Source organism: Pleurodeles waltl, chromosome 8 (genome assembly GCF_031143425.1).
Source record: "Pleurodeles waltl isolate 20211129_DDA chromosome 8, aPleWal1.hap1.20221129, whole genome shotgun sequence".
Classification (NCBI taxonomy): Eukaryota; Metazoa; Chordata; class Amphibia; order Caudata; family Salamandridae; genus Pleurodeles; species Pleurodeles waltl.
The window spans coordinates 550,816,591-550,960,769 of record NC_090447.1 but is presented as its reverse complement, the minus strand read 5'-3'; positions in this window follow the sequence as shown (position 1 = coordinate 550,960,769).

The window sequence follows — 144,179 nt, the reverse complement described above, 5'->3', positions numbered from 1 at the left end:
ATGCCAGTTCTGGGCAGCCCCCACCCCTACAGTTGAAAAAAAAATAATCCCTGGTGCCGTGTGAGCTTTCTGCCCCCCGGGAGGGGCAGAAATACTTTAGCCCTATTTGTTTTGGGTGGGGGCATGGCCATGACCACTTAGGGCAGCCCCCACCCCTCTTTTATAAAAGACAAAAAAAAACAATCCCTGGTGTCTAGTGGGCTTTTTGGCCCTGTGTCAGATCGGTGTGAATATACCCATATGCCACCGGAGGGGGCAAAAAGGCTGTGCCCATTGTTAAAAATGGGGTGGAGGCGTTGGCATGCTCATTTCAGCCAGCCCCCACCCCTTCACACTAGCTAAAAAAAAAATCCCTGGTTCCTACTGCTCTTTCTTCCCCCACCAAGGGTGGGGGCAGATTGGTGGCTTTTGCCCCCATCTGCCCCTCGGGCAGCAGTAAGACTGAATATGGCCCAAAGAAATTGGGGGGAGCAAACGCCCTTGCCCAAGCTGCCGCTCCCCCCTCCCTGGTGTCTAGTGGTGGATTCCTGCCTGGGGATAGCCCTCCTGTGGTGATCCCCAAGCAGGAATCCACTAGGGAAGGGTACAATTGGAAAGAGGAGATTCTCCCCTTTCCAGTGATACCTCTCCTGTCTGCTTTTGGGCTCATGAGGCAGAGATAGCCCCACGTCACCAAGTCAGAGAAAGTTATATGAGCCAATCGGCTCATTTCACTATTGTTTTTAGTGAAATGACATCAGCCCCCCGCTCGTGCTGATTGCCATTTCACTGAAAACAAAGACACAGCATCAGGAGCTGGGAAAACTCTCACTCAGGCTCCCGGGGCTGTTTCTTTGTAAAATAAATCTCTCTGGTGCCTGCATCAGAGGGATTTCCAGTGCCGTGTGTGCGGACAGCCAGGAGCCATGCAACGTACACGAGCACTGTGGTTTCGGAAGACTCCCAGCCACCGACACATGGAACCAGTGCAATAAGTCAACCTGAATGGGAACTATGAACTCTCTTAAGACCTTATAAAATTCACATGGCAACCTTTCTGGCCCTAACACCTTACATTTACTGGATTTATTAATCTGCCTATTTTACTTGCCTGCCACTTCTGTCTATGCCTGCTTTCCAAGACTTGCCTGAAGTTGTTTTGCAACCCCTCTAGCAGTTGCTTAATCCTCAGTCATTCCTCATCTCAGGTAACTTGTATCAATGCCCTCTCTAGTAATCCAATGCTCCCTCCAACATTCTATTTTCTTCCTACATTTTCTTATTCCTTCTCACTTCCTGCTTGTCTATTATACCTCGTATGCATGGCTTGTATGCATCCCAAATGATAGCCAGTTTCACTGCCCCATGGTTCTGCCTATAATTTTCTCTACTTTCTACTTCTAATTCGTGGGAGACCTCTGAACTAGCATAAGGGCTCTGCTTATTGTCCATTGGCTTTTTGCCCTTAGAACTGGATATTGCATCATTAACAGTACTACTGCATGATCTCAACATAGAACCAGCATGTGTAGAATCTTTTTGGCCTTGTCTATTATCATACTCTCTGTTAAAACCAAATCTAGTCTAGAATGGTGGCCATACTTCTTACAGTGAAAGGTGTAACCCCTCTCTATTCCATCTCTTCTTCTCCAAATATCACACAAACCAAAGGCCTGCATCTAATTCTTCACCTCCCTCATGTTTGGGGAAATTTACTCTCCTACTTTTGTTCAACCTAACCAGCTCCTCATCTAAAAATGTATTAAAATCACCCCAATCAAAACTGGGAGGTATATTCTAATACATTTGTTGCAGGGGTCAACATTGTTTGGACCATAATATCCTTCACAAGTAAAGATTTACAAACCTGACTCCAAACTGAACCTCTCTATAATCCATCTGCCAGATCAGTCCATCATTAAATCCAATAGCTCTACACTTGCGTTCCTTTTCGTTATCAACATACACCCTTTGTACACCCAGTATGCCCGAGGTTGCCACCTTACTTACCCAAGTAAACTTGCTGATCAGTCTACAGATGTGAGGTGTGTGAGAAAGGGCCTCTTTTGACATGGTAGCCCCCAACCTTTTGCCCGGAAAATGATGTGGTTTCAAACTGCAAGTGCCCTGGGCTTCTGCTAAACAGGGTCCCAGGGTCAGATCTCTTTCCCCAAAGCTGTACTATGTTTGTCACTTCAACCACCTTTGTATGTCCCTATTTAATGGTACCCCTATTACCTAGGGCATGGGTACTGAAGAGGGCTCCCGAGAGCTGCAGCACCAATTGTGACACTCTGAGAGGCCCCACACCAGCCTCATGCAGACTGCCACTGCAAGTGTATGACAAGGAGTATACAAAGTTGCCAACTCGACATGGCACTCACCGAGAGTGCCCTGTTCACTAACACTGCATGCAGTATAGGTATGTTACCCCTCTGGTAGGCCTTACAGCCCTAAGCAGGGTGCACTATAATGCTTGTGGGGGCATATGTGTGCATGAGCAAACATGTCCCACCCGGTCTTAGCTAAATTGTCAGACATAGTAGGTGTATAAGGGAGCCATAGCAAATGGATGTGCTATACACTGGTCATTCCGAGTTTCCTAGCTACATGATGGCCTCTCTGAACACAGGGTTGTTTGGTATCACACAACTCAGAATAATAAACCCACACTGATGCCAGTGTTGGATTTATTATACAAAAGTGCCCACAGGGTACTCCCTGCAAAGCCGAACAGCCCTGGATGGTTGCTGACTGGTCTTATCCAGCCTGCCACAACCAGACAGGATTCTTGACTTCTGAGATGAGAGCCGTTTGCGATCCGGAACTAGAACACAAAGCCTTTCCTTGTTGGAGGTGGTACACCTCCTCCCCCACGCAGGTACCCTGAACCAGCAGTCAGCCTTAAAGGTTTTACCACCTTTGAAATCTGGCCTCTGCTGCTAGCAGCAGATGGCCGCCCAATGGTTTGCTCCCATTTTAGGTGGGAAAACTGGTGGGAAAGCTAGCAAAGATAGGAGGACTGGCCAACTCCAGTCTGCACCACACTTCTGGAGTGGCAAGCAATGTGACCACTCTATTTAATTTTAGTCCATCTTGGATGATAGGAAAATAGCCAATCAGGTTTAGAGGTGTGACACCTTATCACAGGAAGTGGTCACCTTATGGGTGTAGCCACCCTAAGGAAGGTGGCCCATTGGCCACTACCAGGTACTCCTCCCTAATGCCCACTAAATGCAGTATTTAGTGGGCATCCCTAGACCAACAGTTCAGATTTAACAGACACAAGAAGACCAGGAACATAGAAAATCATATGCATGAGAACAGAAGTCCTTCTGCACAAAGAAAAAGGCGCCAAACCCTGGCTTCTGCTCCAAGGAGTCAACAATCACCACTTAGGTGTCGCCTGGAGATTTGAAGGACCCCAGAGAACCTCCAGCGTTCTAAGAATCACCAAGAACCTCCCTCAGAGCGAAGTTTGCACTCTCCTGTACCCCACAGGCAAGGAACCAGTGAAGTCCAGTTCACTTACTGGCCACTGACCAATGAACCGGACACTACAGCCGGGCCAAAATCCACACGACAAACCCAAAGGACGAAACCTATCAGTGTGTCAAGTTTAGAAGCCACTGGACCCCCAATGCCGGACACCCAGAAGCAAAGTCCACTCCAGACCTACAAAAGTCCAGAAGCAAGCACCAGTTGCGGGACTTCAGGACACCCAAAAACCACCCTACTAACCTGCAATCGTCCTTAAAGTGACCTCTCCTGGCTCCAAGGACTCCACGATGCATGAATCCTGGCTGACTTATCTAGCTGCAACTGGCCTCCCTGGCCCCTGAATCGACAAACTAGTTGTGCTCTAGGGGTCCCTAACCCCTTGCAACATTCACCCTCCAAGTAGACCTACCGGGCTTACCTTTAAGTCCACCTGTGAAATGCATTTCCAAGTGGTCCCCCTCCCTATTGTGCACCAGCTCCAAGACTTTCAGCCACTTCTCCCGCTTGAACCTGGAACAGCCCAAAATTCTCTGGCTGGCCCACAGGACATCTCAACGACCTTGACCTAAAAATATAAGGTGACGATTGTGAAAATATTGCCTGATTTTATCTGCATTTTTAAAGGTTTTCCCATTCACTCCTATGGTGCATAATTACTCACAAAAAGAGAACATTTTGTAAACTTTGAAAAATCATAACTCTAAAAGTACTTACTGTATAGTGATGATTCTGTATAAGAATCTGAAGCATTTTTGTAAATTGGTCTTGAGTTATTCTTCCTAGTATGTGTCCACATTTATTGACACTGTGAGTACAACAAATGCCTAGCAAATCTCCAAGATCAGCCTAACTGCCCAACTGCAGTACCACAAAACAGAGTATGAGGTGGTCTGCTTTTTACCTCTAGATATCATAGTGCGGTTGCTTGGAATCTCTGCACAGACTACCAACGGTGGGGGAGACCAAAAGAAAGAGGACAACAAGCCCCCCACCAAGGGAAAGATGGAAACCAAAACCAAAACAAAAATTCCTCATCAAGCCCCCAAAAACCTGGTCAGGAGGGTGTGCCCCAAAACTCCTCGCCGTCTAATGGTGGGTATAAAGGTAGACACTTTGATCCCAATGAGGCTTAGTGCCATGATTGCAAAAACAAAGAACACTATAATGCTTGTGGGGGCATATGTGTGCATAAGCAAATATTCCCCTACTGTGGCTTTGCTAAACTCTTAGACAGAGTAAGTGTACAGGGGAGCCATAGAAAATGCATGTGCTGGACACTGGTCATCACAAGTTCCCCAGCTACATGATGGCCTCTCTGAACACTGGGTTGTTTGGTATCAAACAACTAGGAATAATATATTCACACTGAGGCCTGGGTTGGATCTATTATACAAAGTACCCAAACCTAACAGCCCTGTCATGGTTGCTGACTGGTTCTAACCAGCTTGCCACCAATAGACACAATTCTGGAATCCTGGGGTGAGAGCCTTTTGCTCTCAGGATTCAAAACACAAAGCCTTTTATGGGTGGAGGTGTTACACCACCTCCCGTAGGTAGGCACCAGCAGTCAGCTTCAAAGGCTTTACCACCTTTGAAATCTGACCTCCACCTCTGCTGTTAGCAGCAGATGGCTGCCCCATAATTTTACCCGACTTTAGTCAGGAAAACCGACTGGTAAACTAGCAAGGATAGGAGGAGTGGCTAACACCAGCCTGCACCACCCCTCTGCATTTCATTTTCCTCCATCTTAAATGGCAGTTAAATATCCAATCAGGGTTAGGCATGTGAATAGGAAGAGGTCACTTAGTAGGTGCAGCCATTCTAAGGTAGGTGGCCTATTGACCACTACCAGGTACTCCCCCTAAAGCCCAATAAATACAGTATTTAGTCTGCCTCCCTAGACCAACAGATCAGATTTGATGGATGCTAAAATGAGGTCTCTAGTTGGCAGTCAGTTGACACACTGTCCAAGTAGGGACCCTCTCTCTAGTCAGCTTAGATAATGCCTGCTCACCCCCTTGGCAGCCTGACACAAGCAGTCAGGCTTATCTCTGAGGCAATGTGTAAAATATTTGTACAAACACACACAGTAACACAGTGAAACCCCCACAAAAGTATTCAACACTAGTTTAGAAAAATAGTAAATATTTATCTGAGAACAACAAGATCAAAACGACAAAAATTCCACATACACATAGTTATTACTTTTTAAAGGTTTCAAAGAGTCTTAATCCTGAGAAATTAGTGGTTGTTTGCTTATAACACACAGTACCTTGGATCAAAACAAAGATGATGTGGGCCACAAAGGAGGTGATGCATCGGAAAAGCAAGCAATGTGATAATTATTTTCATGCTGGACAAGCAATGCCTGCTGGTGATGCATGGATTCTCATCCTGCCCAGCTGACGATGCAATGATCCTTTTCCCACTGGGCTAGTCATCCGTTTGTTTCCCGGTTTTGGAGCAGTGTCAACGTGGAGAAATGACACTCAGGGATGATGCATGGAAAATCCACACACACAGCAACCTTGGACCCACGCTGAAGCAGGCGATGTTTTGATTTTGCAGCCGCGAGACAGGCGCTGTGACGATTTTACAGATGCTGTACAGGTGCTGCAGGAATTTTACTGCCGCAACGGACTTGAGGCATGAATTTTCACTCAGCTTCCAGCTTCCACCTCTAATGCCCAAGGGACTGGATTTGATACCACTTAGCAAGTCAAGACCCTGGCAAGCATAAGATCCCAGGCACTGGCAGATGTAGTTGTTGATGTCCTTGAGACTTCACAACAGGAGGCATGCTCAGTTCAAGTCCTTGGAGAACCTTGTAAAACAGGAATGTAGAAAGCCGAGTCCAGTCTATTTACTCCACAGACAGAAGAAGCAAGTAGCAGGCCAGCACAGCAAAGCAACAGGCAGAGTGGCAGTTCCTCCTACAGCATCCTGCTCTTCTTCCTGGAAGAATGTCCTCAGTCCAGAAGAACTCTAAAATTGTGGGTTCAGCAGTCCAATACTTGTACTCATTTCTGCCTTTGAAGTAGGCAAATTTCAAAGGATAGTGTTTGTGGTGCAGAAGACTTTGCCTCCTCCTTGCCCTGCCCCAGCCATACTGTAGACTGGAGACTGTATTGTGAGGGGTCAGGCACAGCCCTTTCAAGTGCAGGTGTCAAATCCTCCCTCACACTCTAGCCCAGAAAGGCTCATCAGGATATAAAGGACACACCTCAGCCTCCTTTGGGTCACTGTCTAGAGTGAATTCACAAACAGCACAAATGTCATTCTGACCCAAAATTGTATTCAGCGGGCAGGCAGAGGCACACAATGCTTAAGCAAGAAAGTGCCCACTTTCTAAAAGTGGCATTTTCAATTTTACAATCTAAAAAACAAATTTACCAAAGATGTATTTTTAAATTGTGGGTTCAGAGACCCCAAAATCCAGATCCCTATCTACTCCCAATGGGAAACTGCACCCAAAAGATATTTCAAGGCAATCCCCATGTTACTCTCTGGGAGAGCTAGGCCTTGCAATAGTGAAAACTGAATTCAGAAGTATTTCACTATCCGTACATGTAAAACTCACCAGTACACGTCCTACCTTTTAAATACACTGCACCCTGCCCAGGGGCTGCTTTGGGCCTACCTTAGGGGTGACTTACATATGGTAAAAGGGAAAGTTTGGGCCTGTAAGTGGGTCCACTTGCCAAGAGGAACCGACAGCACAAAACTGCACACACAGAAACTGTAGTGGCAGGTCTGAGACACTTTTACAGGGCTACTCATGTGGGTGGCACAATTAGTGCTGCAGGCCCAATAGTAGCATTTGATTTACAGGCGCTGGGCACACAAAATGCACTTGACTAGAGACTTACCTGTAAATCAAAAATGCAAATCATGGAGATACCAATCACCAATCCAATCTAGACAAAGAGCACTTGCAATTCAGCACTGGTCAGCAGTGTTAAAGTACCCAGAGGCCTAAAGCCAGCAAAAACAAAATTCAGGACAGGATCAAAAACAGGATGTCAGAAGCAAAAAGTACAGGGGAAACCACACCAAGAGCTGACAGGTCTAACAATGGACACAGGTAAACCAGGAACAAAGAAGACTCGAGGCACAAGAATAGAATTCCTTAGGGACCAAGAAAAGGTGCCATACCCTGCCTGCTGCTCCAAGGACTCGACAATCACCGCTGAGGTGTTGCCTGGAAACCTGAAGGACTCTAAAAAACCCAGAGCACATCCAGCCTTCTGAAAATAACCTCCCTCAAAGTGAAGGTATCATTCTCCTGCACCTTACAAGCTAGGAGACAATAAAGTCCAGTTCACTGACCAGTTGCTGACCAACAAACCGGACCCAAACAAAAATAGAAATATCCAGTAGGGATAAATTCACAACTAAGTATCAAAGTGAAAACCTAAATTGTTCACTGAAAAATTATTTCTTTAATCAAATTAAATAGGATTAGTTGGTGCTTAGTGTCTACAAGTCACGCTCATACATCTGTATAACACTAACAAACAGTATAGACATAAAAAATATTAAAAAGACAAAAAACTAAAATCACAAAATCTCATATAAAGATACTATACAAAACATCACAATATTAAAAATGAGCCAACAGTTCCTTTGAGCACCGCCATAAATGAACCATAATCTGCTTAGTCATACAATGGTGAGCAGTATTAGAAGGAGGTAATGAGAGTGGTGCCAAGAGCGTATCGTTCATCAGTTAAATGTCTATCACTGGTGAAAATATCTGATACGATCCAAAGTTATTAAATCCAATTTTTCAGAAATTCCAACCGACATTCCTCCATAGTTGTAGTCGATGCGTTTCAGCCTTTATAAATCTGGCCTCCTCAAGACAACAGGAAACAGTGCCTCCTGGGAAGACCTTAAAAACACAGTAGACCAGAACGGGGGCACTGCACTTCTTCTCTTGGTCCTTTCATCTGCCTTTGACACAGTTGATTATGACACTCTAATCCACTCCACAACGCTGGCATAGAGGGGATTGCTCTTGATTTGATCACATCTTGCCTGACAACGGCTTGTTGTTCTTATATCTCCCCTTCTCTCGCTGGCTACCTGAGTTATTCTGTGCCCACATTTATTGATGCTGTGAGCACATCTCCAAGATAATCCTAACTGCTTGCCCACACTACCACAAAAAAAGAGCATTAGGCAGTCTGCTTTGTACCTCTGGATACCGAAGTGGGGTTGCTTGGGCTCTCAAAACAGTACATGTCATTTTCGTATGGGAAACAGGCTACAGCATTGTCACCAGCTCGTAATCGAGCAGGCGGCAATGCTGTAACCCGCAGGGTGCACCAGAATCCTTGCAATGTTCACTGTCTGCAACGCTCGTGGGCAGTTCAGAGGCTCCCCTGTGGCCCCATGCAGCTGTTCTACACCAGCCGTTTCATGGTGGTGTTACCGCCATGAAAAGGCTGGTGGAGAATGAGGTTGTAATCCTCAGGGCAGAGCTGCTTACATTGCTATCCTGGAAAATTAGGATCTTCACTGCCTCCAGACCACCGGGATCTAAGATTCTGGTGGAGCTGTTGGTCAGACCGCCAGGGTTTTAATGTGGCATGCGGACCACCGTATTGACGGAGGTCCAGACCGCCACAACGAGTGTGGCAGTCTATAGATTGCCACACTCATAATGTCTCCCAAAGGGTCTTGAAAGTACCTTTGTTTTCTTTAAACCCTTAGACCATTTACATTCCATGCAAATAAATTGATTTCTCTGATCCTATGTCCCATCATGATCTTTCACTTCTTTTATGTCTTCTTGCCCTCCTATTAATTAAATATTGGCTTGCTCGTACCTTACGCCTTAATATTATTGACAAATGTGGACCATTTTGTTTTATCCAAATGCTCCACACCTAGTTCCCTCCCTGGGGAGCCACCTACCTTTCTTCTTGTGGCATAGTGCCCTACGACTATGGATCTCAAGTACTCGAGTAACCCTCCATTATATGATATAAAATTCCATACTTTAAGTAGGTGAACCTGCACCTATACTCCTACTTAAAGACCAACACTCACCCAGAACTCCCCACATATTATCCTCACTTTTCTTTAGTCTTCCGAAGTTTGAATACTTTTAATTCGCTCTGCTGCTTTCTCTGCCCACGTTACATTATACATCTCATTCTTCACTATAACTCTCAACATTGCAGAGAACCTCCATTGTATCTTAGCCCTCGGCTTCAGTAGTTCATCCATTCACTGTCCCAGCTTCCGCTGCCTTGCTTCGTAGCCCCACAGATATTGGATCTTATGGTGTAAGAGAAACCTTTCCCCACAAAGATTTTTGCTTTCATTGCCATTGTTACAATTATTTCCTTCACACTAGAGAAGAATACGTTTATTACGATTTTCTTAGGCTTGTTTCAGTGTTCCATAAGCCTAAGGGGGTCCAATGTATTCTCTGGATCTCCTTCTATAGATCTATCTCCGACCTGCCCTTAAGAACCCCATCTCTAAATAACTTTATCACAAATGCCCTGAGGTCGTAGCCCTCCACACCTGTTTGACGGTTAAAACTTCTCATGGTTATTAAACCCAGAGTGATTTTCTAACCTTTCCAAGTCCTCCTGCAGGCCCCAGTGTTGTGATTTCAGTATTTCTGCCAAGTTACGCTTTACCTTTTGCTGTACCTGACCAATGCTGATTTCTAAAGTCATAATCCTCTCTGTCACTTCATCGAGCTTTACTTCTAGGGCCTGGCATGCTCCCTGCATGGCGTTCTGGTTGGATTCTCAAGCCTCAAGCCCTTTCCTTATTGCCAACCAAAGGTCCAAAATTATTTGCTGCAGTTATGGTGTTTCTATGATTCCACATGTTCCACTTGCTTTACTGCTGAAATTTGTCAATGTTAGGTATGACATGTCAGTTTCTCCCTGTCTTTGGCCATCCTTTGCCAGCTCTGCCCTTCCTTCACAATTTCCATCTTGGTCTGCAAGGCATGTATGTACACTAAGGCCCTGATTCGCAGGAGCACCGCCGACAGGCCGGCGGTGCCCCGCAGGGCATTCTGACCGCGGCGCTTTGGCCGCGGTCAGAAAGGGTAAACCGGCGGTCTCCCGCTGGTTTACCGCTGCCCTTAGAATCCCCTATGGCGGCGCAGCTTGCTGCGCCGCCATGGGGGATTCTGACACCCCCTACCGCCATCCTGTTCCTGGCGGTTCGCCCGCCAGGAACAGGATGGCGGTAGGGGGTGCCGCGGGGCCCCTGGGGGCCCCTGCCGTGCCCATGCCAATGGCATGGGCACGGCAGGGGCCCCCATAAGAGGGCCCCGCAAAGTATTTCAGTGTCTGCCTTGCAGACACTGAAATACGCGACGGGTGCCACTGCACCCGTCGCACCTTCCCACTCCGCCGGCTCGATTACGAGCCGGCATCCTCGTGGGAAGGGAGTTTTTCCCTGGGCTGGCGGGCGGTCTTTTGGAGACCGCCCGCCAGCCCAGGGAAAAACTCATAATACCCTCCGCGGTCTTCTGACCGCGGAGCGGTATAATGGGGGCGGAATTCCGGCGGGCGGCCTCCGCCGCCCGCCGGAATCAGAATCACCCCCTAAATGTATTGCTGGCCATTATTCTTTTACTAATTACAGTGTTTGATGCTGAACAAATCCTTAAAGAATTCTGACATCCCTATCAAGTTCACAACCCTGGTCCAGAGATGTTCCACCTGGGGCAGTGCTACCTACCTCCACCTTCTTGGGAGGCATGCCCCTGCCCTGCTTTTCTGGAACTTGGACTAGTGAGTCATTGCCCTTATTTCCGTTGTGCACCATGATCCTGAAATAGGAGTTGAGGGATGGTGTAATCTTAGAACTAACAGACACTCCTTTGGCAACTCTGTCTTTGCCTTTCTTTCCTGGGTTTGTGGAGCCTATCCTATTGGCCAGAGATTTAGATTTAAATTTAGATTTAGAGGGCTGCAGTTTTACAACTTTTTCTAGTAAGGTGACTTTCAAGGTTTTTGGTTCTCTGATATAGGGCATGCAGCTTTCAACATTAAATTGAGGCCCCTCTCCCGCTGGGATTTATCAGTAATGGTCGGATGTTCATCCGAAATTGAGCGTAATGCATATCTGGTGAGATCTCCTCTCAAACCTTGGGCTACCTCAGGTTCTCTCTCCCACAGGGGACCGAGAGCCTACTTCCACCCTCCTGCTCTGTTTATTCTCTTTCATTCCAGCCTCAGCTTCTGCCTCCAAAAACCCTTCTTTCTGAAAATATGTTCAGCCCTTTCCCATGTGTGCCCGCACCAGCGTTTATTCTAGCACTGTTCCCTCTAACTGCACTGCTGTTGCTGGAAATCCAGGCTAAGGCTCTTCGGTTGTGGTGTAGTGATGTCATGGATCTGCCCCAGCACACAGGGTCCCCGGATTCTCAGATGACTTCAGCATCCAGTGGCTAATCGCCAGCAACCAACTCCCTCAAAGGAGGAGATCAGGGAGGAAGATAAAAAGCAAAAGACACCAACATACAACTGCCATGTCCTGAGAGTGATGCAATAAGTCATCTGTAGATGAGTGTGGTTTAGTGCTAACCTATTACACAGAATCTTCCATGGATTCCCACTGTGGCATCACGCTAGCTGACAACCATGTTCCTCTGCAGGAGATATCTTTCTGTGAGTATGCTTGCCTCGGTTAAGTAGTCTTCCTTATGTTTATAACTATGGCAGAAATGTCCAATGGAGAGGTCAGCTCGAACGGCCATAGGATGATTATGATCATATTTTAATAGTGTGCTGTTTTGGACTGGTTTCCTGGATGGCAACGACGTGCACCACTACATTTAATGTTGATGTCAAAGTATCCGATCATTTTGTTTTTACTAGTACTTGAGACACTAGGGTCTGTTTGCTGCTGTCTACCTATCTCACAAATTCAGATACAGCCTCATTTTTGAGTTTGTACAAATCCTAAAAGACAACACACATATATTTTTTCAAAAAACTGGTGTGTTTATTAAAAATGATCCTGAAAAATAAATATTTGGAATCAAAATCATCTACAAAAAAATTAACAAAGTTAGGAGCACCTCCAATAGAAGTAATAGCTGTAACAATGACAACCAAACCAAATCTTATGAAGTCATATATGAGCTGGGTACCTTCACTGGTGTCATCTGGTGTTTGGAATTCTGTCTGTTACTTTTAAGCATTACTTTTGAGACATATTTGTGTATGGATGCTGTATGTTCTTCATTACCAACAACTCAGAATTCATGTGAAAAGGTAAACCCTCAATTATACTGATCAGTTAGGAGCTGTCTCTAACATATGTGTTGGTAAGAAGTACAATCTCCTTGATAAAATAGTAGATATAAATAACCATGGCTCAAGTATAAAGTAAAAGTCTGACAAAATGAGTCCACTGAAAAAATTGTTGGCATTTTTTTGTACTTTCACAAACTGCATTTTGTAGAATGTTAGTGTTAAAAACAAATACGCTACTAACATTGTACAAAATGCTATTCACATTGGCCAGATGTACTAAGTCATTTAGCATTTCTTTACGGTCTGAATTGTTATTTGGGCTGTTACGTAATGCAAAACTGGCTTTTGAGGTGTACAAAGCACTTTATGGAATCACAAGATGCGATTTCTACCCAAATAGTGATTACATAATATAATTTTGCTTTTCCTTAATAGCAATTTCTATGAAATCGCTATTTAGGAAATTCAAAACTGCATTTTGATACATCTGGCCCTAAGCTACATGCAGAGGTCAATGTCACTGCATCTCCTACATTTTATGTGCAGTGTTTTCCGCCTTGACTGTGGAGATCTCTGCACACATAGGTATTACTTTTGTAGTAAAGATGGATTTATGAAGTGTGGTTAATCATCCTTAAGGGTATCCAAGCACTGAGGGTCTTGCTGCTTCAGGTGGGTACAGTTGAACAGCCAGGTCTTGAGTGCCTTCCGGAATTCTAGGAGGGAGGTGGTAGTCCGGAAGTGTAGAGGGAGTTTTTCCCAGGGTTTAGCCATGAGGTAGGAGAAGGAGTGCCCTCCACTATTGCTTTGGTAGATGATGGGTGTGTTCACAAGGGAGAGAAAAGTGGAGCACAGGTGTCTGGAAGGCTGGTGTCCAGTTCAAGTGGTGGTTGCTGTAGGCTGGTCATTGTTTGTGCAGGGCTTTGCATGTGTGGATCAGCATTTTGAATTTACATTTCTTCTATATGGGGAGCCATTGGAGTGTCTTGAAATGGAGGATGAGGTGTGTCCATTTAGGGAGGTGGAGGATAAGTCTGGCCGCTGAGTTCTGTATGGTTTGAAGTCTCTTTGGGAGGTGAGAGGTGACTCCTACGTGCAGGGCATTGGCATAGTCCAGGTGGCTAGTGACTAGGGCTTGCGTGACGTTTTGTCTGGTGTTGATGGGGAGCCATTTGAAGATTTTCAGCAGCATGCGAAGAGTGAGGAAGCAGGTAGATGAGGGGAAACATCACTTACAATGCAGTCAATGAAACGCAATGCATTTACCACACTGCCATTACCACGCCTATGCATCTAACACGCACGCCTTTAGCATGCATGCCTTTACCACGCATATTCGTCTTGACGGCAGAGACAGCAGTCTAGAAGGAGCAGAGAGAAGAGGAGAGAGAGGTAAGTGGGCTGTGGCTGGGTTTGGGGGGAGGTTGGTGTAGGTTTTAGGTCAGGGCAGAGTTGGGCATCAGAGTAGTTTTTAGGACATGGTGGGGTAGGTTTTAGGGTTCAGGGCGGGGTGGGGGATCAGTGTAGGTTTTAGGACCTTGCAGAGTAAGTTTTAGGCTACAGAGTGGGGGCGGGCGTTGGGTAATTTTAAGGACAGGGCGAGTTAGGTTTTAGGGTTCAGGTTGGGGGGCTGGGGTAGTTTTTAGGACAGGCGGGTAGGTTTTAGAGTTCAGGGTGGGGACGGGGATCAGGCTAGTTTTTAGGACAGGACATGTAGATTTTAGGGTTCAGGGCGGGTGGTTGGGATAGTTTTTAGGGCAGTGTGGGGTAGGTTTCAGGGTACAGGGCGGGGCAGGGTTGAGTAGCTCTTAGGCCATGGTGGGGGAGGTTTTAGGGTTCAGGGTTGGGTGAGGCAAGGTCAGGGTCGTTTTTAGGAAAGGGTTGGGTAGGTTTTAGGGTAGAGGACAGGGGAGAGGGTCCGTTAGTTTTGAGGGCGGGGTATGTTTTACGGTTCAAGGTGAGGTCAGGGTAGTTTTTAGGACAGTACAGGTAGGTTTTAATGTACAGGGCCGGGGACGGGGGTCAAGTAGTTTTTAGGACAGGGCAGGGTAGATTTTAGGGTTCAGGGCAGAGGGGGTCAGGGTAGTTTTTAGGACAGGGCAGGGTAGGTTTTAGGGTACAGGGTGGGGGAAAGGTTAGGGCAGGGTGGTGTGGAGGGTCATGGTGGTTTTTAGGACAAGGCAGGATAGGTTTTTGGGTTCAGGGCAGGGACAGGGGGTTCGGGTAGTGCTGAGAATAGGGTGGGTCATGTTTTAGGGTTAAGGGCGGAGGGCAGGGTCGTTTTTAGAATGAGGGTAGGTTTTTGGGTTCAGGGCAGCAGCAGAGGGTCAGGGTAGTTTTTAGGAAAGGAAGGGATAGGTTTTAGGGTTCTGGGCAGTGTCAGGGGGTCATGGTAGTGTTTAGGACATGGTGGATAGTTTCAGGGTTCAGGGTGGGGGTTAGGTAGTTTTTTAGGACAGGGCAGGGAAGGTTTTAGGGTACAGGGTGCGGGGTAGGTGTAGTTTTTAGGACAGGGTAGGTTTTTAGGGTTCAGGGTGGGGGTGGGGGACCAGGGTAGTTTTCAGGACAGGGCAAGGTAGGTTTTAGTGTACATGGCATGGGAAGGGGTAGTTTTTAGCACAGGGAGGGGTAGGTTTTATGGTTCAGTGTGGGATCGGGGTAGTTTTTAGGATAGAGGGGTGCAGGTTTTAGGGTGCAGGGTGGGGTAGTTTTTAGGACAGGGCAGGGTAGATTTTAGGGCTAGTTTTTAGGACAGGGCAAGGTAGGTTTTAGGGGTCGGTGGGGTTGAGGGGTCATAGTAGTTTTTAGGACAGGGCAGGGTAGGGTTCAGGGTTGGGGTGATGGGTGAGGGTAGTTTTTAGGACAGGGCAGGACTACTTTTAGGGCTCTGGGCAGGGAGTTTAGGCCTCAGGGCAAGGGGTGGAAGGGGCAGTTTTAAGGGCTTGGACGAGGTAGAGTATGGTATCAGGTGTAAGGGCACAGGACAGGGGAGAATTAACCAAGCATGTTCCTTTACCAAACATGTTTTTACAATGAAGTTCATTGTAAAGGCATGCATGGTAAAGGCATGCATGGTAAAGATGCAGTCATTGTTGAGACTGTGTTATTAAGGTATGTGTGATATCTGCACACGTTTTCTCATCATACATCTATGGATGAGATTGAATTGATCTGTGTTTTCAAGATGAGTCTGTCAGCGTGGGTAAGGGTCCTAGTTCCGAGGGCTGCCAGGAGTCTTTTCATAGTGTGATGTTGTTTCCGAATATCAGAACTTTCATTTAATCTGTGTTGAGTTTCAGGGCGTTGTTTTCAGACTGCGATGCTTGTCATAGACCTGCAGAGGTTTGCTTTCATGGTGGTGGGGTCCTCTGAGAGTGAGAGGATATGTGTGTGTCGCCTGCATAGGATATGGTGTTTAATTCATGGGCTCTGAAAATGTTGCTCATGGGGGTCATGTAGGTGTTGAACAGTGTGGGGCCAAGGGAAGAGCCTTGAGGAACACCCGTACATGATGTTCTTGGGTTTCCAGGACAACAGCAGTAGGCAGAATTTGTGGGTTCTACCAGTGAGTAAGGAGGTGATCCACTTGAGGGTGTCTCCTTGGATTCCAAAGTGATGTAATCTTTTGATCAGAGTGTGGTGGGATACGGTGTTGAATGCTGCTGAGGGGTCAAGGTGGATCAAGGCCCCCATTTCTCCCAGGTCGAGTGGGGTTCTGATTGTCCCAATCAGGGCAGTTTTAGTGCTGTGGTTGGTGGGGAAACTGGATTGGAGATATCCAGAAGATGGTAGTTCTCTAAGTGTTCTGTGATTTGGCAGTTGATGGCTTTTTAGATGAAGGGGAGCAGAGAGATGGGATGGTAGTTTTTGAGTTCACAGGTATCGCAAGACAGTTTTTTGAGAAGAGGTTTGACTTCTGCGTACTTCTACTTCTCGGGGAAGATGGTAGTGGTGATTGGGACATCGAAGAGGGTGGTGAGCCCACTGCTGATCTTCTTGTGCCCGAGGCTGAAGATTTGGTGAGGACAGGGGTCCACTGGGGCTTCTGAGTGGATGGAGTTCATGATTGCTGTGGTGTTCTGTGTGGTGAGCTGGGCCCAGGTGGCGAGTAGGTGGTTGGGATTTGCTTCTGTGGGAGCGAGGTGGCCAAAGAGGTCAGAGGGGGTGGGCTGCAGTTCAAAGTTCTTGTAGATGAGGAGATCTTGATTTGGAAGAAATGTGCAAGGTTGTCTCAAAGTTCCTGTGAGGGGGTGATGATGTTTTTGGTGGCTGAGGTGTTGGGGGACTCTCTGATGATACTGAAGAGTTCTTTGTTGTGGTTGGAACTGGTTTTGATGTGGTCCAATAGGACATTCTTTTTCGTGTCCTTCAGGAGTTGGTGGTACTGATTGAGGGCTGTCTTGAAGGTGGCTCCTTCTACAGAATCCTTGCTCATGGACCATTTTCTTTCAAGTTGCTTGCAGTTGGGTTTTGTGGTTTTCAACTAAATGGTGTACCATCTGGCCCAGTTGGTGGACGTTTTCTTTGCTAAACTTGATGGAGATGACTTTACTGGTGCAGTTGGTGAAATTGACAGTCTGTTCCAGGTTGGCTGCAGTGTCAGAGTAGGAGTGTTGAGGGTGCTGGTCCAGTGACTCTCAGACACTTTGCTCCAACTGCGGTAGAGGGGACTGGGTGGCTCGGGGCTGAGCTGGGTGGGTCTGGTGATGACAAAGTGGATGATGGCATGGTCTGTTCAGGTGAGCTTGGTGACATGGTTGTACTCAACTCTTTTGTTGGCTGTGACGATAGGGTTGAGAGTATGTCCTGCATTGTAAGTGTGGGTGGTGATTAGTTGGGTGAGGCTAATGTTGTTCTTGCTTTCAAGGAGTTTGGCGGTGTTGGTGTCATTGAGTTCAGCAAGGAGGAAATTGTGGTATTTGAGGAAGATGTAGTCCATGCAGTCTATGGCGAGTGGGGCGATGAAGTCGGGAATGGTGTTGCAGAATCTGCAGAAGCCGGAACATTTGTCCTGGAGGTCTGTAAAGCGGGTGAGCACTGAATGGTGGATTTGCCATCTGTTTGGAGTCTAAAATTGAGGGGTGCCGGTGGTGGTGGGCAGGCTGGTGGGAAATGGTAAGTGGGGTGAGAGCGGCAGTGGCAAATATGCGGGAAGGGGGAAAGCAGAAAAAATAAGAAGGAGGCAAAATACTAAGAAAACTTAAAAAATAAAAAACAGAATGCAGAAATACAGTCAATTATACTATTATACTGATCAAACTAGGCAAAGCACGAAAAACAGAATGCAGAAATGCAGGCAATATTACTAAGAAAACTAAGTCACAAAAAACAAAGTACAGAAGTATATGAATCAGAAAGACGACAGAGGCAAAATGGTAAACAGCAGAGCAGAAGACCTGCAGCTCAGGGCAGCAGGAGGGAGCTGGATGATTTACATGCATCTACTACAAACATTTAGGGGATTTGTTTTTGTTTTTTGCTTTCAGCATGCAATTGATTGCATGCTTATTCTTGCTCTTCCCTCTACATCAGCTACCACCCAAATGGGGGGCTGGATGAAAATGGGTTAGCAGCAAATACAGATTAAGGAGGAAACAAACCACTAACAAAACCTAAAGAAAGCACAAGTGGAGGTGTTTGAGCAATATTAGATCAAGGTAGTGACTAAGCCTTGCTAAAATCTCCTTTACATCGATGTGTGCTTGAATAGTATCTAGCATTTCACTATGGATGAGATTACGATATTACGCTATGATGCAGTAAAGACATTTGGGCCCTGATTTATACTTTTATTGCGCCGGATTACCGTCATTTATTGATGCAAAAGCAGCAGAGACTTACAAAATACAATTGTATATTGTAAGTTTGCGCTGCTTTTGCATTGGTTAAGGATGAATGAGAACACTCCCTTTCACCACACCCTCACACCAATGGTAGTGTCCAGTGACAAGTTACGTCACTGGCATGCAACACTACACCTTTGTCTGCAATCTCTTCTGCGCCTTCCACCATTGGAATGTTTGCATTTTTTGGGAGAATGAAGTAAGTTCAGTGTAATACTTTGCAAAACGTTTGATGTTTGTGAAGAGGCAGGCTCCACCATTTTTTTTATATTGCCTGTTTATTGCTGGACGGCCTGGAGTTTTGGGGAATTGTTTAAGTTTATTTTAAGCATTTTCATCATATTTTTATGTTGTTGTGCTATTAATATTTTTATCTTGGTTGATTTTTTTACATTCTGTCATTACCCCTTTACTGGTATTTTATAGTACAGTGGATGGGTCTATGTACCTTTTGGGTATATTGTGCTAATATTTCCATTCAATGCTCCAAGTGTTAGTTGGTCTGGGGTGGTGAAGGGGTTCCAGCCAGGGCATACAACCATGATCGCTTTGTCTTTCATGTCTCTTCCTTGATGCCATATGTTTTTTCACTATTTAAATAAACTTATGTGCTCTTCATGGATGGATATTTTGTATTTATTCTATATGCCTTCGGCCTTGCCAAGTCATGTGCTCAACCACCATTTAGTGTAAAGAGTGTGCTTGTGTGTGTGTATATGTTTGTCTGATCATTGAATATTAGCAATTGTTGCCACATTTAAAACCCTTCTGCTGGGAGCATTGTATACGTTGTGGCCCTTTTAAATGCCACATGTATTTTTGCGATTTTGTCTTTATTCATATAAATGTCTTCTTATTATATTGTGCATGAGAAATGGTTGTAGTATTTCATAGTACATAGGTGTTGTTATTTGTAATTAATTTAATATTTTGTTCCCAGTCTCCCTCTGTCTTCTATATGAGCCATATGGGCCATGAAGAGATGTAATGTAGAATCAGTTCCCGAACTAACCAAGTAATGAATTTATATCAGGATTTTATTGTTATGATGACTTGCATTACGTTGCCTAGAATGGCAAAGTCTGACTGTCTTTCTTATTTTTTCATTGTTTGCATTTACATGAGACCAAGTTTGAGACAGAGAGAAGTCTGTGAATTAACTGATGCAGGAACCCAGGGACATTTCTGCTAAGTTCTCCTGGTCATGCTGAAGAACTGAAGGAAATGGCTCCAAATAAACAAATGTCTACCAAGAAGGCAGTCAGTGAATAGAAGAAGTCAATTGCCACTGCTAGCATCAAGCTCTCTTCCTTTTTACATCAAGATATGTAGTGATGCATGCCTCCTGCGCCATTTTCAGGAAGACTTGCCACTAACAAAACAAAAGCAAATGTCTCTTAGTGCTGCAGTAAATCCAGGCATTGATGAGACCTGTGAGTCTGAACTGGAATTTGCACATCAAACCAAAATATCCCATGAAACACAACAGGAATAAAAGTCTGCTATACCTCATCTTCCTAAAGTAGGAGCAGAGAAATACATTGAGATTGCTGCACAGCAGAATTGCAATTACTCTTACTTATGGCACATTCTCTTCACCATCTTCTCTGAGGAAAGGAAAGACCAAACTTCCCTTCAGATGAAAGTGACATTGACTGGATCCCTGAGTCCAGCTCGAAAAAAACAAGGGAAAAGGAAGGTTTTAGAAAGCCTATGTGGGTGGCAGTTAGAAAGATAAATCAGTGGTTGTTCATGTCAGGAGTAGCCCTGAAAAATAGCAGATTACATCTATTCAGCCTGCTCCTGTACCACCAACTCCAGTTCTATCTTCTCAAAAATTAAAAAAACCAGCACCAGCAAACCCTACAGCAAGTGCAGCTTATCCTAACAAAAAGCAAACCCAGCATAGTTCCACCACAACATCTAGCTATACCTCTATAGGGTTGCTGTTTGTCCTGCTTTGTGTCTTTTTTACATTCTGGCTGAATGAGAACCATTTTGCAGACTGCACCGTTGGCCACACACCAGTGAGTTGTGGGAAGTCAGGTGGACGTTATGGAACTGGGGCCATATGACACTTATGAAAAACTCACATCCATTCCTGTGGGACAACATCTAAAGAGATGAGTGTTGCTGAGAGAGAAGACCCTGAACAAATAGAAGAAAGTGCAGGTCAGGAAGAAAATTATGTTGTCTTCAAAAATAACCTTAATGCTCTTAGGTAGTATTCATTGCCAGCAGCAGTTTGAAATCAGCACGAAGAAAAGGGGGATACTACTATTAATCCAAAGAAACTAAGCAGCAAACTTTCCCACAGGTCACTTGAGGTTGGATTGGTACAAAAAAAAAACGCAAACAGTATAACCCATTTTTGAGGCTATGTTCAGCAAAGATAAAGTGTACCAATGAACCAATAAACAAGTCCATTTATCCAACAGAAAACTGGAAGTAGAGGAGTTTCTTAAATTTGTGGAGGTCCTTTGTCCAAAATGGAAGGTTCCAACCTTTAACAGTTGCTGTACTGCAACTTCATCATCAAGCACTGGAATAAGTACTGATGCATTGAAAGAGAGTGCTGCATAGGCCATACATCTGCTACAGACATATGGACTAGGTGTCAAGATACAGTCTGCAAGTGCATCACATCACTCTGGGTCTCCATCAAGGAAGGTAAACGAAGGTTTCAAGGTAATTGTCGCTCTGCAACAGTTACAATTTTCTGCATGGAGAAATCACATACTGTCGGAAATATTCTGGAAGAATTCAATACAGAAATGTATTAATGGCTTCAACCCAGAGGTGTCAAAATTAGGTGCATTGCCACGGACAATAGCAGTAATATTGTCAAGTAAATGGAAGATGGACACTATTTCAGAGTGCTATTTATAGCTTATTGTATCAACCTAATTGTGCAGCGCTTCCTCTAACCGAAGAAGAACACAACATACTTGTCACCTCTGGCAAGATCTGCACACAGTTCAGCCCTTTCTTCAAAGCCCCAAAAGAGTTGAGGATACCTGCATTTTGCTAATAGTGTCTCTGTAAAAGCTTGCATACAGGAGGTCCCAACCTGTTGGACTTCCACCTTCCTCGCACTCCAATACATATTTGATCAGTAGATGTTTATAAATGACTTTGTGCTACACAGTAGAGGGGATATACCAGCCAAAGCCATGACAATGGAGTTTGACAAATGGGAGCTAGTAAGGTGCCTTATCCAAATGCTATTACCTTTTGAGATTTTGACATAGGAAGTCATTAAGAAGGATGAACCATGAACCAAGACTCTCTACTGTTATATTTGTGGCAGGCCTATTTATGTAAAATAGAAAACACATATACAATTGTCAAAGAAGGAGCAGCTGGTCGAGTTAACAGCTTAATCCATCAACTGGATACAAATCTTCAGCTGCAACAAATGGTATCCTCTGACGAGTAAATTTGTGCCACTGTACTGGACCAACAGTACAAACATGGGCTATCTACTTTTATTCCCTTTTCATCTCTAACTGTCTCTATTTAAAAACATTGTACTGCCAAGAAAGAGGTTGAACTGAAAGATGAAAAAACGCAACTTTAGAGTGCAAAGAAGAACAGAAGTGCTGTCTTCACCAACCCCATGGAAAGCATAGTGGTGTCATAGTCAAGAAGCATATTGCAAGTGATGCAGCAGCAGCCACTTCTAATAAAACAATTACCATTCCAAGATTCATTTGATATTACCTCAACAAAATCAACAGCATCCCTTCATCTAACCTTTTTGTTGAGTTGTTTTCAGGCAGTTCAAGAACTTAAATCAAGTGCAAAGATGTAGGAAATTTGTAACAACATATCTAACAACAATGATATTAGAGAAGGCATTACATTACCACTAGAATTCCCAGACAGAATTATGCATGAGTCAAGGGCCTTTGATGTATTAGCATGGGAGAAAGCAGCAGTGATCAAAACTCAGCAGACTTGCAATAAAGATTCTAATGTGTCTTGTAGATAGTATATCCATTGAGTGGGTTTTCTATACAACTTATGCAATTGCCATGGTCGGAAGTGCCATTCTCTCCCATCAAAATGGAGAGAGACTGACAATAACCAAAATGAATCAACATTTTATCCCCACAAAAGACACAAAAGTAAATCAGTGTGAATTCTCAGACATCTCAAATTTGAGGAGTATTTGTCCTCCAGATGAAGGCTCTGAATATGATGGTGACCTTTATATTTTGGACTAACGACATATCCCAATAAGTTAGGAGCACAACAGAAATGTCTATTGTTAAAAAAAAAGGCCTCCCTTTAGTTTTATAACTGATGTACCCAGAAACATAGTTTCAAAGAGAGGGAGCACACTGCCTGCACTCCAGCAACAAAGTATTATCCCAAAGCATCATGGTAAATGCAGTCGATATGTAGCCCGTTCAAAAAGTAAAAAGAGTCTTTCACCTCCGTAGGTGCAGCAAGTGCTGTATATCCCTGTACACGTGTTTCTGGGTTTAGCCCGTCATCTGCTGGGAGCAGAGTGGACTAGGGGCTTGCTTGGAATGCCGCCAAATGTCTTCTCAGGTTTAAGTACCACTCATGGCGCACAGGTGCCTCCCAAGGCTCGTCAGCCGAGGCTCAAGGGAGCCGTCAAAAGACCATTTCAAAGAGAGGGAGCACACTGCCTGCACTCCAGGAACAAAGTATAACCCCAAAGCATCATGGTAAATGCAGTTGATTCATAGTCCGTTCAAAAAGTAAAAGGAGTCTTTCACCCCCATAGGTGCAGCAAGTGCTGTAGATCCCTGTACAGGTGTTTCTGGGTTTAGCCCGTCATCAGCAGGGAGCAGCATGGACTAGGGGCTTGCTTGGAATGCTGCCAAATGTCTTCTCAGGTTTAAGTACTGCTCATGGTGCACAGGTGCCTCCCAAGGCTAGTCAGCCGTGGCTCAAGGGAGCCGTCAAAAGACGGTTTCAAAGAGAGGGAGCACACTGCCTGCACTCCAGCAACAAAGTATAACCCCAAAGCATCATGGTGAATGTAGTCATTTTGTAGTCCGTTCAAAAAATAAAAAGAGTCTTTCACCTCCGTAGGTGCAGCAACTGCTGTATATCCAAGATACATGTTTCTGGGTTTAGCCCGTCATCAGCAGGGAGCAGCATGTACTAGGGGCTTGCTTGGAATGCCGCCAAACGTCTTCTCAGGTTTAAGTACCGCTCATGGTGCACAGGTGTCTCCCAAGGCTCGTCAGCTGTGGCTCAAGGGAGCCGTCAAAAGACAGTTTCAAAGAGAGGGAGCACACTGCCCATACTCCAGCAACAAAGTATAACCCCAAAGCATCTTTGTAAATGCAGTCGATTCGCAGTCCATTCAAAAAGTAAAAAGAGTCTTTCACCTCCGTATGTACAGCAAGTGCAGTATATCCCTGTACACGTGTTTCTGGGTTTAGCCCGTCATCAGCAGGGAGCAGCATGGACTAGGGGCTTGCTTGGAATGCTGCAAAATGTCTTCTCAGGTTTAAGTACCGCTCATGGTGCACAGGTGCCTCCCAAGGCTCGTCAGCTGTGGCTCAAGGGCGCCATCAAAAGACAGTTTCAAAGAGAAGAAGCTCACTGCCTGCACTCAAGCAACAAAATATAACCCCAAAGCATCATGGTGAATGCAGTTGTTTTGTAGTCCATTCAAAAATAAGAAGAGTCTTTCACCTCCGTAGGTGCAGCAAGTGCTGTGTATCCCTGTGCATGTGTTTCTGGGTTTAGCCCGACATCAGCAGGGAGCAGCGTGTACTAGGGGCTTGCTTGGAATGCCGCCAAATGTCTTCTCAGGTTTAAGTACCGCTCATGGCGCACAGGTGCCTCCCAAGGCTTGTCATCCGTGGCTCAAGGGAGCCGTCACAAGACAGTTTCAAAGAGAGGGAGCACAATGCCCTCACTCCAGCAACAAAGTACAACCCCAAAGCATCATAGTAAATGCAGTCGATTAGCAGTCCATTAAAAAAGTAAAAAGAGTCTTTCACCTCCGTAGGTACAGCAAGTGATGTATTTCCCTGTACACATGTTTCTGGGTTTATCTCTTCATCAGCAGGGAGCAGAGTGGACTAGGGGCTTGCTTGGAATGGCGTCAAATGTCTTCTCAGGTTTAAGAACCGCTCATGGTGCTCAGGTGCCCGTATACCATGCTGCTCCCTGCTGATAACGGGCTAAACCCCGAAACATGTGTACAGGGATATACAGCACTTGCTGCACCAACGGAGGTGAAAGACTTTATTACTTTTTGAATGGACTATGAATTTGACTGCATTCACCATGATGCTTTGGGGTCATACTTTGTTGCTGGAGTGTAGGCAGTGCGCTCCCCTTCATAGAAATGACCCAGAAACATAAATAAACTTAAATGGACCAGTTTAGGGACACAGCCATTTTGGCATGACAGTTGAGTGGTGGAGGCAAAGTATGACAACTTATACAAACTTAGGGTAAACAATTGACTTTGTCATAAGCAATGGCCTCTAAGTCTGCAGTTGAAGCTTCCAATTTCTCAAAGAGCAAGATGACTCCCATGCATAACCTTTCTTTCCCATGCTTGGCTATAGTTGAAGGCTGGAAAGACTGCATTGGCTATGCATGTGGCTTCCGTGGAAAAGGAGCTGCACATATCGTCACCATGGTTGGAACAGGTGACTTGTAATAAACAAAGAATGCCAAAAATGATCGATGTAACAGATGGGAGGGGCATATTTAAACATGATATTTGTTATGCTTGTATAACATTCTGGGAGCACTCTTCTGTGTGTCTCAGTTTTACTTAACTCTAAATCTCAATTTATTTTCCTGTTCTTGTGCATCAGGTCTGTCCCTTTTTGGGAAAAAAATCTTCATGTTCTGTCAACAACATTCAGGAGAAGAAGCCACCTCTATCTACTTCTGTGGGAAAAGACTCAAAGTGGCACGTCTTTATGGACTGGAAAGAGGTGATTTATTTAGAATATGATTGACTAGTGGCTCGAGTGGCAAATCCTAAGCGATTAATTTGTTGAACATGATCAGCATAGCTTAATTTGGCTTTATTATTGTTTGAGTGATCAATTATTCATGGTACATGCAGCCAGCTGTCTAGGTGTCTGGAACTGGTATCAGATTGGTTTTAGTTAAAGGTATGCAGCTTATGGTCTTCCCTTTGATTCTTCACCCCTATGCCTATCTCAACTTTCAAATATTCCCCTTCATTTTCCACATTCAACAGGTCTTCTCTTCTGCAAAAAGTCCTCATATGTCCTCTTGGTCTACAGTTCAGCCCTGTACCAACAAAGACAATGCCCAAAAAGGCAGTTGCACCATTTGTATGCAGTATCACATTTTACACTTTTTAAAACTTTGTGTTTCCTCCCTATTTTGTATTCCAATCCAATCTAGGTAGGTAACCTGAGTGTCTGTGAATTGGTAAAGACTGTTTAAATATGTAATCTTCACTGTCATCTTCCTTCATTGCCAAATGTAGCATGCTCATTGAGTAGCTGAATGTTGTGTCCTCCTCTCTCTCAACTTTGCCCTTATTCTTTCTACCTATCAATTGAATGATTTCCTAGCTGTCTTCAACCTAGTTGTGAGATTTATTGTGCTGTGATCTATTTCCACCACCAACAAATCTCCCACTTGGCAGGGCAGTTGTGGGGTAAACAATACTAGCTTTTTACGGGGGAAGGGTAAGAGACTGGAAAGTCACCCACACATTTCCCCCAGCCTGGCAATCAGACATCCTAGTGCTGAATATTATACTGAATGAATGGCTATGGTTTGGTAGTATGTTCTAATTTTGTAAGACACACTCCACATGGATTATAGGTGCTGGAGAAGTCTCCTCTTGATTTCTGAACTAAAAGGGGCATACAAACATAAAGAATCCATATTTTCCACATGAGTTATATAACTTTATAATTATATATATATATATACACACGTTAGAAATGGGGTTTCTGGTTGGCTAGGGTATGCACCTCAGCCAGGTAGAACTTACCCACTCTAGTCAGGGCAAGGGAGTTACACGTCCAAGATAACCCCTGCTCACCACCTTGGTAGCTTGGCACGAGCAGTCAGGCTTAACCTGGAGGCAATGTGTAAAGCGTTTGCACAACACACACAACACATGTGACGCAATATCCCCACCACAAAGGAAACACAACACCAGATTATATGAAAATATACTGTATTGTACACAAGGCAATTATCAGACCAAACATCACATATCAGTACTATCCTGCTACCTTAGCAGTTGTCAGAACGTTACACATTAGTTACTCTGCAACCTAGCAGTAGTCACACATAACACACAGGTTACTCAGTATTCTGCAACATAAGCAGTAGTCAGGAAAACACGTTATTACATCACAGCACTTGTCATAAGAATATCATGAAATGCCAATAGTAGGAACATTAGAAAACATATGGCAAGTTAGAAAAATATATTAGCAAGCATGTCCATAAAAGGAACATTTGCATACATGTATGTAAAAACATCAAACGCAGGTAGGTAGTATATGAATCAAACAAAAGTCTGTAGAAAGAACTTTGGATTGCAACTATATTGGTCCTTTAAACAGTACCTGGTTGGATGAAGGCACCTCCAGTGCCTAGAAGGCGAACAATTGGGCCCCCGGCGCTCTTATGCGCAAAACGGGGGCCTCCCTTATTCTCTGGGGTCAGAGGAGGTCGACATGCACCTCCTCTCTTTTATAGACAGGCCCCTCCGGGGACCGTGATTACTGGGGGCCCCCCAGGGCCTCAACCCACCCTCACGAGGGGGGCCAAAGCCAGCAAAAACAACTTAGGGCAGGGTGGCACCACGCACCCCCTCTGGTTTAATGACAGGCCCCTCTCAGGACCCGCAATCTCTGGGGGCCCCCCCGGGCCTCCACTGGCCCTTCCACCAAGGGGGGGGCGCCCACAATAATGCCAGTTTTACCTAACAGCAGAAAAGGAGCGTCCTGCTCCTAACGCAGAGGCCAGGGCTAAGGGGGCACTCCCCGCGCCTTCCCCTGGTCCTGCCGTGAAGCCACAAGAAGATCAGACCCCTCCTGGGGCCCGAGCAGACACTCGCCTGCACCCGATGCGGTGCGCGAGTGTTCTTCCAGCTTCCCGGGCCGCTGCGGTGATCTTATTTAAAGGGGCACAATGCAGCAAGGAGCCTACGAGCTCCCAAGGCTCCATAACCGCGCTGCAATCATCGCTATGGCAGCCGCAACCACAGAGAAGCACCCCTCGTGAAGAAATGGATGCAGGGGTCAGGGGCCACAGCACCCTGCCCCTGGGAAGCAGAATCTTAAGACAAGGTCCTCAGGTGGAGGGCCCAGCTACAGGCCAGCATAAGGGAAAGGCAGCAAGTGGCAAGTCCTTCACAGTGACCAGGCAGGTCACAGGTCAGCACAGCAGCAGCAGTCCATGGCGGTTCCTGGTGAGTCCTTTCAGCCTTTGGTGTCCAGTTCCAAGATGATTCCAAGAGTCTCCAAATTGTGGGGAAAATTCCCCTGTACTTATAGACAGTTCTTACAGTGTTTTACAATGGTAGGGAGAGTAGGTTCCAACCAGTTACAACTGGTTCTGGGAGTGCCCCCTCTCTCCTTTCAGCACAGGCTCCAAACATCAGTGGGGGGTTAACGACCCTATTGTGTGAGGCCAGAGCAGTCTTTACAAATGCAGGTGTGCCCTGCCTCTCCCTTCTCTCAGCCCAAGAAGACTATTCAGTATGCAGATGCACCTCTGTGACACCTCCACCCTCCCTGTGTACAGGCTGTCTGAAAAGTATGCACAAAGCCCCAACTGTCACTCTGCCCAGACGTGGATTGGAGTTAAGCTGCAAAACACCAGAGTCATAAGCACAGATAAATGCGCACTTTCTAGAAGTGGCATTTCTGTGATAGTAATAAAAAATACACTCACACCAGAAAGCAGCATTTATTATCACCATCACAACCATACCAAACACGCCTACGCTACCCCTCATAAATCAGACAATACCCCTTACACATAAGGCAGGGCATTTATAATGCAATCCTATGAGAAGGCAGAACTCACAGCAGTGAGACACCAGTTAGGCTGTTTGTCACTACCAGGACAGGCCACCCAACTTGGCACATGTCCTGCCTTTCTACATACATGGCACCCTGCCCATAGGGCTATCTAGGGTGTACCTTAGGGGTGACTTACATGTAGTAAAAGGGGAGTTCTGGACCTGGCAAGTAAGTTTAGATGCCTGGTCCCTGTGGCAGAAAACTGCGCACACAGGCCCTGCACTAGCAGGCCTGAGACAGGTTTGAAAGTCTACTTCAGTGGGTGGTGCAAGCAGCACTGCAGGCCCACTAGTAGTATTTAATTTACAGGCCCTGGGTATAGAGATACCACTGTAAAAGGGACTTATAGGTACATTAAATATGCCAATTAGGTATAAGCCAATCATACCAACTTTAGATGGGAGAGCACCTGCACTTTAGCACTGGTCAGCAGTGATAAAGTGCTCAGAGTCCTAGAGCCAACAGTGACAGGTCAGAAAAACCAGGAGGAAGGAGGCAAAAAGACTGGGGATGACCTGTGTAAGGCAAAAAGTCCAACAATATATATATATATATATATATATATATATATATATATATATATATATATATATATAATTATCCTTTTATTGTTGCACGTAGATCTGCGCCCGTACGGCAGACTGAGAAGGGGTCACAAGTCCCTCAATATATGATCCTTGGGTTTCCTCCCGAACGGAAAAAACTCCCAGTCACTCAATGTCTCCTTTTCTCGTGAACAAGCGACCTGGGACTCCCGAAATGCGCTGGGTGATTTTGTTTTTGCTGATTAAACAAATTTGAAAAGGAGACATCGAGTGACTGGGAGTTTTTTCCGTTCGGGAGGAAACACAAGGATCATGTACATATATATATATATATATATATATATATACATATATATATATATATTACTTTAGTAATTGCAAATAGGATGCCTAATTTAGTAAAAAATTACTCTGTGTACTTTGCAGATTAATGCTGGCCCCTGATATGGATTTACTTTCAACTCTCTTTTCTTTCATGCCGGAGAATTCTTTTTGCTGTTCATGTGCTCTACTTGAAATTAGAAACCATATTTCCTGCTGCCTCATCCATGTTAGGACTGTCAGCAATTAGTCCCCTAAGTAATACCCGTGCACCAATGGCTACTCACAGGACAGATAAATTTACTTCAAGCTGAAATCTGGTAAGAAGGGAGAGTTTCAGTTCTGGACATCTATTTAATGCTTACTACTTCCCAGTGCTGCATTTAGAGGGGAAGGACAGATCTATTACTCCTGAAAAGTGGGTCAAGTTACAATATGTTAGAGGGGGGAAATGGGAATGGTCAAGTTCCTAACACTCATTGCAGAATGGAAGAGGTTCACATTGGGGGTGACCTGTCAAGGGAGCTCATGTAGAGAGAGTTAAGGGGAGAAAGCTGGAAAGTCTTTGTGCTTTATGATGGGCCAGGTTTGTGCATTTGTCTCTTGATGGGTGGACATTCCCTGGTTTATACTGGATACAAGATTAACAAAAAGTAAAACAACCCTAGAAACTAACAGAGGAAGATGTAGTTTGGGACTAAAGACTAAAGAAAAATAAAACCTAAATACCCACACACCACCCATACCACCTGCAATAGACTATCCTACCCTTCCCTAACTCAAAACAACAGACCACCCACAACAGACCCACCCCCTTGGCAAACTACAAACAAAACACTATCTTACCCCTTCCACAATTAATGTTCACCCTCACCACCCACAACAAACCCACGTCCTTCCTAATCTAAATGCCTCTTTATATTGTGTAGTTGTTTTGATGGTCATGCTGTGGCATCTGATGACCTAATGTTCCCTCAAGTTAGCCTCTGAAAGAATATGGTTGTATAGTGCCAGTCACACAACGTTGCAGGTTCTCTAGTGCCATGGCAATTATGTGATTATGTGTCCCTGTTATTTTCTATGCATGATTATTATTTGCTGTAATTGCCAATAATCTACTCACAACACCTGAATAATTATCAATACTTTTTTTCTCCAACAGATTGAAAGACTTTAAATAAGATTTCATGAGGTGACCGTAACACTACTAACTTCTATTTGGAAAAAAGTGACCGATTTGTAAAGCTATACTACCACAGAAAAACATGGCCCATTAATTTAGGAAGGACAAATTCTTGGACTTTTCATGCCACATATTTAATTGTTCTAAAAAGGCCACATGAATTTTGGACAGCTGTTGGTACATTATAATAATTCTAGTGGCCCACTTTTCTAGTGGCCCACTCTTTGCCTAAATGTCTCTCAGCTCACACCACACCTTGCTCCTAATTCAATACTAGTACAACAAATAATGTTCCTTGGTTAGGGAGAGAATGAGTGTTAGACATGGTTAACCTGTAGCCCAGGGCATAGGCCAAGTTTAGTTATTGCTATGGATGGTTTGGGTGCTTAAGGAGTGGCCCAAGAAGGACCAGTGTAAGGGATGGCACAGTAAGAATCTTAGGAAGAAGGTATAGGGAGAACGGGGCACATTCCAGGATAGGGTGGGACAGTTTGGGCACAGGACAGACAGTGGTAGAAATGGTGAAGCAACCCACTTCTTCTACCAATTAATTTTAATGGCTGAGAGGCAGAGGCACAAACAGAGAAAGATGGCTAAGTTAAAAGGGGTTGCAACACTAGGCTTAGGGGCATTGAAGGAAAACCTTGTTCGGATCAACAAATACAGCAGTTGTTGTTTAGAAAGAATCTTACCTTATCATTCACCTCACCAGCCGCTTCCTGCTTTATCCCCTGACTCTGGTGGTCCTCCTCATCCTCCTTCTCATAGGTTGGCTACAGAAATCAATTGTACTTATTTATTTGTATCACTACCAACTGCAGTAGTTGCACAAGTGACAAATGCCTATGAAATGTAAAATTATTGTTAACAAAGTATATACCTTTTTTAAAAATAAATAAATATACATTTTAATTATGTAAAAATGTTAAACATGATGGAAAAGGTTAGGAAAGGGAAAGAAAAACAATGATCACTGAAAAAGAAAAAGGATGGTGTTAGAAATGGGGTCTTTGGTTGGCAGTCAGGTTACCCTCTGTCCAAGCAAGGACCCTCACTCTAGTCAGGGTAAGTCACACACAATCCAAATTATCCTGTGCCCACCCTCCGGTAGCTTGGTACTGAGCAGTCAGGCTTAACTTAGAAGGCAATGTGTAAAGTATTCGTACAATAAATCATACAATAACACAATATAGCACCACAAAAATACACCACACAGTGTTTAGAAACATATATAGGCCCATATTTATACATTTTTAGCACTGCATTTGCGTCATTGTTTGACGCAAAAGCAGCGCTAACTTGCAAAATACAATTGAATTTTGTAAGTTTGCACCGTTTTTGCGACAAAAAGCGGTGCAAATGCGGCGCAAATGTGGCGCTAAAAAAGTATAAATATCGGCCATAATATTTATCTGGGTATTTGCAGGTCAGAACGATAAAAGATGCAATAAGAAATTGTAGAGATATTACTGGAAAGTGATATAAAGGGCCTCATTCTGACCTCGGTGGTAAAAGGCGCTTACCGCCGGTCAGAAGACCGCCATAACACCGCCGCGGCCGCGGTAAACCGCCACGGTCATTCTGACCCGCAACTGGCAAACCACCAAAAACCCGACATCCACAAAAGTCCGCCACACCAAAGGGCAGCGAATAAATGGCGATGACCAAACCTCCACCGTCACGCCAACAGAAATACGCCCATACCATTCCGACCCACAAATCCACGCAGCGGTCTTTCAAACGCGGTATTCCATTGGCGGTACACACCGCCGCGGTCAAAATACACACACACATAGAAAACTCAGCCACATTGGTCAGTTTGAAACACACACACCTGATACACATACTAACACCACTCCCACACACCCAACACAACATAAAACACACACCCACATCACCCACAAGCCCCTACGACCCGAAATCATTGACGAAGGCTAGAGAGAGAGCACAGAATAGACAATCCCACAACACAGAGGCACACAACACCATCACCCACACAGAACCCACGCACCAAACACCACACAACACCACACGCACCACACTCATCACCACAAACGCCACCCCACACCTCAACCACACCACCCCATGGCACCCCAAAGACACCCCAGGTTCAGTGACGCCGAACTCAGGGTCATGGTGGAGGAAATAGTCTGTGTAGAGCCCCAGCTCTTCGGGGCACAGGTGCAGCACACCACAATTGCCAGGAAGATGGAGCTATGGCAAAGGATAGTGGACAGGGTTAACGCGGTGGGACAGCATCCATGCAATCGGGAGGACATCAGGAAGAGATGGAACGACCTACGGGGGAAGGTGCGTTCCATGGTATCAAGGCACAACATTGCGGTGCACAAGACTGGCGGCGGACCCCCACCCACTCCCCCAGAATTTACCGCGTGGGAGGAGGAAGTCTTGCACATCCTGCATCCTGAGGGCCTCGCAGGAGTAGGCGGAGGAATGGACTCTGGTAAGGCAAATCTACACTACTGCTTCCCACCCCCACCCCACCTGCATGCCAAATTATACCCCCACCTTCACCTCCTCCCCCATCACACCAACACCTAGCAAAAGGCTCACCATCACAACCCACCCATCCCAACACCAAGCCCTGCATGCGACCACAAAGCATGGACACCCATCACCAAAGCATGCCCACTGCACACACACATCACCCCCACAAGCCACCCTCACAAAAGCCCCCACAAGGGAATGCCTGCACTTGGGTACACGGACACCCACCCATCACACGAAATGCCACACACAGAAGCAATAACCATACCTTTATATCCCTGAAGGACCCGAACGCCACCACACCGCCACGGAGGGTCCAGAGATGTCCATCCCACCCCCAGAAGAGGCCCCCAGCGATGACAGCAGCTCTGTCTCCCTGGAGCCAGACGACCAGCCCGGCCCATCGGGGACCTCTGGACAGTCGGTTCCCCACAGACAGCCACAGGCTACACCAGACCCAACCCCCTCTGGGAACACCAGCACAGCTCCCACCCAGCGGGCCCTTGCCTCTGTCTCCAGGACACGTAAATCAGCGGTGTGTCCACCACTACAGGGCACCCAGGTTGACCCACCACCCCAACAACAACAGGGACCTGGGGGCAGTGGTAGTGGGCACACCGTCCAGGGGACAGAGGCCCAGGAACACAGGGGAACTGGGAGGGCTGCTGTGCGACAGGGGGGGGACAGGCCCGGGGAACCCACTCTCCAAGAGGCCCTCTCCTCCATCATGGGTACATACCACCGCTCCCAGGAGACGATGGCGACGGTACTGGCCCGGTTCCAGGAGATCCAGGAACTGCAGGAGGAACGGTACATGGGGTTCAGGGAGAAACTGAGGAACATCGGTTCAGCAATGGGGACCATCGTCGTGGCCCTTACCCAGATCGTCACCACATTGCGGGACCATGTGGCACCCCAAAGGGCCCCTGTAACTAGCCCAGGCCAGGAACAGCCTACCACCTCCGCCGGCGCTAGTGGACAGGAGGCCCCCACACAACGACAGGCCACCAGAACCCCACCTCCTGCAGAAGAAGAACCACCCCGCAAGCGGAACCTGAGATCTCACAAGAAGACAGAGTAGGATGCCAAGACCCCCGCCAGCCTAAGATACCCCCTGATGTCATCCCACTGTCCCACATTGTCACCCTGTCCAACCTTGAACTGCCCCTGCTCCATCCTTCCACAGGCATATGGACAATGCACCTGTGCGACTGAGAACTGGACTCTGCAATGGACATTACTCCACCCCCACCCATCACCATTTCCCAATCATGTACCTATATGTAGCTCTTAAAATAAATCACTTATTCCACATAACAAAACAGGAGTCTGCTTGTATTCTTAACAAATGTATTACACATAATGGTGCTATAATGTCCAGATACTTTGTGATGACAACATACCAATTTCAAAAAGCTTTAGTCCATGGGCAAACAAAGCTGAAGTCAGGCAGTGGGTCATACAGCTCTGAAAAGGGAAGGGAAAGTCACAAATCAGTTAACAGGAACTGGGGGGAAACACAGACAGTGGAGACGCATGAGGCCCTAAGTAAATGTAAATTGGGGTGGGTGATTCTTACCTGTGTGCTACTGAAAGTATTGTTGTATGACTGTCTCCCTGTTGTCCGTGTCGTCCCCGTCGTCTTCCTCCTCTTCACTCTCCACAGGCTCCACAGGCTCCACAGCTGCCACAACACCGCCATCTGGACCATCCTCCTGCAGGAAAGGCACCTGGCGTCGCAATGCAAGATTGTGAAGCATACAGCAGGCCACGATGATCTGGCACACCTTCTTTGGTGAGTACATTAGGGATCCACCTGTCATATGCAGGCACGTAAACCTGGCCTTCAGGACCCCGAAGGTCCTTTCTATGATCCTCCTAGTTCGCCCATGGGCCTCATTGTACCGTTCCTCTGCCCTGGTCCGGGGATTCCTCACTGGGGTCAGTAGCCACGACAGGTTGGGGTAACCAGAGTCACCAATTAGCCACACACGGTGTCTCTGTAGCTGTTCCATCACATAAGGGATGCTGCTATTTCGCATGACATACGCGTCATGCACTGACCCAGGGAACTTGGCATTTACATGGGAGATGTACTGGTCAGCCAAACAGACCACCTGGACATTCATCGAATGATAACTTTTTCTGTTTCGGTACACCTGCTCACTTTCTTTTGGGGGAACCAAAGCCACATGGGTCCCATCAATGGCACCAATGATGTTGGGGATATGTCCAAGGAAATAGAAATCACCCTTCACTGTAGCCAAATCGCCCACCTCTGGGAAAATAATGTAGCTCTGCATGTATTTCATCAGGGCAGACAACACTCTGGACAAAACCTTAGAAAACATAGGCTGAGACATCCCAGATGATATGGCCACTGTTGTCTGAAAAGACCCACTTGCCAAAAAATGGAGTACTGACAGAACCTACACCAGAGGGGGAATCCCTGTGGGTTGGCGGATGGGGGACATCAGGTCTGGCTCCAGCTGGGCACATAGTTCATGTATAGTTGCTCTGTCAAGCCGGTATGTAAGTATGATATGTCGTTCTTCCATTGTCGACAGGTCCACCAGCGGTCGGTACACGGGAGGATTCATCCTTCTCCTCGCAAGTCCCAGCGGACGGTGCCTAGGAAGGACAACATGGAGCACACAGTCAAGCAACCCACAGGTTCGTTCACACAGCTTGCCCAGTACACGAATCGCTATGCATTGAATGGCTTGTATGAGTGGCAATGCAAGGCCTAGGCCTGTGTGACGCAGTAGAAATCATGCCATGTGGGCCCTTGAAATGGCGGCTGCCTGACCTGTGAAGTGTGACAGTGGGATGTGAGGTCACTGCGCTGGCGTGGCACACCGTGGCGGTAGGCAGTCGAAGACCGCGGCGCAAAGCAGCATTGGTTTACATTGAACCCTATGGGTCTCAGGAGCCAATGACGATGTGCGCCGGCGGTCGCGGTACGCACCGCCGCGGTACGCACCGCTGCGGGCGTGACCGCCATTTTCTATCTGATTAATCACTCGAGACCTGATCATCCACAGGAGAGGACCTATACTGCAAGTGCTGCTGTGACCTCGGTCTGGGAGATACAATGGCTGCTGCGACTGGGGAAAGGGCCCCTGCCTTCACTGCCGAAGAATTGGAGAAACTTGTTGATGGGGTCCTCCCCCAGTATGCGCTACTCTACGGTCCTCCAGACCAACAGGTTAGTTCACAGGGTGCACGTTGAATGGGCTATGCCTGTGTTGAGTGGGGTGTATGTAAGATGGTGGGGAGGGGAGCGAATGAGGAGTGCAACGCACGAAAGATGAGAGCATGTGCCACATGGCAAGGTTGGGGAGGGGGGGGCCACTCACATTGACCAGGCAGAAAACTGATGCGATTTCCTTTACCACCCTGTACATGTCACATAGGTCAGCGCCCATCAGAAGATCGACATTTGGCGTGCCATCACCAAGGACGTCCGGGCCCTGGGGGTCCACAACAGACGGGGCACCCACTGCCGAAAGAGGTGGGAGGACATCCGCCGCGGGACCAGAAAGACCGCCGAGTCTCTGCTGGGGATGGCCTCCCAACGTAGGAGGGGTGCCAGCCGCCAATTGACCCCCCCTGATGTCCCGGATCCTGGCGGTGGCCTACCCCGATTTGGATGGGCGCGTGAGGACATCACAGCAGACACAAGGGGGTGAGTATCAGCACATTCTGCTATCTTTGCGTGCAGTGGAGGTGTCTGGGTGGGGGAGGAGGGCTGTGGCTATCTCCAGGCCAGGGCGCATTCTGTAGGCTAGGCCCCCCCGTTAGACACGGCCCTGTGCCCCCGCCCCCCACCTCTGTAGGGTGCCAAGTACAGCTATCCATGGTCCGGCCTCACCCATGTGTGCATTTGTCGTCCATAGACCTGTAGGCCTAGTCACAATAACTGAGTAGTGTACCCCCATTGCGCGGCCTAGTTCAGGGGGCTTCTGTGTCTGTCCTCTCTGACAACGGTGTTGCCAATGCATGCACTCTACCTGCCTTCATTCCTCCCCTCCCCTTTTCTTTGTCTTCCTGTTCAGGTGTGCATTAGCATCAACAGGCGGAGGAGAAGTGGCATCGGCGCACGAGGGAGCTGCATCTCACATGGCCCCGAGGGTCATACAACAGACTCCGAGTACACCAGTGAGACGGAGGGCGAGGGGAGCTCCACAACGGGGACCCGTGGAGACGTCAGCGACACCGACACGTCCTCGGAAGGGAGCTCCCTAGCGGTGGCGGCAACATCCGTGCCCACCGCCACAACAGGTACAGCTGCCACCCAGAGCACCAGCCCCGCCCTCCCAGCAGCCCCTCAGCCTTCGCTCCGTGCCCGCTCGCCCAGGAAGGCGGGCATCTCCTTCGCCCCAGGCACCTCAGGCCCTGCCCCAGTTACCCCTGCTGCCCTCAGTGAGGAGGTCATTGACCTCCTCAGGACACTCATTGTTGGGCAGTCTACCCTTTTGAATGCCATCCAGGGTGTAGAAAGGGAGGTGCATCGGAGCAATGCATACCTGGAGGGCATTCATTCGGGTCAGGCTGCCCATCAGCGATCGTTCAACGCTCTGGCCTCAGCACTGACGGCAGCCATTGTCCCTGTCACCAGCCTCCCTCTTCTGACTCCCTCCACCCAGTCCCAGTCTCCTGTTCCTCTGCCTATCACCATCAGACCAGCCTGCACACACCTCTACACCCAAGGGCAGCTCATCCAGACATAAGCACCACAGATCCCACAAGCATTCACCCAAGCAACATCCAGATGCAGACATGCCAACAGTCACTACCACCTCTGTGTCCCCCACCTCCTCATCTCCCTCCTCCCTCCCTGTGACGTCTCCACTCACACCTGCATGCACACCACCATCAGCCAGTACTACCATCACCAGCACACCCTCCATTACAGTCCGCACACGTGCAGTCACCACCCCCACTGCCAGTTACACGTCCCCTGTGTCCTCTCCCAGTGTGTCTGTCACCCACTCTTCCAAAGCACACAAACGCAGGCAGCCACCCACCCAACAGCCATCCACCACACGACAGCCTCCGTCACAGGCACCTGCACCCAAAGACAGCACACTTGACTCTCCTACAACCACATCCTCTTCCTCCACTCCCAAACCCACTACACCTACCCGTCCCTGTCCTTCCAAAGTCCTTTTCCTTTCCAACCTTGAGCTCGTTCCAATCACTGACCCACCCCCTCCATCTGGTAAGAGTAAAAAAAGCACCTCAGCCACCACCAGCCCTGCATCTACAGTGACCAAAGTGCAGGGCTATTGGAGTCCACCAGATCCTAGGGCAGGAACATCGGCCAGCAGCAAGGGGACAGCCAGCCCACCCCCTGGGAAGAGGACAAAAAAGAAAAAGGCCCGGCGCGACAAGACTGAGACGGCTGCCACCAAGGACAGTAGCCTTGCCCCGTCACCTGCCACATCATCCAAGGGAGGCAAGGGCCACAGAGCTTCAGCGAAGAGGGCAAGGGCAGCAGGGCGGAGAAGTCAGGCAGCAGGCGAGCTGTCCAGGAGGCCCCCACCAGCCCCATTCCGGGTGTGACGGACGACACCCACGGGCCCAGGACTCCATCACAGCAGGGCGCCGCGACCGCAAGTTCGGATGGTGAATGAGCGGGAAGTCTTGCCCAGGTCTGGCTCACTAGACACACAGGACAAGCACCGCTGAACAGGGCCCCGTCAGGAGGAGCACCGCTGAACAGGGCCCCGCCGGGACAAGAACCGCTGAACAGGGCCCCGCCGGGGGGAGCACCGCTAAACAGGGCCGCGCCGGGGGGAGCACCGCTGAACAGGGCCCCACCGGGAGGAGCACCGCTGAACAGGGCCCCGCCGTGACAAGAACCGCTGAACAGGGCCCCGCCGGGACGAGCACCGCTGAACAGGGCCCCGCCGGGAGGAGCACCGCTGAACAGGGCCCCGCCGGGACAAGAACCGCTGAACAGGGCCCCGCCGGGACAAGTACCGCAGAACAGGGCCCTGCCAGGACGAGCACAGCTGAACAGGGCCCCGCCGGGAGGAGCACCGCTGAACAGGGCCCCGCCGGGACAAGAATCGCTGAACAGGGCCCCGCCGGGACAAGAACCGCTGAACAGGGCCCCGCCGGGACGAGCACCGCTGAACAGGGCCCCGCCGGGAGGAGCACCGCTCCGCTGGGCCCTTCCTGTCAAGCACCGCTCTGCTGGGCCCTTCCTGTCAAGCACCGCTCTGCTGGGCCCTTCCTGTCAAGCACCGCTCCGCTGGGCCCTTCATCTCAAGCACCGCTCCGCTGGGCACCGCCGTCTCAAGCACTGCTCCGCTGGGCCCTTCATCTCAAGCACCGCTCCGCTGGGCCCTTCATCTCAAGCACCGCTCCGCTGGGCCCTTCATCTCAAGCACCGCTCCGCTGGGCCCTTCATCTCAAGCACCGCTCCGCTGGGCCCTTCCTGTCAAGCACCGCTCCGCTGGGCACCGCCGTCTCAAGCACCGCTCCGCTGGGCCCTTCATCTCAAGCACCTCTCCGCTGGGCCCTTCCTGTCAAGCACCGCTCCGCTGGGCACCGCCGTCTCAAGCACTGCTCCGCTGGGCCCTTCATCTCAAGCACCGCTCCGCTGGGCCCTTCATCTCAAGCACCGCTCCGCTGGGCCCTTCCTGTCAAGCACCGCTCCGCTGGGCCCTTCATCTCAAGCACCACTCCGCTGGGCCCTTCATCTCAAGCACCGCTCCGCTGGGCCCTTCCTGTCAAGCACCGCTCCGCTGGGCACCGCCGTCTCAAGCACCGCTCCGCTGGGCCCTTCATCTCAAGCACCGCTCCGCTGGGCCCTTCATCTCAAGCACCGCTCCGCTGGGCCCTTCATCTCAAGCACTGCTCCGCTGGGCACCGCCGTCTCAAGCACCGCTCCGCTGGGCACTTCCTGTCAAGCACCGCTCCGCTGGGCACCGCCGGGCACCGCCGTCTCAAGCACCGCTCCGCTGGGCACCGCCGTCTCAAGCACTGCTCCGCTGGGCCCTTCCTTTCAAGCACCGCTCCGCTGTGCAACGCCGTCTCAAGCACCGCTCCGCTGGGCCCTTCATCTCAAGCACCGCTCCGCTGGGCCCTTCATCTCAAGCACCGCTCCGCTGGGCCCTTCCAGTCAAGCATTGCTCCGCTGGGCCCTTCATCTCAAGCACCGCTCCGCTGGGCCCTTCCTGTCAAGCACCGCTCCGCTGGGCCCTTCATCTCAAGCACTGCTCCGCTGGGCCCTTCATCTCAAGCACTGCTCCGCTGGGCCCTTCCTGTCAAGCACCGCTCCGCTGGGCACCGCCGTCTCAAGCACCGCTCCGCTGGGCCCTTCCTGTCAAGCACCGCTCCACTGGGCACCGCCGTCTCAAGCACCGCTCCGCTGGGCACCGCCGTCTCAAGCACTGCTCCGCTGGGCCCTTCCTTTCAAGCACCGCTCCGCTGGGCAACGCCGTCTCAAGCACCGCTGGCCCATTGACAGTGCCGGTTCTGTGTCGAGCAGGGCTTCACGAAGCACTCTGTGCACCATGCCTCCTCCATTAACAGTGGAGTCGGTAATCCATCTGATGGACTGTGGCTTGGCACTCCCCAGGATGGAACAGTGGGCAATCCACCCAGTGTAGAGACTTGTGAGACTGTGGCTTTGCACTCCCCAGGATGGCACAGTGGGCAAGCCACCCAGTGTAGAGACTTGTGAGACTGTGGCTTTGCACTCCCCAGGATGGCACAGTGGGCAAGCCACCCAGTCTAGAGACTTGTGAGACTGTGGCTTTTCACTCCCCAGGATGGCACAGTGGGCAAGCCACCCAGTGTAGAGACTTGTGAGACTGTGGCTTTGCACTCCCCAGGATGGGACAGTGGGCAAGCCACCCAGTGTAGAGACTTGTGAGACTGTGGCTTTGCACTCCCCAGGATGGGACAGTGGGCATGGAGGCCCCTCGTGGATCTGGCGTCGTGGACTCATGTGGCTGAGGTGCCCCCCCTTCCCTTCCCCCTGAGGTGCCTGTAGTTTTATCATCTGATGCCCCAGCAGTGTTCTCTTCAATGGTATCTGGTCTCCTGTGTGGGCTTTGCCCATGTGTTTGTGCACATTGGCCCACGGACTATGGAACTTTGACGGAATGTGCAGGACTTTTTGCCTATGTATATGTTGTTGAATATGTTCATTCCTTATTTTTGTATCTTTTATATGGCATATTTCCCATACATTCAATGGAGCTATTTATACATATATTTTATAGATCATTTTAATTGTGTCTTTGCATTATTCCAGGGGGTTTGTGTGGTGTCAGTCTGACTTGTTGCTCGGCATTGGGGTGTAGGTATTTGTGGTGGGGGGGTGGGTGTATGGCGCATGTGTGTGCCCGTAAGCTTTCCTCCTCCCCCCTCGCCTGTGTCGTAGGTGCAGTACTCACCGTTGTCGTCTGCGCCGGCGTTCGTACTCCTGGTAGATGAGCAGGTAGACAATAGCTGGTAGGATGTGTAATTAGGGTTCCATGCTGTCCTCCTTCCTCGTGGAGTGTGTATAGGTGAGCGTTTTCCCATTCGTAGTCTGTTTCCGCCGTGTTTTTATCGGCGGGGCTCCCGCCCCGGAAAGGGTGCCGGATTGGTGAGTTGTGATAGGGTGGGCGGTACATTGTCTGCCGCCTGCCTGTTGGCGGTGACCGACGCGCTATTTGTCTGTCCCGCCGTGGCGGTCGGAGTGTTAAAGTGGCGGCCTGTGTTGGCGGTTCCCGCCAGGGTCAGAATTCCATTTTGTGGACCGCCTGCCTGTTGGCGGGTTGGCCGCCGCTTTATCACCGATCGCCAGGGTCAGAATGACCCCCAAAGTGTCTTAAGTCTTTAAAAAGCAACAAAGTCTCTTTCAAGCACAAAGTACCTGGTTTGGAGTGAAAAATCTCTGCAAAGGGCCGCAGAGGAGGAGATGCGTGGAAAATGGTGTGTGCGTCGGTTTCGCTCCTTCACACACGGACTTGCGTCATTATTTTTCACGTGGGGAAGTCGTTGCATCGATTTCCGGCGTGCGGACAGGTCTCCTCTGTGGGTCGCGGGGTTTTCAGACGCCCCGGGGTCTGTGCGTGGAATACTGGGCTTGTTGTCCGGCTGCGTGTCGTTACGGTGGGCTATGAATGGAATTTTCTTCCTCACGGCAGGCGCTGCGTCGATTTCCCCTCTGGAAGTCGGGCGGCGTTGTCCAGGCGGGCCGTGCGTCTAAGTTCCGGTCGCACCGCAGGCGTCGCGTCGATCTTTTCCTTGCGGGTCGAGCGGCGTCTTTCCGGTTTGGCGTGCGGTGAATTTTTCACCGGGGAGCAAGCTGTGCGTAGAATTTTACGCCGCACAAGGAGTCCAGTTGAAAGATAGAAATCTTTTTGGTCCTGAGACTTCAGGGAACAGGAGGCAAGCTCTATCCAAGCCCTTGGAGAGCACTTCTGCAGCAAGGTAAGAGTTCAGCAAGGCAGCAGTCCTCTGTAGAAAGCAGTCAGGTGAGTCCTTTGGGCAGCCAGGCAGTCTTCTTGGCAGGATGCAGGTTCTGGTTCAGGTTTCTTCTCCAGCAAGTGTCTGAGGTGGTAGGGCCCTGATTTATACCCAAATGTGCCTTTGAAGTGGGGGAGACTTCAAAGAGTGGCTTAGAAGTGCACCAGGTCCCCTTTCAGTTCAATCCTGTCTGCCAGGGTCCCAGTCCAGCCCAGGAAGACCCATTCAAAATGCAAATGTATGCAAGTGAGGCTGAGTACCCTGTGTTTGGGGTATGTCTGAGTGAATGCACAAGGAGCTGTCAACTAAACCCAGCCAGACGTGGATTGTAAGACACAGAAAGATTAAAGTGCAAAGAAATGCTCACTTTCTAAAAGTGGCATTTCTAGAATAGTAATATTAAATCCAACTTCACCAGTCAGCAGGATTTTGTATTACTATTCTGGCCATACTAAATATGACCTTCCTATTCCTTTCAGATCAGCAGCTACCACTTCAATAATGTATGAGGGCAGCCCCTATGTTAGCCTATGAAGGGAGCAGGCCTCACAGTAGTGTAAAAACGAATTTAGGGGTTTTACACAACTAGGACATGTAAGCTACACAGGTACATGTCCTGCCTTTTACCCACACAGCACCCTGCTCTTTGGGTTAGCTAGGGTACACATCAGGGGTGACTTATATGTGGAAAAAGGGGAGTTTTAGGCTTGGCAAGTACTTTCAAATGCCAAGTCGAAGTGACAGTGAAACTGCACACACAGGCCTTGCAATGGCAGGCATGAGACAAGGTAAAGGGGCTACTAAAGTGGGTGGCACAACCAGTGCTGCAGTCCCACTAGTAGCATTTAATCTACAGGCCCTAGGCACATATAGTGCACTCTACTAGGGACTTACAAGTAAATCAAATAGTCCAATTTGGTGTGATCCAAGGTTACCATGTTTAAAGGGAGAGAGCACATGCACTTTAGCACTGGTTAGCAGTGGTAAAGTGCGCAGAGTTTAAAAGCCAGCAAAAACAGTGTCCAAAAAGTGGAGGGAGGCAGGCAAAAAGTTAGGGGTGACCACCCTAAGGCTGTCAGGTCTAACATGTGTCCCCCCCAGCTGAAAGTGGGGAGAGCTACCCAACCTCCTGGGAGCTCTCATCGCTAAGGCGGAAGTATCTGGAGAAACCATCAGCATTGGCGTGGTCAACCCCTGGGCGATGCTCCACCGTAAAGTCCATCCCCTGTAGGGAAATGGACCACCTCAAGAGTTTTGGATTTTCACCTCTCATCTGCATGAGCCATCTGAGGGGCCTGTGGTCTGTCTGAACCCAGAAGTGAGTCCCAAACAGGTATGGTCTCAGTTTCTTCAGTGCCAAGACCACAGCAAAAGCTTCTCTTTCAATAGCACTCCACCTCTGTTCCCGTGGTAATAGTCTTCTGCTAATAACGACTACTGGTTGGTCTAGGCCCTCCTCGTTTAGCTGTGCTAGGACCGCCCCTATGCCATGCTCTTAAGTGTCTGTCTGCACGATAAATTCCTTGGAGTAGTCAGGGGCCTTGAGCACGGGGGCCGTGCACATGGCTTCCTTCAGGGAGTCAAAGGCTTTCTGACAAGCATCTGTCCAATTCACCAACCTAGGTTGTTTCTTGGAAGTGAGTTTTGTCAGGGGTGACACAATGGTACCATAGCCCTTGACGAATCTGCGGTAGTATCCGGTGAGGCCTAAAAAGGCTCTCACCTCAGTCTGTGTTCTAGGTGGTTGCCAGACCTTGATAGTTTCAATTTTGGCCTGGAGTGGCTGCACCTTGCCACCACCTACTAGGTGTCCCAAGTACACCACGGAACACTGCCCAATCTGGCACTTACTAGCCTTGATGGTCAGGCCTGCCTGTCGCAGAGCCTGAAGCACCTCTTTGAGGTGGAGCAGGTGTTCTTCCCAGCTGGAACTGTAAATAGCTATGTCGTCCAGGTAGGCTGCACAGTAGGCATCCTTGCCAGCTAGGACCCCGTTAACCAACCGTTGGAAGGTAGCGGGGGCATTTTTCAACCCAACTGGCATCACCCGGAACTGGTAATGGCCATCAGGTGTGGAAAATGCTGATCTCTCTTTAGCCCCCTCAGTCAGGACGATCTGCCAGTACCCTGAAGTAAGATCAAACGTACTTAGGAACTTGGCAGCACCTAGTCTGCCAACGAGCTCATCAGCTCGGGGGATGGGGTGAGCATCAGTCCGTGTGACTGAGTTGAGACCCCGGTAGTCCACACAGAACCTGAGTTCTGGCTTCGCACCTGGGGCAGTAGCCTTAGGAACCAACACCACAGGGCTGGCCCAGGGACTACAGGATTTCTCAATAACCCCTAAAGCCAACATCTTGGAGACCTCCTCCTTGATGCTGGCCTTCACCTTATCCGATAACTTGTAAATTTTGTTCTTCACAGGGGGACTGTCACCTGTGTCAATGTCATGAACACAGAGGTGGGTCAGTCCAGGAGTAAGGGAGAACAGGGGGGAGAACTGCTCCAACAGCTCATAGCAGTCTCCTCTCTGGTTTAGAGTTAGGGAGTCAGAGAGAATGACACCTCCCACTGACCCATCACCTTCTTGGGCAGAGAGGAGGTCGGGGAGAGGTTCACTCTCCTCTTCCATGCCCTCATCTGTGACCAGAAGCATGTTGACTTTAGACCTCTCAAAATGAGGCTTCAGTCAGTTGACATGGAGCACCCTTAGGGGGTTCCTAGGGCACTGGAGGTCCACTAGATAAGTGGCCTCCCCTTTCCGCTCCTTCACTTCAAATGGGCCAGACCAGCGGTCCTGGAGAGCTCTAGGCTCTACTGGCTCCATTACTCACACTTTGTCTCCAGGTTGGAACTCTACCAGGGTGGCCTTCTGGTCATACCAGCGTTTCATTACCTCTTGACTGGCCTCAAGGTTACCTTTGGCCTCTTTCCAGAAGCGGTTCATCTGGTTGCGGAGGGCCAGCATGTAGCTGACCACATCCCGAGGGGGTGCCTTTGGAGCTTTCTCCAACCCCTCCTTGACAATGCTTAAGGGTCCCCTGACAGGGTACCCATAGGGGAGCTCAAAGGGACTGAACCCTACCCCCTTCTGGGGTACCTCTCTGTAAGCAAAGAGAAGGCATGGTAATTGTGCCTCAGGGAGGACAACGATCATGTCTTTCAAGGTCTTGTTGAATCTCTCCATAAGACCATTAGATTGGTGGTGATAGGGTGTGGTGAACTTGTAGGTTACACCACACGCATCCCACATAGACTTCATGTATGCAGACATGAAGTTAGTGCCTCTGTTAGACACTATCTCCTTTTGGAATCCCACACGGGTAAATATCCCCATCAGAGTTCTGGTCACCACCGGTGCAGTTACGGTCGTCAGAGGGATTGCCTCTGGGTAACGGGTGGCATGGTCCACCAAAACCAGGATGAACCTGTTGCCTAGGGCAGTTTTGGGGTCCAATGGACCAACAATGTCGATGCCCACCTTTTCAAAGGGGGTGCCAATGACAGGAAGTGGAATCAGGGGAGCCTTCACCCTTTTTCCTGTTTTACCACTGGCCTGGCAGGTAGGACAGGATCTACAGAACGTATCTGAGTTTGTCCTCATTCTGGGCCAATAGAAGTGGGTGACAAGCCTGGCAAAGGTATTGTCTTGCCCCAAATGTCCTGCCAGAGGAATGTCGTGAGCCAGTCCCAGTAGGAAGGTTTGGTAACACTGTGGGACCACCAGCGCACGCGCTGCCCCAATGGCCGGAACCTTAGGCTCACTGTTGAGGAGATCATTCTCCCAATATATGTGGTGATCGCCAGAGGCTTCACCTGCTGCCTGGGCTGAGGCTTGCTGCCTCATGCCCTATAGAGTGGGGCACTCTTTCTGCGCCTTTCTGAATTCCTCCCTGGTGGGCCCACCCTCATCTTGCCAGCCAGCAAGCTCAGGTAGGTCACCTAGGGCGGCAATGTCTTCCCCAGTTGGCTCGGGGGCCTCCTCCTCAGGAACCACGTCAACCACTGCGGGAAATTTTGGGACCGGTTTCCGCGCCCCTTGCCCCTCCTCTTGGCAGTTGTCTGGGCCATTGTTCCAGGCTCCAGACGCCCTTGACTTCCCTCTCAGACAGCCATGGACCGTGTGGTCATGCATACCCACTCAGGCAATCCTAACATTTCCAAATGAGACCTTAGCTCTACCTCCTTCCAGGTAGTGTGCTCAAGCTCGTTGCCTAACAGACAATCTACAGGCATGGCAGGACTCACAGTTACTTTTAGAGTACCAGAGACCCCCCTCCACTCAAAAGGAACCAGAGCTACCGGTAGGTGGCTCTCACGATTGTCGGCGACTATGACTTGGTGGAATGTATTTGGGATGACCTGCTCTGTTAACACTCCGCCCTTTGCCCATTGATGGTGACCCACTGTCTATACTTGGAAGTATTGGCAGGCATGTGGGCTTTTGGCACCATCTCTGCATCCCCCAGGGATACTAGGGTTACCTCTGTCTGCTCCCCAAAACTGACTGGGACCATCTCCTCCCCGAGCACCACTCTAGCCAACCCAGGTGTCTGCCCTCCTTTGGGGAGCTGTGCCCTCTTGGGACACTTGGAATCACCCTCAGAGTGCCCATACTTGTTGCACTCTGCACAGTGGGGAACATACCTCCCTGTCTTATGGTCAGTAAAATCTTTCTTTTGAAAATCAGACCGGGACTGGTTACCACTACTCCCTTGGGAACTATTTTTGGGGCCTTTTGAGAACTCCTTGTTTTTAAGTTTTTCTCCCCCCTCTTTCTTCTGATGGGAACCCTGACCACCTTTGTGGGTGTCCCCCCGAGATACCTTTTTGGACACTCTGGTACTAGTCCAGAGGTCCGCCTCGTCAGCAAGCTTTCTGGGATCAGTCAGCTTACTGTCTACTAGGTGCTTGCGCAACTCTGTAAAACAAATACTGTGCATATGCTCTCTCAGAATCAAATTATACAATCCTGTGTAATCATCTACTTTGCAGCCCCGCACCCATCCATTCAGAGCCTTACTGGAAAAGTCAAAGAAATCTACCCATGTTTGTGTGGATAGTTTGGTGCTGTCCCTAAACCTCTGACGGTATTTCTCAGGGGTCAGTCCAAACTTGGCAAGTAAAATGTCTTTCTTACATGAGTATGTGTTTTGATCTGGTTTGTCCAATGTGAGAAGTGTGTCCCTCCCCAAAGGTGGCACATAACTCCACATAGCTGTACCCCATTGCCCTTCAGGAACCTCATGACCCCTTCGTGCAACTTCATAAGCAGCTAACCACTTATCTATGTCATCTCCCACCACAAAACTGGGCACCACATTTTTGGGTATACAAACCTTCTTTTCTCTAGCAGGTCCTGACTATATGCTGCCACCATTACTGCTGGATTCAGACTGCTTAAGATCCAGCTCCTTGAGACTCAGTTCATGAGCCAACAAAAGTTTATTTTCAGACAAGGCTTTCTCAGCTTCAATCTGTTTGACTGCTCTTTCAGCTTCAGCTTGCTTGGCTTCTCTCTCTGCCCTTCTTTCCTCCTGTTGAGCCTCAATTTTCAGTCTTGCCATTTGCAATTGGAACTCCCTCTCTTCTCTCCTTTCCTCTGCGGTCAGGCCTTGCTCAGAGATACTGCTCCCTGGTCTGGAAGGGGGCACAATTGCAGTGGTAACATCATCCACTGATGGCAAAAAATCCTCTGAGGGGCCATTTTCTGGCTCCTCTTCCTCATCATCCTCCTCTGAATGGGCTTCTGCCCAGGCCCTCAGCGCCACTTGAAAGTCCTCCTTTCTGGAGGCCCCTTGGGTGGGTACACTCATCTCCCTGCAGACCCCTTTTTTCATAAATCTGTTTATTAGTATTTTTATCATTACATTTCTTTATGTTCTTACATTTATTACATCATGACATGGTGTGGCGTGTGTTCTTATATATTCACATATCTGTTAATGCATCTGAGGTGCATTGTTGCAGTATATTATACAGTGTACACTTTTAATCAGTCAATTACACATTTAGGGCCAGATGTAGCAAACCATTTGCGAGTCGCAAACGGCGAAAATCGCCGTTTGCGAGTCGCAAACGTGGGTTTGCTATGCAGAAATGCATATTGCGAGTCGTTACCGACTCGCAATATGCATTTCCGACTCGCAAATAGGAAGGGGTGTTCCCTTCCTATTTGCGAGTCGCAGTGGGATGCAATACCATTTGCGACCGCGTATGCGGTCACAAATGGCATCGCAGTTACCATCCACTTCAAGTGGATGGTAACCCACTCGCAAATTGGAAGGGGTCCCCATGGGACCCCTTCCAGTTTGTGACTGGACCCAAAAATATTTTTTCAGGGCAGGGAGTGGTCCAAGTGACCACTCCCTGCTCTGAAAAAATACCGAAACTAAAGGTTTCGTTTTTTTTTAAAGTGCAGCTCGTTTTCCTGTAAGGAAAACGGGCTACACTTAAAAAAAAAAAAACTGCTTTATTTAAAAGCAGGTCACGAACATGGAGGTCTGCTGACGTCAGCAGGCCTCCATGTTAGCGAGTGCCTATACTCGCTATGGGGCCGCAATTTGCGACCCACCTCATGAATATTCATGAGGTGGGTCATTGCGACCCCATAGCGAGTTGCAGTCGGTGTCTGAGACACCGTACTGCATACGAATTTGCGAGTTGCAAATTGCGAGTCGCATGGACTCGCACTTTGCAACTCGCAAATTCGTCAGTTGCTACATCTGGCCCTTAGTTTGTTATGTTGCCTGCGTTGTCTCACAACATTGCATTTGTTACTTGATGAATTTTGTCATTGTCAACCCTTTACATGTTTACGATTCAAAAAGTCAGTAATGCATTCAATGTCCATCATCCTACGCGCCGTTTAATAATGTTTTATGAGCTAAAGTTATTTCTAACATATATGTTCAAATGGGGTAGCTTGTTTAAATAGGTAGAGATTATGAGTTTTATATATGTTAACATTAAAAGAACAGGGGAGGGAGGTTAACATTAACAATTGCCGGCAAAGGACACTTTTACTTATTACACTTACATAATTATTTCCTAGTCAGGGCGGGGTTCACATTGTTGCAAATCAGCTCACTGACGGAGGAGTTAGGCTATCCCCCGTCAGTAAGGTGTCCACTAATGTTACTCCACTCCCCTTTCTGGTGGGCATATTTCCGTATTACGCAGTCGCAGCAGCATTCCCTCCCAGTTGGCAGATAATGGAAACTGTCTCAACCCCAAGGCTTCTTCTCGCACCAATGCCGTGCCCTCAGCCCCCACCCACACCTTGAGAGAGCGCCTCCAGGCTTGTGTCGGTGGTGGGTCAGGTGATTTCCATCTGCGGGTCACTAAGAGCTTTGCTACAATGAGTCCTAAGTCTACGAAGCGTGCCTCTGCTCTGTAGTGTTTGCTTCTGGGGAATAATCCTAGGATGCATGCTTCCCATGTGTAGGGTATTCGTTGTGTTGTACAATCAGATAGGTTGTCAGTCACTGCTCTCCAGTAGGAGTCTAAATCAGGACAGGACCACAGCATGTGCAGCAAGTCTGCTCCGATCTCGCAACATCGGGGGCAGGCCGCATCTCTACGAGCGAAGTATCTGTTCACACGGGCTGGCGTGAGGTAGGCTCTGTGTACTATGTAATATTGGATTAAGCGAAATCGGGAATTGCGAGGCACATTAAGGTGGCCCGAGAGGGCAGACTTCCATTGCGTTAGCGCGATCGAATTGCCAGTGTCTGTTTCCCATGCCATACGTAGCGTATCGGTTTCAAGGGCAGTCTGGGATCTCAAAGCGCCTGCCAACCAGCTAATCAGCCGACGTCCCTGACCCATCACCTGTAAATACTGAATCAGCAAGTGGGTGGGAGGAGCAATTGAGATGTTCCCCATTTGGATCTCAGTGCCCCTATCAAGGAGCAGTGTAATAAAAACTGGCCAGGTGGCAGTCCCATCTCCTGTAGCCTGGCAAAGGGGAGGAGTTGGGTTTCTTCATAGAGGTCTCCCAGTGTGTACAATTCTATTTCGTGCCACGTGCGTAATTTGGATTCTGACGTGACTCTGATACCTCTTGGTGTGCCCATTAATGCCAAGGCCGGTGCGAAAGGAACTGTTGAGTTTGTCTGCAGACCCCTTTTAGCTGTGTGACAGTATATGTCTCCAACAGGGCTAGGTCAAAATCTCCTGCTTGAGACCCAGCCAGAGACATGTTGAGTGAGGATCTAGGTTTGGAAAATTGCCAGGAAAAAACAAATTTGCAAATGAGATAAAAATCAAGTTGACCTTCAACTGTGGGTAGGTAGTGAAATACTTAGCTACTGTATGTCACTGCACAATTACAAATCCTATCCTCACCGCTGATCACCAATGTTAGAAATGGGGTCTTTGGTTGGCAGTCAGGTTACCCTCTCTCCAAGCAAGGACCCTCACTCTAGTCAGGGTAAGTCACACACAATCCAAATTATCCTGTGCCCACCCTATGGTAGCTTGGCACTGAGCAGTCAGGCTTAACTTAGAAGGCAATGTGTAAAGTATTTGTGCAATAACACAATATAGCACCACAAAAATACACCACACAATGTTTAGAAAAATATATAATATTTATCTGGGTATTTGCAGGTCAAAACGATAAAAGATGCAATAAGAAATTGTAGAGATATCACTGGAAAGTGATATAAAGGGGGTCATTTTGACCTTGGCGGACGGCGGAGTCCGTCCGCCAAGGTACCGCTGCTGAATGACCGCACCGCGGTCAAAAGACCGCGGCGGCCATTCAGACATTTCCTCTGGGCCGGCGGGCGCTCTCCAAAAGAGCGCCCGCTGGCCCAGAGGAAATGCCCCTGCAACGAGGACGCCGGCTCAGAATTGAGCCGGCGTAGTTGCAGGGGTGCGACGGGTGCAGTTGCACCCGTCGCGTATTTCAGTGTCTGCTTAGCAGACACTGAAATACTTTGCGGGGCCCTCTTACGGGGGCCCCTGCAGTGCCCATGCCATGGGCATGGGCACTGCAAGGGCCCCCAGGGGCCCCACGGCACCCCCTACCGCCATCCTGTTCCTGGCGGGAGACCCGCCAGGAACAGGATGGCGGTAGGGGGTGTCAGAATCCCCATGGCGCTCCGCAGCCATGGAGGATTCACAAGGGCAGTGGTAAACCGGCGGGAGACCGCCGGTTTACCCTTTCTGGCCGCGGCTGAACCGCCGCGGTCAGAATGCCCTCGGGAGCACCGCCAGCCTGTTGGCGGTGCTCCCGTGGTCGGTGACCCTGGCGGTCACCGGCCGCCAGGGTCAGAATGACCCCCAAAGTGTCTTAAGTCTTCAAAAAGCAAACAAAGTCTCTTCCAAGCACAAAATACCTAGTTTGGAGTGAAAAATCTCCGCAAAGGGCCGCAGAGGAGGAGATGTATGGAAAATGGTGTGTGCGTCGGTTTTGCCCCTTCACACACGGACTTGCGTCGTTATTTTTCACACGGGGAAGTATTTGCGTTGATTTCCAGTGCGCGGACAGGTCTCATCTGTGGGTCGCGAGGTTTTCAGACGCCCCGGGGTCTGTGCGTGGAATCCGGGGCTTGTTGTCCGGCTGTGCGTCGTTCCGGTGGGCTGTGCGTGGAATTTTCTTCCTCACCGGCAGGCGCTGCGTCGATTTCCCCTCTGGAAGTCGGGCGGCGTTGTCCAGGCGGGCCGTGCGTCAAAGTTCCAGTCGCACCGCAGGCGTTGCGTCGATCTTTTCCTTGCGGGGTTGAGCGGCGTCTTTCTGGTTCGGCGTGTGGTGAATTTTTCACCTTGGAGCAAGCTGTGCCTCGAATTTCTCGGCGCACAAGGAGTTCAGTTGAAAGATAGAAGTCTTTTTGGTCCTGAGACTTCAGGGAACAGGAGGCAAGCTCTAGCCAAGCCCTTGGAGAGCACTTCTGCAGCAAGGCAAGAGTTCAGCAAGGCAGCAGGGCAACATCAAGGCAGCAGTCCTCTGTAGAAAGCAGTCAGGTGAGTCCTTTGTGCAGCCAGGCAATTCTTCTTGGCAGGATGCAGGTTCTGGTTCAGGTTTCTTCTCCAGCAAGTGTCTGAGGTGGTAGGGCAGAGGCCCTGTTTTATACCCAAATGTGCCTTTGAAGTGGGGGAGACTTCAAAGAGTGGCTTAGAAGTGCACCAGGTCCCCTTTCAGTTCAATCCTGTCTGCCAGGGACCCAGTAGGGGGTGTGGCAGTCCTTTGTGTGAGGGCAGGCCCTCCACCCTCCCAGCCCAGGAAGACCCATTCAAAATGCAGATATATGCAAGTGAGGCTGAGTACCCTGTGTTTGGCGTGTGTCTGAGTGAATGCACAAGGAGCTGTCAACTAAACCCATCCAGACGTGGATTGTAAGGCACAGAAAGATTTAAGTGCAAACAAATGCTCACTTTCTAAAAGTGCCATTTCTAGAATAGTAATATTAAATCCAACTTCACCAGTCAGCAGGATTTTGTATTACCATTCTGGCCATACTAAATATGACCTTCCTACTCCTTTCAGATCAGCAGCTACCACTTCAATAATGTATGAGGGAAGCCCCAATGTTAGCCTATGAAGGGAGCAGGCCTCACAGTAGGGTAAAAACGAATTTAGGAGTTTTACACTACCAGGACATGTAAACTACACAGGTACATGTCCTGCCTTTTACCCTCTAGGGGTTACCTAGGGCACATATTAGGGGTGAACTATATGTGGAAAAGGGTGAGTTTTAGGCTTGGCAAGTACTTTTAAATGCCAAGTCGAATTGACAGTGAAACTGCACACACAGGCCTTGCAATGGCAGGCGTGAGATAAGGTAAAGGGGCTACTAAAGTGGGTGGCACAACCAGTGCTGCAGGCCCACTAGTAGCATTTAATCTACAGGCCCTGGGCACATATAGTGCACTCTACTAGGGACTTACAAGTAAATCAAATAATCCAATTTGATGTGATACAAGGTTACCATGTTTAAAGGGAGAGAGCATATGCACTTTAGCACTGGTTAGCAGTGGTAAAGTGCGCAGAGTCTAAAAGCCAGCAAAAAACAGTGTCCAAAAAGTGGAGGGAGGCGGGCAAAAAGTTAGGGGTGACCACCCTAACGCTGTCAGGTTTAACAGATGGGAAAGAAGAAAACTAAAACAAGGGAGAGATTGATTGCTATAACAGTAATAAAAAGGGGGAAAAGAAAAGAAAAACACTAAAGGAATTAGGCGGAGGAAAAAGAAGGAAAAGTGAAAGGAAACATAAGGATTAATTAGGCGCTAATGGCCACCACAATATATGAAAGGTAAATTCAGGAAAGCCGAAAAAAGAAAATATATTAAGCCCACACTATTTAATTTAAGAAAGGAGTGAGATTAATTATATCTAAAAAAACATAGCTAAACATGTTTTACTAGTAGCAGACATGCCTATCTCGGTGTGGGGACAGAAGTTGTGGTCTCTCGCTGCTTACCTTGCCCTGCTTGGTTTTCTTTGATTATCCTGGAAGCAGAAAAGAAAAAAAGACTGATAAGTAGTAGCTACCATAGTAAGCACATAGACAAATTAACATGTAAACAAATCTGCATTTGTAACAAATTATGCCCTCTCTTTTTGCTCCTAATTTGTGTTTCCTGCCTACAAATAACCTACAACTGAAATTGCATATCACACCTTCCTTTTTCACTCTTATCAGATTAAAGGTATCCCTAAAGTTGTAAAAGTAAAACTTGCTACTCACAGAGAGAGAGAGACTGAGCAGTGAGAGAGGAGTCATGGAGGTATGACAACAAGTTTGAGATCTTCCCTCTTTCCCACTCACTGCCTACCTATTAACCTCAGCCTAAGCATAAGCATACCTGGCACCCATGTTGCCTTTTCCCCCCAGGTAATCCGCATATCCACAGTTGAATTTTTTTTTTTTTTAAACTGAATAATGCTTATGACTTGACATGTATTGCTGGCACCCTCCCTGACATGACCCACTACTTTCCCTGGAAACAACAATCGCCATTTGACACGGTCAAAAGAAAATTAATTTATTTAATTACAGTTTGAACATATGCTAATAAATATTTGTAGTTTTATTCAGATGTGCATAACATTGTTTAGTTATAGTTAGGACCTATTTACAATAGAATTTGTTCTTTTTTACATTTTACATATCTTCACAAAACTTTCAATTAATATTTCACCTACCTCAGCTTCTTCCTGGAAATTGTCAGGGTGATCTGTGACTCGGCAGCTGTGAAAAAAGGGGCATGCCAAAACACAATGACCCATATTTATACTGTTTTAGCACCTCATTTGCATCATTTTTTGACACAAAAACAGCGCAAACTTACAAAATACAATTGTATTTTGTAAGTTTGCGCCGATTTTGCGTGACAAAACAATGCAAATGCAGCACTAAAAAAGTATAAATATGGGCCTATGTCCCCATGTAATTTCCATTAAGAATTCTAAACAGCCCTGACCAGAATTGTCCCAAATTTGGCAGGAAGGTAGATCTTTACCCAGAAAGAGTGCTTTTGTGATTTGATTCTATTCAGTGGTTTTTGAAAAATGAAGATTTATGGACTGTTGGCCTCAAATTAAAAATTAAAGTAAAAAAATACAAGCCTTCTGATTCGCTAAGGGGGCACATTTTTATTTACTGCTCCTGGCCTGGAGTGCTCCATAATGCCCTCCATGGGCCAATTTGCATATATTGTCATGCTTTGTGATGCCCCAATCTAAGTAGGGGCACCACCAACATGTTACCAAAGTATTGTAGGGAACTGTAGGGAGAGCAGTAGCCTCCAGAAATCATTTATGAAAAGTAACACTATGGGGGTCATTACAACATTGGCGGTATAAGGTGCTTACCGCCGTGCAGAAGACCGCCAATACACCGCCGCGGCCGCGGTAGACCGCCACAGCTATTGTGACACACATCACGGAATCCGCCGAAATTCAGACACCCACACAATACCGCCACACCAAAGGTCAGCGATAAACATGCGGAAACAAATCCTCCACCTCCACGCCAACAGAAACACGCCCATGCTATTACGACCCACGAATCCACGCGGCGGGCTTTAAACCGCGGTATTCCATTGGCGGTACACACCGCTGCGCTCAAAATACACACACATCTCCAAAACACCGCCACATTGGACAATTCAAAATACACACACCTGATACACATACACACATCACTCCCACACCCCCAATACAATATAAAACACACACCCACATCACCCACAAACCCCTACGACCACAATTCACGAACGAAGGCCAGAGAGATAGCACAGAACAGACAACCCCATCACACAGAGGCACACAACACCATCACCCACGTAACATCCAAGCACAAAACACCACATACCACTACACTCACCACACTCATCACCACATACACCACCCACACATCACACACACCACCCCATGTCACGCCAAAGACACCCCCGCTTCTCCGAGGAGGAGCTCAGGGTCATGGTGGAGGAAATCATCCGGGTAGAGCCACAGCTATTTGGCTCACAGGTACAGCACACATCAATAGCCAGGAAGATGGAGCTATGGCAAAGAATAGTCGACAGGGTCAACGCTGTGGGACAGCACCCAAGAAATAGGGAGGACATCAGGAAGAGGTGGAACGACCTACGGGGGAAGGTGCGTTCAACGGTATCCAGGCACTACATCGCAGTACAGCGGACTGGACGGACCACCACCTCCTCCCCCTCAACTAACAACATGGGAGGAGCAAGTCTTGTCCATCTTGCATCCTGAGGGCCTCGGAGGAGTCGTTGGAGGAACAGACACTGGTAAGTCAAATCTTAACTATCATAACTCCCACCCTACCTGCATGATATCACACCCCCCCACCATCACACCCTCCCCTATCACCCCAAATCCTCACCTATCTACCCATGACACCAACCACCCATCCCAACCCCAAGCCCTGCATGACATAACTAAGCATGGACACCCATCACCAAAGCATGCCCACTGCACAGACCCAGAACACCCCCCAACCATCAGCACACAAGCCCCCCCACAGGAATGCCTGCACTGGGGTTCACGCACACCCAACCATTGCACACCATGAAACACACACATGCAATAATCATGTACTTATACCCCCGCAGGGACCCGAAGGAACGTCACCACACCAGAGGGTCCAGACAACACCACTCCACCCACAGAAGAGGCCCACAGTGACAACAGCAGCTCTGCCCCACTGGATCTTGATGACCAGCCCGGACCATCGTGGGCCTCGGGACAGTCGGTTCCCCTTGCCCAGCCACAGCCCAACACCGAGCTTCCACCCTCTGGTAACACCAGCACAGCACCCACCCAGCGGGCCCAAACCTCCCTACCCAGGACAGGTCAATCAGCGGTGTCTCCACCACTACAGGGCACCCAGGCTAACCCACCACCCCAACAACAACAAGGACCTGGGGGCAGTGGTAGTGGGCACACGGTCCAGGGGACGGAGGCCCAGGAACATAGGGGAACTGGGAGGGCTGCTGTGCGACAGAGGGAGGACAGGCCAAGGGAACCCACTCTCAACGAGGCCCTCTCCTCCATCATGGGAGCATACCACCACTCCCAGGAGACGATGGCCACGGTCCTGGACAAGTTGCAGGATACCCTGGGTCTGCAGGAGGAACAATATTTGGGGTTCAGGGAGGAGCTCAGGACCATCGGCTCCGCCCTGGGCACCATCGTAGGGGTGCTGACGGACATTCAAAAGACCTTGAGGGACACCCTGGCACTCCAAGGGGCCCCTGACACTAGCCAGGACGACGAACTGCCCACCACGTCCGCGGCGCTAGTGGACAGGAGGCACCGCCACAGGACCACCACACCAGCACCCCACCCCCTGCAGATGGAGAACCACCCCGCAAGCGGTCCCTGAGATCCAGGAACAGGACAGAGCAAGATGGCAAGACCCCCACCAGGAAATAAGACCACCCTGATTGTCCTCCCACTGTCCCACTTTGTTACCCTGCCCAAATCGGAACTGCCCCAGCTCCACTTCCAGTGCCCAGATGTGCAATGTACCTGTGAGACTAATAGACTGGACTCTGCCATGGACATTCCTCCACCATCACCCATCACCATTTTACAACCCCCCTTAATTTTTTTGCACTTAAATAAACACCCTTGAAACACCCCAAAAAAATTGAGTCAGTCTATGAATTGTAAATCTGTATTATCAATTACAGTTTCATAATGGGTTACCCACTGGAAGGCTAACATACCTATGTCACACATCACAAGCCATTCAAGGATGCAAACAGTTGACACGTAGGTTACCACATTTGTGAAACTGAAATGAAAGGGGACAACTCAGTTAACAAATAGTGAGTGAAATGGAGGTTTAGGATAGAGGTAGATGTGTGAAAGTCAATGTAATGGTAAAAAAGAAAAAGTTCTCACCTGTGTGTCACTGGAAATATTGCTGTATGACTGACTCCCTGTTGTCGTTTTCGTCTTCCTCAGCTTCATCCTCATCACTGTCCACAGGCTCCACAGGCTCCACAGCTGCTACAACACAGTCATCTGGATCATCCTCCTTCAGAAAAGGCACCTGGCGTCGCAATGCCAATTTATGGAGCATGGAGCAGGCGATGATGATGTTGCACACCTTCTTCGGTGAGTAGAATAGGGATCCACCTGTCATATGGAGGCACCTGAACCTGGCCTTAAGAAGGCCGAAGGTGCGCTCGATAACCCTCCTAGTCCGCCCATGGGCCTCATTGTAGCGTTCCTCTGCCCTGGTCCTGGGATTCCTCACTGGGGTCAATAGCCAGGAAAGGTTGGGGTAACCAGAGTCCCCCAATAGCCACACACAGTGCCTCTGGAGTTGACCCATCATATCAGGGATGCTGCGTTTGCGCAGGATGTAGGCGTCATGCACTGAGCCAGGGAACATAGCATTTACCTGCGAGATGTACTGATCTGCCAAACAGACCATCTGGACATTCATCGAATGATAACTCTTCCTGTTCCTGTACACCTGTTCACTCCTGCGGGGGGGGACCAGAGCTACATGGGTCCCATCAATGGCACCTATGACGTTGGGGATATGTCCAAGGGCAGAGAAGTCACCTTTCACTGTAGCCAAATCCTCACCTCAGGGAAAATGATATATCTCCTTACGTGTTTCAGCAGGGCAGACAACACTCTGGACAAGGCGTTGGAAAACATAGGCTGGGACATCCCTGATGCCATGGCCACTGTTGTCTGAAATGACCCACTTGCAAGGAAATGGAGCACTGACAGCACCTGCACGTCAGGGGGGATTCCAGTCGGATGGCGGATTGGTGACATCAGCTCTGGCTCCAACTGGGTACACAGTTCCTGGATTGTGGCACTGTCAAACCTGTAGGTCACGATTAAATGTCGCTCCTCCATTGTCAACAGGCCCACCAGCGGTCGGTACACCGGCGGATTCCGCCATCTTCTCATATGTCCCAGCTGACGGTGCCTACGAAGGACAACAGCGAAGAAACAGTCACTATTCCTCCAGGTATGTACCCAAAGTCACATACAAGACTACACCAGACAATAAACCCTTCCTGTATGTGTGTTGAGTGTAGGCCTCAGTATGTGTGACGCAGTTGAAAATGAATCCATGTGGGCACCTGAAATGGCGGCTGCCTGACCTCTAAAGTGGGACAATGGGATTGTGGGGTAACAGCGTTGGCGTTGCACACCGTCGCGGTAGGCGGTCGTAGAGCGCGGCGCAATGCTGCATTGGTTAACATTGGACCCTATGGGTCCCAGGAGCCAATGAACAGGTGCGCCGGCAGTGATGATGCGCCCCGCCGCGGACGTCACCGCCGCGGACGTCACCACCATTTTCTATCTCTTCAATCACTAGATACCTGACCTTCGACAGGAGAGGACCTACACTGCTAGTGCTGCTGTGACCTCGGTCTGGAAGCGACAATAACTGCTGCGTCTGGGGAAAGGGCCCCTGCCTTCACTGCACAGGAGTTGGAGAAACTTGTGGATGGGGTCCTCCCCCAGTACACGCTACTCTACGGTCCTCCAGACCAACAGGTTAGTACACAGGGAGCACGTTGTAGGGGCTAGGCCTGGGTGGACAGGGCTGGGTGGAAGAGGGAAGGGGGCAGAAGTCATACTACAGTAAAGCATGGGAATAAATGGGCCACATGGTCAGAGTATGGAGGGGGCCACACACATTGATAGTGCAATTGGTAATGACTGTTCCTCTTCCCTTGTGCATGTCATGTAGGTCAGCGCCCACCAGAAGAGGGACATTTGGCATGCCATCGCCAAGGAGGTCCGGACCCTGGGGGCCCACCCGAGACGGGGCACCCACTGCCGGAAGAGATGGGAGGACATTCGCCGCTGCAGCAAGAAGATGGCGGAGGCTCAGCTGGGGATGGCCTTCCAACGTGGGAGGGGTGCCCGTCGTACCATGACCCCCCTGATGTTCCGGATCCTGGCGGTGGCCTTCCCGGAGTTGGATGGGCGCTTAAGGACATCACAGCAGACACAAGGGGGTGAGTACAACCTCATTCTGCTGACTTTGCGTGCAGGGGAGGTGTCTGGGTGGGGGAGGTGGGCTGTGGGTGTCCCTAGGCCAGGGCGAGTTAGTTAGGCAAGGCCCCTCCGTAATGTAGGCCATGTGGCACTCTACCCCACCTCAGAAAATTAGCAAGTTGAGGTATAGTTGCCCCTGTGGCACCCATGTTCGCAGATTTCCAACATTGTCATGTAGGCCATATCCATGAAATCGCATGTGCAGAGGGCAGGAGCGCGGCGTTGTGCATGGGGCTGCTGCGTCTGTCTTGTCCGCCAACGGTAGCGGTATGCCTTGCACTAATACTCTCTCTCTTCTGTCTCCCCCCCTTTTCCTGCGATCCCTGTCCTTTTGTACATCAGCATCAACAGGCGGAGGTACAGTGGCACCGGAGCACGAGGGAGCTGCATCCCACATGGCCATGGACGGCCACACCACAGACTCTGAATACACCAGTGGGACAGAGGGCGAGGGGAGCTTCACGTCGGCCACCGGATCACCAACCAGCGACAGAGACTCGTCCGCTGATGTGAGCTCCCCTGTGGTGGCGGCACCATCTGTGCGCCCCACTTCTACAGGTACAGCCGCCACCCCCCCCTACCAGCACCGCCCTCCCAGCAGCCCCTCAGCGTTCGCCCCGTGCCCGCTCACCCAGGAGGGTGGGCATCACCTTCACCCCAGGCACTTAAGGCCCTGCCCCAGTCACCCCTGCTGCCCTCAGTGAGGAGGCCATTGACCTCCTCAGGTCACTCACTGTTGGGCAGTCTACCATTGTGAATGCCATCCAGGGATAAGAAAGGGAGTTGCAACACGGTAATGCATTCCTGGAGGGCATTCATTCTGGTCTGGCTGCCCTTCAGCGAACCCTGCAAACTCTGGCCTCAGCACTGATGGCAGCAATTGTCCCTTTGTCCAGCCTCCCCCCTCAAACTTCCTCCACCCAGACCCAATCCCCTGTATCCCAGCCCATCCCAAGCACACCTACAGACCAGCATGCAGACAAGTCAACACACACAAGTAGCTCAAGCAAACATAGGCACCACACACACCACAGGCACTCACACAAGCATCACACCCATACAGACACAGCAACATCCACTGTCTCCACTGTGTCCCCCTCCTCCTCTTCTCCCTCCTCCCTCCCAGTCTCGTCTACACACACACCTGCATGCACCACATCTACAGGCACTAGGACTCGCACCAGGACACCCAGCACCACACGCCGCTCACCTGCACTCACCACCTCACACTGCCATTTACACGTCCCCTGTGTCCTCTCCCAGTGTGTCTGTGACGCCCCCTCCCAAAGTACCCAAACGCCGGCAATCACTCACCCAACATCCATCCACCTCACGACAGCCTCCAGTACCTGCACCCAAAACAGCTAAAGTGACACCTCCTACAACCACCTCCTCTTCCTCCACTCCCAGACCCCCTCCAGCTTCCCATCCCAGTGTTCGTCAGAAACTGTCCCTCTGTCAAATTGACCTTTTTGCCCCCACCCCTCCTCCAATTCATCAGTCCGGTCGTAGCGCCTCAGCCAAAAATCCTCCAGTACCAGTGGTGCCTGTTCAAGGTTTTTGGAGTGCACCGTCCACCAGGGCAGGCAGTAGGACCCGGAGCCAAGGCACTGGCAGCCCACGCCCTGTAAAGGCTCCGAAATTGGAGAGTGGACGACGGGACCGTGTCAAGACTCCTGGTGGGACAACAAGTGAAATGGGATCGAAGGCTATTGGTGAGTCAGCTGTAACTCCAAAAAAGGTGGGGAAGGTCCAGAGAAAGTCTGCCCAGCCTGTTGTGAGTGTCACGGCAGAGAAGTGTGCCATCATTTCCGGCGGTCCAGACACAACCGCCAGCACCGTCGTCACTGGTCCAGAGAGCACCGCCAGAGTCACAGCCCAGGAGGGCTCAAGTATCGTCACTGGTCCAGAGAGCACCTCCAGAGTCACAGCCCAGGAGGGCCCAAGTATTGTCACTGGTCCAGAGACCACCGCCAGAGTCACAGCCCTGGAGGGCCCAAGTATCGTCACTGGTCCAGAGACCACCGCCAGAGTCACAGCCCAGGAGGGCTCAAGTATCGTCACTGGTCCAGAGACCACCGCCAGAGTCACAGCCCAGGAGGGCTCAAGTATCGTCACTGGTCCAGAGACCACCGCCAGAGTTACAGCCCAGGAGGGCTCAAGTATCGTCACTGGTCCAGAGACCACTGCCAGCGTCACAGCCCAGGAGGGCCCAAGTATCGTCACTGGTCCAGAGAGCACCGCCAGAGTCACAGCCCAGGAGGGCCCAAGTATCGTCACTGGTCAAGAGAGCACCGCCAGAGTCACAGCCCAGGAGGGCTCAAGTATCGTCACTGGTCCAGAGAGCACCGCCAGAGTCACAGCCCAGGAGGGCACAAGTATTGTCACTGGTCCAGAGACCACCGCCAGAGTCACAGCCCAGGAGGGCTCAAGTATCGTCACTGGTCCAGAGACCACCGCCGGAGTCACAGCCCAAGCGGGGCCAGGATGCCACAGCCCCACTGGGCAATGATGGAACGTCATGCCACACACCAATGTCCAGTGTGGAAATCATCATGCCACACACCAATGTCCAGTATGGAGATCATCATGCCACACACCAATGTCCAATGTGGAAATCGTCATGCCACACACCAATGTCCGTAAAAGAACCGCCATGTCATAGCACCGCTGAAGAGGGCAAAGACCGCCATATCATAGCACCGCTGAACAGTGCAAAGACCGCCATGTCAAAGCACCGCTGAAGAGGGCAAATACCGCCATGTTATAGCACCGCTGAACAGGGCAAAGACCGCCATGTCAAAGCACCGCTGAAGAGGGCAAAGACCGCCATGTCATAGCACCGCTGAAGAGGGCAAAGACCGCCATGTCAAAGCACCGCTGAACAGGGCAAAGACCGCCATGTCATAGCACCGCTGAACAGGGCAAAGACCGCCATGTCATAGCACCGCTGAACAGGGCAAAGACCGCCATGTCATTGCACCGCTGAAGAGGGCAAAGACCGCCATGTCATAGCACCGCTGAACAGGGCAAAGACCGCCATGTCAAAGCACCGCTGAACAGGGCAAAGACCGCCATGTCATAGCACCGCTGAAGAGGGCAAAGACCGCCATGTCATAGCACCGCTGAACAGGGCAAAGACCGCCATGTCATAGCACCGCTGAACAGGGCAAAGACCGCCATGTCAAAGCACCGCTGAACAGGGCAAAGACCGCCATGTCATAGCACCGCTGAACAGGGCAAAGACCGCCATGTCATAGCACCGCTGAACATGGCAAAGACCGCCATGTCATAGCACCGCTGAACAGGGCAAAGACCGCCATGTCAAAGCACTGCTGAAGAGGGCAAAGACCGCCATGTCATAGCACCGCTGAACAGGGCAATGCACCGGGTAGGAATGAATGGCCCACCACATCAGGCATCCTTATCCCATGTGCAGCTGGGACAGTGACAGGACACTACCTTTCACGAGGAGGCTCATCCAGTCTGGGCACCAGTCACCCCCCAGTCCCAGTATGGACCTGCATCAACTTGAGAGACTGTGGCTTTGCACTCCTCAGGATGTGACATTGGGCAACCCACCCACTGTAGAGACTTGAGAGACTATGGCTTTGCACTCCACAGGATGTGACAGTGGGAAACCCACCCACTGTAGAGACTTGAGAGACTGTGACTTTGCACTCCCCAGGATTGAAAAGTTGCCTACCCACCCACTGTAGAGACTTGAGAGACTGTGGCTTTGCACTCCCCAGGATACATCAATGGGCATGGAGCCCCGTCGTGGATCTGGCTTTGCATTCATGTGGCTGAGGTGCCCCCCCTTCCCTTCCCCCTGAGGTGCCTGTAGTGTTTCTATCTGATGCCCTGGCAGTGTTCTCTCGAATTTGGTCAGATATCTATTGTGGGCCTCGCCCATGCATTTTTGGACTGTTTGTTCACGGACATTGTTGTGTACATATCTGCACTACTTCTCGGATTGTATATATGTAAATAAGAGTGATTTTATAATACATATATTTGTATATTTTTGTATGACATGTATATTGGCACATTACAAAGTTTGACTGAAATTCGCATTGTCTTTGCTTTCTTCCGGGAGAATTGTGGGTTGTTACTGTGATTTTTGTGACTGCATTGGTGTGTTTGTTGTAATATGCGAGGGTGGGGGTGTTTGGTGGGTGTCCCCCTAACTTTTGCCTCCCCCCTCCCCTGTGTCGTAGGTGCTGTACTCACCGGTATCTTCTGCGCCTACGTCGCTGTTGGTCGTGAAGGAGCAGAAAGACAAGGGCAGGTAGTATTTGGAGTTCCGGGTCCATGGAGTCATCGTTCCTCGTGGGATGTGTAGAAGGTGAGCGTTTTCCCATAGCAATAGCTGTTTCCACTGTGTTTTTATCCACGGTGAATCCGCCCCGGAAAAGGTGGCGGATTGGCCTGTTGTGATACTGTGGGCGGTACACTGTCTTCCGACTGTCTGTTGGCGGTGACCGCCGCGCTGCTTGTGTGTACAGCGGTGGCGGGCGAAGTGTTAAAGTGGCTGTCTTTGTTGGCGGTTTCCGCCAGGGTCATAATTCCCTTTTCTTGTCCATCTGACTGTTTGCGGTATTACCGCATCTTTAAAACCGTCCGCCAGGGTTGTAATGACCCCCTATGTTTCCAGGAGTTTACACAACGTGATCCTCGGAAAAGTTGAAGCTGAAGCGTTTGCTCTTTAGCTGAGGGTTGCAGGGACATTGAAGTGTGTTAAAAAAATAGTCACTGAGGAACAGCTACAAATGCCAGTCATACCAGACCAATGACTTGAACCATCAGCAAGTTACCCATACATCAGAATTTTGGTCATGTTTTTCCTTCCAATGTCTGGCAACAGTGTATGACTGGTCATGAGGCCTTATATCCCACATGTGTTCCAAGACTCATTTTTTTTATGGGAAGGATGGTACTCCCCACATAATAGAGACCCCAGGAGCATTCACTGATATAGACACAATTTTCTGATTGTCAATTTAGGGCCTGATTTAGATCCTGGCGGAGGGGGTTACTCCATCACAAATGTGACTGATATCCCGTCTGCCTTATTATGATCCCATTATAGCCTATGCGAATGGTAATACGGCAGGCAGGATATCCTTCACATTTGTGACAGAGTAACCCTTTCACCAGGATCTAAAGCAGGCCCTAAGTCTCTTTTTTATCATATACTGCTTCCAGTTTGTAATTTGTATCTGTCACAGTTATTGCTGTGCTTGCATGCTTCACATGTACCACACTTAAAGAAACCTGTGTGTTCATCCAGCTGGGGAATCCGTGTTTGTTTGCTGAAATTGCTATGTTCTAGCATATCCCATATGGACTTTGGTTTCCAATTTGTTATCTGGGGCTTGGAGGTGACCTTCCCCCTATTACAGTGTCTGCTTTTTCAACATGGCAATGTTTAACTATGGCTTCATTCACTTTTGTTATCAGTCTGATATGAGTATAGTTGGAGTTAACATTTTGATTTTCACAAGTTATTTAACCCTTACTTGACCTGAAACCTTTCTTTAGGTTTCTTCCAGTAGCTTGGGCGGATAAACCCTAGCATTAAAACACGAAAAAAAATTATTTTCTTCTTCATTGTAGGCAGTAGTCCTACTGCAGTTCCATTTTATTCACATGCCTTCCCCAAAGGGAATTGCTTGAAAATGATACTGCTTGAGGGAGGTGAAACCCTACTCAAGCAACAACCACAATCTCTATCAGAGCGAAACACAAGCAAACCCCATTTGTACCTATGCTTAACCCTCTGGTAGCTTGGCACCAAAGCATTCAAGATTAACTAAGAGGCAATGTGTAAATTAAGTATGCAGCACACAACATAAAAATCCCACAACAACTTAGAAAAATTGAATAATTTTTTAAAAAATGATTTAAGACCAGAACAGCTAAAATTTAATCAGTAGAACTGAAGATTTGTAATTTTGAATATTTAAGTAAAAATAGTGCCAAAGCACCATCAGTTGTTATCGGGGGTGCGCCATTCTGGGAAAAGTCACAAGTTCAGGCTGACTGAGTAAGAGCTTGGGTTGATACAGGGACTAAGTTAGGCCTGCTGAACTAGAGTAACTTAAATCCTAGTTGCAGAGTGGTGCAATGTCCTGTGTCAAGTATGCAGTGCTCAGCAAAGATGAGGTGAGGTCCTTGCATGGAGGTGCATCGCACATTGGCAGTTTCAAGGGAGCTGCAGGGTGATGTGAGGTCTGTGAGTGGGGATGCATCATGCAGAGGCAGTTCCGAGGGGTTGTGGTGAGGATGTAATGTCCTGGTGGAGATGCGTCAAGCAGCAGTGGTTCTGAGGAGCTGCAGTGGTGACGCAAATGTCCTGTTCAGAAATACGTTGTGCAGTGGTGGTTCCGAGGGGCTGCGGTGTGAAGTGCTGCATTGAGAATGCATTGTATAGTGGTTGCGATGCAGAGTATTGTGAGGCAATGCATCACACTGTGTCGGTTCTGCTGGGACCACAGAAGGGCTGGTAGAGCACTTTCTGGCCCATTTTCAAAAATCTAGGACTGGGGTGGCACCTCTTGAAGTCAAGGACTCAGAGCCGACAGAGTCTAGGTGGTAGGTTCAATGTGGTTTGAGCCTTATGACCAAGATGCTCTGGTCAGGAGGCCAGATAACTAGTCATTCCGGTGGTCCTGGTTTCAAAATACAGGTCCAGTTCTTCTCTCTCAGGCAGCAGGGCAACGGCAAAATGGCAGCAAAGTAGCAGTCCCTCATGCAGCAAAGCAGCACAGCAGTCCTTTTTCTGAGGCTACCACAGGTTCAGATGCGTACTAAAGGTTGGGTCTTAGGGTCCATTATTTATACCTGGTGCACTTTTTAAAGTATTAGAAGTTTCTAGAGTCTTCCTACGCCCTTAAGATGTCAGGCATCCCCTATTTCCCTGTCCTGGCACCAGCTTGTATGGGGACAGAAAAGACTAGTGACAAACCCTTTGTGAGAGTGTTCGGGCAGGGCCTTTGTGATGTGCAAGTGTGGTAGGTGATAGCTCCTCCCCCTCATTAACTCAACGGGGCCCAACCTGGCAACACTTATCTTCCCTTAGTCACAATGTCTGGGAGCAGCCCACAAAGACCAACTGCCAGCTACACCTAGTCATTTGACAAACAAATATGCTGCAGACACCGAATGGTTGGGGCAAGAAAATAATAACTTTGTAAAAATTGTATTTTCTGAATTTTGACTCATAATCCAACTTTACCAATAAAAGATTTTAAATAACAATTCATTAGATACCAACTTGACATCCCTACCTGCTCCCAATTGAAAGTTATCACTTTTTAAAGGTAATAAGTTAACCAATAAGTGATCTCCTATGGGAGAGACAGGCCTTGCATAGTGAAAAACAAATGTAAGAGTACATGTACAGGTACATAGCCAATGTTTTAAATAGACCTCACCCTGCCCTATGACTGTTTAGGGCCTACCCTAGTGGTGACATATGTATTAGAAAGGAAGGTTTAGGCCTGGTAAAAATATTATTTTTCCAGATCGAAATTGCAGTTTATTACTACACTCACAGACTGCAGTGACAGGCCTGTGAAAGGGCTACTTAAGAGGATGGCACAGTCAGTGCTGCAGGCCCACTAGTATCATTTAACCTACAGGCCCTGGGTACTTGTAGTACCACTCTGCTATGGACTTACAAGTAAACTAAATGTGCCAATTAGGTACAAGCCAATGCTACAATTTTTAAAGAAGAGAGCACTAGCACTTTAGCACTGGTTAGCAGTGGTAAAGTGTGCAGAGTCTTAAAAGTGAGCAAAAACGCATCCAGAAAACAAGAGGGTGAAGGCAAAATGTTTGCTAGTTGCCCTTTCAGAAAGGACATGACCCTGCAGAAAGGACTAAGGCCGCTATTTATGGATTTTGGCGCATGACTGCATTAGCGCAGTCTTGCCTCAAAATCCATGGTGCCCACTAGTGCCATTCCCGAGTGGCAGCCGGGTACCATATTAATGGAATGGTACATGGTGGCACAAAGGACAGGCTAACATAAACAGAAAAGATGCTAGCCGGGGGGCATGGGGGGAGGGGAAAAGATGTTAGTGGGCCAGGAATAACGCTATGCTGGTTAGTGGCAATAAATATGCTGCTACCAGCCTAGCGTCATTTCCTGACGCACTACCACCCAAACATGACTCCTGTCTAAGTAAAGACAGGAGTCATGTCCACCACCCCAATGGCCGGCACGGGGGACCAGTGTCCCATGGGCATGGCCATCATACTCAGTTCTAGGAAGTGAGCCCCTTGAAATGGGCCCCCAATGGCACTGAAATAACAAATACAAATATACTTACCTCTACTTTTCCAGGATGGGGTTCCCCATCCTATGGCATCCCTCTGGTGTGGTTGGGGTGTTTCTGGGGCTTGGGATGGGCACTTGTGGACCCACTCCATGGTGTTTAGCCATGGAAATGGGTCCACAGGTTCCCTAAAGCCTGGTCAGACCCAGGCGTTAAATAATGGTACTAAGCAGGCTTAGCACCATTATTTGGGTCAGCCTAATCTGTGCGCGTCATTTTTGAGCCTGAGTATAAATAATATGTTAGGGGGTTAGTGTAGTATTCAGGATGGGAGCACCTACCTTGCATTGACTTAGCGCAAGGTAGTTTTCCGAATACACAAGACGGGTCTAGCGTCAAAATTTAAATATGGAGTTAACTTTGCACCGTTTAAGCGTCAAAAGAAATTATACTAAAATGCCGCAAAGTAAGTATAAATATGCCCCTAAGTCTAACAGGAATACGCCTCTTTAATTTTGGCAGGTGGTAACTAGGTACATGTAGTCAGTTACTAGCTGCAGTAGCTGTGATGTAATCTAGTTTGAATTTTCCCTTGCTCGATTCTGACTGAGATATCTAGAAATTCTGTTTCCTTATGATGTAATAAGTAAGTGAATTTCAAGATCAAATCATTATTTGTGAGTTATTGTAAAAAATGTGTTGGCCTCAATGACGTGCTCCCACCCCAGAAGACAATAAGTCACCTATATATCACTTTTCAGCCACAACTTTTGATGAACTGATGCGTCTTTTCATGGGGAACCGCCTGACACATATTCTCCAACGTAAGAGTAAAACACACTTATATAAGTCTATTTATTTAATTTAAATACACATCACCCTGCAGGAGGTCTAGGCCATTTAACTTGCAGGTACAACGGCATCAGCAGCTCTTGAAAAGCCATGATATTAGTCTCAAAAGGCTCATTTCATAAGTACATGCATGCCACACACTCAATGAATTAGAATGCATATTTGTACCCCATTTGCACTGAATTTGCATTTTTTTATGCAAATTCAGCACAAAACGAAATCCATATTTAAATTTTGACGTTAGACCGGTCTAACATCAAATTATTGGAGTTTGCACCGTTTTTTTAGATGCGTGAACCTACCTTGCATCAATGAGATGCAGGATAGGTGTTCCCATCTAAAAAATGGTGCTAACTGCATAGCCCCATATTTATTCCCCGTGCTAAAATGATGCACAGGTGGGAGGAGGGGCTAAATAATGGTTCAAAGCTTGCTTTGCAGCATTATTTAACACCTGGGTCAGACCAGGTGTTAGGGGACCTGGGGAGCCATTTCCATGGTTAAACACCATGGAATGGGTCCACAGGTGCCCTCCTCAAGCCCCAGGAACACCCCCACCCACACCAGAGGGACACTGGAGGATGGGGGACCCCATCCCAGGTAAGCAGGGCAAGTATAGGTAAGTATTTCTTTTTGTTTTTAATTAAAGTGCCATTGGGGGCCTAACTTGGGCCCCCCTGCATGTCACAGGGTGTAATGGCCATGCCCTGGGGACACTGGTCCCCTGTGCTGGCCATTGGGGTGGTGGGAATGACTCTTTTCTTTTCTAACACAGGAGACATGTGGTATGGATGGTTTTGCATCAGAAAATGACGCTAGGCTGGTTAGAGGCAGTTTTTTTGCTTCTAACCAAACTAATGTCATTTCTTTGGTTCAAAAACCCCTTCTCCCATACTGCCACCCCCACTGGCTAACATAATTTTTTGTTTACGCTAGCCCACCCTGTGCACCGGCTTGTGCCATTCCATAAATATGGCACCCGGCTGGCACCCAGGAACGGCGCAAGTCAGTGCTAAACTTTTAGATGCAAAACTGCATTAGTGCTGTTTTGCATCAAAAAGTATAAATATGCCTCTATGTGCTTAAGGTCCAGCAACCAGGTAATTGAAGTTCTAGTCTGCACAAGTTTCCTGGCTGTTAAACCTTACTTTCGGTATCCTCTACTAGACGTCAGAGCAAATGATTATTTATAGATGTTTGCGATATTTTGCATGTTGAGATTGATTACTTGCTGTGTTACTTATCTTAAGAATTTATCCAGAGATCTTTTTTGCAAGGTTGTTTTTAAAGTTATTGTTATTGATTAGTTAAATAAATGTTGAACAATCATTTATTAAAATATATTTTTTTTGCATGCATGCCGGACTGTCACAGGGACAGAAGGCTCTCACGTGGGTCTTCGTGATATCTTGTGTTATTATTTTTATGTACATTTGCTCGAGGTGCTGTGTGTTTATGAGAGTTTATAAGCAGTGGTATAGATAGATTACCATGCCCCCAAACACAAAAATGGGAAATTAGCCCCATAGCTGGGTAGCTCAAAAATCCTTGGGCATTGAACTTAATGTTGGATCACGTTCGTTGGTAGTGATGTCGTACTCCTGTAACACTATTTTGCAAAGCCTTTGGACATTGGCCCCAAAACATCTGAAATGGAAATAAAGTGGAAATATTCAGCGATTATTCATATATAGTTAGTACAAATAGAAAGAACTGTGCCCTCTTTTCACTTGTACTAATAGGGAACTGCGGGTGCAGCGCCACTTATCTTGCACCCCCCCAACGTCACCATGGTAGCGCCGTATTTATAATACAGCGCACCATGGCAGTAGTTAGGGTGACTAATGTCATAATTGTTTATGCTGGTCTGGCGCTTTGCAGGACTAGCGTAAAAAATTATGGCACTAATCCTGCAAAGCACCCAGAGGCCCTTCGTAATCAATAAGAGCCTCTTTTTAACACCTGCACTTAGCAGGCGTTAAAAAATGCTGATAAAAATGGCGCAAAGGATCTCATAGATTTCTTTGCTCCATTTCTTAGGCCCCCTTGGCACCGGTACGCCCCCCCTTACATACATTATGCGTGGCGCAGACATACTGTGGCACAAGGGTTTACAAAGTGGCGCAATGCATGCATTGCGCCACTTTGTAAATATGGCTCAGCGTTGTTCCGCCTTCCAACGACACATTAGCATAAACAAATGATGCTAATGTGGCGTTGGAATGGCTCAAGGGCTCCATAAATCTGGCCCTTCATGTTTTGGGCAGATTCAGAAAAACATGTAAGATTGCCTAAAAGACTACCCTTACAGCAATATTTCCCATTCTCATAAATGCCTTTGTGAATCAGCCAGTCTGTCAGACCAGGACTTGAATAATCTCCACCACTGAATAAAAGAATGTGCAAGGGAATTGCCCTAGTTAAAGAAACCAGATGGTTAAAAATAATCTCATTTTGTTTAGTATGAACAGTTAGGCACATTCACTTTTAAAATGCTGCTTTTCAAATGTGCTTCTAGATGCACAATTTATTTCGTTTTAAAATGGTGACAACTTCCAAATATTTAGAAGTCATGGAATTAAAACATTACCGCGCAGTCTGAAGTCTCCAAACAATTGAACTGGAGGGTGCCCTGATGTCAGCAGTCTAAGCAAACGTGTTATCTTAAAACCGTAATGAAGGAGGCAGCAAGAAATGCAGTAATGATAACCACAGGTGATTATCGCAATAATGTTACAAATGTTAGTTTAACAGATTGTGAACAATTATGTGACGGTATGAATTTCAATTACGGCAAAATAATTACCCTTGGAAGCAATCTTGCTTTTCTTTCTTTCTTTCTTTCAACGATGCTTACATCTTGCTGTTCAAAGGGTGCGCATTGAAAATCTACCTTCAGAACTCCATCAGATAATTGGCGTTCCAAGATGCATTAATCGTATAATTGGAGCGATGTCCTGCAAGGTAATGCATTTGCATTAAAAATAGTGTGGCACTCGTTGCCCTTTATAGGAGGACAATTACATTTTTTTCGAGTAGCCAGACTGCCAATTTTAAACTTTTATTTGTCTGAAGAGCCGCAGACTTCACTTTTGAGCAGCCTATGTCTTCCTTTAATTGGAAAGTAGCATGCACCAAGATGAGTGCACTTTTGGCTCAGGGAATGCATTCATGTTTTGCACCTGTGCATCCGGGAAAACCCGATTCACAAAAATTTGAAAGTTAACAAATGGTTTGGCATGTATCTGATTTATATAAATGGTCTCATTTTAGTCGCTTTACTACCAACCTCCACTGCTCACGAGATCTGTGATTTTCCAATTTTACCCAGAATACGTCTCTCCGTCTTAACCATAAGCATTCAGACTGTCCACAGACCAGACAATCTGAGGGTGTACAGATGGGGTAAAGATATTATTACAATTTTCCCCATTTTGGTTCCATTTGATTTTTCAGGTTAATAAATTCTTTCCCCTCGGACTCTCAATAAATGCATGTTTGGGCTTGTTCATTCGCATAGAGGACCCAGTGGTTGTTGGTGACATATGAAAATTGTGTGACACCGAGCGTTCAAAGGATGCACCATACAAGCAGTCTTTTTTTTATAGTGCGCCACGAGAACTCGACCCGAAGTATTGTAGACCTTAACATGAGCACCAGTTACACAACAAATACATTATATACATATTATTTTATAAAGAAAAAATAAAAGTTTACTTAACCATTATCAGCCTTCAACCCGTCCTCGATGTTCTGCAGTCCGTGGCTCCCAGCGCGAGGCCCCACAGTCAACTCCATGTCTTAACCAAACCAGATGCTGTTCTCATGGTGTTAACAGTAGCGGCTCGCTTCGGTCACAAGGGAAGGGGCAGAGGCGGCACGCAGGGGTGGGGAATGGGGGTGGGAGGAGATAACATTTCTTTAAAAATATATTTTTTAAATAAAAACTCTCCTGCTCCGCTCCTCTTGCTCCCGTCGCGGCAGGCAGGCACAGACTCCCAGCCTGCCCAGCAGCCAATCCTGAGGCTGCTCAGAGCAGTGTCAGAACTGGCTGGGAGCACCCAGCCGGGGCGCTCCCAGGCAGACTAGGAGCCTGGGCAGGCTCTCTCCAGCCCGGCTACCGTGTTGCTGGGCTGGAGAGAGCCTACTGCGCATGTGTGTTTGGCTGGCCTGAGACTGCAGGCCAAACATACATGTTCTCTGAGGGGAGGGCACAGTGCACTCCCCTCACTGCTCATCACCCCGTGGCCCCACCCCTTTAACCAACGAAACAATAATAAACATGGTCTAGTATTGTTTTGTTTGTTGAAGGTTTTGCAGCTTCTACTGCTGGCAGGGGGAGGGGGCAATGTTCCTCCGGCCTAACGGAGGAGCCGGCCCTGGCTGTTAATAATGTTAGGCAGCAAGAGAGAAGCTCCATGATTGGTTTGAGCGGTCTGTCTCATTGCTCTTACTGGCACTGGAGGGCTGATTTCCTCTCAGCTGTCAAAGACAGTGCACATGTTGGGCTGGTCATCACAAGACAGCCAGCCTAACCAACATATACACTTCAAACTGAATTGGCCACTACTGCCCTGCTGCCAATCATCAACAATGACCCACTAGCCTCGCCCTGCACTCATGCTCGGCTGGGGCTGGCAGAGTAAAAATAAAATGGTGATAACATTATTTTATTTTTCACACATTCTGCGCCCTCAGCACAGGTCGATGCTCCTCTGCCTTTGTGGAGGAACCACCTCTGATTGGACCTCTTGAACATACATGAAGTGGGGGAAAAATTATAGGAGTATTGAGTGTGGAAAAATGTAATTTCAAATATTTGTGGCTACCAAAAGAGTTATGAATGTGAATGCTCATCATAGTGAGAATGCCAATGCCCATCATGCTCTCAGGGGTATCACCTATGTGCTTAGTTCTTTCTGGTAATTTTGACTGTGGAAAATATGTTTACCTTGCCAATATTCCACAATGAATGGAAATACTAATGGTAACTCCCACAGATCTTGATTAAGTCAATCAAAGTCTGCAATTCCTGCTCCAGATGCCAAGTGTTTTTACACATACGTTTGACCTAATGCGTTGTGACTAGATAGAGCAGGTAGCACAAATTACATAACAGTATAGTCAGATGATATACAAAGTTTCAAGGTGTGACCAAGTTTAGACAAGAAGATCAACATGGTCATTTATGTTCTGGTGGGTGGTCTGTTGGCCCACAAGTGGAAGAGGCCATGTCCTCCGCCACCTTGATATAGGCACATCCACTGTGTTGGCAGATCCCAGCTTACCTGGCGTGGACCTCTGTGTTGTCAAGTGAGCATCAGCTGCAGCAAATACTTTCACAGTAGTAAAGATTTGCATCCATTTGGCAAACGTTTTTGTGCTGAGAAAATAAACTCATGGGAGTTTGTTTTCTCAATAAAAAATGACCCTGTCTCACACACAGGGGGTTCTTTCCCTGCTCATAGAGGCCATTCCATATTCCCCCCTGCTTCTGTTCCCCATGCATTATACGGCAGTCATGGTCATGGAAAATCATTGATGGTTACCTCTCCCGAAATAGGGCAGGGTGCCTGTTTCTGTAACCTGACAGTCAATTGGTAGACATACTACCAAGTCATATTGTAGAGAATTCTGAGGCTCCAATATCAGAAACACAGCATTTCCCCCAAGTCTTTGTAAAGCAGGGGAACGGTGAGCTTACTGAGGTGGTCTGCCCATTCTAAATGCTCCACAAAACTTTTAAAAAGTTCAGCAGTAAAAATTATTCTAATTAGATAAGTGCATCAGGAGTTATTGTTCATAAAAATGTGAACCAAGAAACTAAATCCTCATACTTGTACAGTTTCTAAATCAATCAATCAATCAACCAGGAGATTTGTAGAGCACTACTTCTCACCTGCGAGGAAATCCAGATGCTGGCATGGTCCAGTTGATTAACCGAATAGCCAGGTCCTTAGTGACTTTCAGAACTCTAGGAGAGATGGGGATATCAGTCGATGAAGGGGGAGCTTGTTCCCTATCTTCTCTGCTAGTTAAGAAAAGGAGCGACCTCCGCATCTGCTACGTCGGATGGAGGGGTTGAAGGTTGGAGAAAGGGATGTAGAGTGGAGGTGTCTGGTGGGCTGATGGAAGTTCTGGTGGTGGTTCAAGTAGGCGGGTCTGCAGTTGTGTAGAACCTTGTGACATGGGTCAGGAGCTTGAAGAGGCCTTTTTTTCTATACAGGTAGCCAGTGAAGTTCCCTGAGATAGGAGGAGATGTGGGAATCAGCAAGGGAGATCCATGGTGAGTCAGGCTGCAGTGCTCTGCATGGTCTTTAGTTTCTGGAGGAGGAAAGCTGCATCCCTGAGTAGACAGCATTGCCGTAGTCAAATCGGTTGGAGATGAGGGCTTGGGTGATGGTGCATCTGGAGCTTTGGGGTAGGCAGTTGAATGTCTTTGACCATCTTTTAAACTGAGGAAAGTGAAAATGGGGTAAAAGACAACAAACATAGGGATCCTAAATTATTGGTAAGCCCATGATTGAATCAGTAGTTGTGCCCAGTGGCTGTGTTTGATCAAATTGATGAGTGATCATATCTCAGATTGTGGAACAATTTAAAGATGTTTGTTAAGTTTTTGCAAAACTTCAGGTCAGTTTCCACAGTTTCAGTCCATTGGTAGCCCTTCAAGGGGGCCTACTGACATCACACCATTTACTTCACTCGCTCAAGCACCTTCTGGTTAGTAGGAACACACAGGATAGGCAAGACCTCACGATAATTCCACTGCAGAAGCCCCCTAGATTTCTTGCTGGCAGTAGGCTCCTCACACAAGTGATACCCCATCTAGCAATCAGAAGACTCCTCTGTTCCTAGGAGTCCCTCAGGAATTGTATGAGGAAATCCTGGAAACCACATCATTTAGGGAGAACTTTTACCTTCCTCTTTGAACATCAAACTTGGTTCTGAGGAGTAGAACAACTGTAAGTGGTCTCTGAAGTATGTATTCCTGTGCAATTCAATCACCCTAAAATGTTCAACCTGGGAACACATTCTCATTTACTAATGGTTGTTGTATTTCCATTTGTAGGAGAGAACTGTGTGGCTAAGAAACTTCCAGGGACCTTTGAGAAATGCTCCCTATATTAGAACGCTTTCCAGAGCTTACTTCCTCCATGTTTTTGTATACTACAGAACAATGTGAATCTTAGAGTATATTTGCCAACAACTGCCAGTACTCATGCTGTGGAGGATTAAGAATAACATCAGAGGCTGGACTTCAATAAATATTCAACAGCCAGGAAAAGCAGCACCTAGTGTAAACAAAAACCTAAGCACTTAGACCAATATAGAAAGATATTGGTCTCAAAAAGTTGTTGCAATTTGTGACACAGCTTTTTGCAACCAGTATCTAATTTTGGAACTGACCTAAGTACTAATAGGTCACGTCGCCATATACTGAATTGGAGGGGTTCATGGAACAACCTACATACTTAATATCCTTTAGGCAGGTCACAAATTGTGACTTATTCCAATTGATTACATTCACAGTGATAGTGGCCTGCAAGCAGAATCTTATACAGGGATATGACTGCTATTGGTCCATATATGAACGTATAGACCATGGTGTGATAATGTGATGAATCTTGTTGTAGAGATAAATCGGCAAGTATGGAACTACAAAAAGTGTGAGTGCCTGTGAGAGTCAAATTGTGTGTGTGTTTCAGCTGCACAGCATCTGTGGTTATGTGGCACTGCAAAGCATCCTGTGAAAGCATGGGTGTGGCTGAGTTTCTATCCCTGTAGGTGCCTGCATGTGTGTGTGGTTATCTGAGTGTGCTTGTCTGTGTCTACTATGCATGTCAATCTCTGAGTATCTGTTAATGTCTAAGTGCTTGTCTATGTGAAAGCAGTGTAGAGTGTGGGTGTATATGTGTGTCTGTGTGTCTCGGCCATTGACGATGTGTGTCTGTGTTTACTATTTTCCATCTCGAGGTGTGAACTAAGGTCTTTGTATATGTGTGTAGTGCATAAGGCATATAGTTGAGTTATGTGTATCAGGAAACTGCTTGGCATAAGTGGAATTAGGCTTCAGCAATACGGTGCCTTTGTCTTCAAATTAATTTGGATTCAGAAGAGATTCAGAATAGATTCCTGATTTATATATTTTATATGTTTACACTATTACTTGGATGTTTCTGTCTGAATGTTATGGTTTATTTTACTCAGGGGACCATACTAAGGATATCCAGTAGCAGTTCAGTATCTGTGATGTCTTCACCAAATTTTGAGATTGCCACTGAGTTAAATTTGTGTTTGAGGCAGTTGATGTGAGGACTGAAGAGAGCTGCATACCAGGTCTCCTGAGAAGCCGTTGAATGAGCTTGTCCAAGAGTAGAGCTTTCTTCTTAGAAGCCTACCTGGAACCCTCCTAATGTTAAGTAACGGTGGCAAGAGCCAATGGTTGTAGAATTTGACTGGGATTCAAATGAAACAAACCTCTATATTAACTTTTAGCTGTTAATGTGACAGGTGGACCCAGCGATCCATGTAATTTTTGATGAACCAACAGGATCTCATTGTAAGTGATGATAGAGAGTACAATTCCGAGGATTCTAGGGCTCTGATTTTGATGCAAGGGGACGAGGAATGTGAGTCCCACCACAGTGTTACAAATCATTATCAGCATTCTTGCTGCGGGCGATGCACGTGGACCGCGCCCGGGCAAAGCCTGTGCCAAGAGCAGGCCATTTGTAGCCTGTCATAGCACAGAAGAGGCTGGACTTGGCCACTGCCCTTGGGTATCCTTTTTTAGGACAGCACCATTTTCACTTTGATATCAGGTATTGGTTTTGCTTCATTGTGGATATTGATGTACCTCACTGGCTAAAAGTGTTCAATGTACCCAGGCATGTACCTACATTTCAGGCACAATGACTTTACTGCAGTACTCTTCCAAAGGGTTCTTCTGAGGGAGCTTTTTCAATCTTCCTTTTTTCGAATGTACTAAAATTACGTCAAAATACAGGACAAGATGGCGATTCTTTGATAAACAAAATAATACATTGGATTAGACATGAACACCAATGTTTGCTATTAGTGCGCACAGACATATTAAGAGCCAAGCAAATATCGAGCAATATTGAAGGGAACTATATTGTTGGGCTATATCTGAGAGCTCAGGTTACAGTAAATGGCCTTATTTCTATGGAGATAAGGCCAGCGTTGTTCAAGCATTCATTAATACAATTAAAACTAAATCTACCTACATTAAGTTTATCTTGAGACATGAGAGACACAACCAAATCCTCATAACCATCCACCACTGCATTATCAGATCTCACACAGACCAATATTTTGTCCACCAAGCATCCCATAGTTCCTGCTATGACGTTAGACTGATTATAGAATCCTGGTGGTGCATCGTCCAACCCGCTGTCTATTGACTGACTCCTGTCACCAGTCATGCTTGCTCAGAATGCAGCTATCCCAATAATGAACTCCTCTTATCCATCAGTGTTAACTCCAAATTCTAATAACTCTATGGAAACCAGAAGGGTCATATACTCTTGTAATGATATTGCTTTGGATCACTCTTTTGATGTAACTACTAGTGTCACACCCCTTAACAAGAAGATATCCAATTTAGCGAGGCATTGAACCTAGATTTTTGGAACATTAGGGGCCTAAGACAGTAACCTGTAGACCTTGAGGGGAAGGATTGTATTGAACAATTCCAGCTATATTACAGGAACTTAGGCAATAAACTATCCTTAAAAACTAGGTTATAAGACTTACCATGTAAATGCCATACCTTCTTCAAGTGGTAGGGCATCAGAGGGTCTTGATATATGGGCTAAAATATCATTGAAGGTCCGCATTGAAGTCGTGAATACTATTCCCCTGATATTTTAGGGCTAAGAAAACACACACACACAGGACTCAAATTCTATCTTATCAATGTTTATATTCAGGCCGAGACAAAAGAACATGGAATCTCCCACTCTTGTTATACTAAAAAATGTTCTGAAGTCTACACAAAAGCTAAGGGCATGGTTGTTATAGGGAGGGGATCTAATATCACAGATAAGCCGATCTTTGGCCTTGAATCAGTCACAGAGAAGAAGGATGAATTATGGGTATACCATCGCTTGATACAAGTTCAACTGTTCTGTCCGATCCGTATCCCCCCATCAGCGCCTTGAGACCCTCCCGGTGATAAGTCACGCTTTACAAATAATTGATTGATTGATTGTGTATTGTGGCTGCCATGCAGGTGGTTCTTTTTAACTACAGAGCATGGCCTGCGGGTCTGCAAGATCTAAATCTGGCATACAAAGCTTGTATACCTTCAAAATGGGTACTACTAGACCTAAAATAGATTATATCCTGCTAGAAGTTTTGCTATGGGATAAAATCCAAGGGAGAACAGTGACCATTATCCCTTACATCTAATGAAGCCTTCCAAGTGTAGCACCAATGGTCAGCAATGACCGTAGATCTATCAAGTGGCCTAAGTTACTGGGTAACATAGATATATCGACAAAAAATTATAATGACTACTCTGATGCTCTGATTCCATTTGTTGATCATCCTGCATCGGCTATCTTCATAGTCGATAGTCACCATAGCTAGTCGAGAACTTAAGGCTGCGCCCAACTAAAGCACCTTTTAGAATCCTGGTGAAAGTGCCAAGAACTATCTAAGAAACCCTTGGAATTGGATCATTTTTTCAACACTTCATTGGTATGGGATTGATGATGAAGACCCATTGTGAGAAAACAGGGCTGATTGCAGAGCCCCCCTAACTTTTTGCCCCCATTTTCCACTTTATGCTGGTGTTTTCCTGACTCTGATGGTGCCCTGGGTACTGCTAACCAGTCACAGGGCCTGTGCTCTGTGTAAAATCAATATGCAAATTAGGCTAATTATAATTGGCTAAGTTAACCTACCTATAAGTCCCTAGTATATGGTAGGGCATGTAGGTTTAGGGACCACAGCATAGGTAGTGCACCCATAGGTGCACTGCTGAGGTGCCCAGTGTCATTTTAAAGGCAGGCCTGCCTTGCTGGCTGCTTTTAAATTAAAGTTATATGCAAATTCGACTTTGGAATTAAAAGTAGTTCCAAAGTTGCCCCTAAAGCAGCTCAGCCACCTATCAGTGGAGAGCTTAGGGTGTGGTTCTGGGTACTGACAGCTGTCAGTAGTCTCTGCTGGGTGCTAGCCTTCCTGGCAGCACTGTACTTGGCCTGGGAGGCAGACCCCAGGGCCAATAGCAAAGTAGGCCCCCTGACCCTGTTGGTCATGGTGGGGTTGCTCAAGTGTTGGGTGACCTCTTTGGGTAAGCTAGGTGTTGCCCTAGCAAAGTTAGGAGTAGGGGAGGTGGGCACCTCACTACCCAAGTTGGCAGAGAGAGAGGAGGAAGACCCCCCTAGAGGGAATTTTCAGTTTGAGATGGGTCCTTTCACTGTTGGGATGGCTTCACTACCCAGAGGGAGTGACCATGACAGGAGGATGTAAGGCAGAGTAGGCCCTGCAAAGGGACAGCCAGTTTTCTTCACTGTCTTCCTCGCCTAACAAGCCAGGAAGACTCTCCCAGGGTTGGGCTGAGTCTCCTGGGCGTGTGGGCTGGGGGGGGCTTGTGTGAGAAAACAGGGCTGATTGCAGAGGCCCCCTAACTTTTTGCCCCCATTTTCCACTTTATGCTGGTGTTTTCCTGACTCTGATGGTGCCCTGGGTACTGCTAACCAGTCACAGGGCCTGTGCTCTGTGTAAAATCAATATGCAAATTAGGCTAATTATAATTGGCTAAGTTAACCTACCTATAAGTCCCTAGTATATGGTAGGGCATGTAGGTTTAGGGACCACAGCATAGGTAGTGCACCCATAGGTGCACTGCTGAGGTGCCCAGTGTCATTTTAAAGGCAGGCCTGCCTTGCTGGCTGCTTTTAAATTAAAGTTATATGCAAATTCGACTTTGGAATTAAAAGTAGTTCCAAAGTCTTAAACTACATTATTTTTACATATAATGATTTTCACCTCGAAAAAACGACTAAGTCCGAAGGTAAAAATCTCCACCGAGGAATCTAGCATTGCGTATCCGGAGACGGGCTCCAGGAGGTCGGATAGGACTGGTAGGTTCGTCTCGCTGAAGAAAATCTTCAAAATAAAGACTAAGTCAGAAGGTAACTTTTTAACCGAGGCCTCCCGCGACCTGTAGCCGAGCAGGGCTCCATCGCGGTCGGCCTGAAACTTTGACTTTGCCCCGGTCGAGGTGCAACCAGATGACCCGATTGGCGCTTTTTGTTTCTAAGCGCTAGAAAAATAATAATTCTTTAAAAATTCAAATCTCCGGTTCCCTTTATCCGATTTTATTCGTTTTGGTGTCATTTTAAAGATAAAAATATAAACTATTGTTATAAATTGGTTTTGGATTTTTAAACTGTTTCCTGTGTTTTATTTAATTACTGTTTTGTGATATTTGAATGCTTTACACACTGTCTCCTAAGTTAAGCCTTGACGCTCGTTGCCAAGCTACCAAGGGTTGAGCTGGGGTTAATTTACTGAGACCTAACTGGACCTAAGTGGAGGTTAGTGGCTTGTTGCTAGGTGTAGGTACCTACCTGCCCTTACCAATAACCCATTTTCCAACACCCATCTTCTACATTCCCCTATATAGTACAAAATAATTCCCAGATTGGGGCCACGGTAATGCCCACTTCTTTCAGTCTGGATGAGATAATGTTGGCCATACTGGCTCTCTAATTGGGCAAACTCTAGTTCCTGACTAGATCCCAATGGATCTTTTACAGCATTATCTATCAATATGGGCTCCATATGTCAATTTGCTTAGAAAACACATAGCTGTGGGGGCCCTGGTATCCGAATCTTGGAAAGGAGCAGAGATTGTCCCTGTCTATAAAAAAACAGATGATAGACATAACCCAGCAAGTTATAGACCAATTAGTCTATTCAACACCCTACAAAAGGTCTATGCTAGGCAAATTCTTAACAGGCTCATAGAATGGATGGCGGATAATATCATGTCACCCTATCAGGCAGGTTTTAGGTCAAGACTAAGCACAGTACATCAGGTGTTTAGACTTATTCTTATTATTTGGAAATATATAAAGTTGAGAGACCACCATCTATACATTGCTTTTGTTGATCTGAGGTCTGTATTCGATCTAGTTACTAGCGGTCTGCTATGGGACTCCCTGATGAAGCAAGGTGTCCCTCCTAATCTTTTAATCCAAATAATAAAACTCCACCTTGATAATTATGGTCAAGTATGCTGGGGACCCCAGGGTGAACTAATCTATTACATTGAAATAAGAAGGGGTTTGAGACAAGGCTGTGTGAATCTGCCCACACTCTTTTCATAGTATGTGAATTATGTCATGGAAGTTCTCTCAGAGTGTATCATTGACTTCCCAAGTTAGACGAGCCACAATATCTGCTCTTATCCTTGCAGATGATTTCCTTCTGATATCTCAAACCTCGAAGTGCTTGCAGGCACTCCTATTTCTATTTTCCTGTTTACCGGTATTTATATAGTGCATGGCTACCCGACGGGCGTCCCAGTGCTGGTGAGACCCAATCAAACTATTTGTCAGCAATTGATATAGATATTTTTTAAGTAACTTCCTAGAGGTGAACTCAGATGGTTCCGGCCTAACGTGTCAGGGAAGCTCATTCCATAACTTTGGGCCAAATACATAAAAGAGCTGACTCCTCTTTTCACTTTATTAAACCTGGGAACTGTGGGCAGGTATTGACCCTGAGACCATAGCATCCGTTTCAGATCATATGGCACAAACATCCATTGAATCTGCAGCGAACCTTTATTCTGTAGCGTTTTATGAACTAGACATAAGGTTTTAAAATAAATCCTTTTCTGGACTGGGAGCCAATGCAATGCTGCTAGAGCGGGGGTCACTGAGGTACTTTTAGAGATTTAACAAAGCATATGTGATGCCGCATTTTTAATTATCTGGAGACATTTCATAACATATTTAGGACCGCTGAAATAAAAAGAGTTACCATAATCCAGGCAAAAGTTCATAAAGGCGTGGACTACAGCTCTACCAAGGTGGCTGGAAGCCAGCAGAGAAATGTTCTCAAGGCACATAAAAGTCCAAAACAAATTGCTGCCAGTTAAATTTCTTGTATTCCCAATGTGAGCTTATTATCAATCCAAAAACCTAACTTTTTACTGAAGAGGAGGGTCCTGGAAGTCTTCCTAACTCCGTCGGCCAGCTTAGTACACTCCAGAGGGAGGGATTATTACCCAACACCATCACCTCCGTCTTGTCCCCATTCAATTTGAGCTGGTTATTTGACATCCATGTAGCTACATGTATGAGGCAGGAGTGCAGCTGCTGTGCGGTTCCTTTAATGTCAGTAGTCAGTGAGAGGACACCTGAGTGTCGTCTGTGTATGAGACCAGAGCAAACTCACAAGCTTGAACAATTTCTGTCAACGGATGTACATAAAGATGAAAAAGAGTGGGACTCAACGATGATCCTTGAGGCACACCACAATCTAAATCAAGTGGTGCGGATGTAAAAGAATCCACTTGTATGTGAAAACTATGTGCCTTTAAAAAATCCATTAGCCATTTCAACACGGTACAGTTAGTCCTACCTCATTTAACCTTTGAATCAAAATTGGATTAGAAACTGTATCAAAGGCGGCACTCAGATTCAGTAGGATCAGAGCTGCTGAGCTATCTCTGTCCAGTACTGCTTTTAGTTCTTCCGTGGCAATTAACAGTGTTGTTTCTGTACTGTTACCTGGTATAATATCTATCTGATTGGGCTAAAAAATTAAATGAGTCTCCAAATAGCTGGAAACAAGTTGGTTCACATATTTTTCAAGAATTTTGCTAAACCCAGGGAGTTAGATTAAGCGTAGGCTTTTTCAAAAGAGGTTTCACTGTCCTATGTTCTCATGCCTGTGGGATCGAGCCCATTTCCAGAGAGCAGTTCAAGATATCTGTGATTTCAGCTAATAACAAATTGCCTCTTCTTATTAATATGTCGGGAGGAGCAATGTCCATATGAGAGCCAGACTTGACTGAGTTAAGAATCTCCTTGACTGTGATGACGCAGAAAAGAAGGTCTCGCAAATATTCATATGTCATAAAATCAAAATCGTATAAGGTAGTGTGATTTTAGCAAAGAAAATAATGTACGTGGGAAATTGTGCCCACAGGGTAGTTCTCCATCATTATAAACGAGCTTAAATTAATCATGAAGAATCAGCAAATGTAGTAATCCATCATAATTGCAAATGTATTCTATGATTTCTTGTTGAAACTGTTTTATGCTTAGCTTAAATTTAGCAGAGGCTTTGGCCTAGTTGCCTGGTCTCAAATTTAACTGCGTGGTTTTCACTTGTTTTAACAAAGACATACTATTTTATTATAATGCTGTATTATTCCAGTAGAGATGACTAATACACTTATCTCAAGGTTTCGTGCTAGGATGGTTTCATCCCTTTTGATGCAAGGTCAGCTCCTGCAGGTGCGGACAATAAAAGCACTGATACCGAAATAATTGGCAAACTTTGTTGCAACTTGTGTTTCAAGGCTCCAAGGACAATGTATGCATAAATGAGTACTAAGAGAAAGACACTATTCATTGGTCAATTTGAAGCCACCCTATGAACCCTCCAATGGAAGACTCTGAAGAATTTGGAATGTTTCTTACTTAAACCCATCGGACAAAGAGAAGTCAGCCATTTTCTATGATGCCATTTTGAAGCAAGATTCAAGAAGCCATTTTAGAGCGACTTCTTGATGCTTTTTCTCTGTCGCAGAGAAAGAGACTTTAAAGAATTCTCACCCTAGAGACTTTAACTTTAATTTTACCCCGTCTTGCCCATGCAGTAACCCTTGCCCTATTCTCCTTGCTGCCGCAAGGATACTTGCCCTTAACTTTGCCCCTTTGAAATCTGCCCCATGCTGATTGAACCGATACCTGAAGGACGAAGACTTTTCCTTGTATGCTGATTGTATTTGGTAAATATGAAAGGATAATTGTATTGTGCATTGTGTTTTCTTCCTAGATACCAACTGCTTATTTTGATAGGGCCCAAGCTAGAAGTTTTCTAAATTTGTGTTGACTAAATTCGTTTTACATGAAGCCCCACATGCCAATGCTAATTAGAGGTTAGTTGAGGTATTCACTTGATGCACCATGCTATATTGAAATCTTGTTATGCTGACCGATGTATGAAATTAGTCAAATTCAATTGCTTATATTAGTGATTTGCATTGCTATAACTGAGAGCATTATTATCCAGATTTTGCGTAGATTGCGTTTCTTCTGCCGCTATGGACACCTAGTAATGTTCGTATACATATATCATTTGATTCTGAGACTTACTTATATTGTGCTAGCTTTGTTAATATAGGGAAATAAACTCATTAATTTTTAATAAACCGGTGTGGTTATTCATGACTGAAAGGTCATGGCGTGTCAAAAAACCGATTGTTATTGATTTTAATGCATTGTTTGATCTATTAATTGAGTATTGGTTATTGATTATAAATGGTTATTGATTATTGATTGGAGTGATCCGGCTATTCTTGGATGAGGAAAACCCAACTCGGTTAAAAGGTTCACCGACCTCCAGCGTGTCCAAGTGCAGGTAATTTATAAAGAATGGACGTGCTATCAACTGTTTCCGTATGTAATGAGGTAAAAGTGGAAAGTGACGGATTAGCACAAGTACTAATCATGATGTTGTTAAAAGTATCTTTCTTAATGCCAGAGGAAAGAGTGCAAATAATAATATTTACCTTATCTACAAAAACATTGGCCATGGTCTTACAATATTCCACTAATGGATCCAGAGCATTATGGACTTTTACTGGTTTCATGAAATTGTTCACTACTTTGAACTATTCCTTAATCATGTTAGATGCATTTTCTATTTTATGACTGAGATAAGATATCCTTGCCTCTCTCCTGGCATATTGATATTTTTGTATTGCTTTTTTATACACTGATTTTCCTTGCTCACTATAATCTCTTCTCCACTGCCTTTCAGCTATTTTTGCTTCTTTCTTTAACTCCCTGAGCTCTCTGCAATACCAAGGAGCAGACGCTTCAGGGAGAGATGTTGTCACCATTTTCACGGGGAACACCTCATCTAAGGAGGCCTTAAACCAACTCTCAAATAGTTTATTCATTCCCATCATACCTCCTTCTTTCTTTATTTTCTGCTTTGCTAATGCAGATTCCCAGTCTTTGCTATTTAATCTGGAGCAACAGCGATTTAACTTTATTGAAGGCCTTTGTTTCACTGTTTCCATTGAGACGTTAAGCATGAAGCACAACAAGCAGTGGTCACTCCAACAAACTGGGGTTGGCATTTGTTAGAAATGTGGTCTTTGGTTGGCAGTCAGGACCCTCACTCTAGTCAGGGTAAGTCACACACAATCTAAATTATCCTGTGCCCACCCTCTGGTAGCTTGGCACTGAGCAGCCAGGCTTAACTTAGAAGGCAATGTGTAAAGTATTTGTGCAATAAATCATACAATAACACAATATAGCACCACAAAAATACACCACACAGTGTTTAAAAAAATATATAATATTTATCTGAGTATTTGCAGGTCAAAAATGATAAAAGATGCAATAAGAAATTGTAAAGATATCACTGAAAAGTCATATGAAGTGTCTTAAGTCTTTAAAAAGCAAACAAAGTCTCTTTCAAGCACAAAGTACCTGGTTTGGAGTGAAAAATCTCCGCAAAGGGCCGCAGAGGAGGAGATGCGTGGAAAAATGGTGTGTGCGTCGGTTTCGCCCCTTCACACACGGACTTGCATCATTATTTTTCACGTGGGGAAGACGTTGCGTCGATTTCCGGCACGCGGACAGTCTCCTCTGTGGGTCGCGGGGTTTTCAGACGCCCCGGGGTCTGTGCGTGGATTTCTGGGCTTGTTGTCCGGCTGCGCATTGTTCCGGTGGGCTGTGCGTGGAATTTTCTCCCTCACGGCAGGCGTTGCGTCGATTTCCTCTATGGAAGTCGGGCGGTGTTGTCCAGGCGGGCCGTGCGTCGAAGTTCCGGTCGCACTGCAGGCGTCGCGTCGATCTTTTCCTTGCGGGGTCGAGCGTCGTCTTTCCGGATCGGTGTGCAGTGAATTTTTCACCGCAGAGCAAGCTGTGCGTCAAATGTTTTGGCGCACAAGGACTCCAGTTGAAAGATGGAAGTCTTTTTGGTCCTGAGACTTCAGGGAACAGGAGGCAAGCTCTATCCAAGCTCTTGGAGAGCACTTCTGCAGCAAGGCAAGAGTTCAGCAAGGCAGCAGGCCAACAGCAAGGCAGCAGTCCTTTGTAGAAAGCAGTCAGGTGAGTCCTTTGAGCAGCCAGGCAGTTCTTCTTGGCAGGATGCAGGTTCTGGTTCAGGTTTCTTCTCCAGCAAGTGTCTGAGGTGGTAGGGCAGAGGCCCTGTTTTATACCCAAATGTGCCTTTGAAGTGGGGGAGACTTCAAAGAGTGGCTTAGAATTGCACCAGGTCCCCTTTCAGTTCAATCCTGTCTGCCAGGGTCCCAGTAGGGGGTGTAACAGTCCTTTGTGTGAGGACAGGCCCTCCACCCTCCCAGCCCAGGAAGACCCATTCAAAATGCAGATGTATGCAAGTGAGGCTGAGTACCCTGTGTTTGGGGTGTGTCTGAGTGAATGCACAATGAGCTGTCAACTAAACCCAGCCAGACGTGGATTGTAAGGCACAGAAAGATTTAAGTGCAAAGAAATGCTCACTTTCTAAAAGTGGCATTTCTAGAATAGTAATATTAAATCCAACTTCAGCAGTCAGCAAGATTTTGTATTACCATTCTGGCCATACTAAATATGACCTTCCTACTCCTTTCAGATCAGCAGCTACCACTTCAATAATGTATGAGGGCAGCCCCAATGTTAGCCTATGAAGGGAGCAGGCCTCACAGTAGTGTAAAAACGAATTTAGGAGTTTTACACTACCAGGACATGTAAACTACACAGGTACATGTCCTTCCTTTTACCCACACAGCACCCTGCTCTAGGGGTTACCTAGGGCACACATTAGAGGTGACTTATATGACTTATATGTAGAGAAAGGGGAGGTTTAGGCCTGGCAAGTACTTTTAAATGCCAAGTCGAAGGGGCAGTGAAACTGCACACACAGGCCTTTCAATGGCAGGCCTGAGACAAGGTAAAGTGGCTACTTGAGTGGGTGGCACAACCAGTGCTGCAGGCCCACTAGTAGCATTTAATATACAGGCCCTAGACACATACAGTGCACATTACTAGGGACTTATAAGTAAATTAAAAAGTGCAATTTGGTATGATCCAAAGTTACCATGTTTAAAGGGAGAGAGCATATTCACTTTAGCACTGGTTAGCAGTGGTAAAGTGCGCAGAGTCTAAAAGCCAGCAAAAACAGAGTCCAAAAAGTGGAGGGAGGCAGGCAAAAAGTTAGGGGTGACCACCCTAAGGCTGTCAGGTCTAACAGCATATTTATCCTAAGATCATTAATATCAGAAAAATAATTATCTAAAATGTGTCCTAATTTATGGGTGGGATTTTTTACTTTTTGGGTCAGTTCAATTGCTTCATATCCCAAAGAAGATTTTTTTTTTATATATATATATTCCTCCTCAAAGTGTATATTTAAACATCCTCAAACTGTAAAATTTATTTTCTTTAAACTAGGTTTTGCAGCTAGTTCAGGAAGGGCTGTACTGAACGTTGTAGCTGGATCGGGAGAGTAATAAATTAAACTCTTGAAAAAGTATAAGTAGGGGGAAATTCCGAGGAGAACAACAGGCCTTCACTGGCTGGAAGATGTCTATGGAAGAACTGGCCATTTATACTATTTAAAAAAAATCCTACTACCCCGCCTCCTCTTCTATCTTCCCGGTTACAGTTGTAGATGGTTTAACCTGAAGGTAGTGCCAGGGCTGTATTTGGAGCAGACTCTTCCCTCAGCCATGTTTCTGTCACAAACAGAGCCTCAGGATTTTCCATTTCTAGCAAATTGAACAGCTCTAGATTGTGTTTAGTTATGGACCTACAATTCAGTAACATCATAAGGGACTCACTGCATGTTGATGAGGGAGATTAGGGCCACCCATGGCTGTGATTTGTATATATTTTCGACCATGTATGACTGTTTAAGTGACTGTAATCTAAGACTATCCTATAAGAATTGTCAGGTTTTGCCACTGCGAATAACGGGTTATTCATTTACTCCCTGGTACTCGAGCTGAGTGAGGATCTCCCTCACTGGAGCTTTTGCTTCATGTTTAACAGGATATTGTGGCTGAGGTTGGGGTGTAGACCTGATAGGTATTACATGACAAGGAGAGTCCTTGTCCCAACCTATATGATTACGGTACTACGCTAAAGCCCAGTTGACAGCGTAAGCTTGTTTTACTGCCCTCGGAACATGATCAGACAAAGAAGGCAAAATTACATCTTCCCCATGTGGGAGCTTACAGATGTGCTCGGGTGGCAGGTCCCTTTCGGCCAGCAGGATATCACAACTAAGATCATCCCAGAATATCACACCAATCCACATCTCCCTCAATTTGGATATTTAAATCATAAACTCTGTCAGTTGGGAGAACGGAGCCGTCCGCAGTCTCAACTGCAATGAAATCTATAGTTGCTGTTGCATCCAGATGATCTTTCAGACTCTGGCGACATATCGTGACCTCTGCTGTGCTGTCTAACAGTGTCACTGCCCACGTCTTGTTCTTCAGTAATGTTCTCGAGTGTACTGGCATTTTTAATTGACAGTGCTGCCACCTTTTTCTTTTTAAACTGTGGCTTTTGTTGTGGGGACTTTTCTTCTTTTTTTTCTGAAGACTGTGGTGAGTCTTTCTTCTGTTTCACGTTTTCAAGACGTTGATCAGGACAGCCCCCTCTCTCGCTAAGTCTATCCGGTGCGTCCTGAAAGGAACGAGAGGGGCGTGAATCAGTATATCTGTCAGGAACTCTTATATTTTCTCTGTTTCTGGGAGTATGTCTTGTGTTGGAGTTCTTCGGGTGTGGAGAATCTGCTCTCTGGTTTCGTCTATCTTTAAATTGTATCTGCTTATCCCAGCACTTCTTAGAACGCTCCTGTGCTTGCTTAGTACATTCCTTATGGGTGGTATTCTATCATTCAAGCTTCTTCGGCTTGGCTCCCAAACTATCCCGTCCTATACTGGTATAGTTATCGGAAATAATTTTCAGTAGCTCTTTCTCCAGATCCAAATGTGGAATCTCTCGGTGACGCTGGGGTATAGCCAGTGCTACCGCTTCCCCTTTGATATTACTTAGTTTTATTGAGGACACTCCGTCAAAGTTACACATTCATTTCATCCCCAAATCCAGGGCTGGTGCAGCCCCGTGCTCATTCTGTATTTGTTTTAACACTTCCCGTAAATTGGCAAGTGTCGGGGTACCAGGTGTGGTAGTATGAATTGCAGCGAAGACTGTACCCCATGTGGTGCACTCATCCAATGAGGGACCCATCCCAAAGGGCAAGCACATTGTGAGAATTCAATTTTTCTCCTGTGGTCCCGTAGGGGGAAACACAGCTTCCAGTTGATTTGTTTTCTGGGCTATCCAGAACAGTGTTTTCTCACATCCTGTGGGTACCCTACCCATGATAGTATGCACTGTTTGTGGATTAATTGCAGTAGCCAAATAATATCCAGCAGGTGCTGGTGGTCCTGGGTGTGCTGGTGTAGTGTTCAAATTTTGTGTTACAAACTGAACAAGTCATCTGTAAAGTGTTAGTAGTTCAAGATATACATTTTGCAGGTCTGCTGCCTGCATATTTTGTATACCTGGGTGAGGTGTGTATGTGGCAAACATAGGCCACATTGGTCATTCATTACCTAAGGGACCTAATCTCATGGGTTGTATCACATGTGGTAGGGAGCCTTCAAACCAGTTCTGGTGCTCCTGATAAGTGAGCAGTATTTCATGATACTGGTATGCTTGGTACCTTATTGATACGTTTGCAATTCTATATGTGTGGAATGTGAAGGTAGTGTTGTCTTCCTTGGGGAAGTGTACCCTGGAAGAAAATGTTTCTGTTTGGTAAGCTTCACTAGCTTCCCCTATGAATGTAACATCCCCACCCTCTTCTCTTAAGTCATTCACTTCTGGGTGTAGTGTTCATACTGGTGTAGAAATCTCAGGAATTTCGATGGCGTTAGCCGTTTTGTGAAATGAGCATGAGAGATGAAACACCAAATGTGGAGCAAAGTCCTTTTAAGAGTTCGAGCTTGAACAACCTACAGCCTAATTAGGTGCTCCATGTTCATCTGAGGAGGATCTTTCCCACGACCACGGACTTCTCCATGCAATGGTACTTAGGGTACCTGTAGTATGTGAGACAGTGATAGTCAGGGCATCCATAAATTAGTGCCTAAACACCAACGTTGGTGGCACCATGTCATAGTTGGACTCTTGCTCTAGGCCAGACTGCTGGTTTAAGGATGACAGTACTTAGGTTTGTAGGTGACTATGCCAGTCCTACAACAAGTCACAACTGTCATCCCAACCCACAAGCACCACCTCACCAAAAACCCAAACAGTAAAAGGTGATTTGTGGCAGCCTTTATGCATGGACTCAAGGGTGTTACATCTCAGGGAGTGTTGTGGTTAAACGGAGATTACCCCTTTCCCACATAAACACCATGTGTCAATCAAACACAGGCAATGAAGAAGATGCAGTAAGGTTTCAATAGGTTTTATTTAGCAAAACTGCAATCTGCAATAAGTTGCCTGGGCTGCAATGATTATGATAATGAACAGTGCAAGTAACAGAATGATAAAGACAAGAGTCATTAATACAAAGACGCCCACCATCTTGCAATAACATCAAATGACATAAAGTATGAGATGTGTCCTAACACCCTAGCATAATGAGCCTAACCTCTAACTTAAAACAGAACTAGGTATGTTAAACCTAATCTGCCAATGCCATGTCCATGAGAAGAGTCCCCCAACCCTCGTTACCTTAGAATGAGGTCTCTAGCTCAGACTCCATAGGGACACGAAGACTGTGAGCGTCAAGGTGACGTGCAGCATCGATAGCAGCGATGGCATCTAGTTGGAATCCCTTTGACTATCTGTTTAAGTGAGGAGTATTTATACAAATCTGGTTGGTCTCCTGGAGTAGGTCTGTTCCCAAACAATAGATAGCAAGACATGCTTGGGACGGTAATTTATTTAAACAATTCTCTTGAAAGCATGAAGAGGGACAGTACCTAATGTGAACACCTACAGTTTGTTTATCTTTGTCGCTTGATACTAACGCCCTAGGGTGGTGGCACTGATGACGCAAAAGTAAAACATGGGCGTAACTAAAAACAAGGCAGCCATCTTAAAAGATTTAATTAAATAAATGCGCTAAAACAGAGCAAGTTAAGTAGGGTAAAAGTCACTAGGTGACGGGGCACAAATCTGCAAGCCAAAGGCTAAGTTAACTCCTGTATCCCATTAAAACAAACTAGGATTCACTACACCAGTTACAGTGCTTACATACCCCCAGGGTTTGATTTACACAGACCGAGTGCTTGCAGAGCTCATTTAATAGAGGGGCAAGAGATTTTAGTTGCTCTGCTGAAAAGGTGAGGTGAACTAACCCAGAGGAGGCAGGGATTGTGGCCCCTGGCCCCGGCCAGCCACGGATGGGTGCAGACAGGCTTGCCTGTGGCACGACGGTGGCATGCCCTATGCGTGTCTGCACCGCACCCTCCATTAAATATCAGGCTGGCATGGTGAGCAAATGCCTGGAGCGCAAACAAAAATGGCCCTTCTAGTAAAACTGAGGCACTGAGCGTGGCCTCTATTCCTAACAAGATGGAGTACAGTGCAAAAACTAGAGCACCAACCTAGCCAACAACTCTAGAAGCTCCTAATGGCTCTAAATGTGACAAACAGTAAAGTGTGGTATGTGCATACGGATTTCCTAGCACCACAAAATAGCTTGTAGATTGGACCACTATTAAAATGTTAAAAACAGAACCCCGTCCTTACTAAAATAAAGCCCTAACATGGCTAAGTAAAATTAACAAAGCCTGGCAGAAGTAATCGCAAAATATATGCTCAATTAGTATGAAGATTTTTAAAATATCTGGACGGGCCAGAGTGTGGTTCTCACCTGCAAGTCTGCGCAGCGGCATCCATTAAATACCAGGCTGGCCGGGTGAGGCAAACTTAGATGTTGGTGGAGGGAATACTCCGTCACAAATGTTACGAATGTCCCATCTGCTGTATTACGATCGCCATAGGATATAATAGAATCGTAATACAGTGGACAGGATAGTCGTCATGTTTGTGACAAAGTGTCCCCCTCCACCAGCATCTAAATCAGGCCCTAAGTCGATAGTAATAAAACCCCACAAGTCCTTCAGAGGGGTTCTATGTCAGCGGCAGAAGAGCCTTAAATGAGTTACTAAATAGGAGTACCTGGGCATAATGCTTGATAGCAAGTTATCCTGGACCCTGTAGATACAAAAGTGTAAAGTTGTTCTTCAATATAGTGCAATGGCAAGACTTAAATAGCAGCAGGCAACAGCGTTTAGAACCATTTCTCTGGCCATGGTAGTATAAAGGTTTAAAGCACAGCCAGGTGCCCCACATGGCTCAGAGCTCTGGGGACTAGATAATGTTGAAAAACTGACAATGGTCGAAAACAACTTTTTAAGGTAATTATTACACCTCCCCAAAAATACTCCACTTGCTCCACTGTTCAATGACATAGCTCTTAGACGAGAAGAGCATCTTGTGGCTCTCCTTTACTGGGTGAGGATCTGGACAGTACTAGAGCTAGCACCTTTATAGAGAGGGAATAAGGGAACTCTTGAGGATAGACACCAGCTCTACTTTCCCATGATTTTGGAATGTTGAGGCATAGTTAGGCTTAAAATCCTAATGGGCTATCCCCCACTCCAACTATGTTATCCAAAAGTGTTTGAAGATTATCTTTTGGGAACATATCTTGCCTACTTTACACCAAAGTACAAGATCTGGGAGACTACCAGCCCAATTTATGGACATTAAACCTAGACCTTATTTTGAAATGTATTAGGTTGCCATTCACCCACAGCTGGCTAAGGCACTATACATGATTCTGTTATGGCATCCTAGAAATCATAGGATGAAATGGAACAATTGTAATGGTGACCCTGGAGATTGCTATTGTACCATGTGCCTTCTGGAAGCTAAGGAATACCTGAACATTGCACTGTTTATCTGTCCCATCCATGTGAGCCCCACAAAAGAATTGGGTACTCCCCCTGTGCCTTTGTCTAGGGCTTTGGCAACAGTTGGAAGCCAAAGTGGAGGAACGCAGTGCTGCTCCACTTTTGAAACGCAGGAATGCACCATATTTGTAGGCATATGGTGCAGTCCTGCGTTTCCTCCTGTGCTGGCGCTAAATTAAGCTGCCTGAGCCAACGCAGGCATCCTTGCACCATAGTGCAGGAGAGTGTCTGCATTGAAGGGATAGATTGTTCAGGTGCAGGAAGGTGTCTATTAATGGGGATTTGGCACTTCTCAAACTGCAACACACATAGAAGTACCAAAGCGTAATTTCAGAATGATTGTTTATGTGAAGGAAGGGACACCTTCTTGCACATAAACAATCATCCATGGCATTTTGCTTCTTCTATGTGTGCTGCAGAGAAAGCAAAAAAAGCAAAAGAAAAGGAGGAGGAATAAAAGCATTCCTCCTCGTTTTGCCATGCTAACACCACCCCTGGGGTGGCGTTAGTTTTTGGTGCTGTCTCAGATTTACGACAACTCGTAAATCTGAGGCAGCATCAAAAGCAATGGGTGTTGCTGTGTAACGCCCACTGCAGCTCCCATTGCAAACTGCATCAGAAGGGCCCATATTTACAAGGAGGCGTAGAGCCACAAAAAGTGGGGTTACACCTTCTTGTAAATTTGGAGAAATGGTTAGCACTACCGGAGCATCACAAAAAGTGATGCTCCAGTGGTGCTAGGGCCTGTTTAATCTGCCCCAAGGGTTTTGACCATTGACACTATCCCTCTCGAAATGCCTAGCTTAAGTATCTGTTTTTTTGTAGTAGGGCTCTTGCGGAGGAAATAGGGGTTTGAATCTATGACATTTGATTGTGTCAATTGAGTGGTTACTACAAATTTGATCTTTGTTGTTCTGCTTGTAATGCTATGGCTTATAAGGGATTGCAAATAGAGACCCATACCAAAATGGAACATACAGGTTGAATACCCTCTATTTCATATAGGGTTTGAAAAAAAGGGGTGGGGCCGAATGGATATTTTCCACAGACAGCCTCTTTGACAAGAAGATGATGTTAAAGTTGTATCGCTCTGCTGAATATATGTTCATTTCTCAGCAAATAAAACATTGCCCTAATGGATTCATTGATAACCTTAAGACTTATGTTCTTAAATATTGATTGTTTTACTATTAACTCAAAAGGCATTTTTTTAAGTCCTAGCGTAATGAAGCCATATTCCCAAGAACTGTGACCTGAAACTGAACATCTATGTAAGATGAATGATCTGCTTTATCATATTTTTGTACAATGAATGATTTGTATTATATTGTGCTGCGTTTTTAAGGAAAAGTTTTGAAAATAAACTAATGAATGAAGTTCTGCCAATTTTGATTTGATTATTGCAATTGAAGGGATTGAACTAAGCTTCTTAAAACTTTATTCCAATCAAGATTTTCTTTGTCTTCTTCACTACGAGCATAGCTGTAGTCAGATTTTGATATTGATTTTCAGACCTCCATCACTTCATGGTATTTTCTCCACTTTGGTATTTCTTTCACTTAAAATTGTCTTTATTTTTGTAAAATACAGAAGTGGTCCCAGTTCTTCTGCTTGCTCTATTCTGTGCTATCAATCAAGCATAAAAACGTTCATGCTTACAAATACCTGCCTCCAAAATATCTCTGTTCTTCATATGTGCGAGGTGTTTGTGCATGCACTTCCTGTGCTACTATACTCAGAGAATTTTAGATTGAAGGGCCTCATTTTGACAAATTGACTGGTCATTTATTCAATATCTGCTGGATCTGCTGCCAGAAAAATCTTTCATTTCATAATGATGTACCCATGTTATTACTTCTTGTGAATTATGGAAACCTGAACAATTCTTGTCATTCCAACAAGTTGCCAAAGATGCCCTGCAGGTTCCCTCCAAAAACAATAGCACCAAATGTAGTGTGTAACATGTGAAGAAATGTACGTTCTGGCTCTATGCTTTCTTTCTTTTTTTCAAACAAGTCTTTTTAGTTTTTTCAGTTCCCTTAATAGGGTGAGCACTGCTTGTCTATGCAGGTTTGCAGTAGACATTCAGACACAATCGAACACAGAACGCACAATAAAACCATGGCATTGTACTATTGATCAGTTTCAACTGAATATGGTCACCTAGGTAATTTGTGGTTCCTTCCCAATAGCACCCAATCCCATCCAAGTTCAATAGTGCAAAGTGTATCCAAGTAAGAGGAAAGAAAAGAAAAGAGGGAAGAAGATTAAAAAAAAGAAAAGAAGAGTGTAAGCAAGGAGAGAGGGGAAAAACAGCTGTGCCCTACATTTCCAACTCATCATGCCTCAGTGTTCATCTAGGTCTATATGTTATCAGCTGGAGAAAGCTCGGACTGGTAAGTTCCAAGTAACGTAGCCGCCCAGCCCTGTGTTCCATCCCTGTCCACAGTTCAACAGGGTCCGTCACCTCCGGCCTGTAGTGAACGTCCGGCCATTCCTCTTTCTGTTACTCCTCAACACTCGACATCACTCACCCTTGGGGTCTCTCTTGGTGCTACCGCCTCTCCTAAGCCCATCAGAGAGAATGATGGTCACTTCTGACAAGAGAGGGGCAAAGGGAGGGAGGGGTTGCTCCTTAGGAAATAAGGTCTATGGGTTGACAAGATAGAGTCAGTCTTGCAGCTTATAGATACTTATTTCATAGGTAACCAATCTAAAGTTCTGTCGTCCAATTGTTCAGTGTGTAGGAGGATGAAGATGCATATTTTTGCAACTGCCAGGGCCCTACGCATCCACCTTCTCCAGGGAGATGGGACATCATCTACATCCGGCAGATTGTAGGAGGGCAAATTTCCCTGTATAAGTGAAGGGAAAAAGGCTAGTAGTATGTAGCAGGTGCCAAACATCCACCCAGAAGCTGTGGAGTACAGTGCACGACCATAGTATGTGAAAAAAGTTGTGCATGTCCAGCACCTGTGAAAAGTCTGGCTCATTTCAGACAGCGGGGTGACCAGTACCAGTTATGTAGTATCTTAAAATACGTAAACCTAACTCTGGCTTCCCTTAGTGCATGATCATTCATGTCCAGGAGATCCTTCCTCATTCTCATATTGCACACCTAATGGGTCTTTTTAATATGTACTTATTGGCGACTGGGTATGAGAATGAATAGTCAATGAGAGTCTCATAAAGGTTTGTGACTGTGCTCTTCACTTTCCCCCACTTCAGCAAGTGGACTGGAGAGCCCTATTGTGATAACTTGGTCATCCCCATTGTGTCCTTAAGGCAATACCAGAGTTACCAGTATTTCCGGGCTTGTGATCTGAGGAGGGCGGAGTCTGTGCACAGCACCTTGAATGTCTTAAAATTCCCACTTTGTATACATCACCCACTGTTCCGATGCCACATTGGTCCCACATCGATTTTCTGATCGTGTGGTGTCCTATGCTGATGCTGATGTTGGACCACACTGGGCCCTGATATGGAGTGAGACACCTACACCTAGCACCCTGGGGCATCTTTTTGCATCACTAACAGTGCTATCAGTGGTGGAGGGTGTTGTGTCACACTGGTGAGATAACTAGCATGCAGGGTGAGAACAAGTGTAGTACCACACGGGGTGGGATATGCTGTTACTTGTTTGATGGGTTACAATGATGTGGCCTTGTGAACATGAGTTGTTAGTTAATAAAAGTTCCATTCAGACAGACCGGGGGGGCAGTGAGACCCACCTTCCGATGTTGTAACCCAAGCCCAGTGTGTGTGTGTGCGTGCAATTATTGGGAGGGGCAACCTCATTCAGGGAATACTCACCCCACCTCCGCTAATAAGTATCGCGGAGCACTAAGCTGTGTCAGAGCCCCACTGTCGACACTACAAACCGGCCGACAAGGGCAGGTGAGTCCTCCACTTACAGGCCCTGAGCCGTTGCACACCTTAGCACAGCAGCTGCATGGCTCCGCAAGGAGGCGCGGTGCTCTGGTCAAGGAAATGAGCTAGCATTCTGCTGAAAGCAGGGTGCGGCCTCGCTGGCAGCCCAGCCAGAGACAAAGTTTGCACCACATGACTGACAACTTCCAGAGAGGCCAGCAGTGGGCCTGAGGCCTAGTCATCAGCCCAGTCAGTGATGAGGGCTGACCACATAGACCAGTCTGAAGAGAAGTGAGGCCCTACATGAAAACTCCCACAAAGGCCCACACCAGCAGCCCCCATAGAAAGCACATCACCTCAGTCAGCACTGAGAGTGCAAACACATGGGCCTGTGTGAAGAGAGGTTAGTCCCTACTGGAGAAAAAATTCTGTACCAACAGAACCCACAGCAAGCACATAGAGACAGTGGCAGCAAGCTCCCACCCGTTTAACACCACCTATAAGAGCCAGGCCCTCTAATAAGTGCCAGACAGCCCGTCCACCCCATTCAAGACACCCAGCGACAGGCCAAGTGGCACCACTATCACTCACATTCCCCATTGAACCATTCATCATAGAAGAGGCCCCATTGACGTAGGCGGCCCAGTGGAAAGACTGGGTAGAATGAGTTGATCTGTATTTTGAAGCAATTAAGAGAGAGGAAGAGAGAATGAGGGCAATGATTCTTCACTTAGGGGGAAAGGATTTACACTGAATCTCTAAGAAGCTACCTGAAGCGACCCCAAAAACACACACGACCCTCATAAGAGCACTCAATGCATATTTTGAAGCCATGGTTAACCAGGACTACAATTGATTCATCTTCTGTCAAGCCAGGCAAAAAGCTCATGGGTCCATTGATGTGTTCTCCACCAGATTAAAAGAATTAACAAGCACCTGTGGGTTCACCAACGAGGGAGAAGAAATCTATGGCCAAATCATCCAGTGGTGCGCATCAGTGAAAATGAGAGAGCGTATCCTGGAAAAGTCTGGCAAATCCCTAACAGACATTCTAACAATGGGAAGGACCAAAGAACTGTCCGAAGCCTGCGCATTACACATAGATACTGCCCTCTAAAAGACTGTCAAAACTGAGCCAGTCAATGTCATCACCTCCACACTGCCACCCAGGAAACCCAAAGCTGGAGGGCAAGTGACGAGATCATGTGGGTATCGCGGTGGCCCCATGCACCACCCAAATGACTGCTCTGCAAAACGCAAGGAGTGTGCCACATGTAGAAAATAAAACCATTTTGCCAAAGAATGCCACTTAAGCAAAAAGTTGACAACCCGAGCTACAGTCAAAGTGGTATCTGACGCACAAGAACAAAGCAGTGACATGGATGATGACAAAGTTTCGGAACATACAGTGCACTCAGTGTTTACAGTAGGCACAGCGGCACCAACCCAATGCCACCTCCCTCAATGTCAGAAACAGGGAGGAGCACACCCCCATGCTCGCCACCATAGACACATGAGCGTCCATCAACCTGCTATCCGCTGAGGCTTACTAGATGCTATGACCCTCCCACCTCTCCTGAAGACAGGGATTAAAGTATTTGTGTATGGACAGAGTAAACCCCTCATCATTCTGGGAAACTTCCGTACACCCATTAACCATGGGGCTGAGTCTATCAAATCCATCATGTACATCACAGAAGAAGGGCATGGCATGCTACTAGGATGCTGCAATGCAGTGGCTCAAGGAATCATCTCCTTTGCCCTCAAAGTGCACCAAGAGGGAGTGTCACATATCCTAGCAGAGTATCCATAGGTGTTTGAAGGGATAGGGTACCTAAAAGGGAAGGTAATCAAACTTCACAGAGACCACTCCCTACAACCAGTTGCTCCACGCCACAGAAGAATAGCATTCCACCTGAAACCTTAAGTTGAAAAGGAACTGGAGAAGCTGGAAGCAGCGGAAATAATACAGAAAGTGACTGGGCCCACCCGAGGGTGTCTCCAATCATAGTAATGAGGAAACCCAAACCGCCAGAGGAGGTGAGAATATGCATGGACATGAGGCTGCCCAATGTGGCGATCAAGAGAGAATGGCACTTCACTCCCACCATGGACGACCTGCTGGGAGAATTGAATGGACCATGCTGGTTCTCCAAGGTTAACCTGTGGTCAGGCTATCATCAACTCATCCTGGCCGCAGAATCACCACTTTTTCAAAACACACGGGGCTGCGGCGCTGTCGCAGATTAAACTTTGGCAGATTCAGCACTGCAGAGGTGTTCCAAGACACCATCTGAGAACTACTCACTGACCTTCCTGGTGTGATAAATGTCAGTGATGACATCTTGGGGTACGCAAAGTCAATCCCCAAACACAACAAACGCCCAAGGAATGTCCTTCCAAGAATCAAGGAATCTGGACTCACCCTTTATCAGAACAAGTGTGAGTTCTTAAAGCAGCAACAAAACTTTTCAGATATTCATTCACTGCAGAATGTATTGCTCCAGATCCGGACAAGGTGTGAGATATCAAGGAAGCCAACCCTCCGGCCACCGAGTCAGAAGTACGCAGCTTCATCTAGCACTGCTGTTTCATCCACAATCTGACCACCCTAGCGCAGCCCCCCACAGAGTGAGCTACCCCATGGCACTCGGAGGATGCCCAAGCGTGAGCCTTCCAAGCCACCAAAGCTGCCCTGTCAGTAAACACCACACTAATGTACTTCGAACACCACAGAGAGAAACCATCATTGCTGTGGATGCAGGGCTGAAAGGATTAGGGGCGGTTCTCATGCAACGGTTGGAGCTGGTGTTTGCTAGCCGGTCACTCACTGACACTCAAGAAAAGAGGCACGTGCGATCCACTGGGCATGTCAGCACTTTCATTTGTATGTCTACGGTCAGCCGTTCATGGTCACTACCGATCACAAGCCTGGAGTCTCCCTCTTCAAAGGAACTTCCATGGAGCCCCGACCGAGGATCGAAAAGTGGATGCTTCAGTTCCAAAGATACAACTGTCAATTGGAGTATTGACCATGCACCACTAATCCGGCAGACGAATTGTCAAGACACCCCCAAGCAGTGACAACCAGAGAGGAAGAGGAAGCCACAGAGACAAAAGAATATGTCCACTACATACTGGATCGATCTTGTCCTCTGCTGATTTCGCTGGAGCAGATTCGCCAAGCCACCACTCAAGATGAGTGCCTGCAACAAGCCCTAGATGCAGTCCTGAACAACAGATGGCAGTTGTTCAAAGAGAAGTGGGCCCAGAAAACCCCAGCAGCACATCACATTTTGGAGAGTCTGTATAATGTTTGTAAAGAACTTACAGCGGATCCCGATGGCTGTTTCCTTTGGGGCCATTAGCTGGTAATCCCGGCTAGCCTTACATCCCAAGTTTCACAACTTGCTCATGCCGGCCACAAAGGGATGGTCAAGATGAAGAACCAGCTGCGCTGTAAAGCGTGGTTCCCACTCATGGATGAGCAGGTAGAAACACTTGCAAGATCCTCTCTGTGGTGCCAGGCCATGGTGGATCCCCAGCTCCCACACCCATTATAACTAAAAAAGGACCTCAGCAGCCCTGGGTGTGTGCCAGCCTCATTTTGGGGATCTGCCGGATGGGAGGTACGCAACGGTAATCATCAATGATTACTTGAAATACCCTGAGGTGGAAATCATTGAATCACAAGGTGCCAATGAAGTGCTGCGGAAATTTGAGAAAACCATGACCCCCCTTGGATTTTTAAGAGAACTGAGGACAGACAATGGTCCACCTTTTCATGATCAAGAAATAGCTGGTTACCTCAAGTGCATGATCATTGCCCACAAGCAAGTCACCCCTCGCTGGATGCAAGTGAACGAGGAGGTGGAACGATTTAAGAGAATTCTAAATAAATTCATCTGAATTGCACACCCTACTCAATAGCTTCTTGAATGGGCCATCTACTCATTCCTCCACGAGTATTGACAGACCCCACACTCCACAAAGGGGCAAGTCCATGGGCACCTGCTCATAGGGAGAGTGATACAGGACTCAATTCCTTATCATCAACAGTGGGTTCCTGCTTCAGTGGACAATCAGCTTGTTCCATCCAAATGCCAAAAGTCCAATGCCCAGGCCAGTCGACGCCGCAGACCAAACTGTCTCGCCTCCACGTGGGTGATTTGGTACTTGTGAAGGGCTGGTTTCTATGCAGCAAATTCCATTTACCTTTTGAAAGGACATTGTGGACAATTATTCACATTTGTGGCACTAAACTAACTGTCCAGCTTGGAGAAGAAGTACTATCCAGGAATGTCTCACATTTCAAGAAGTTCTACGTGCTGAGTTCAATTCGTCAGGAGATCAAGATGCCTGAACATGACAGAAATGAAGATGATGTCTCCTCCATAGCTGAGGTACCCTTTTATAACCCGCCTGAAGTGGAGGGGGACAGAGAACAGCCTCAATGACCCAAGTGACTGTGCTGCAAGTGGTGAAAGGAATGAGCCCCCTGGCACTCTACAAGGATGAGATAAATGTACAAGCTACAGACTGAGGAGCAACCATATTCCCTCCTCTCGGTTGAAAGACTATGCAGTATGACTAACTGTAAGGGGGGAGCAACCGAAGGAAAGACAAATAGTTCCCGCCGGACTGGTGATGTGCTGGCTCCGTTGGCTGAATCTGTGGCCTGCGAGATTACTGAAGTGGACCAGAGTGTTGTTGATGCGTTACTTTAGTTGACACCCTTATCCTCTGTGTTTTTTTTTAAATAAAGGATGAATGCTATTTTGCTCTAGTGATGTCACTAGCGTCCTGGGAGAGGACAAGTCTAGTAATCCCCTGGGGTGGCATACAATGTTCCCTGGTCCGCAGGTCACAATGGTGTGCCCCGCGATCACATGTTGTCAGTTAATTAAAAGTTCCATCCAGACAAGTGGAGAGGCTGTGAGAACCGCCGTCGGACGGAGTACTCCAAGCCCATTATGTGTGCATGCAATTATTGGTGGGGGGGAGACCTCGTTCAGGGAATACTCACTGCACCTCCGCTAACAAGTTTTGTGGCACACTACGCTGTGTCGAAGCCCCACTGCTGAAACTATAGCGGGCAGTCTTGCAAGCCTGGTAGCTTTGTTCTGTAGAGAATGGCTTAGCTGCAGTGCATTCCCACCAGTGTTCTCTCAATGTGGACACACTCTGGTCATGTAGGTGCATGCCAAAGATTCTGCATTAAGAAATGGAGCAAAACATTTAGGGACAGTATACACCTTTGCGAGGTTCAGCCAAACATTTGCTCTACTCACCAAAACGTCCCATAAATACAAAAACTGTAGGAAATGTCAGACCTCAAAAACCAGTAAATACCTCTAAAGTTGCACTGTTAACAAAACGGGGACCAAGAAGTATGTGTACTCATAAGACAAAGATTCACAAGCTGGAAGAGTTATCTCTGTACTTGGCTACTGAGAATTCCGACCAGGAGATATCACACTTCAAAGAAAATAACCCATGTGTTGTATATCCATATTAACTCTATTTAATATTAATGCATATTGTGTCTTGTTTGACAAGAAGCATTGCTAATACCACCATTTTTGCAGGAAATACATAGCTTAGAATAGACTTGTTACCAATCGACACATTTTTGCAAGCCATATTTAATGAGATTCAATTACAATTTGGAGGGACTAGGTACACACTGTTGTAATACACTGCATGTAAAATAATGTAAAGTATGACATAGGTTGATTTATTGGCAGGCAGATATTGTGGCAAGTGTAAGTTATATTTTCTGACAGATTTTGATGCCTGACTACTTCAGGAACGTTTCTATTAAGATCTTATCTGTACGTGGATAGTTTTCTTTTGATAATCATTAGTATGATTCACAACTATTTATTGTGCTAACATTAAAGTTATAGGTGCTAACTGGCTCTACTGCCTGTTTAGAATATCACTTTCTGACATATAAAAACAAACAATTGTGAGTACATAAGGTAGTTCAGTGAGTATTTACATCTCCCTGGTAATATTGTGTCAAACGAAGAGGCTGATATAGCCTTAGAAGACGAAGAGAGTGAGATACCCTCTCCTGATGTTAGTTTATTGCACTGCCAGATTAGATACCAAGGGCCAGATGTAGCAATCTTCCAAATTGCGACTTGCAATTTGCGAGTCCCAGCGACTCGCAAATTGCAACTCGCAATTTGGAATGCAGTACGGAGTCTCAGACACCGACTGCGACTCGCTATGGGGTCGCAATGACCCACCTCATGAATATTCATGAGGTGGGTCGCAAATTGCGGCCCCTTACGAGTCAAGGCACTCGCAAACATGGAGGCCTGCTGTAGTCAGCAGACCTCCGTCTTCGTGACTGCTTTCAATAAAGCTGTTTTTTTTTTTAAGTGTAGCCCGTTTTCCTTAAAGGAAAACAAGCTGCACTTAAAAAAAAAAAACGAAACCTTTAGTTTCGGTTTTTTTCAGGGCAGGGAGTGGTCCCTGGGACCACTCCCTGCCCTGAAAAAATATTTGTGGGTCCATTCACAAAGTGGAAGGGGTCCCATGGGGACCCCTTCCAATTTGCGAGTGGGTTACCATCCACTTGAAGTGGATGGTAACTGCGATGCTATTTGCGACCGCGTACGCGGTCGCAAATGGTATTGCATACCACTCAGACTCGCAAATAGGAAGGGAACACCCCTTCCTATTTGCGAGTCGGAAATGCATTTTGCGAGTCGCAAAATGCATTTCTGCATAGCAAAGAGGCATTTGCGCCTCGCAAACGGCGATTTTCGCCATTTGCGAGGCGCAAATCCTTTGCTACATCTGGCCCCAAAAGGGTAATGCCTGGAGAACTTGTCTTGCAGCCATTGTAGCACCTTGAAGTGTAAAACATCATCATAAGGCAATGTAGAAAGAAGAGTAAAAAAGTGGCTGCATATGTATGTCTGTGTCCATCTGTGTGTATTTGTGTATGTCTTTGACTCTCAGGCTCATATTTACTAAAGTTTTACTCCCTACAAGATCCAAATTTGCTGTGCTGTGTTGCACAAGTTAGACAACGCAGTAGAGCACCATATCTGCGAAGAAATATCTGCTGCTGATATCACCCCTTCAGTTTGCACATAAACACAGCTTAGCACCATTGGACACAGGAGAGCGTGCGCTGTCTACAATAGGATTTGTACTGGAGGCATACGCTTTCATTAAAAACTTTCCCCACGCATGATCAAACTCAGAATGTTCCCATGTATTTTATGCGTGCTCGCTATTGTAGTACACATGCAATGTCCCAGTTTTTGATGGCGAAAGGAACACATTTCCCCTTTTTTGTACCTGCTACAAGCAGCCATTTTATTCAAAGCATGGTCCATTTACCTTAGTTGATTGTAATTTGCAACAAAACCTATGTTTATGCAGACCCGTGTCAGTAATGCACCCACACTGCAAAGCATTCTTTGTGCTTTGAAAAGTTCACCTTTCCAGTGCAAAATTCCTTTTGTGGTACATATTGAATAGAATGTGCACATATGCATTGCTTTGAATTGCATTAGTGCTAGGGCTAGAGCTTAGTAAATCTGTACCTCATTTCCAGGTAAACGTGGAGCTTAGGGTGAACATTTATTGTGTCAGGCAAACAATTCTACAGCCCGTATGGCAAGTAAAGAATGTGGAGGTAAAGAAATAAAATAAGAGTCATCCACTGCAGTGGAAAAGGTAAACTGAATTCCCCCTTTGACCAATGAGAGGGTGACTGCAGCAGGTTTGTAAATCCGGTTTCAGTGAGCACGTTTGCATAAAGGGGAAGAGGAGAGAGTAAAATGCAGAATACAATCTCTATTGACCTGCGATTCAGAGACATATTTTCAAGCCCCATGCAACACTGGTGATTCACTTTTTCTGATCTCCCCACAGTGAGATGTGCAGGTCCACATCTACAAAGCTACGCAAAGCCACTTTGTGTTGCTTTTCATGGCCTCGTAGATATGGTGTGAGGCAGTGCAGCACAATTTGCTGCATTGCCTTACACTGCATTAGGGAGGTGTACTATGGGCATTGCGGTGGGTGTTCCCACGCAACATGCATGGGTTTTGATGATTTCCCAGATGTACAAGATTCTATAAACTTGGAAATGCATCACAACTGTGCACCTTCTCAGGGCAGGTGCAACAAGAAGAATTATATTCATTTCTCCTCGTTGTTTCCTCTTTCTGTGTGTGCTGCAGAATGTAGCACACATAGGAAGAGGAAACTGCCTCTCTGGATTGTTTTGTGCAGGAAGTTGTCCCTTCCTGCGCAAAATTAATCCTGCTGACAATGCAGACACCCTTGCTGTAGGAGGCTGGCCTGGCTTGTAGTGGGTACCAAGGGGTACTTACACTCTGTACCAGGTCCAGTTATCCCTTATTAGTGTAGAAGAGGTGTTTCTAGCAGCTTAGGCTGATAGAAGGTAGCTATAGCAGAGCAGCTTAGGCTGAACTAGGAGACATGCAAAGCTCCTACTATACCACTGGTGTCATATGCACAATATCATAAGAAAACACAATACACAGATATACTAAAAATAAAGGTACTTTATTTTTATGACAATACGCCAAAAGTATCTCAGTGAGTACCCTCAGTATGAGGATGCCAAATATACACAAGATATATGTACACAATACCAAAAATATGCAGTAATAGCAAAAGGAAGTAATGCAAGCAATGTAAAGTTACAGTACATTGCAATAGGAGCACATAGGTATAGGGGCAACACAAACCATATACTCCAAAAGTGGAATGCGAACCACGAATGGACCCCAAACCTATGTGAGCTTGTAGAGGGTCACTGGGACTGTAAAAAAACAGTGAGGTTTAGAAAAATAGCCCATACCAAGACCCTGAAATGTAGGTGTAAAGTGCACCTATATTCCCCAGACAGCACAGAAGTCGTGATAGGGGAATTCTGCAAGGAAGACCAACACCAGCAAAGCAACCAAACTGGATTTCTGGATGAGAGTACCTGTGGAACAAGGGGACCAAGTCCAAGAGTCGCGACAAAGTCGAGAGTGGGCAGATGCCCAGGAAATGCCAGCTGAGGGTGCAAAGGAGCTGCCACCAGATGGTAGAAGCTGTGGATTCTGCAAGAACAAAGAGGGCTAGAAACTTCCCCTTTGGAGGATGGATGTCTCACGTCGTGTAGAAGCTTGCAGAGGTATTCCCACACAGAAATACCGCAAACAAGCCTTGCTAGCTGCAAGGGTTGCGGTTAGGGTTTTTGGATGCTGCTGTGGCCCAGCAGGGACCAGGATGTCGCCACTTGGATGAGGAGACAGAGGGGGCGCCCAGCAAGTCAGGGAGCCCTCACAGAAGCAGGCAGCACCCGCAGAAGTACCGGAAAAGGCACTTGGAAGAGGAGTGAACCGGAGCTCACCCGAAGACACAAAAGGGAGTCCCACGACGCCAGAGGACAACTCAGGAGGTTGTGCACTGCAGGTTAGACTGTCGGGGACCCAGGCTTGGCTGTCCATGAAGGAAATCCTGGAAGAGTGCACAGGAGCCGGAGCAGCTGCAAATCACGCAGTACCCAGCAATGCAGTCTAGCGTGGGGAGGCAAGGACTTACCTCCCCCAAACTTGGACTGAAGAGTCACTGGACTGTGGGAGTCACTTGGACAGAGTTGCTGAGTTCCAGGGACCATGCTCGTCGTGCTGAGAGGGGACCCAGAGGACCGGCGATGCAGTCTTTTGTTGCCTGTGGTTGCAGGGGGAGGATTCCGTCGTCCCACGGGAGATTTCTTCAGAGCTCCTAGTGGAGAGAGGAGGCAGGCTACCCCCAGAGCATGCACCACCAGGAAACAGTCAAGAAGGCGGCAGGATCAGCGATACAAGGTTGCAATAGTCATCTTTGCTACTTTGTTGCCGTTTTGCAGGCGTCCTGAGCAGTCAGCGGTCAATCCTTTGGCAGGAGGTGAAGAGAGAGATGCAGAGGAACTCTGATGAGCTCTTGCATTCGTTATCTAAAGAATTCCCCAAAGCAGAGACCCTAAATAGCCAGAAAAGGAGGTTTGGCTACCTAGGAAGGAGGATAGGCTAGCAACACAGGTAAGAGCCTATCAGAAGGAGTCTCTGACGTCACCTGCTGGCACTGGCCACTCAGAGCAGTCCAGTGTGGCAGCAGCACCTCTGTTTCCAAGATGGCAGAGGTCTGGAGCACACTGGAGGAGCTCTGGGCACCTCCCCTGGGAGGGGCAGGTCAGGGGAGTGGTCACTCCCCTTTCCTTTGTCCAGTTTTGCGCCAGAGCAGGGCTGGGGGATCCCTCAACCAGTGTAGACTGGCTTATGCAGAGATGGGCACCATCTGTGCCCATCAAAGCATTTCCAGAGGCTGGGGGAGGCTACTCCTCCCCAGCCCTGACACCTTTTTCCAAAGGGAGAGGGTGTAACACCCTTTCTCTGAGGAAGTCCTTTGTTCTGCCTTCCTGGGCCAGGCCTGGCTGGACCCCAGGAGGGCAGAAACCTGTCTGAGGGGTTGGCAGCAGCAGCAGCTGCTGTGAAACCCCGGGAAAGGTAGTTTGGCAGTACCCGGGTCTGTGCTAGAGACTCGGGGGATCATGGAATTGTCTCCCCAATGCCAGAATGGCATTGGGGTGACAAGTCCATGATCTTAGACATGTTACATGGCCATGTTCGGAGTTACCATTGTGACGCTATACATAGGTAGTGACCTATGTATAGTGCACGCGTGAAATGGTGTCCCCGCACTCACAAAGTCCGGGGAATTTGCCCTGAACGATGTGGGAGCACCTTGGCTAGTGCCAGGGTGCCCACACACTAAGTAACTTAGCACCCAACCTTCACCCGGTGAAGGTTAGACATATAGGTGACTTATAAGTTCCTTAAGTGCAGTGGTAAATGGCTGTGAAATAATGTAGACGTTATTTCACTCAGGCTGCAGTGGCAGGCATGTGTAAGAATTGCCAGAGTTCCCTATGGGTGGCAAAAGAAATGCTGCAGCCCATAGGGATCTCCTGGAACCCTAATACCCTGGGTACCTCAGTACCATATACTAGGGAATTATAAGGGTGTTCCAGTGTGCCAATGTGAATTGGTGAAATTGGTCACTAGCCTGTTAGTGACAATTTGTATAGAGAGAGCATAACCACTGAGGTTCTGGTTAGCAGAGCCTCAGTGAGACAGTTAGGCATCACACAGGGAACACATACATATAGGCCACAAACTTATGAGCACTGGGGTCCTGGCTAGCAGGGCCCCAGTGACACATAACAAACATACTGAAAACATAGGGTTTTCACTATGAGCACTGGGCCCTGGCTAGCAGGATCCCAGTGAGACAGTGAAAACACCCTGACATATATTCACAAACAGGCCAAAAGTGGGGGTAACAAGGCTAGAAAGAGGCTACTTTCTCACACTTGCACCATGGTGCAAGAGTGTCTGCATTAGCGCTAGGCAGCAATTTATGCACCAGCGCAGGGGGAAAGGGCAGAAATTCACTGTATTTTGAAAATACAGTGCATTCCTGCCCATTCGCATTGGTGTAGGGCAGCACTGCAAGAATACTTGCAGTGCTGCCATTCACCAATTCATTGAAAATATGCTCCTGAGTGCTTTTGATGGAGCAATGGGCCCTTATTCTCAACCATCACTCCTTGGATAGGTTTTTTTAGGATGCCTGAATGGTAACATAGAGTTAGTTCAATGTCACAGTCCAAAAAACAGTCAAACCCATTTAGTCACATATTAAGGACTGCAAGACGATAAATAAAGGTATATAAACTTTATTAAAAATTAAAGGCCAATCTAATGTAAATGAATCTCAAAAACATGGTATATAAGTACAGAATCACCAATGGTCAACCAAAGCTTTGAATAAGGTTAAATTGCAATAGCATAAGGCACACACAAATCTCAGTTGGGGCAGTACAAAAGATAAGAAATAAGATCTGATGATCAGTGTACAATCTTCGATCCTCCTGTCTAGGCATGGATAAATCTAAAGTAATCTAAATGTAAAAGTCAGGAAACCTTAGTTAGTTCTGGGAAGACAGGAAGAGGCCAGAAAAGTGGAGGCTTCAGTAGAAGTTCTCCAAGAGAGGTGTTGCATGGCATTACGTCACGCAAAGAGAATAAGGGCAGGAAGGTCTGTACCCCTCAAAGTCTAAGGCAATCTGCTCTTGACAAACAGTGTGAGTAAGAATCAGGCTCTCAGAACCTTTGAGAAATTTGCATCATCAACACCGGTAGTTTTCCACCTTCTCACAATTGAAATTTGCAACTACCCTTGAGTCTCCCATCCCACGAGTGAAACATCAGCTCCTGATAAACAAACAGGAAGTGCATCTTAAAATTACACAATAAATACACAAATTCTAAATAAAAACATGAGTACATATGAAAACTTCAATAAAGTGATATAACTCAAATGCATAAATGTAAATGTGAATGAGAACTACAACTCTGCATGTTAAAGTTACACAATAAAACACACGCATCTGTGAATCTCTAGTTTTCTACAGTGGATTGACCTTCAATAAATCACTTTTAATGCTTCACTTTACATTAGCAATGTTAAGGCACAAAATATATATGATGTTTGTTACATGTTTATGCGATTTCTGTAACACCCAAGGGTGGATCCAAAATAATGCCATTTTATTTTCATTGCATCCAAAGGGCTGGCAGCACTGTGCCTTCCTCTGAGGGGCTAGTGCTCTGGCAAACACTTGTAAACTCCCCTCTGCAAGCCTGTGGGGGCATGTGTGAGGGATTGGATTGACTCTAGGGGGTGGTTTCACCTTCTTTTGTTAGATATTGCTTACAAAAGTATTCATATTGATTTGTATGAGTTCCTGGCTGCTTATGAAATAGTTGTTGTCATTATGCACTTTTTTAAATTTCAAAATTTTAGTCAGGCAGGTCAGCATCGGGAATCGTGACTTGCATGGTACTACTTGTACCTGCTATATTAAACTAAGGGACTGTATTTCTACTTTAATAGATCTCATTTGGGAAGTTATTTCTAAAACATAGGTGTTATCTAGCTTCCTGTCTCAGCTGATTTTGCAGAGTATACATCTGACAGGAAACAATAGGAGCTGATGAAAGACCTAGGTGTTGCTGACAGTGGGAGCTGTCAACTCCCACCAGGCAAACGCAAACAGCCATGTCCCGGGGGTGGTGACCCTGGGACATAGTAGGAGTGGGACCTGGCAGATGGAGGTCCCCAGGGTTATCAGTCGCTCCACGAGGGGGGCCTCATGGCCCCTCTCCTACAAGCATAGACCTGGGGAAATGGTGGTCCATGGGGCTTTGGGGGCTCTGAAACTGAAACCCTTGACTCTTTTAGTATAGCTGCAGGGAGGTGGTGGTCCCCAGTGCTGGGGGGGCACATGGCCCCCCCATATTGTTTTTCTTCAGTGCCCTGGGGAGGTGGTGGACCTCAGGGTGCAGGGTTGCCATGTGGCACCCCCGCATGATATTAGTTGTAAGCCCCGGGGATGTGATTGTCCCCAGGGCAGCGGGCCGTGCACCCATGCATTGTTTTTCTTCAGTGTCATGAAGAGGTGGCAGTCTCCAGGGTAGCGGGGAAGGGCCCCAGGGAGGTGACGGTCCCCAGGGCTGCAAAGGGCCAGGCAGCCCCCTGCATTACAAATATCAATGCCCCCGGGACTTGGTCCACCTGGGGGCTTAGGTATTGAGAAGAGCAGGAACCCGCACTTTGTTTCTTTTTTTAATTTTTGCTGTGGATTCACGACACCGTCATGGTTCCATAGCAACATTTTTTTTTTAAAGTGCTTTTTAGCCCTTAGGTGGGGGGTGTCCCTCTGGAAACCGGTTGAAGCTGAGTCCCAACATGGCTGCCAACACTTCCTTGTTGTAATGTTGCCAGCCAATCAGATCTCAGCATGAGATCAGAAAGGGTCACAAATCCTTCTCGTCCCTAAATAGACAAATTAGAATTTTCATTAATTTCTCTCAAACTACTGAATGGATTTACAACAAATAACAAAAAGGCGTCTTTCGGGACCAAGAGCTACCTTTCTGCCAAATTTGGTGTAATTCCGTGCAATGGTTTCAGTGCTATCACTGTTAAAAATCCCTAGGGGAAAATTAATGGGTAAAACACGTTTTGGGAACCCCCTTTTTCTCAGGCCTCGCTTGAAGGATCACCCTGATACTTTCCAGACAGCAGCTGAAGTGAGCATAAAAGTTTTTGGGGAAAATGTCATCAAGATTCGTCAACAAGCGCCAAAAATATAGGCAAATCGAAAAATGCTTTTTCTATCAAACACACACACACACACACACAAACACACACACACAGGCGATACATAGGCTTTTATACAATGCTTTAATTCAGTGTTTACCTGCATTAAAAAACCCTTTCTCAACAAAATAGGCATGGGTAAAGCTGAAAGTATAACTATGGTAGTAGTCAAGCTTTTGACAGGTTCCACGCCCTGTGGTGATGTAGGCAATGACGTAGGTAGTGACGTGGGTACCCCGCCCTGTGCTGATGTAGGCCCTGATGTAGGTGTAGGTGTGTCACATGGGTTGTGACATCATGGGGTCACGTGTTAGTCATGTGTCAGGGTCCTAGCCTCTGTGTCTAGGTCTATGGGCTGTGTAAAATGAGGGCCTTGCAGGTGTGCAACCTGTTTCAGAGCCTAAGAGGACAGGTCTGGACATGTCAGACATTCAGGACCAAGTGGCTGCTTCGGGCCTCCTCACAGGGTGGAGCATTGAGAGTGCAGGCCAAACCTCCACACTGCTGGCTTATCCAAAAAGAGGGGGTGGGCGAATGTTGCAAAGGTCGTGATATGTGATTAGCACCACATCTAACCCATCAACGTATTAGAGCCATCAAGGAGAACTTGTGGCCGCTATGTGTTGTAGAGGTGTACGCCCTTTTTTGAACCATAGAATACATATAAGGAGTCGGTTAGAGCAGCATGTCAAACTGTGAACCACTGCTGAAATAGGTTGTCAAGGCAATATGAAGAGATACAATCCAGTCACCAGAAAAGCCGCCTCTTCAGGGGTCCAGAACCCCATTAATAGATATTATCGGACCCTAACACCTCTTGTGTTGGATGAGAATACACATCAGACTGACCCTAAAGATGGGGGTTCCGATGTTACTGGGTTTCAAGAGGAACGTTGCCAGCAGCTTGAAAAGCTCAGCCTCAAGGATTTGCCGCAACTGGTATCCCCAATCAAGGGTGACAGCAGCATCAGCGATGCCTCGAAAGATTAATTAAGTGATGCAATCAACTTCATCAACACTGAAGATGATGAAGAAGGTGTAGCACAACTGAATTTGCCGATCTATGAAGACATGGGCTTTGACGAGGACCCTGATCCAGAGGCAGTCGTAGTACAGCTGACAAATGTAAACTCCGAAGCTGCTTATACACCAATGGACCTAGGCGACGCACAAGATTTCAGAGCAGCCGCTGAGTGTAGTGAAAATGCTGAGGTTAGTAAAAACTCTACAGACAATTACTGTTTATATGCAGATATTATACTTTTAACTAATAGAATGTCTTTTGCTTTCTGTTTGAACTGTAGAAAACAACTGCAGAAAGAGATGCTCTAGAGGGGTCTACGCCAAAGGATAACAGTGTAAATTTTTACTTCTTACGCTGTTCCAGACAGTCTGAAAGTATTATAAGCCAGAACAAAGTGCTGCGTAAGAAATGTGTTTGCACTTTCAATAGCATCTATTCTGAAAAGGAAACTCAGGGCACACCCTATGACGCCATATGGCCTTTTTAAAGGTTTTGCAGCAATCGTTGTGAACACGTGTGTTAAACGTGACTATTATAACCTGTGCTATGGGTATAAAATTAATGAGCCAGAGCAGGAGGCTCACAACTGTTTATACGAGTTGTACACTGCAAGAACAATTCAACACATATGTAGCTGGTTAGACCCTCACAAGGCATGTAAGTTGTTAAGGGTGGTATACGGGTTGTCAGCTGTGAAGAAAGGTGTCCACGCCGACATGATTAAGGTCTTGACAACAGCGGTCAATGAGATCTGATGCACTGCTGAGCCCTGCTCAAAACTCAAACGTATGCATGGGCTGTGTACCTATTTTGACAAAAGCTTGATAGAAAGGGTCATAGAAAGACGAATGTGTGATATTTATTATAAAAATAGAAGAATGAGGTCTTTAGCCCCACAAACATTATTTAAAAAAAAAAATACAGAGGTTGTCGATAGCAGACCATAACGGTGTTACTTAACGCTATATACTTACTCACTTTTAGGACGAGAATCAGAGTGTCGCTGTGCAAGATGTCTATGAGTTACACTCTGTATCGGGAGATTGACATATGTGCGGGTTAAAGAAAGAATAGCTGAAATACACCCTGTGACTCTGTGTTATCTGAACATTTTGGAACCTCCGGCCACACTGCAGTACGACAGCCCTGTGTGTATTGCCAGCTGGTGTAACAATGCATGGCTACCAGCAACGGGTAAATACTGGAGCTCGGACAAAGACCGTGCACGTGAGTTATGACTTTCACCATTGACAGGTTTACACTGTGCTTTGGAACTTCTGACTGAAGATTATTTCACAAATAAAGGTCCAGTAATGTCCGAACTAGAAATGTATGAACTGTTGAATGCTGTCAGTACCATGTGAGTCCAGAGTTATAGGTGGGGGAGCTGAAAGTCATGTCTAGAGCTATCGAGAGTACAGCTATAAAAATATCAAAGCTTGTGACGCTGAGAACTAGTAAAAGGAACTGCTATGAGTAATATGTGTAACGTGTCATGCTATGTATACATAGTCAAAAGGCCTCAAGGTGTCCAGCAGCCTCGACAGCTATAAGCTACGTACCGCGAAATGTCAAGTACACTGTGTTTATGTTGTGCTGACCAACTTTTATTTTTTTTATGTTTAATAAAATGACCTTGCTCAAAGCAAGCGTCTTTCATTTCATGGTTGTGGTGTGTGACAGCATGACGGGGCTGCTTTAAGGAAGCTGTATTGCGATACACTAGGGGTTGGAAGCTTCAGAGGCTCTAGAGCTCTATTTAGAAGGGCTTGAGTTGAAAATGAATCTGTAAACCGATCAAGGGTAAAGACTTGGTTAGCGGGAGAAGAGGTGTATTCACTCCACAAATCATCCATGAGATGTTTTAAGAGGAGGGCCACAGTTGTTAGCGTGCAGTTAGATTATCAGTGGCAGGGTGACATATTCAGTCTTCAAGACCTAGCAAAGTATAGCAATGGCGTAATGTATATATTAACAGTCATAGATGTATTGTCCAAGTAGACCTATGCAGAGGCGTTAAATGATAAAAGTGGTACCAGCGTCTTCGCCGCCTTTAAAGACATATTCGCGAGAGGTTGAGTACCTCAAAAACTACAAACAGACGCTGGAAAGGAATTTTTAAACAAACCTTTTCAGAAATTATTAAAGCAGCACGCTGTTCAGCATTTTGTAACACACACCGAGGTAAAAGCGGCGGTTGTACAGCGTTTTAACTTAACTTTAAAATCAAAGATGTGGCGATATTTCACAGCCAACAATACCTACAGATACGTGGGTGTTCTACAGGCTTTTATAGATGTTTATAACACCAGTTACCATAGAACCATCAAAATTTCTCCTGTGGAGGTAATGGCAGATGGTTCGTTAATGGTGTGGAGAACTGTGTATGGGAGTCGTCTCAACGTGAAGGTCAAGAAACCTGCTCTAAAAGAAGGGGATCATGTCAGGGTTTCAAAGTTGAAGGGCATCTTTACTAAGGGCAACCAACAGACATTTAATGATGAGATATTCATAATGGAAAGTGTGGAGCTTAAAGAAGGGGTGTATATTTACATGCTGAAGGACTACGAAGGGGAAATGTTAACGGGTGTCTTTTACAACGAAGAGTTACAAAAGGTGCCCTACGATCCGAACAGGGTGCACAGGGTTGAAAAGCGTCTGAAAAGGAAAGGCATCGGAGCTAAGAGTCAGGTGCTGGTCAAATGGCAGGGTGGCCTGAGAAATTTAACAGTTGGGTTTTGGGCAGCTCGCTGCACGGTATGTGAGGTCGCGCTGTAAACGCAGAGATGGAGACCTCACCTTTTTATATTATGTTACATTCCAACTCCTTGAAGGACATGTTCCCCGACAATCAAATTTCTAATTATATGGTTAAACTGGCTAAACCGGTAGATCTCAAAGGGTCCTGGGAGGTGGCCCTAATGGAGATACAGTACCCTAGAACGTGGAATACATTTACAAAGCAACAGACTAAATTTAATATAAAGCAAGAGCAGGACCCTTTGAGCATCCACGCAGGATTTCCTCATGGCTATTACCCAACCGTTACCTCGGTGGTCCACACTAACAACAAATCTATCGGCAACATTGAAACGTATATGAACATTCATGTAGTGGCTGATAACGTTAGAAGAAAAGTGTTTCTTAAATTCCCGGAGGTCAGATAAATTACAAAAGGTTTTAGGGACCGTACAACATGTGGAAAGACAGTTGGATCCAGACCCTTCATGTCCCGATATTAACAGCGGATTTTATACATTTTACGTATATAGTTGAAAAGTGAAAAGTGTTTATTACAAACAGTTTTCACCACAAAACATTTACATGGGTAAAGAAATAAATGAAGCATAAATCTTTCGAGACGCGAACCTTTTAACAGAACTCTACATCGGTTCAAACTTCATGATTACATTAGAGCGATAACCATGTGTTCATTTTGAACAGTCTCTTTTTAGGCTCCATATGTAGAGCGTCACTGTTCCTAGACATGTTTGCTGTGGAGAGAAAGGAAATGTTGGCACGGTGAGACTCATGGTAAAAACATCAGGGTTCGGATCTTTCAAACTTTCAAGCCTTCAACGGTGGTCGGCGTTACCGACAATCGTGGAGGGAATGTTGAATTCTGCAGCAGCACTTAGGAACTGCTCCCATCCACTAGGAGCATTTTATGTTGATAGTGTTTTACTGTACGTGAGATCTCTGACCAGATTGTACATGTTTGATCCAGCACCCAGTTGTCCCTTGTAAACGAATTCCCCCCCGGTCGTTCCAAGAGGTCAGATCTTTAGTAGCAGTCATTTTACCAAGCAGCATTTGCGCCTCCCCTCTATAACGCAGACGTATTTTTTTTTTAAAGGTGTCTGACAAAGGCGTCTGCTGGGGCTGGGGGACTCGGGTCTTGCGGTGCTACGGGGTCTGTTGGTGGCTGTTCAGTGTCAGGGGCACACAGAGTAAAAAAAAAAATTCAGATGCTAATTGTTTGTAATACTGTAAAAAGTTTTTGAAGGGCTCCAGAGTAAAGCCCCGCTTTGTCATGTGGTTTTAAATCAGTTTGTCTCAAAATGGCTTTGATCTCAGCATCAAGACACTGCGTCTCATTTCTGCGTATGTCCCAGACATCAGCAGTAAAAGGGTCCACCTGTTCCAGCTGTTGGCGAGGCACAAGGTACGTTTTTTTGGGTGTGCTCCATCAGGTATTCAACAGGAGACCTGTAATTAGGGGTATAGCTATATCCAACAGCACCCCTATAAAACCTCCAGAATTTTTGACCAGTTTCTTTTTAGAAATGAGCGACACCCTTTTATTGCTGAGCTTCTTAATAATGTGTCGCTTCTTCTTTAGCACGCGGAACTGGCTAGTTAATATGGGGACTGTTAGACCTGACAGCCTTAGGGTGGTCACCCCTAACTTTTTGCCTGCCTTCCTCCACTTTTTGGACACTGTTTTTGCTGGCTTTTAGACTCTGCACACTTTACCACTGCTAACCAGTGCTAAAGTGCATTTGCTCTCTCCCTTTAAACATGGTAACCTTGGATCATACCTGATTGGACTATTTAATTTACTTATAAGTCCCTAGTAATGTGCACTATATGTGCCTAGGGCCTGTAGATTAAATGCTACTAGTGGGCCTGCAGCACTGGTCGTGCCACCCACTTAAGTAGCCCCTTTTCCTTGTCTCAGGCCTGCCATTGCAAGGCCTGTATGTGCATTTTCACTGTCACCTCGACTTGGCATTTAAAAGTACTTGCCAAGCCTAAACCTCCCCTTTCTCCACATATAAGTCACCTATAATGTGTGCCCTATGTAACCCCTAGAGCAGGGTGCTGTGTGGGGGAAAGGCAGGACATGTACCTGTGTAGTTTACATGTCTTGGTAGTGTAAAACTCCTAAATCCGTTTTTGCACTACTGTGAGGCCTTCTCCCTTCATAGGCTAACATTGGGGATGCCCTCATACAGTATTGAAGTGGTAGCTGCTGATCTGAAAGGAGTAGGAAGGTCATATTTAGTATGGCCAGAATGGTAATGCCAAATCCTGCTGACTGGTGAAGTTGGATTTAATAATACTATTCTAGAAATGCCACTTTTAGAAAGTGAGCATTTCTTTGCACTTAAATCTTTCTGTGCCTTACAATCCACGTCTGGCTGGGCTTGGTTGACAGCTCCTTGTGCATTCACTCAGACACACCCCAAACACAGGGTACTCAGCCTCACTTGCATACCTCTGCATTTTGAATGGGTCTTCCTGGGCTGGGAGGGTGGAGGGCCTGCTCTCACACAAAGGACTGCCACCCCCCCTACTGGGATCCTGGCAGACAGGATTTAACTGAAAGGGGACCTGGTGCACTTATTAGCCACTCTTTGAAGTCTCCCCCACTTCAAAGGCACATTTGGGTATAAAACAGGGCCTCTGCCCTACCTCATCAGACACTTGCTAGAGAAGAAAACTGAACCAGAACCTACATCCTGCCAAGAAGAACTGCCTGGCTGCCTAAAGGACTCACCTGACTGCTTTCTACCAAGGACTGCTGCCTTGCTGTTGCCCTGCTGCCTTGCTGAACTCTTGTCTGGCTGTAAAAGTGCTCTCCAAGTGTTCCCTGAAGTCTCAGGACCAAAATGACTTCTCTTTTTCATTTGGACTCTTCGTGCGGCGAAAATGTCGACGCACAGCTTGCTCCGCAGCGAGAAAAACGCTGCACACCGACGCTGATCGACGCAATGCTTTCGGGGCGACCGGAACTTCGGCGCACGGCCTCGCAAGGACAACACCGCCCGACTTCCAGAGGGGAAATCGGCGCGATGACTGCCGTGAGAGCGAAACTTCGACGCACAGCCCCGCGGAACGACGCGCAGCCGGAAAACAAGCGGGAGAATCCACGCACAGACCCTGGGACATCTGGTAATCCCGCGACCCACAGAAAGAGACTGTCTGCGCGCCGGAAAACAACGCTCGACTTCCCCGCGTGAAAAATAATGACGCAAGTCCATGGGTGCAGGGGAGAAATGGCACACACCATTTTTCCACGTATCTCTTCTTCTGCGGCCCTTTGCGGAGATTTTCCATCAGAAACCAAGTACTTTGTGCTTGAAAGAGACTTTGGGGGTCATTACAACCCTGGCGGACGGTGTTAAAGGTGCGGTAATACCGCAAACAGGCCGGCGGACAAAAAAAGGGAATCATGACCCTGGCGGAAACCACCAACAAAGACAGCCACTTTAACACACCGCCCGCCACGGCGGTACAGACAAGCAGCGCGGCAGTCACCGCCAACAGACAGGCGGAAGACAATGTACCGCCCATAGTATCGCAACCCGCCAATCCGCCACCTTTTCCGGGGCGGATTCACCGTGGATAAAAACACAGCGGAAACAGTTTCTGCAATGGGAAAACGCTCACCTGAACACATCCAACGAGGAAGGAGGACCCCATGGAGCCGGAATTACAAATCCTACCAGCCCTTGTATTCCTACTCATCTACGAAGACCAACGTCGGCGCCGGCGAAGACAACAGTGACTACTGCACCTACGACATAGGGGAGGGGGGAGGCAAAAGTCAGGGCGACACACACGCAACACCCCCACCCTTGTATATTACAACACACACACCAATGCATTTAGAAACACCACAGTAACAACCCACAACCCCCCCGAAGAATGCAAAGACAAAACGAAATCAGTTCAAACATGGTAATGTATCAATATAGATGTTTCAAATATATACAGATATATATAAAATCATTCAAAAGTATATACATTACGAGAAGTAGTGCAGATATGCACATGTCAATGTCCGTGCACCACTAATCCAAAAATGCATGGGCGAGGCCCACACTAGATACCTGTCCACAAACGGAGAGAACACTGCCGGGGCATCCGAGAGAAATTCAACAGGCACCTCAGGAGGAAGGGAAGGGGGGGCACCTCAGCCGGATTACAGCAACACGCCACATCCACGACGGGGCTCCATGCCCATTGATGTATCCTGGGGAGTGCAAAGCCACAGTCTCACAAGTCTCTACCGGGGGTGGATTGCCCACTATTCCATCCTGGGGAGTGCAAAGCCACAGTCTCTCAAGTCTCTACAGTGGGTGGATTGTCCACTGTTCCATCCTGGGGAGTGGAAATCCACAGTCTCTCAAGTCTCTACAGTGGGTGTATTGCCCACTTTTCCATCCTGGGGAGTGCAAAGCCACAGTCTCTCAAGTCTCTACAGTGGGTGTGTTGCCCACTGTTGGATCCTGGGGAGTGCAAAGCCACAGTCTCTCAAGTCTCTACAGTGGGTGTGTTGCCCACTGTTCCATCCTGGGGAGTGCAAAGCCACAGTCTCACAAGTCTCTACAGTGGGTGGTTTGCCCACTGTTCCATCCTGAGGAGTGCAAAGCCACAGTCTCACAAGTCTCTACAGTGGGTGGTTTGCCCACTGTTCCATCCTGGGGAGTGCAAAGCCACAGTCTCACAAGTCTCTACAGTGGGTGGTTTGCCCACTGTTCCATCCTGGGGAGTGCAAAGCCACAGTCTCACAAGTCTCTACAGTGGGTGGTTTGCCCAATGTTCCATCCTGGGGAGTGCAAAGCCACAGTCTCACAAGTGGATGCATGTGTCCACTGGTTCTGGAGGGGGACTGGTGCCCAGAGTGCTTCATCCTGTGAAGGACTGACAGAGTGGATGGATCTCTCCACTGGTTCTGGAGGGGGACTAGTGCCCAGACTGGCTTAGTCTCCCCGTGACAGTTCCTGTCCCGTCACTGTCCTAGCTGCACATGGGATAACGATGCTTGATGTGGCCGTCTTTTCCTTCTTCAGTGGTGCTTGCCCTGTTCAGCGGTGCATGCCCTGTTCAGCGGTGCTTTGCCATGGCGGTGTCTGGATTGTTCAGCGGTGCTTTGCCATGGCGGTGTCTGGACAGTTCTGCAGTGCTTTGCCATGGCGGTGTCTGGACTGTTCAGCGGTGCTTTGCTATGGCGGTGTCTGGACTGGGCATTGGTGTGTGGCATGACGTTCTCTGGACTGGGCATTGGTGTGTGGCATGACGTTCTCTGGACTGGGCATTGGTGTGTTGCATGACGTTCTCTGGACTGGGCATTGGTGTGTGGCATGACGGTCCCTCATTGGCCAGCGGGGCTGTGGCTGCCGGGGCCCTCCTGGGCAATGACTCCGGCGGTGGTCTCCTGACCAGTGACGATACTTGGGCCCTCCTGGGCACTGACTCTGGCGGTGGTCTCCCGACCAGTGACGATACTTGGGCCCTCCTGGGCACTGACTCTGGCGGTGGTCTCCTGACCATTGAAGTGGCGATACTTGGGCCCTCCTGGGCACTGACTCCGGCGGTGGCGGTGGTCTCCTGACCAGTGACGATACTTGGGCCCTCCTGGGCACTGACTCTGGCGGTGGTCTCCTGACCAGTGAAGATACTTGGGCCCTCCTGGGCTATGACTCTGGCGGTGGTCTCCGGACCAATGACAATACTTGGGCCCTCCTGGGCAATGACTCTGGCGGTGGTCTCCTGACCAGTGACGACGGTGCTGGGGGTGGCGTCCCGGCCGCCAGGAAGGATGCCGCCCTTCTCCGCTGTGATGCTCACACCAGGCTGTGCAGACTTCTTCTGGCCTTTCCCCACCTTTGGAGGAGTCACAGCTGACTCTGCAATCCCCCTGGGACCCCTGTGAGTTGTTTTGCCTCCAGGAGTCTTCACACGCTCCTGTCGGCCACTTTCCAACTTCAGAGCCTTTACAGGGGGTGGACTGGCAGTGCCTTGGCTCCGTGTCACACTGCCTGCCCTGGTGGCCGGTGCACTCCACACACCTTGAACACGCACCACTGGTACTGGAGGCTTTTTGGCTGAGGCGCTATGACGGGACTGATGAATTGGAGGTGTGGGGATGGGGGCAAAAAGGTCAACTTTGCAGAGGGACAGTTTCTGACGAACACTGGGATGGGTAGCTGGAGGGGGTCTGGGAGTGGAGGAAGAGGAGGTGGTTGTAGGAGGTGTCACTTTAGGTGTTTTGGGTGCAGGTGCAGGTACTGGAGGCTGTTGTGAGGTGGATGGATGTTGGGTGTGTGGGTGCCCGCGTTTGTGTACTTTGGGAGGGGGCATCACAGACACACTGGGAGAGGACACAGGGGACGTTTAAATGGTAGTGGGGGTGGTGAGTGCAGGTGAGCGGGGTGTGGTGCTGGGTGTTCTGGTGCGAGTCCTAGTGGCTGTAGTGGTAGTGCATGCAGGTGAGAGTGTAGACGACACTGGGAGGGAGGAGGGAGACGATGAGAAGGGGGACACAGTGGAGGCAGTGGATGTTGCTGTGTCTGCATGTGTGTGATGCTTGTGTGAGTGCCTGTGGGATGTGTGGTGTCTATGTTTGCCTGAGCTACTTTTGTGTGTTGAGGTGTGTGCATGCTGGTCTGATGGTGTGCTTGGGATGGGCTGGGGTACAGGGGATTGGGTCTAGGTGGAGGAGGTTGGAGGGGGGGAGGCTAGACACATGGACAATGGCTGCCATCAGTGCTGAGGCCAAAGATTGCAGGGTTCGCTGAAGGGCAGCCTGACCAGAATGAATGCCCTCCAGGAATGCATTACCGTGTTGCAACTCCCTTTCTACACCCTGGATGGCATTCACAATGGTAGACTGCCCAACAGTGAGTGACTCTGGAGGGGGACTAGTGCCCAGACTGGCTTAGTCTCCCCGTGACAGTTCCTGTCCCGTCACTGTCCTAGCTGCACATGGGATAACGATGCTTGATGTGGCCGTCTTTTCCTTCTTCAGTGGTGCTTGCCCTGTTCAGCGGTGCATGCCCTGTTCAGCGGTGCTTTGCCATGGCGGTGTCTGGATTGTTCAGCGGTGCTTTGCCATGGCGGTGTCTGGACAGTTCTGCAGTGCTTTGCCATGGCGGTGTCTGGACTGTTCAGCGGTGCTTTGCTATGGCGGTGTCTGGACTGGGCATTGGTGTGTGGCATGACGTTCTCTGGACTGGGCATTGGTGTGTGGCATGACGTTCTCTGGACTGGGCATTGGTGTGTTGCATGACGTTCTCTGGACTGGGCATTGGTGTGTGGCATGACGGTCCCTCATTGGCCAGCGGGGCTGTGGCTGCCGGGGCCCTCCTGGGCACTGACTCTGGCGGTGGTCTCCCGACCAGTGACGATACTTGGGCCCTCCTGGGCACTGACTCTGGCGGTGGTCTCCTGACCATTGAAGTGGCGATACTTGGGCCCTCCTGGGCACTGACTCCGGCGGTGGCGGTGGTCTCCTGACCAGTGACGATACTTGGGCCCTCCTGGGCACTGACTCTGGCGGTGGTCTCCTGACCAGTGAAGATACTTGGGCCCTCCTGGGCTATGACTCTGGCGGTGGTCTCCGGACCAATGACAATACTTGGGCCCTCCTGGGCAATGACTCTGGCGGTGGTCTCCTGACCAGTGACGACGGTGCTGGGGGTGGCGTCCCGGCCGCCAGGAAGGATGCCGCCCTTCTCCGCTGTGATGCTCACTCACTGAGGGCAGCAGGGGTGACTGGGGCAGGGCCTGAGGTGCCTGGGGCGAAAGTGATGCCCACCCTCCTAGGTGAGGGGGCACGGGCGAATGCTGAGGGGCTGCTGGGAGGGCGGTGCTGGTAGGGGAGGTGGCGGCTGTACCTATAAAAGTGGGGGGCACAGATGGTGCCACCACCACAAGGGAGCTCCCATCGGTGGACAAGTCTGTGTCGCTGGTCGGTGATCCGGTGGCCGACGTGAAGCTCCCCTCGCCCTCCGTCCCACTGGTGCATTCTGAGTCCGTGGTGTGGCCCTCCATGGCCATGTGGGATGCAGCTCCCTCGTGCTCCGGTGCCACCGTACCCCTGCCTGATAATGCTGATGCACAAAAGAACAGGGAGAGCACAAAAAGGGGTGGGGGATGACAGAAGAAAGACAGGTTGGGTGCATGGCATACCGCTACCATTGGCGGACAATAGAGACACAGCAGCCCCCTGCACTACGCCGTGCTCCTGGCCTCTGCAGATGCAATTTCTGGGATCTGGCCTACATGGCCATGGTGGACATCTGCACACATGGATGCCACAGGGGCATGTATGGAGGGGCCTAGCCTACGTATTTCTGCCTGGCCTAGGTACACCCACAGCCCTCCTCCCTCAGCCAGCCCCTCAACTGCGCGCCAAGTACCCAGAATGAGGTTGTACTCACCCCCTTGTGTCTGCTGTGATGCCCTCAAGTGCCCATCCAACTCAGGGTAGGCAACCGCCAGGATCCTGAACAACAGGGGGGTCATGGTGAGAGGGGCACCCCTCCCACGTTGGGAGGCCATCCCCAGCTGAGCCTCCGCCGTCTTCTTGCTCCAGCGGCGAATGTCCTCCCATCTTTTCCGGCAGTGGGTGCCCCGTCTCTGGTGGACCCCCAGGGTCCGGACGTCCTTGGCGATGGCACGCCAAATGTCCTTCTTCTGGTGGGCGCTGACCTACATGACATGCACAAGGGAAGAAGAGAAGTCATTACCAACTGCACCGTCGATGTGAGTGTCCCCCCTCCCTACCCTAGCCATGTGGCACATTCATTCACTTGCATTAATATTCCCTGAACTCTGCTCCCTTCCCTCTTACAACAAGCCCTCTCCACCCAGGCCTAGCCCATACAACGTTCTACCTGTGTACTAACCTGTTGGTCTGGAGGACTGTAGAGTAGCGTGTACTGGGGGAGGACCCCGTCTACTAGTTTCTCCAACTCCTGAGCAGTGAAGGCAGGTGCCCTTTCCCCAGACGCAGCAGCCATCGTCGCTTTCAGACCGAGGTCACAGCAGCACTTGCAGTCTAGGTCCCCTCCTGTCGAAGATCAGGTATCTAGTGATTGAACAGATAGAAAATGGCGGTGACGTCCGCGGCGGTGACGTCCGCGGCGGTGCGTATCATCACCGGCGGCGCACTTGTTCATTGGCTCCTGGGACCCATAGGGTCCAATGTTAACCAATGCAGCATTGCGCCGCGGTCTACGACCGCCTACCGCAACGGTGTGCAACGACAGCGCAGTTACCTCACAATCCCATTGTCCCAGTTTAGAGGTCAGGCAGCTGCCATTTCAGGGGCCCACATGGCTTCATTTACTTCTGCGTCACACATAGCTAGGCCTACACTCAACACACATACAGGAAGGGTTTTGTGTTTGGTGTCGTTTTCTGTGTAACTGGGGGTACATACCTGGAAAAAAGTTGACTCTGTGGTCGCTGTTGTCCTTCCTAGGCACCGTCATTTGGGACAATTGAGAAGATGGCGGAATCCTCCGGTGTACCGACCGCTGGTGGACCTGTTGACAATGGAGGAGCGACATTTAATTGTCACCTACAGGTTTGACCGTGCCACTATCCAGGAACTATGTACCCAGTTGGAGCCAGACCTGATGTCTCCAATCCGCCATCCCACAGGAATCCCCCCTGACGTGCAGGTGCTGTCAGTGCTCCATTTCCTTGCAAGTGGGTCTTTTCAGACAACAGTGGCCATGGCATCAGGAATGTCCCAGCCTATGTTTTCCAACGTGTTGTCCAGAGTGTTGACTGCCCTGCTGAAACACGTAAGGAGATACATCATTTTCCCTGAGGTGGAAGATTTGGCTACAGTGAAAGATGACTTCTGTGCCCTTGGACATATCCCCAACGTCATAGGTGCTATTGATGGGACCCATGTAGCTCTGGTTCCCCCTCACAGGAGTGAACAGGTGTACAGGAACCGGAAGAGTTATCATTCGATGAATGTACAGATGGTATGTTTGGCAGACCAGTACATCACTCAGGTAAATGCTATGTTCCCTGGCTCAGTGCATGACGCCTACATCCTGTGGAATAGCAGCATCCCTGATATGATGGGTCAACTCCAGAGGCACCGTGTGTGGCTATTAGCAGACTCTGGTTACCCCAACCTGTCCTGGCTATTGACCCCAGTGAGGAATCCCAGGACCAGGGCAGAGGAACGCTACAATGAGGCCCATAGGCGACCTAGGAGGGTGATCGAACGCACCTTCGGCCTCCTGAAGGCCAGGTTCAGGTGCCTCCATATGACAGGTGGTTCCCTATTCCACTCACCGAAGAAGGTGTGCCAGATCATCATCGCCTGCTCGATGCTTCACAATCTTGCATTGCGGCGCCAGGTGCCTTTTCTGCAGGGGGATGGTCCAGATGACGGTGTTGTAGCAGCTGTGGAGCATGTGGAACCTGTGGACAGTGATGAGGAGGAAGCTGAGGAAGAAGACAACGACAACAGGGAGTCAGTCATGCAGCAATATTTCCAGTGACACACAGGTGAGAACATTTTCATTTTTACCATTACATTCACTGTCACACTTCTTCCTCTATCCTTTGTGTAATTTCATAGCATTATTTGGTAACTGAGTTGTACCTTTCCATTACGGTTTCACAGGTGTGGTTACCAACGTGTGTCATCTGCATGCATCCTTCAAGGACTTGTGATATGTGACATAGGTATGTTGCCTTTACAACTAGAAACGCATTTTGACACTGTCATTGATAATTGTAGGAGGCTGGACTGGCTTGTAGTGAGTACCAAGGGGTACTTGCACCTTGCACCAGGCCCAGTTATCCCTTATTAGTGTATAGGGTGTCTAGCAGCTTAGGCTGATAGATAATGGTAGCTTAGCAGAGCAGCTTAGGCTGAACTAGGAGGCGTGTGAAGCTACTACAGTACCACTTAGTGTCATATGCACAATATCATAAGAAAACACAATACACAGTTATACTAAAAATAAAGGGTACTTTATTTTTATGACAATATGCCAAAGTATCTTAGGGTGTACCCTCAGTGAGAGGATAGGAAATATACACAAGATATATATACACAATAGCAAAAATATGCAGTATAGTCTTAGAAAACAGTGCAAACAATGTATAGTTACAATAGGATGCAATGGGGAAACATAGGGATAGGGGCAACACAAACCATATACTCCAAAAGTGGAATGCGAACCACGAATGGACCCCAAACCTATGTGACCTTGTAGAGGGTCGCTGGGACTATTAGAAAATAGTGAGAGTTAGAAAAATAACCCTCCCCAAGACCCTGAAAAGTGAGTGCAAAGTGCACTAAAGTTCCCCTAAGGACAAAATAGTCGTGTTAGAGGGAAAATGCAAGGAAAACACAAATCAGCAATGCAACAATGATGGATTCCTGACTGAGGGTACCTGTGGAACAAGGGGACCAAGTCCAAAAGTCACAAGCAGCTCGGAGATGGGCAGATGCCCAAGAAATGCCAGCGGTTGGTGCAAAGAAGCTCTTACTAGGCTGAAGAACTGTAAATACTGCAGGAACGACAAGGGCTATAGACTTCCCCTTTAGAGGATGGATCCCCCACGCCTTGGAGAGTCGTGCAGAAGTGTTTTCCCGCCGGATGGACGCCAACAAGCCTTGCTACACGCAAATCGTGCGTTTGGCGTTTTTGGACGCTGCTGGGGCCCAGGAGGGACCAGGAGGTTGCAAATTGGACCTGCAGAGAGAGGGGACGTCGAGCAAGACAAAGAACCCTCACTGAAGCAGGTAGCTCTCAGAGAAGTGCCAGAAATAGGCACTACGAGGATGCGTGAAACGGTGCTCGCCGAAGTTGCACAAAGGAGTCCCACGTCGCCGGAGACCAACTTAGAAAGTCGTGCAATGCAGGTTAGAGTGCCGTGGACCCAGGCTTGGCTGTGCATGAAGGATTTCTGACGGAAGTGCACAGGGGCCGGAGTAGCTTGCAAAGTCGCGGTTCCCAGCAATGCAGCCCAGCGAGGTGAGGCAAGGACTTACCTCCACCAAACTTGGGCTGAAGAGTCACTGGACTGTGGGGGTCACTTGGACGGTGTCGCTGGATTCGAGGGACCTCGCTCGTCGTGCTGAGAGGAGACCCAAGGGACCGGTAATGCAGCTTTTTGGTGCCTGCGGTTGCAGGGGGAAGATTCCGTCGACCCACGGGAGATTTCTTCGGAGCTTCTGGTGCAGAGAGGAGGCAGACTACCCCCGCAGCATGCACAAGCAGGAAAACAGTCGAGAAGGCGGCAGGATCAGCGTTACAGAGTTGCAGTAGTCGTCTTTGCTACTACGTTGCAGGTTTGCAGGCTTCCAGCGCGGTCAGCGGTCGATTCCTTATCAGAAGGTGAAGAGGGAGATGCAGAGGAACTCGGCTGAGCTCATGCATTCGTTATCTAAAGTTTCCCCAGAGACAGAGACCCTAAATAGCCAGAAAAGAGGGTTTGGCTACCTAGGAGAGAGGAAAGGCTACTAACACCTGAAGGAGCCTATCACAAGGAGTCTCTGACGTCACCTGGTGGCACTGGCCACTCAGAGCAGTCCAGTGTGCCAGCAGCACCTCTGTTTCCAAGATGGCAGAGGTCTGGGGCACACTGGAGGAGCTCTGGACACCTCCCAGGGGAGGTGCAGGTCAGGGGAGTGGTCACTCCCCTTTCCTTTGTCCAGTTTCGCGCCAGAGCAGGGGCTAAGGGGTCCCTGAACCGGTGTAGACTGGCTTATGCAGAATTGGGCACATCTGTGCCCAACAAAGCATTTCCAGAGGCTGGGGGAGGCTACTCCTCCCCTGCCTTCACACCATTTTCCAAAGGGAGAGGGTGTCACACCCTCTCTCAGAGGAAGTTCTTTGTTCTGCCATCCTGGGCCAGGCCTGGCTGGACCCCAGGAGGGCAGCTGCCTGTCTGAGGGGTTGGCAGTAGCAGCAGCTGCAGAGAAACCCCAGGAAGGGCAGTCTGGCAGTACCAGGGTCTGTGCTACAGACCACTGGGATCATGGAATTGTACCAACAATGCCAGGATGGCATAGAGGGGGCAATTCCATGATCATAGACATGTTACATGGCCATATTCGGAGTTACCATGGTGAAGCTACATATAGGTAGTGACCTATATGTAGTGCACGCGTGTAATGGTGTCCCCGCACTCACAAAGTTCAGTGAATTGGCTCTGAACAATGTGGGGGCACCTTGGCTAGTGCCAGGGTGCCCTCACACTAAGTAACTTTGCACCTAACCTTTACCAGGTAAAGGTTAGACATATAGGTGACTTATAAGTTACTTAAGTGCAGTGTAAAATGGCTGTGAAATAACGTGGACGTTATTTCACTCAGGCTGCAGTGGCAGGCCTGTGTAAGATTTGTCAGAGCTCCCTATGGGTGGCAAAAGAAATGCTGCAGCCCATAGGGATCTCCTGGAACCCCAATACCCTGGGTACCTCAGTACCATATACTAGGGAATTATAAGGGTGTTCCAGTAAGCCAATGTAAATTGATAAAAATGGTCACTAGCCTGTCAGTGACAATTTGGAAAGAAATGAGAGAGCATAACCACTGAGGTTCTGATTAGCAGAGCCTCAGTGAGACAGTTAGTCACTACACAGGTAACACATTCAGGCACACTTATGAGCACTGGGGCCCTGGGTTACCAGGGTCCCAGTGACACATACAACTAAAACAACATATATACAGTGAAAAATGGGGGTAACATGCCAGGCAAGATGGTACTTTCCTACACAACCCCCCCCCCAAACGAAGGACAATAAGACTAGCCATTACCTGATGAGTCTTCATTGTCTAAGTGGAAATATCTGGAGAGTCCATCTGCATTGGAGTGGCTACTCCCAGGTCTATGTTCCACTGTATAGTCCATTCCCTGTAGGGATATGGACCACCTCAACAATTTAGGATTTTCACCTTTCATTTGTTTTAGCCAAAGTAGAGGTTTGTGGTCTGTCTGAACAATGAAGTGAGTGCCAAACAGGTATGGCCTCAACTTCTTCAGAGCCCAGACCACAGCAAAGGCCTCCCTCTCTATGGCAGACCAACGCTTTTCTCTAGGGGTCAACCTTCTACTAATAAAAGCAACAGGTTGATCCTGGCCCTCAGAATTAAGTTGTGATAGGACTGCCCCTACTCCTAATTCAGATGCATCAGTTTGGACATAGAATTTTTTAGAGTAACAAGGGCTTTTCAGGACAGGTGCAGAGCACATGGCCTGCTTCAGCTCCTCAAAAGCTTTCTGACAGTTTGCTGTCCATAATACCTTTTTAGGCATTTTCTTGGATGTGAGGTCATTAAGAGGGGCTGCAATGGAGCCATAGTTCTTAATGAACCTCCTGTAATACCCAGTGAGGCCTAGGAAGGCTCTCACCTGAGTCTGAGTGGTAGGGGGAACCCAATCAATAATAGTTTGGATTTTCCCCTGAAGTGGTGTAATCTGTTCCCCACCAACAAGGTGTCCCAGATAAACCACCTTACCCTGCCCTATCTGGCACTTTGAAGCCTTGATAGTGAGGCCTGCCTTTTGCAGGGCCTCCAAAACTTTCCAAAGGTGGACCAGGTGATCATCCCAGCTGGAGCTAAAGACAGCTATATCATCCAAATATGCTGCACTGAAAGCTTCCAGCCCTTGCAGGACTGTGTTCACCAACCTCTGAAAAGTGGCAGGTGCATTTTTCAAACCAAAAGGCATTACAGTAAACTGGTAATGTCCTCCAATGGTAGAAAATGCAGTCTTAGGTTTAGCATCTTCTGACAATTTGATCTGCCAATACCCTGCAGTCAAATCAAAAGTGCTTAGATACTTGGCAGATGCCAGTGTATCTATGAGCTCATCTGCCCTGGGTATAGGGTGAGCATCTGTTTTGGTTACCAAGTTGAGACCTCTATAGTCTACACAAAACCTCATTTCCTTCTTTCCATCTTTAGAATTGGGTTTTGGTACCAGTACCACAGGAGAAGCCCATGGACTGTCAGAGTGCTCAACCACTCCTAGTTCCAACATTTTCTGAACTTCTTGCTTTATGCAGTCCCTGACATGGTCAGGCTGCCTATAGATCTTACTTTTGACAGGTAAACTGTCTCCAGTATCTATAGTGTGCTGACACCAAGAAGTTGTGCCTGGCACAGTAGAGAAGAGTTCTGAAAATTGTCCTAGGAGATTTATGCAATTATCTTTCCGCTCAGCAGTAAGACAATCAGCCAAAACTACACCTTCCACAAGAGCATCTTGTTCTGTGGAAGAGAAGAGATCAGGTAGAGGATCACTGTCTTCTTCCTGTCCCTCATCTGTTGCCATGAGCAGGGTGAGATCAGCCCTGTCATAGTAGGGTTTCAGGCGGTTGACATGGAGCACCCTAAGGGGGCTCCTGGCAGTGCCTAAGTCAACCAAGTAGGTGACTTCACCCTTCTTTTCAACAATTGTGTGGGGTCCACTCCATTTATCTTGGAGTGCTCTTGGGGCCACAGGCTCCAAGACCCACACTTTCTGCCCTGGTTGGTACTGAACCAAAACAGCCTTCTGATCATGCCATTGCTTCTGGAGCTCTTGGCTGGCCTGAAGGTTTTTACTGGCCTTTTTCATGTACTCAGCCATCCTTGATCTGAGGCCAAGTACATAATCCACAATATCCTGCTTAGGAGCTTTTAAAGGTTGTTCCCAACCCTCCTTTACAAGTGTGAGTGGACCCCTAACAGGGTGTCCAAAAAGAAGTTCAAAGGGGCTGAAGCCCACTCCTTTCTGGGGTACCTCCCTGTAGGCAAAAAGGAGGCATGGTAGAAGGATATCCCATCTCCTGCTGAGTTTTTCAGGGAGTCCCATAATCATGCCTTTGAGAGTTTTATTAAATCTCTCCACCAGTCCATTTGTTTGTGGATGATAGGGTGTTGTGAACTTGTAAGTTACACCACACTCCTTCCACATGGCCTTTAAGTATGCAGACATGAAATTGCTTCCTCTGTCTGATACTACTTCCTTTGGGAAGCCCACCCTGGAAAATATTCCCAGGAGGGCCTTTGCCACTGCAGGAGCTGTAGTGGTCCTTAAAGGAATAGCTTCAGGATATCTTGTGGCATGGTCCACTACCACCAAGATATACCTATTGCCTGAAGCAGTAGGAGGGTCAAGGGGGCCAACTATGTCAACCCCTACCCTTTCAAAGGGAACCCCAACCACAGGCAGTGGGATAAGGGGTGCCTTTGGAGTGCCACCTGTCTTGCCACTGGCTTGACAGGTTTCACAGGACTTACAAAATTATTTTGTGTCCTCAGACATCCTAGGCCAATGAAACAATGGTACCAATCTGTCCCAAGTTTTCATTTGACCCAGGTGCCCAGCTAAGGGAATGTCATGTGCCAGTGTTAGGAGGAACTTTCTGTACTCCTGAGGAATCACTAATCTCCTGGCAGCTCCAGGTTTAGGATCCCTATGCTCAGTGTACAAGAGGTTGTCCTCCCAGTAAACTCTGTGAGAGTCACTGACATCCCCATTAGCCTGTTTGACAACTTGCTGTCTGAGACCCTCTAATGTGGGACAGGTTTGCTGTGCCACACTCAGCTCCTCTCTGGCAGGCCCCCCTTCACCCAAAAGCTCAGCAGTGTCTGCTTCCAGCTCCTCTGGTGTAGGTTCTGCACAGGGAGGGAATTCTTCTTCCTCAGAAGTAGAATCCACTGTAGAGGGAGGGATAGTAGGAAGTGGTTTGCTTCTACTAGCCCTAGCTTTAGGGAGCACTTGGTCCATTGTTCCAGGATCCAAGCTTCCCTGTCCTTTTTGCTTTTTGGCCTGAGCCCTTGTCAAAGCAAAAATATGCCCTGGGATGCCCAGCATTGCTGCATGGGCCTCCAACTCCACATCTGACCAAGCTGATGTCTCCAAATCATTCCCTAATAGACAGTCTACAGGTAAATCTGAAGCTACCACAACTTTCTTTGGACCAGATACCCCCCCCAGTTGAGATTTACAACAGCCATGGGGTGGCTTTGTGTTATGTTGTGAGCATCGGTTACTTGGTACTGGTGTCCAAGTATGTGTTGTTCAGGGTGCACCAGTTTCTCAATCACCATTGTGACACTGGCACCTGTGTCCCTGTAGGCCTGGACCTCAACACCATTTATTAGGGTTAGTTGCTTGTACTTCTCCAAGTTATGGGGGCAAGCAACCAAAGTGGCTAAGTCAATAGCCCCTTCAGAGACTAAAGTAGCCTCTGTGGTCTCCCTAATTAGACCAACCCCAACTAAATTACCAAAAGTGAGCCCAGCTACTCCCTTGGATTGGCTATTAGTAGGTTTGTTCCCACCACCACTGCTATTAGTAGGGACACTAGGTGTAGCAGTAGGGGTTGTAGTGGTAGGAGCTGTGGTGCCTTTCTTTGGACAACTGGGATCTGTTGTCCAATGGCCTTTTATTTTACATAAATAGCACCATGGTTTCTTTTCCTTGTTCTGATTAAAGGAGGATTTGGACCCACCACCCCCACCAGAGTGTTTTTGTGGGCCTGATGAAGACTCATTTTTAGATTTGTCCCCACCCTTGTCAGAAGACTTACCATCCTTCTTTTTGTTGCCATCTTTGTCACCCCCTGTATGAACTTTTCTGTTCACTCTTGTTCTGACCCATTTGTCTGCCTTCTTTCCCAATTCTTGGGGAGAGGTCAGATCAGAGTCCACCAAGTACTGGTGCAACAAATCAGACACACAATTATTAAGAATATGCTCTCTCAGGATCAAGTTATACAGGCTGTCATAATCAGTAACTTTTCTGCCATGTAACCACCCCTCCAAGGCCTTCACTGCCTGTTCAATGAAATCAACCCAGTCTTGTGAAGACTCCTTTTTGGTATCTCTGAACTTTATCCTGTACTGTTCAGTGGTTAAGCCATAACCATCCAGGAGTGCATTCTTAAGAACTTGGAAATTGTTAGCATCATTTTCTTTTACAGTAAGGAGCCTATCCCTACCTTTTCCAGTAAATGATAGCCATAGGATAGCAGCCCACTGCTTTTGAGGGACATCCTGTACAGCACAGGCCCTCTCAAGTGCAACAAACCACTTGTTAATGTCATCCCCCTCCTTATAAGGGGGAACTATCTTGTGCAGATTCCTGGAATCATGCTCTTTTGCAGGATGACTATGGGGAATACTGCTGCTGCCACCATGGGTATCTAAACCCATCTTCTGTCTTTCCCTCTCTATTTCTAAAGACTGTCTATCCAAATCCAGCTGTTGCTTCTTGAGCTTCAGTCTGGTTTGCTCCACTCTCAATCTATTGAGCTCCCTTTCTAACAATCTGTCATCAGGGTGGGTGGGAGGGACATTTCTAGATACAGAGGTATGATGGGAATGAACAGATGGAGACCTGTCCCTTACAGAGGGCACCCTAACAGCTTGGCTACCAGTATAATGTGAGAGCACACCATTAGTATGGTGTGATTCAACCTCTGTACCAACTATGCTAGACTGTCTAGTAATGGGCAGGCTGAGAAGTTTCTTTCCTGAACCTTTTCCTGGGGGAGTCCCTGGATCAGATTGAGAACCATTAGCTACTTTTTCTACAGATTGGGCACTTATGGCCTTATCCTGTACCCTAAGCATGTTAATTAACAGTTCTAAGGAAGGATTCTTCCCTACACTCAAACCTCTCTCTATGCAGAGACTCCTTGCTCCTTTCCAGCTAAGGTGATCATATGCAAGTTTGGACAGTTCAACTTTTTGGCCTGTGCCAGACATTTTTAGAGAGAGTTAAAGTGATAGGAAAAGAGAAAAAAGTTTTCACAACTTTTTGGAAAGACAGAAAAAAACTTTTTAAACTTTTAAGAACTTTTTGAAAGTTTAGAAGTACTTTTCAGCACTTAGAAAAGAGTGAAAAGAGGAAATGCAAAACTTTTTGGCTATGTGTATATACACTGACCTTGTTTTGTATATTTTTCTCTTATGAAAAGTACAATGACAAGAGTGGTAAGTAGTCTCAAGCACTTATCCCACCACTGCACAACCAATGTAGGAGGCTGGACTTGCTTGTAGTGAGTACCAAGGGGTACTTGCACCTTGCACCAGGCCCAGTTATCCCTTATTAGTGTATAGGGTGTCTAGCAGCTTAGGCTGATAGATAATGGTAGCTTAGCAGAGCAGCTTAGGCTGAACTAGGAGACGTGTGAAGCTACTACAGTACCACTTAGTGTCATATGCACAATATCATAAGAAAACACAATACACAGTTATACTAAAAATAAAGGGTACTTTATTTTTATGACAATATGCCAAAGTATCTTAGGGTGTACCCTCAGTGAGAGGATAGGAAATATACACAAGATATATATACACAATAGCAAAAATATGCAGTATAGTCTTAGAAAACAGTGCAAACAATGTATAGTTACAATAGGATGCAATGGGGAAACATAGGGATAGGGGCAACACAAACCATATACTCCAAAAGTGGAATGCGAACCACGAATGGACCCCAAACCTATGTGACCTTGTAGAGGGTCGCTGGGACTATTAGAAAATAGTGAGAGTTAGAAAAATAACCCTCCCCAAGACCCTGAAAAGTGAGTGCAAAGTGCACTAAATTTCCCCTAAGGACAAAATAGTCGTGTTAGAGGGAAAATGCAAGGAAAACACAAATCAGCAATGCAACAACGATGGATTCCTGACTGAGGGTACCTGTGGAACAAGGGGACCAAGTCCAAAAGTCACAAGCAGCTCGGAGATGGGCAGATGCCCAAGAAATGCCAGCGGTTGGTGCAAAGAAGCTCTTACTAGGCTGAAGAACTGTGAATACTGCAGGAACGACAAGGGCTAGATACTTCCCCTTTGGAGGATGGATCCCGCACGCCTTGGAGAGTCGTGCAGAAGTGTTTTCCCGCCGGATGGACGCCAACAAGCCTTGCTACATGCAAATCGTGCGTTTGGCGTTTTTGGACGCTGCTGGGGCCCAGGAGGGACCAGGAGGTTGCAAATTGGACCTGCAGAGAGAGGGGATGTCGAGCAAGACAAAGAGCCCTCACTGAAGCAGGTAACACCCGGAGAAGTGCCAGAAATAGGCACTATGAGGATGCGTGAAACGGTGCTCGCCGAAGTTGCACAAAGGAGTCCCACGTCGCCGGAGACCAACTTAGAAAGTTGTGCAATGCAGGTTAGAGTGCCGTGGACCCAGGCTTGGCTGTGCACGAAGGATTTCCGCCGGAAGTGCACAGGGGCCGGAGTAGCTTGCAAAGTCGCAGTTCCCAGCAATGCAGCCCAGCGAGGTGAGGCAAGGACTTACCTCCACCAAACTTGGGCTGAAGAGTCACTGGACTGTGGGGGTCACTTGGACGGTGTCGCTGGATTCGAGGGACCTCGCTCGTCGTGCTGAGAGGAGACCCAAGGGACCGGTAATGCAGCTTTTTGGTGCCTGCGGTTGCAGGGGGAAGATTCCGTCGACCCACGGGAGATTTCTTCGGAGCTTCTGGTGCAGAGAGGAGGCAGACTACCCCCACAGCATGCACAAGCAGGAAAACAGTCGAGAAGGCGGCAGGATCAGCGTTACAGAGTTGCAGTAGTCGTCTTTGCTACTATGTTGCAGGTTTGCAGGCTTCCAGCGCGGTCAGCGGTCGATTCCTTATCAGAAGGTGAAGAGGGAGATGCAGAGGAACTCGGCTGAGCTCATGCATTCGTTATCTAAAGTTTCCCCAGAGACAGAGACCCTAAATAGCCAGAAAAGAGGGTTTGGCTACCTAGGAGAGAGGAAAGGCTACTAACACCTGAAGGAGCCTATCACAAGGAGTCTCTGACGTCACCTGGTGGCACTGGCCACTCAGAGCAGTCCAGTGTGCCAGCAGCACCTCTGTTTCCAAGATGGCAGAGGTCTGGGGCACACTGGAGGAGCTCTGGACACCTCCCAGGGGAGGTGCAGGTCAGGGGAGTGGTCACTCCCCTTTCCTTTGTCCAGTTTCGCGCCAGAGCAGGGGCTAAGGGGTCCCTGAACCGGTGTAGACTGGCTTATGCAGAATTGGGCACATCTGTGCCCAACAAAGCATTTCCAGAGGCTGGGGGAGGCTACTCCTCCCCTGCCTTCACACCATTTTCCAAAGGGAGAGGGTGTCACACCCTCTCTCAGAGGAAGTTCTTTGTTCTGCCATCCTGGGCCAGGCCTGGCTGGACCCCAGGAGGGCAGCTGCCTGTCTGAGGGGTTGGCAGTAGCAGCAGCTGCAGAGAAACCCCAGGAAGGGCAGTCTGGCAGTACCAGGGTCTGTGCTACAGACCACTGGGATCATGGAATTGTACCAACAATGCCAGGATGGCATAGAGGGGGCAATTCCATGATCATAGACATGTTACATGGCCATATTCGGAGTTACCATGGTGAAGCTACATATAGGTAGTGACCTATATGTAGTGCACGCGTGTAATGGTGTCCCCGCACTCACAAAGTTCAGTGAATTGGCTCTGAACAATGTGGGGGCACCTTGGCTAGTGCCAGGGTGCCCTCACACTAAGTAACTTTGCACCTAACCTTTACCAGGTAAAGGTTAGACATTTAGGTGACTTATAAGTTACTTAAGTGCAGTGTAAAATGGCTGTGAAATAACGTGGACGTTATTTCACTCAGGCTGCAGTGGCAGGCCTGTGTAAGATTTGTCAGAGCTCCCTATGGGTGGCAAAAGAAATGCTGCAGCCCATAGGGATCTCCTGGAACCCCAATACCCTGGGTACCTCAGTACCATATACTAGGGAATTATAAGGGTGTTCCAGTAAGCCAATGTAAATTGGTAAAAATGGTCACTAGCCTGTCAGTGACAATTTGGAAAGAAATGAGAGAGCATAACCACTGAGGTTCTGATTAGCAGAGCCTCAGTGAGACAGTTAGTCACTACACAGGTAACACATTCAGGCACACTTATGAGCACTGGGGCCCTGGGTTACCAGGGTCCCAGTGACACATACAACTAAAACAACATATATACAGTGAAAAATGGGGGTAACATGCCAGGCAAGATGGTACTTTCCTACAATAATACATTTTACCAAATCATAGACTGACTCAACATTGTTTTGTGGTTCAAGGGTGTTTATTTAAGTGCTCAAAAATGGAGGGGGATTGTAAAATGGTGAGGGGTGATGGTGGAGGAATGTCCATGGCAGAGTCCAGTCTATTAGTCTCACAGGTGCACTGCCCATATGAGGATAGGAAGTGGAGCTGGGGCAGTTTAAGTATGGACAGGGTAACAAAGTGGGACAGTGGGAGGACAATCAGGGTGGTCTCATTTCCTGGCGGGGGTCTTGCCATCTTGCTCTGTCCTGTTCCTGGATCTCAGGGACCCCTTGCGTGGTGGTTCTCCATCTGCAGGGGGTGGGGTGCTGGTGTGTTGGTCCTGTGGCGGGGCGTCCTGTCCACTAGTGCCGGCGGAGGTGGTGGGCAGTTCATCGTCCATGCTAGTGTCAGGGGCCCCTTGGAGTGCCACGGTGTCCCTCAAGGTCTGCTATATGTCCTTCAGCACCCCTACGATGGTGCCCAAGGCGGAGTTGATGGTTCTGAGCTCCTCCCTGAACCCCAAATACTGTTCGTCCTGCAGGCGCTGGGTCTCCTGAAACTTGGCCAGGACCGTCACCATCGTCTCCTGGGAGTGGTGGTATGCTCCCATGATGGAGGAGAGGGCCTCGTGGAGAGTGGGTTCCCTTGGCCTGCCGCACCCTGTCGCACAGCAGCCCTCCCAGTTCCCCTGTGTTCCTACGCCTCCGTCCCCTGGACCGTGTGCCCACTACCACTGCCCCCAGGTCCCTGTTGTTGTTGGGGTGGTGGGTTATCCTGGGTTCCCTGTAGTGGTGTACACACCGCTGATTGACATGTCCTGGGAACCGAGGTTTGGGCCCGCTGGGTGGGTGCTGTGCTGGTGTTACCAGAGGGTGGAAGGTCAGTGTTGGGCTGTGCCTGTGCAAGGGGAACTGACTGTCCCGAGGCCCACGATGGTCCAGGCTGGTCATCAGGATCCAGTAGGGCAGAGCTGCTATCATCACTATGGGCCTCTTCTGTGGGTGGAGTGGAGTTGTCTGGACCCTCCGGTGTGGTGACGGTCCTTTGTGATCCTGCAGGGGCATAAGAGCATGATTACTGCATGTGTGTGTGTCATGGTGTGCAATGGGTGGGTGTGCGTGTACCACAGTGCAAGTATTCCTGTGTGGGGGCTTGTGTGATGATGGTTGGGGGGGTGTTCTGGGTATGTGCAGTGAGCATGCTTTAGTGATGGGTGTCCATGCTTAGTTGTGTCATGCAGGGCTTGGTGTTGGGATGTGTGGTTTGTGTTCTTAGTACATTAGTGAGGAGTTTGAGTGATCGGGGAGGGGGTGAGGGTGTGGGTGTGTGATAGCATGCAGTTAGGGTGGGGGATCTGGTAGTTAAGATTTGACTTACCAGTGTCCATTCCTCCACCGACTCCTCCAAGGCCCTCAGGATGCATGATGGTCAAGATTTGCTCCTCCCATGTTGTTAGTTGTGGGGGAGGAGGTGGGGTCCGCCGCCAGTCTGCTGAACCGCGATGTTGTGCCTAGAGACCGCTGAACGCACCTTCCCCTGAAGGTCGTTCCACCTCTTCCTGATGTCCTCCCGATTTCTTGGATGCTGTCCCACAGCGTTGACCCTGTCGACTATTCTGCGCCATAGCTCCATCTTCCTGGCTATTGATGTGTGCTGCACTTGTGAGCCAAATAGCTGTGGCTCTACCTGTACGATTTCCTCCACCAGGACCCAGAGCTCCTCCTCGGAAAACCAGGGGTGTCTTTGGCGTGACATGGGGTGGTGTGTGTGATGTGTGGGGCGGTGTCAGCGTTGATGTGTGTGGTGATGTGTAGTGGTGTGTGGTGTTTTGTGCGTGGATGTTGTGTGGGTGATGGTGTTGTGTGCCTCTGTGTGGTGGGATTGTCTATTCTGTGCTGTCTCTCTGGCCTTCGTGACTAATTTTTTGTCGTAGGTGTTTGTGGGTGATGTGGGTGTGTGTTTTATATAGTGTTGGGTGTGTGGAAGTGGTGTTTGTATGTGTATCAGGTGTGTGTTTTTTTAATTGTCCAATGTGGCAGTGTTTTGGAGATGTGTGTGTATTCGTGGGTCGTAATAGCATGGGCGTGTTTCTGTTGGCGTGGAGGTTGAGGTTTTGTTTTCGCCAGTTTAACACTGACCTTTGGTGTGGCGGACTTGTGTGGGTGTATGAATTTTGGCGGTTTCCGAGATGTGTGTCATAATAGCTGTGGCGGAATTCCACGGCTGCGGCAGTGTATTGGTTTTCTGCACAGCGGTAAGCGGCTTTTACCGCCAATGTTGTAATGACCCCCTTTGTTTGCTTTTTAAAGACTTAAGACACTTTATATCACTTTTCAGTGATATCTCTACAATTTCACATTGCATCTTTATTCGTTTTGACCTACAATTATCCTGATAAATATTATATATTTTTCAAAACACTTTGTGGTGTATTTTGGTGGTGCTCTATTGTGTTATTGTATGATTTATTGCACAAATACTTTACACATTGCCTTCTAAGTTAAGCCTGACTGCTCATGCCAAGCTACCAGAGGGTGGGCACAGGATAATCTTGGATTGTGTGTGACTTACCCTGACTAGAGTGAGGGTTCTTGCTTGGACAGAGGGAAACATGACTGCCAACCAAAAAAAACATTTCTAACAGGGACATTACCTTTTAGGGTGTTTAGAGCTATTTCTGAAATAGCCACTACTAAATCGACCGAAGCAGCGCACAGCATAGCCTTTCTTTTCAGGGGGCTGGCTGTGACCAGCATTTTCAAGAGGTCTACATTACGTCGTAGCCGCACAGACATGCTCCTGACCGTATATCAAAAGGTTTAGAATGTAAATGTTATAAAAGTCCTTTTAATGGGTCTTTTAATAGGCTTTGGGGATTGTTTTAGACGTGTAAGAGACTGTGAAGTCAGGTGGGAAAATACCAGAGCGTTTTCTGTAGTCTTCTAGAGTATTGGGTTTTCAATCTACCAGCAAGTAGCCGTGGGGTTTTGCGGTAGCGCCGTTAAAAGCTTCCATGTAAAACTGCGTGTTTCCGGGGTACATCTGTTTAGCTATAATTGATATCTGAAGCTTGTCGCGGGGGGATAAAATAAGACCAGGTTTGAGGCATTGAGAGTAAGAAAATGACTGCTTTTACCCTTGTAAAACAAGTTCTGAACGATGCAGCATATGCTCAGATTATGATGATGGGAATATTGAGTAAAAGCCCTCTCGATCTCGGGGTGGTCCCCGCCTTCGTGCATGAGATCGTTCAGAATGACTATGTTTACAAAGTGTTTAGGTAACAAGTCATCGTTCCTGAGTTTACTAGCGATGCCTTCTATAAATCGGTTGTGTGGGAACTTTAGAGGTAGTTCCATGTAAAGATCTTGCTAACAGGAATACAGCCATACGATGTTGTTAGGGGTCTGAGATACAACACCAGGAGCGTTTTCTAACAGTTTCTTTATAAAATAACTTTTACCGCTATTTGAGGGACCTGCTAAAACACAGGAGAACGGGTGCTGCAGCCTGGTGTCAATAGCGGTTGAGGTTCGCCCCTCTAATGTCTTTCAAATTATATCCGTATGGCAGTGTTTTGTAGTCCTTGGTGAGGACCCATTTATCAAACACTAATCGCAGTGTTTTATACAACCTTTTTTTGGAACTGACTAAGATAGGGTGATTTACGACTATTGCTTTGCTATTTTCGCGATCGCTCGATGCATAGTACTCGTGCACCAGACCCTTCAGACTGTCAAAATTTATTTTAACCATATTGCTGACATTTAAAGTGATCCCTTTGACTTTCATGCAAACCTTGTTGTTAGAGGTTTTGTATCTATAGGTTTTGCGTCCAGAGGAAGTGTATTCGAGTATGTACTCATCCTTTTCTAGCTCGCTAGTCAAATCCCCCAGATAATCACCCAGCACAGGATCTTAATCACCCTCTTTACTCACAAAAAAAACAGATTTGTGTTGTGGACAAACAACGATCCTGAAGCTTATCCAACAACCTGTAAAGCTCTAGACAAGTGTGAGCGGTTGTGAAGCATGCTCTGGTACTTTTTGGCATATTTCCAGCATAGAATGGCTGTCTCATCATCGAAAAATTTGCAACTGGACGCATCGTAAGATGGGGCAAATAGATACTTAAAAAGATCATCTGGATATGTGACTATGGATGTGTTTGACAAATTGGTACGCTGTGCGAATTTTCCCCACAAGGAATTGAGACAGAGCTTAGCTAACTGGCGTCTGGTGGGGTTAACCTTAATGAACTCAGGTCTCAGCATAATACCCTTGCAAGCTTGATAATCAGCTATGTACTTTTGCTTTGAAGTCCGTTTACTTTTAGCACATGTTCCATAAAGGGGGAACTTTAGCTTGCCGTCGGCTCTGTACGGAAGCACCGGGAAGTAAAGCTTCTGCGTAGGGTGAATTTGACACTTAACAAGCCCAAAATACTCGTTGAGGGACTTAAAGTTCCTATATATGATCCTAGGATGCCCCACCCGGTACAACTTCACCTTGTTCACAAACAGATTCAGACTGGTGAAGTCGTAGTAGTGTATTTTCTAACCCTCATCAGCGACCCGGTACAGCTGTATGGCATTTGTACAACTTTCGAATGAGGCGTTGCGGGGTTCCAACAGTGCTGGTAACTGCCGGCTCTTAATAAAAGTGCCCAGTTCTGCATCTTTTGTCAGCTCGCCTAACCACTCGTGTTCCCAGAGGGTTCTCCAAACAAAGTTGCTGCTTTCAATATACTGCGCCTTCACCAGAGTAAGACGATGCAGATGTTCAAACGTGGCTGCAGTCTAATAAACTTGTGGGGTTTGTAACAACGCGGCCACCCATGGTAAAAGCAACCTTTGAACTCAAAGGCAGTTGGCACTCCGTTAATTAACGCATCCCCTTGTAGGTAGTAGCGGCCAAGGAGGTATTCACCGCCCTTCAACACGTGTTGAATGAAGATGTTCTCTTTTTCCGAGACGTACAAGAGCCACTGTATAGAAGGGGTGGGGCAACGTTTCTGTTTACTGTTATAGAGGTCAGGCTGTACTAGAGCTATGGTTTTAGGTTTTAAAAACATGTGCTGATAAATAGACATGCACATTGAAGCCAGTGTAATGTTCTTAAATAGGTCTAGGTATTCCACAAATTCTTTCCTCTTACGGGATTTGGTTTTGATAATCCTGACCCATTTCATCATCTCCACCACAACGTCTCTGAAAAGGATGCATGCTTTTCGCAAGATCATGACATCCGCCTGACAGTAAGCTTTCAACTCTATTTGAAAATGAAACCAATTTTCACGGTTTTCATCGTACCACTGTAGAAAGCTCTCTTTTTCAGATGGCATCATGTACTGGATGCCGTAACTGTCAAGTGGAGGCATAGGACTGTTGTAATTCTGATTAGCCCATGTATTAAAAAAGTGTGGGAAATAGCCTTTACAGCCTTCAAAACCAAAGGCTTTTGGCAACTTGCTTAACTTCATGGGCAGAAAATTCAAGGTGTCTGTGAATCTAATTTCAAAAGTTACAACCTTTAACAACATCAGTTTGGAACCCTGGGTTATGAGCTCCACGGCCAACTTTTCATGAAACAGGTCCCGGAGAATAAAGAACAAATCATATGCTTTCAAGTTGTGAGCCAGCATTGTATACGCAAGGTATTTCGGTTGCATGAACGTGTTGAGGAAATCGTTCACGCACGATCGGCCCTCAAACTC